We start from the raw sequence: 144,179 nt of genomic DNA, 5'->3' as shown, positions 1-144,179 counted from the left end.
GAGGAAGGTCTGTAAATGCATGGATGCGTTGTTGTGAGGGTGTCTGTGGTACGTGTATTTATTGCAGGCAGAACACATACACACACACACACACACACACACACATAGAAGCTGAGCATCTGGATACAAGATTAGTCAAACATTCTCATGGTTTCTGTCAGTCTAACAGCTGTTACGGTTGCACACACACACACAAACAAAAACACAAACAAACACACGTGCACACGCACACACACACACACACAGTACCTTCATCTGGAGAAACCTCCATCAGGGCAGGGACATCTGGAGATGAGTCCAGCGAGAGGCATCGTTAGTGGGCCACACAGCAGGAGGGGAGCCCCTGGTCCTGGAGAAGCTCTGGAGATGCCGTCATGTTTTCCAGGCAGCTGGAGCAGGAATGGTGAGGCGGGCTTACTAACCAGCAGGAAACAAACAGATGCCAAATGGAGAACAGAATGAAAAACGCACAAGTGCTTGTGTGTGTCTGTGTGTGAGGAAATGGGAAACATTTTACGAACCAGGTTGATTCCCGAGTCCCATTGCCCTAATTCTGCTGAGGGAAAAATGTAATCATATTGGATATGTAAAAAAAATGCATATAAATAATTTATATCCAGAATCAACAACATCAATAATCATTAATGACATTTAGGACAAGGAGTCTTGAGCAAGAGCGCTTCAAGAGGATAAATAGCTGCAGCTGGGTTAAACAACACTTCTGGACACGAGACAAGTTCCCTTAGCTCTAAAAGTCCTTGTATACATAAAAAGGGGCTATCCACTTTCATTTAAAAGAATACTGTAGTCAAAAATTCTGGCAAATACACTAGTTCCTATGCTTCTCAAGAGTTAGATAAGAAGATTTATACCTGGAGGCTTAAGTATCGAGCCAGTAGGACATTAAAAAGCCAAATACGCCTCTCAGCATCTGTAAATATCACTAATGCACACAATGTATTGAGTTTGATCTACAGACCAACCTGTAAAAACAACAATGTGTGGGCTTGTTTGCCACTAAATATTTAAATGGAGTTATGTTATTCTCTGTTAAAGATAATAATAAGTTATAATTACGTCCCTCTATGTTATTTGTTCTGTTGTCCTAAAAATGTAAAAAAAAAACAACAGCAAGTTGATCACTTGAAGACAGAAATTCATTGGGTCAGATGTGATTTTGGGCAACTAGCTAAGCCCACCCATCATATATAAACTACTCTTAGAGGTGTTTGGATGTCAGTTGACAAAAACTTTACATTCCCAAAAGAGTGTGATAGTGCTGTGAATTATGTAATGTCTCCCTCCTTCTCTTCCTCCTGATCTAATGATGAAAGAAAGTAAGAGAGGTGTCAAAGGAGGACAGAAGTCATGTACAACTCCAACACTCGTATTCGCTAAGTCACGGCCACTTTCCAAAATTCCATTGACTATGAACATACATTGTGTTATTAGTGAGCCTTAAGGTTCAAGGCTTCATTTATTATTGTTCAACAGGGTTGTGCAACAAAATGCAGGTTGTTTTCACATTTTGCTACGTAAGAAAAACACACAAAAAAAATGAAAACTATATTTTATGGTGGAGGGTGAATTCAGGAACCTTTTAACATCCGTTGAGCTCTTCGCAGGCACCTTTTGTCACTAACATCACTGATGCTCGGTGGATGGGTACCAATGATGTTCTTTAATCACCTGCTGTAGAGCCCTCCTGTCCTGGGCCATGCATGTCGCATGACAGTTTCTAATGGGCAACTGTGGCCCAGAAGGTAGAGCGGGTCTTCCCCCAATCAGAAGATTGGCGGTTGGATCCCCAGCTCCTCCAGTCGACTCTAGACACTCATCTCCAAATTGCTCCGGAAGGCTGTGCCATTGGTGTGTGATTGGGTGTGAATTATTAGTTAGTCCTGATTGGTAGGTGGAACCTTGCATGGTAGTCCCTGCCATCATGTGAATGGGTGAATGACATGTAGTGTTAAACTGCTTTGAGTGGTTGAAAGACTAAAGGCGCTACACAAGTTCAAGTCCATTTATCATTCCTGTCACGATCAGGCTTTGCCTTCTGTGTTCTGTGTGTGTCTTTGTGTAGCCCCACACCCTCCTCACTCTACCTGTCAGCCACTCCCTCAGCATCAGCCTAACTCGCTTCACCTGCCTCTGATCACTAATCAAGCACTCCCTCCTCATCAGCACAACTCCCCTCTCCTGCCACTATATAAACCCCTGCCGCTCAGTCACTCTTTGCCAGATCATTGCATGTCTACCCGCCCGGTTGGCTCGTCCTGTTCCCGGGTTCCCCGGCTGCCTCATTCTGCTGGATTTTCCCCCTTGTCTCTTGTCTCGTCTGTGGATTCCCTCTTGTGTTCCTGTAAGTTCCTGTTCTGATTTCTTTATCCATTAAGTACCTGTTTCACTCAACTTCTAGTCTTGTCTGCATTTGAGTCCTCCACCACACCCCGTGACAATTCCAATATTTTACCATCCTTAAGAAATTAAGCCGTTTATGACTATGCTATTTTCATGGTTGTTCACCATGTCAGGATGTTTGTGATGCTGGTTCCTAGGAACTTAAAATTCTTCACTTGCTCCATTGACATAGACATGTCTCTTTTTTTTGATTTTTTTGTTTTTCTTTCATCAACAATCAGCTCTTTGGTTTTGCTGATGTTCTCTTGAGCACCACTCTGCAGGATTTTTGATTTCCTTTCTATATGAAGTCTCATTGTTTGTAATCCTGCCGATGACGGTATTGTCATCTCCAAACTTCACAACAGAGTTCTCCTCATGTTTGGGGTAGCAGTTGTGGGTGTACAGCGTGAACGGGAGGGGGCTGAGCACACAGCCCTGGGGGGCTCCGGTGTTCAACAACAGAGTGGAGGAGGGGTCGCTGCCAATCCGAACCGCCTGGCATCTGTTTGAGGAAGTCTATAAGATGTGTGAGGGCAGAGGAGACAAGGTACGGGTATTTTTTAATTTTGGAGAGAGCCAGGCTAGATGTTTGTCCTGCCTCTTTATGCTAACGTGATGGAATCACCTCCCGGCTCCAGTTCCGTACTTGAAGCCCAAACACAAGAGTGGTATCGAGCTTCTCATCTAACTCACGGCAAGAAAGTGAATGCCATTCTAGTCATTTTACATTTTGGATTATATCTACTGCTTCATGGCACAAGGCAAGAGAGGATGAAGGCACAAAACAGGAAGAAGTACTGCACTTTCAGCATAAATGGATCCAAGTACCAACATCCTGTTCTCAGAAGCAATGGATTTCAGAAGACGTGGTTCTATTTTGAGAAACATTAGCATAAACAGTACTGCTTGCCATAACATAGTAATTACTTGGAGTACAGTCTCATTTGTTAATGCTGATTGAAGCAAGTTATCCAAATTAATTAGGGAAGTTTAATGCTACAGGTAATTAAATATTGCAACGTTTCCATTGGCCTCTTTCTAAAAGAATGGCTTCTTTAGTCTTTCACTTGCAATAGTCAAGCGCTCACCGTCATGCCTCACCGTCATGCCTCTCCATCTCAGCTCCCATTCTCCCCCATTTTCATCTCTTTTTTTTTTTTTTCAATGGCAGAATCACTTCTCTGCTTGCTTCATCTCCTGCTCATTCATCGCGCTGGCGAGTCTGTTCTGTCTTCGTTTTCAGCTGCTCCGTCAGATCCCGCCGGAGGCCAGAAGGATTCCTGTGATAGCGCCCTCAAAGTTAAGATATGCCGGCACACTGACACACATGAAGGGGAGGCTGTGAGTCAGCGAGAGAGACGGTGAGCATCTCCACTGAGAGAGACACTAGGAGCTCCCTGTTGGCAGTTCAGTTTCAATTTGCTTGATTTAAAGTGTGAAGACTAAAATGGCAAATTACGACACAGCCAAAAACTATATTCTCTTTAAAGAATGTTTTTATCGAAATGAAAGTTAATGTAGTTTGCTTTTTGAATTTCCATTTCCTGGCTCTTAATTGAACGAAAAACATATTGAGCCGAACCCCGCTTCAGAGATGTCCCTCGCTGGTTTTGATGTCTGCAACTCATTTTCTCTATCTGTCCCCCCCCCGGCCTTCCCACCGTTGGTCTAACAACTACTGCGCCTTTCTCTCATGTCTGCCTCAGAGTAAGGGATTCTTGTCTGGCTGACTCTCGCCTCTGCATTCCAACCTCCGTCTCATCTCGGCCCAGGGCAATGGCTTCGGTCTCCGTGCACTCCTGACTGGCTGAGTGGGTTGAGTAGATGCCTGCTTGTCCATCTGCAGTCTGAGTGCATTACTTTTTAACAGGCTGACGGGGTTGATAACCGGCTCAGTGTGGGTGTCGGGGTGATTGGAGTTAGTTCTTTTGCTCGCTGAGTGTCTGACACCGGCCCCCATTTCTATTCTAAACAGCCGGTGAGTTTTTCCATCCCAGAGTTCTGCTTCAGCAAGATGCTCACGTAAAGGTGACAAATAGAAAGACCTGTGGCGGTTCTCTCATTATATTCAGATTGGGACTTTAATAATGTGTCTGTCTTGCTTCTTACTTCTGTCTAAACTTTAAATTTGGATGGAAATGAGTGACTTCATGTGTGTTTCCAATAGCAATGATACACCATATAAATTGTCATGGAGCAAGGGTGTCTGTCTTGCTTGGCTTCCATCGGTTTCAACAGCAGAAAACAATTATATCTTAGAGCTTTAAACAACATTAGGCCCATATTTCAGGCCGTACAATGTTCCTAAACACTTTAATTTTGAGCTGATTAGTTCTGATAAATCACTGCTCTGGAAATCATTCTTACCCCTCTCCATTACGAAGGCGTGACTTCACTCTGTTTCACTCCTTTGACAGACAATAATTGGAAAGTAAAGTAAGAGTCTTAATTAGGGCTCATATTTAAATGAACATTACATAGTTGCTACAGATAGCTATCAGGATACATTTATAATTGTAAGGAAATACTGGAGCGGATGTCTAAAGTTAAAGATATCCGCCTACTGTACCTTGAACGTCAAACCCTTTCACTGGTGTCTCTAGTTGTAATGTACTTTTAAAAATGACAGCTAATTAAAAGTCTTCAATTTATCATGAGCCAAACTAAAAGTGAAACATAGTGAAGTCACGCCTTCATAACAAAGAGGGGTGAGATGGATTCTTCAGAAACAAGAACTGTAGAAGTGAAGGATGTGACTGCTAAATACTGCAGCAATGAAAGCCATTTTGCCACTGGCTATTTTGGCTTAAGAATAAAACATTTTAACTGAAATACATTCAGCAACATTATGAACCTCTGCAGAAATACAATATCGCCATCTATTCGATTATAATATTATTTGGTAGAATGAGACTAACTTCCCCTGAAAAAACAAGCAATAATTTCATTGTTTTCCAATTCAAGGTTGTAAAATAGTTAGGACCAGATGTTGCGGAGAGACAAGTAAAAAAGGAGGGATGTATCAGCACCAGAGACATGAGGCTGAATGTATTCCGGGTGGAAAAAACAATTTAAAAAATGCCACTACAAGAGCATCTCTGCCACCCCGGTTAGTCTCTGCTGCATGGAATGTGTTTGCTATTTGTACGGTGTCTTATTTCATCTGGCTCAGGAATGCAGACAGATAGTAAGTTTGCAACCACCTCTGTTTTCACCACTAACTTACATCCCTGGGGTGATGCGCGCACCACACACACACACACACACACAGTAGCCAGCTCAGTAGATTTATAGGGCCATTTACTGTGCCAGTCGTCCGTCTGTCTTCTCCTCATCTATTCCCGTCATGCAGCTGCGTAGGTGTGGATTAAACCTCTTCCTGGATGATGAACACCACTAGTACTTTTCACTTGAGAACAGATTCCATTTAAATGTTATGCGACTAGACCCTGCCGGATATATGAACCGAAGGTCGTGTTCTGCGTGGAGTAACCACTGCACACGCAGAAGCAACCGGAGACAATTCATGGGAAATTGTGTTTCAGTTAGGCTCCCTGGGGGCACAGCGGGCTATAAGAGGCCCATCGCGCTGTCTGGTGCATGACCCTTTTCTCTGTCTTGCGTAATTTCTGCTTTGTTTTCTCCATCTGCGTATGATCTAGTGCGGTGAAAGCAGTAATCCCCTGAAAGTAGTGTGTCTTCGAGCCCGGAGGCTCACGCAAAAGGTGTGGCAATCTTGCAACGGAGGCTACAAGAGGGATGCCACAGTAGAAAATGTCATGTTGTGTCGGAGCAACATCTTCATGCACTCGGCTTTTTTTATTTTTTTTTTTTTTTTTTTTTTTTTTCAGAACAAGAAGTACAAAGGGAGAGGGCGAAGTCAAGAATGTCAAAAATGAGCCTGAGGATGTAATGAAGTGAGACCTCAACCTCTAACAGACAGGGGGTGGGGGGGGGGGACTTTTGTCTCATCAGTAAAATTACAATGAACCCCACATCCCTTAGGACATGGGATGTTGTGCTTTGTACACAATGACTTGTGTTTGAGAGACTTTTTGTCTGCTTGTATTCGCTTTGAGCTCATGTGATGTTTTCCCTGCTGGCTACAAAATGTCTGACAGTGACTGATATAGATATAAATATATACATATATATAGTAATGTATGTGCCAGAAACTACTGGTACGACACGGTGTCTCTGACTTCACTGTGAAACGAGAAACTTGGAAGTTTTTGAAAGACGATCTTGCCGGTACGAAGACTCCTCCATATGAATAATTCTGTCAAATTTTCTCTGCGTCTCTGTGTGAGGTGACTTGCACTGACAAAGAAAATGTAGTTCTGCAGCTTCTCCCTGTTTTCAGTGAGCCACCATAGAGGCCGCTCTCATGCCACGCTGATTTAAATGTGCATTAAATGTTCTTGATCAATTTGAAATACTAGTTCAGCATCAGTCCTTCATTTTGTCACTATTCAGACATTGATAAGAATCATAATTAGGTTGTCTCGAAGACAGGCTGAGAAGGACAACATCCCTTAAATATATTTGCTTTTTAAGATCAACTCAGGGATTTGTGCATGGAAGATTTTAGGCTTCACTTCAAAATTGCCCGAAGCTAAACGCAACTGTACCATAACTGTTAGAGTAAGATAGTCCTTTATTAGTCTCACAGAGAGGACAATTAAAGTGGTACAGTAGCAAAGGGGATAGAGCAATAACAAGAAGCATCAGTAAAAAAAAAAACAGCAGGATATTATCACCAAGTAAATGGTATAAAAATAAATAGGTTGTTTTTGTTGCGTCCAAAAATGACCCGTATGATCATCGCTGTGATCTAAGAATACAGTATAGGTTGATATTCTGTCACTGTTTTCTAATAACAATACAATACTCACATGACCATATATATTTAAAGTCTGAATTTCAGCCAATGTGAGGCTTCAGCCAAATCCTGGCATCTTTAGTTATGAAATGCTACACTAGCTAGTCGCTAACTTTGTCGATAGGCTCGGCCGTTGGGACTCCCTTAAAACTTGGTATTTCACCTGGATGGGCGTGGTTTTGCAGGAAGCAACGGTGCACGCTTTGGCGAGCTTCAAAGAATATCTCCGCCCGTGCTCTTAAGAGTGCACGTTCATGAATCACGTTAAATTTTGTACAAATAATGAAGGTATTTCCTCACGTGCAGATTGCATGGTAACGCATTTGCCCCATTGAGCTATAAAGAAGGAATTCACCCTAAACTAAATATTAAATTGGGTAACCCTAACATTATGTTATATAACCCTATCGTCAGCAGTTTGTCAGATAATTTAAAGTGAATTGCATCTTTTCGTTAACGTTAACTGTTCAATTTACTGTCGGCGAGTGAGTGTATGAGAGCCAAGTGAAATGTGAGTCAAGGTTTTATAGATCTATCCTTCCTTTATCTTTATTACCAGTGTGATCAGTGTGTCATGATGGTCAGTTTGACAATTTGTCACAAGTCAGGTAGTCATTTGAAAATCTGCAGGGAGCAAAATAAATCTGAGGGTATCTTCGTGAATCGCTGATCACAAAATAAAAAGAAAGATCATCTATGAAGTTACAATTGGGGCTCTCCTGTAGGTTTAACCTTGGGGTTAAGGAAAAATCTGGTTAATGATCAACTTGGAACGAGTTGGATGAGAGCGTAGTTTGTTGGCCAGAAAACTAAAAACAACGACACCCTTCAGAGCTTCAGACCCATTGTTCATATTATAACTGTTGATTACTACGAGCCAAGCTGAGGTAGCATTAGCTTTAAGGCTGATAGCTTTAGGGTCTAACGTCGGGGGACTCCACTTTTCTCTGGATGGACTGCAGCTCACTGCTGTTGAGGAGACAGTTTAAATGTATTCATCACTTTCCCTGAGCAAACAATGTTTCCCTGTGGTGCTCAAACACCACAATTTAATTTGAGCAAACAAAGAATTGATTTAGTTGGATTGGATGCTCTTCTGAATTTCCACCCTGCTTCCTGATTCAGGCAGACAACATGGTTAGATTTATGTATAAATCTCGTCTGGCCTTTTAGACCCATTAGCTCCATTTAAGATCTCTCTATCTTCAGTTAGGTTCACTTATGGAAGAGCATATGCCAGTGGCAATATTTTTTACCATGCAACTGGATGTTCCATAAAGCTTTCTGGGTTAGACAGGTGGTTATGGGTGAGTCCACGCGGCTGCTTCTGCCAGATGCTCCGCAGGTTGCATCAGGAGAAGAAGCCACATAACCAGTGAGGACCATTTGATCTGAACACCTTCTGTGGTCACAGACGGCCAGCTGCTGGACACTGTGGTCCATTTAAAAAACCCTCATAACTCCATTACACAGCCTCTGTGAATACCACCTCATGACCACACACACACACACACACACACATGCAAACACAATTATTTGCTCACTCCACTGTCAGTCAGCTTTCCTTTTCTTTTTCTCCAAATACTCCTTGAAATAAACGTATATAGAGTTCCTGTATTTGTTTTTGCAGATTATACATATTAACAAATGTATGTTGTCAAAGTTTTCAGATTTTTCCCTAGATTTTGCCTCAGGTCTCTGCAGGTTATCAGTAGTTTTATATGAAGACATTTAAAATGTTTGTGGTGACTGATGTATGATTACAGGTGTTATTTTTATCGATTGACAACTGACGGCCTATTTTCACATGAACCTTAAAGCTAAAAAACCCACAGAGAATGATGACTTGACATCTTCGTCAGCTACACAAGCTTTTCATTCAGCCTTTACTGTTTTGGTTCAGTCTCAGTGCTCTCATCAACCCCGCCTCCAGTCACAGCAGGCAGTCGGTTTCAGCACAAAAGCTCTGATACAACAATAGTAACCAACCTTTTCAGCACCAAACTGCAGAAGAAAAATAAACCTAGCTGGTGAACATTGTGAAACATTTAGCAGATGACAGACAGACATTTCTCTCAGGAGACCAAAACAGAGCTAAAAGGAGAGTGAATATTATCGCTCTGGTTTGTCAGGTGGCCAGAAACACCACTTCAAATAGATGCTGTTGTGTGGTCCAGTACATTTGCCATACCAACTTTTTAAGATCAGGTGTCAATGTCAGTGTGGGTGTGTTTGTTGTGCTGCCCTCAAGTAGGAAAAAAATCGATTCATCCAGGTTTAAAGGCCACGCCCATGGTAAAACTACACGTGAGATTTAAATTAGTTTGGCTGATTAGACCTCTACTACCACTACTGTGCTGAACTGACATTTCCCTTCCTCCAATGTTAGCTCTGTTGCATCTGTTAAGAGCGGGAAAATTGACACCTTTGTCATTGTCATTAGCCCACAAAGTCTGGTTATGTTATATAATTCCAGCATAGCTTGGGGTGGGTTGACGAAATGTGTAATCCACTTGCTTGTCCTGTTTACTAAGATTCATTTTCACTTAGTTATTATTTTCATGAGGAAATGGCTGTCAACCAGGACATTCATCACACACTTTATGGATGAAATTACACCTGGTCATCTCGGTCATCTCTTTCTGACTGATTGTAGTAAGCTGCTGAGTCACATAGTTGGTGAATGAATAAAATGAAAAAGGATTTTGTTCAGTATTTTTTCATCTCTCTTATACCTTGCATGTTTCCCCACAGAATACTGCAGACATGCCCCTCGTGCATGCACGACTGCCGTTCACCTTCCCATTACAAGGCTAACGAGCATTGCACATGGGATTCACAGTAGCATCGCTGCTGGCTGAGTTTGCCAGTGCATGTTTGAGTGTAAGAGAAAGAGAAAGTTAGCCAAGTCATGAGGTCAGCCAATCTACGGCCCCTCTCCCCTGGCACAGAGCATTGTGGGAGGTGAGCCAGGATTTTTCCTTCATGGTAAAAAGGACAAGTATTTGTGCATTGATCCTTGCTGCACTCCTTCCAGTAAAAACAAAAAGCCGCTTGATCTTGGACCTTGGATCTTCTCACTGGAGTGCTCTCTTTTCATGTCCAAACATCTGCTCTCACAAACAATACACTAGTCCATTTTCAGCATTTACTCCAGTATATATGTGGGTCTGTGAAAGTATGGTAACGTTGTCAGTGAAGGACTCTGAAAGCACCACAATATGTTTTTAAATGAGGCTATCAATCTTTTTGTTTAAGTAGGCGCCACTGTTGTACAAATGGTGGATATGTCATTTTGAAATGAAACTCTTTAATTATTTAGAGACCAATTAGTCAAACCACATAGCCCGGAGCAAATGCAGTTGTTTTGAAGTGAGCCGGGGTGATCTATGGGGGATAGAGGGGGAGTGAGTATGAATCTAGACATGATTACTGTACATGTAGAATAACAAAAAGGTTTTTGCATTAAAGGTAAAACCTCAATTATTTTATTTCAGAAGAAAAATGTGTGAAAAGTGGACAAAATGAATTTGTGCATCTGATGAGGATTCTGTGTTGTGAAGAGCGTGTGTGATCGGTGTTATTAACAGTCAACCCATTATTTTGAAATGTCAGCATGCAGTATTTGAATGGTGGAAAGGCGCAGAGGTAGAAATTGGTCACAACTACTCTGTCATGGAAAAGTGCCATTATGAAATGAAAGTGTCTTACAATTTCTGAAGGTCGATGCAAATCAACACCAACAACACTGTAAAAAAATGGCTTTTCCTAAGCAAAATCATTTAAAATAAATTACCAATTATCTTCGAAATTATTGGTTCATATTTCATGTTCATATTTACTTTATTACTCATGTATTAATAAATGATTAATTTCATAATGTGTTGACTTTATTTATATCAGCCATTTCCTCATCCAGTAGACTTCCACTGTCTCCTCACTCCAATCGAGACAGAGTGCAAGACTGAGTTCATTATGAAGATCCCAAAGGGAACATTGGTGGGCGCTCATCATCCAATCACACCAACCAGGAAATGACTCAGTGTTACCAAGGGGACCAGCAGTCAGGGTCACTAAAGACAAGGGCACACAGGACTGCTCTGACACGCGCACATGCACATGCAGACCCCGCCCCCGAGGCAATAACTTTAAACAATTACAGATAAATGGTAGACAAATCGCTTAATACTGATTGCCAGCTCTATACACAAGATTGGTATACCTGCAGAGAGATTGAGTGGATTAGCTAGATGTCACGCAACCAAAACTACTTCAATTATTAACACAAATGAGAGCAAAGACCCTTTACAATGTAAAACATTAACTTAAATTTCTTGAAATACATAAAGCAACAAACAAATAGCACGTTACGTAAGTTAAGCTACGGACGTAAAGTCATGTGACTCAGTGATATAGCTCCAATCCTAAAGGACTTCTTGCTCTTAATACTACGTTGGTCGTGTCTACAATTTACATTGAAGTTAAGCCGAGGTTATACCACCAAGACCAAGGGTCTGCTAGGGCCCGCATGACGTACATTTCGTCATCAGAGGATGTACTCTGTGCGGACGTCCACGCGCTGCCAATTGGTCGCGACAGCGCGGGTTTGTCTGGACTTTTCCGTGTGTGCATTGCAAACTACTGGGAATGTGTGAAACGCGTCCTCCAAGTGAACAGTATGAATAGATCTATACACACCGAAGAGGGCCTGGTGAATTGTGATAAAGACAACGAGGGCCACTGATCAAGTGTCGGGAATTGCTGTCCTGGGAGTGAGACCAAGCTGGAATCAAATTTAATAAATTATTGCAAATTTGGGAATTGAAAATAACACCAACAACACAACTTAAACAGGATGTCAGGATATCAAAATGATCACTCAAAGTTTTATATGCCGAATATGAAGTACTGCACAGCACATAATGTCAATGGCAGATTGTAAATGATGTTACATTTCTCAGTTTTTCCAAGTGAACCGTTACTGTCCATCTCATTTGTCCTCCTCTTTGTTCATACACCCCTCTCTCTTTGATCACTTATTCATCCATCCATCTCAATCTCTATATCTGTAGTGTAGGTTGGTGTTTCTGTAATTACTGCCTCCTACTCCATCCGTCACACACACACTCAAACGTGCACACACACACACACGTGCAACTCCGATGATAAACACAAGGCGTTTTGCATTGCATTTCATGCGTGTCTTTTATTCCTGTTTATGTAAATTACAGGGCTTCATCAGATTGAGTACCCGGCTCGACTGTGGCGATTCTCTTGTGTTTCCGAGGATTTCCATATGACTCGGGTAATTACGTCTAGCTCTGCGGCCCACGCATGGGGACATTGCTCCATGGGTGGTGGACCGACATTCATTGAAAGGTCAACAAATAAACAGACGTATCTTGTTTCATGCAGCCCTGCTGCCTGCTCTGCTTCTGGGCGTGTCTCTTACTGTGTTCTGTCTTTGTGTGGCCGTGAAGAGTTGAGCCCCATATTAAGCCACGCTGAGCCTCTTTTAAGAGCATTGATCAATTCCCAGGAGTCGAGTGAAGAGTGAAAGTCTCCATCATTGTTAGTAACCTTACGGTTTAATTCAATGGCCTTTTTCCCTCGTGACGGATCAATGCCATGATTCAGTGGCTATTTATCACTCAGCAAGTGGACTAGTGGCAAATAGGGCGGGGGAGGGGGGGGGGGGGGCTTGGACCATGAGGTTCAGATGAGGATGACTTGCTGGAGACTTATATAGAATTTCAATATTCACTTATTAGCCGTAGCTAATAAAATTGGTAAATAAAAACGTGAGTTAACAGTGGGACCTCCAGTCAGTGATTTTGGGCACACTGACAGTTCAGCCGAAAAGTTATTTTACATTTTATTTGAGCCTTTTGTAGTAATGGGACATTTTACCAAACATTGACGTTCGTATCGCTTACAGTTTCAATTTTTATAGGTTTTAGTGTCCTGAAAAGATAAAACGCTTCAGTATTTCTAAATTTGTGAAAATTTATAGCAGAAATGTAATTTTTTCTCCTTTCCTATCTTATCAGTCATCTTTGGACCCCTTGGGCACGGCGTTATAACTCCCAACTTGTCAAATAACTACGTCCCTCTGCGTCTGATACCGACGCACCCTTTAGCATCTGTGTGAGACGCACTGGGCCTCCAAAGGAAACCCATCTGCATGATCATTAGACAGCAACTGATGTAGTATAAAGAGCAAGAAAGTCTCACTTATGGTATTACTTATGTACTGTAATGAACAATTCCAGACCTTGTGACATATTATCCTTTCTCTCTTACTCAACAGTCTCCAGTGTATAAAACACTGGCTTCTCCTCCGTCTTTTGCTTGTTTGCGCGTCTAATTTATTTGACTGTGCAGTGAGTCCGGCTGCAGACGCTTCAATTAAACTTAAAATGATGCTAGAGGGTACCTAGAGCATCGTAGTTATAAGCGCAGGGACACTGACAAAGCGTCGGTATTTAACGAGTTCGGAGTACCACTGATCAAATCAAATCCAACAAAACAACCCATGCAATAAATTTGGTCACTCATCGACCCTGTTTTAGAAAGCTCGTTGGTCATTTTCAGACAAATATCATGTTGTTCTAAAGTTGACAGAACTAACAACTCCAGTAACTGCAGCATTCTTGCTGCGTATGTTTTGCTGTCATTGCTAATGGGTATTGTTATTGGCATAATGCATATTGGTATTTCAGTGAGGAATACACAAGCATAGTCCACTCACCACGATGACCATTTTTTCCCGTCTGACAGCAGCCGGGGAAAAGAGCAGAACCATGATGGATTGGAGGGTGAGAAAGAGGAGAAGAGCCGTGACGAGAAAAGGACGTTAAAAGGAGGCGAGGAAGGAGAGGAAACGGAAGGAGGGCGGATGGGGAAACAGTGGCTTATTATCTCACCAGCACGGTTCCAGACCAGTAGCTTTAAAGTGGAGGTCCTCAAGCAAAATGACTAATGGATTCAATTCACTATAATGACCCCTATTAGGCAGTGTGTTCTGATGATGACCTTTGTCCCCATCTTGATTCTGTTCTGGTCCTTCCCTGTATTTCAATGCAAATGACAACAGTTGTCTCTCTGTATGCAGCCCCCGTATCAATCTAATCCGGATCTGGACTCCGATGTGTTTCTAAATGAGTCCATGACATGAAAATGTTTGGGGTCCGTGCAGGTTCAGAAATAGATGTGATGAATTGAACTGCACTGCATGAAAATACATACATAATGTGAAACATGTCACTTTCAGTGAGCAGGCTCTGACTGAATATTTCCAAACAATAATAATGATCTAGTTCTTTTGTGTTTTGCTGCATTAAAGGGGTCCTCCACCCACTTCACACATGACGATAAGGTTACTCATCACAAGGAGCACTATTCAGACTGTGAATTGTCAAGTCTGAGAAAATAACCCTGATGATGTCATCGGGGTCATCCTGGACTTTGAGTTTTTTTATCAGAAAGCCAGCTGTATGGACTAGTGACATGGAGTTTTAAAACATTTAGGTCAGGGTGAGGGAAAGTCCAAAGAAAAATTTGAGTTGCATTATGGGAAGTATAGGATGCACGTTTGAGGGATAGCAGTGACCATGCGCCACAAGGGAATTACGGATGGATGCTAAAATGTAGCGTAACAGTAGCAAAGTAGAGAGAAGTTATAAAGTCAACGGTCTGACCCAGTTGTGTCAGTTATACAGCATATCTAATTTGTTAACATTAGCCATCATAAACTACTGGTAATACCAGACCAAATAAGGCTGGAGCAAAGAAACGCCTGAGTGTAATGAACTAAGCAAGAGGGTTTTTTAAATTCAACATTTTATTTCAGAGCAAGAATGTGTCATGTCATCTTTCAAATGTTACATAGTCTCTCTTTAACCCCTACAAGGGACTAACAGTCAGGATCTATCTACTCTTTTAATTTTAACCATTGTTTTAATCTGTCCCTTCCAAGTCCACAACTTTGTGCAATACTAGATTGTTGAAATATCCTTTAAATAATGGGTAAACGGGTAAATAATGCTGAGTTGTCCGCTGACTCACCAAACTGCAATGATGCATAAAATACTACATATCTGTATATGGGCTTTAGTTGCATTTTATCAATCAATGGTGTGCATGTTTCTGAACTGATATATATTTCGGACACACTGTTCAAAAAGCCCAGAACTGTATCAAATCAAATCTGAGTCAAATCCTTATTAAAAACTTCTTTTTTTTTTTTTTTTACAGCACTGTGTAATCAAAGCCTTTTCTATGATGTTTTACCAGCACTCACTCTAGCTGAATGATTGCGCCAGCAGAGACACCCTCGGGCTTAACTCACCACCGGCTATTCTGATGGAGGGGTCACAGGTCATACCAATTCATCATAGTCATGTGGAGCAGAGTAAATGATGGATCAACACACATGCATGCAAAACACACACACACACACACACACACACACACACACACACACACACACACAAAGTGGCAGTTCTTTAATATCAGGCTCACTCGCTCAGTAAGGAACCTCAATGCTCACTCATAATAATATGTGACCCACGTGTTCACACTGAGGTAGCTGCTAACGTAGCGTATAGAATAGCAGAACCTGGTTTTTATATTATATCACAGTAGCTTTTTTACTTTTTGTCTTATTAGTTTGCTCAACAAACTTCCTTCTTTTTTCCCTTTGTCAAGGCACAAATGTTCCAAAGAGTCTTATCTGGTTTACTGCTATTAAAAAGGTCTTTTTCAGTTATTTTCCTTTACACAGACGGTTTCGCTCGCAAGATGAAGAGAATTGGTGGAACTGCGGAGGGGTGGAGCAGAGAAGAGGAAGAGATGCAGGTGACATCACCTCCTTCCTTATCCAAATGCGTTTGTGAATATGTGTTACTGCTGCTGCTGCTGGGGGAAATGGTGCTTGTGTACCATCTGTGTGTGTGTGTGTGTGTGTGTTTGCGTGTCTTGAGGATGGGCTGTGGTGAGACAGGACAATATGTAACAATGTTAGTCACCGCCCTGCCCTACATTTCTCACCCCTTGATGGTATCGAATGATAGAAAACAATCAGACGTGACCACAATGTCCAGTAAAGATCTACTCCCATGAATCCAAGTTTACCAGGAAACCTGATGGGGAAGAAAGACTGACTCATTCAGTCTTATCTGTGATGAGCCTAGCTTAGCATAAAGTATCAAAGCAGGGGGACACTGTCTGGCTCGGTGCTAGGGTAAGAAAATCTGCCCACCAGCACCTTAAATGACATTGCCCCCCCCCCCTAAACCCACTTTGTCTTTTGCACAGATTGAATAACAAGTTAATAAGCGTTAATGATTGAGCTTTAGTAGGATGATTTTTCCACCCTTGTGCAGAGCCAGGCTAGTCATTTATTCTTGCTTACAGTCTTTATGCTAAGCTAACCTCGTCCTCTCATGGCTATAACTTCATACTTTTTAAACAGAGATGAGAGTGCTATTGATCTTCTCTTCTATCTCTCGGCAAGAAAGTGAATCGGTGTATTTCCCAAAACATCAAACTATCCCTTTAAATGTTTCAAAGTCTCTATTGTCAGACATTTCAGTTGTTCAGTGGAAAACATGTTCATAATACAACCTAGAAAAACTCCAGATGGATATGAAACTATCACTAAAGCTTGATCCTGGCTATATGCCAAATTGATACTAACACGTAAATGCATTAACCATACCTTCAGCAAATTGATGAGGTTTTGCATACTGCACGAACCTTTATCAAACTGCATTCTGGAGATGATGACTTGATTTCAGTGTTTTAGTGTCTGGACGTACTGGGATCTCACACTGATACTTACAAAGGGAGGGGGGGGGGGGGGCTGCCCATTGTTCCAACGGCCCAGTATTTCGAACCCCAATAGTGCTAAGGTAAAAATAAAAATATGGTGAGGGCGACATCAGTCTGCATAATAATTTGTCATAATAATGGATGATAATTTATTACACAGCTATAAATGTCCTTCTAACAGGAGCCACTTGGTTTGAGTAGCCATCTGCTAGATATTTGATACACCACCCATCCTGTTGGACACTGGACGTGTATGTCTTTCTTATCATTTCTTTCGGTCCAAAAGAACATTTTTCGGACTCTCGAGGTGTCGGAATAATGGGCCATTTGAACAAAGGCATGGTACCTGCCAGAGAGTGTAATGAAGAGGCTTCCTCAGGACAGACAGTTTGGGCAGTCAAATACATCCTCTTTTAGAGGCCCTGCAAAGATAAACTCGTCATATTCATTTGATGGGCTTTGACCTCTTACCCCACAGACAGTGGATGGTAACACCGGCAGGCAGATGACTCGCAGAGAGAAATCCTTGTCATGTTAGAACTACATAACCCCAATATTCAGGAATCAGTGAGGAACGTCCACCATCCTTGTTGTTGGTGATAAAAACCCAATGAAAGAGACTTGGAAAAACTCATGAATGTCTGTCAAGCAGGTTCAACTTGAGGCTGTTTTATCTTACCTCCTGAGAAGCTCTTTAAGATTTTTACCCAACAGCTGTAGTTCAAGGCAAGCATGTGTCCACATGTGTGCACGTGACCCAGAGCCCTGTACAAAAGACAGACACGGGTCTCATGTGTTTATAAGACTGATAGAAATCTCTCAGAAGACGACTTTGAAGGGCAGATAACAAACAGCAGACAGCTCAAACTCCATTAGTTTAGGACATGGGCATGACATTTGTTGACCTGGAGCCTGTTTCTATTAGTCTCTGTGTGTGTGTGTGTGTGTGTGTGTGTGTGTATGTGTGTGTGTGTGTGTGTGTGTGTGTGTGTGTGTGTGTGTGTGTGTGTGTGTGTGTGTGTGTGTTTGTGTGTGTGTGTGTGTGTGTGTGTGTGTGTGTGTGTGTGTGTGTTTGTGTGTGTGTGTGTGTGTGTGTGTGTGTGTGTTTGTGTGTGTGTTTGTGTGTGTGTGTGTGTGTGTGTGTGTGTGTGTGTGTGTGTGTGTTTGTGTGTGTGTGTGTGGGGCCCTTGCACGTTAAAATCCATTCTAGGAATCAGGAACCAGTTACTCTTTCTGCCTGCTACACCCAGTTTACAAAAGACTGGAAACAGCTAACCTGGCAATATGTACAACCCAGATCCACTCCTTCTGTTCTTACCTTTCACAATAAAAGCCCTAGACGTATACACTGTTTATCAGAGGTCACTCAAATCCACTCAGAGTATTTCTCTAAAAGGAAACTCAATAAAATAGCTTACAGTAGCTCAAGCTATACAACGATTTACCTCACGCTGATCTGGGTCAATAGGATTCTGTGAGTTGATCCTCAGCCTCTTCAAATCTATGACGACCTTTCACTGAACACGTGTTGTAACTGTCGCAAATTGGCATCGCTGCCTACATGTATAGCTTTGATGTGAAATAATCACAGGTGAATCTGCAACCTCATTACTAGATGCCACAGGAAAATATTTGTTATCATTGTAGGGTTTACCATGATGTAAAAAGGTCTTAAAGACAAAAAAAATGAGACTCGTACTCATCACAAACACTTTCAAAAATTATTTCTCTAATCAGGCTGAAAATGCCAGCGAAACAACATCTGTACCATCATGGGACGCTGAAACAACCTCTGTCGATCATTGACAGTGCACCTGCTGTGAATGTTATCAGCAGATTGAATGGGCATTATGAGTAGTTAGCAGCCTGATAGATGTGGGTTACAGGGGCGCTGCTACACATACAAGGAGGTTCAGAGGGCTGTTATCGTCTATTCCAGTCATTTCCAAAGACTGGGTCAGGAGTCACAGGTGGATCACGGGAGCTTTTCTTTGGGTTCCCAAATAAATATGCAGAATTTTCTTTCATCGCCTTTTTTCTCATTTATAACATATTTAACGTGTACATGTTTTCAATAAAACATGCATAACATGAAGTTGTGATTTATCAAACGTATATCTCTTGGAAAAGGCTGGTTTACCTTTTCGAGATAATATAAGGTGATGCGAAAAGATGGCAGTAAAAATGAAATCAGGGACGTTCATTTGCACACAAATTCACTCTTCTCACGATTTATTGATGAGGCCTATTGTGAATTGAGTCAAGATAGTTTGTTATTTTTAAAATATATATATTTTTTCAGGAAACCACTAGTCTATTCACATACTGATCAACGATACAAATACAAGAAGACGACTTCGACCTCTAGACCTCTAGAGACTGTAGTAAATCTGACGGGAGCAAAAGAGGGAGTAAAGAGCGACAAAGCGATCAGGGCGATGGAAAGGTCCGTTTTTGTGAGAAGTTTTGTTGCCTAAGCCTGACGTTATTTTGTGTCAATTAACAATGTTGAGTTTCATGTTCGCAACATGGTAGGGCAGTTTGGCTGTCTAAAGCATTAGAATGGTATAACCTTTGATAACACCCATTAAATACGCTGCCAACATTCATAATGGCTGCACTGTAAAGAGAAATGAAGGTTATGGAGGTGCACAACATTGGTAGGCAATCAAAATTGATAAATAGATATCAGATATTGCCTGAAGCTATAGCTAATAGGGTGAATTCGTAAAGCCAATGTGGCGCCATCCTGCTCTTTTAGTAAAATAGAGTGATAACCCCCATGCAGCTTTTTTTCTGTCCCCATCCTACTGTGAAGTCACTCTCGGATAAACTAACCATTAAACCTATATAACCCCTCCCCCCCCTCCCACATGATCCCAGCTGTATTTACTGTCTGCTACTGTATTTGATTCCCAGGACCTAGAGACAGGAGATCCTGGGATAAAAACACACACACACAAACAAACACGCATGATATCTGGACAGATGGATGACTGGAGGCCAGGACAGAGAAGGCCAATCGATCAGTGCAGTAGTAATGATAAAAAAGTATTTTCACTGGAGCTGTACTCTACATTATTTTGTAACATTTGAGGAACAACTTGTCCTCCCTCTGGGCATCAGAGCAATGGCAGCACAACATGTTTTTTTTAAAGCCAATATCTTTATAAAAGACATGTCTGTTTGCTATAATCTGATTAATAAAATGTCTCTGTGCAAATGAAAACAGAGAGCTGAGATCTTGAGACGGATGAATAGTGATTTATCTTCATCAAGGCTCTTATTCTGTTACTGCATGTTAACCAGACATTTTGTTAATGCCGCCAAATCCCACACTGGTATCGCTTTACTTCTCAGCATCACTTTCATTGACTGTTTGGGGTGTAGAACAAAGTATCTTGGACAGAACAAACATTGCAGTTAGGATTAGATTAGTCATTAATAAGGAGAGATCAGTGCAGCAGAAATGTGACAGGGTATTAATCAGGTATTAAAGATAAAATGTAATTGCACAAACAGAAAAGAAAATCATTCGTTACAGGATGAAATAATGCACGAGAGCACAAACTGCAGCCCTGAACATTAAAATGAATGAATCACCTGAAGAAGTTATTTTCTGATTTACTTGTGTTTGATCATTATTAGCCTGTTAAAATTGTTATACAGAAAAAAAAGCGACTTTATTAGTGCTTAGTGATGTAAAATAGACTGTATCATGAGTGTATGATGGAAGGTATATGTAACAGATAGTGGCACAGCAAAATTAATTCATGTGTCTCTGCGGAATAAACAGCGCATGGGGCTTGGTGACGTAGTGACTGTTCACAGGGCTGGTTGATGAACTCCAAAGTTGGTGAGCTAACACGCTAGCAAGCCTGGAACATGTTAGGGCTAAGGACTCTCAGAGCGTTCTGTTTTGCAGCGTGTGCTTGGCACAGAGAGAGAGAGAGATTAAGATTTGAGAAGGTGGAAGATGACGAAAATAAAGATTTGTTGATTGACGTCGGTGTCGTCTCGTCATCGTCTCGTCTTCATGAAGATACAATTTAATAACAGGGACAAAAACAGCTGACGAGGAGAAAAAAGGTTGAAAAAAGACGAAGGCTCTTACCGTGAACAACAAAGACGGGACTTTAGGAGAACAGAGAAGAAAGAGAGCAGGTTAATTATTGGGAGAGATGACTCTAAATGGCACACATTAACCACACGGAGGTTTAACCAATAAGGTAAGCGGTGAGGTAACCGCTTCGCTTTTTGATTTAATCTCTGTGGTTGCAAGCAATTATGTGTTTGCATGCTTGTATTTAGGGCACGTTTGTATCATTGAACTATTTATTAGAAAATTAAAAGAATATATATTTAACAATACATTTTTATGAACAGGTATTAAGTCAAATAAGTTGTGACCGATGCTGCTTGACTTAGATGTGTGTGCAACGTGCCGCTCAGCAGAACTGAGAAACCCTATCGCTGCCAGAATTGCATTATAAGGGATGTCTCCACATAGAGACCGCGTGTCACCTTGGACAATTTAAGAGGTATGTTCCCTTACTCAGCCATATGCACGAGCACACGTAAACACAATAGGACCCAGCAGACGCCACCGCTGCATTAGTTTGTCTGTGACGGAAGGCGGTCATTATTAGAATATTTGCTGTTGTTGCAGACCTTCATTTAATACCTGGCTAATGGCTCACCGTCGTCTGCACACACCCACACACACCCACACACACTCCCATGCTGATAATTATACATTCCAGGGACAAATTGTCTCAGTATGGCAGGTCTCTATGCCAGCCTGTCTCCACGCGTCCGTCTCTCCTCTCTCTCATCTCACTACGTCCCTTGTTAAGGTTCCGCTAAGTCATTACTTCTAGGATCCCTGGGTGGCTGGTGGCGAACAACGTATCTTCATGATATACTCAAAAAGATACTCCTCACACTCCTCGTTCTCCTGCAAAAGCCACTAACACGTATCAAGTTCAATTTTCTCAAAACATGCATACGGCCCTTTCAAAATAAACTTCACAGGAATCAACTCAGTTAGGTTCAGGCAACAAAACGACTTAGTTAGGTTTAGGAAAAGATTGTGAAAAAAAGCTGAAAGATTGCTGTTTGTTGGACAGAGCCACCACCCCTGGGTGGGCTTTTGTGGTCTTTACACTTCCTTATTCGCGTTTACGTGGATAACATATGGAATGATTTCGGGGGACATATATCTATTATGGTGCGTTGTTTTTTGGGCTGGATGAGACCGGCCTGTGGTGATCATGCACACTCACCTGCTTGTGCACGATACAGTACTTTCTAATGACAGACCCTGATTACATCCATTGCCTCAACCCTCACCCTTTACCCTTACTCCGACCTGCGGAATAGACCTAACGGGAGAATATGTTTCTGCTCACTCTCATGTTTTGTGATACATCTCAAAGCATTAATAATCTGTGATTCAAAGTGTTCATTGTTCTGTTTATAGTCCACTAGGTAGTGTGTCAGCCTTTTTTCAGTGTTGTCCAAGTGAGAATTTTGTTGTGGATGCAGATAGTCCCACAATGCATCAGTCCATAACTGAGTGATACTGTTCTATGTGCTACTGATCCATCTGGTACAACAACTACACACAGTCTCCTCATCTACATGTTAAGCATCCCCAACAGATAAACGTTTTTGAAAATAATTGTGCTTTTTTTTAGAGCAATATGTCGCCATTTTTGGGAAATATGCTCATTTGCTTTCTTGCTGAGAGTAAAGTAAAGGGAAACATGCCACCTTTTATGTGGATGCCCAATCAGTGTTGATGGTAAATTTAGTCTTCCTGCATCCAGCGTTGTCATATGACGTGACAGTAATGTAGTTGGATGCAAGGAAGAACGACAGGCTATTTCAGCTTGGGTTTCTTATCTCCACCTATGGGTAGCCATAGGGCGTTGGTTTCTAGATGCTGCTCAAATAATTCTTGTCCTCCATGTTTTTATGTACCTTTCAAACTGTGAAAAATGACTTTACAGAATATGAGTGAAGGGATGTTATGGACGAGGATACATTTTAAAGTGGAATATCCAGCCACATTCATTCGAGCCAGATCATACGGGCAAAGGAAGGATGAGTCGGCAGCTGCTTCAGCCGTTCAAGAGGACATGCAAGAGGGACACTCTGGGCGTTAGAAGCTCAAACGCAATGCATCCTGGTACAGGAAGGCACACCTCTGTGATATAGCACCCACCGAGGGGATACATCCCTTCTATGCCCTCCTGAAATAAACATATTATATCTTCCTTAACTTTGATTTAAACACAAACAAAAATAATAATTTGTGGTTTCACAGAGAGTTACATGCTGCAGCTGTTTCTTGCAGAATGACAGCCAGGTGCAGTGATTTCCCGGGATCTAGTCATCACCCTCAGGTTCTCAGGCTACCAGCAGACATGTGTGAAGAAACAGTTACAGCTTGCAAAACACAATTAGTTGTCTTTACATTTCTGTATTGAAATGAAACAATTGAGATGTTAATTTGTGCTCTGTGTTTCCCCCTGCTGCCAGTCTGTATGCCAAGCTCAGATAATAACTCTCCAACTCCTTTTAGCCCTACCCTAAATCTACTCCAGTTCTAATCAAACTCATATCCTCGACTGTAGAAGTAAAAAACAATTATTGTCAATATTGTGTATGTAGTGGACATCTTGTCTGTATAATCACAGTCACACACACACACACACACACACACACACTGGCCGTCTCACCCACTCTCTGCTGCATTTTGTCACAAGACAGCATTAAATAAAGGCCGCCGTGTCTGTCAGAGTTGCTGATCACCAATTTCATTTTGAAACATCCCTGACAGAAATGACACTCATCGCACACACGACTCCATACATACCCAACATGCACACATGCTGTCATTCCATACACACATACGTACTGTAGATACACATCATCTGCCCGCCTTGCTTCTTTCTATTTACGGGGGCTTGTCCTTCTTTCCCTGTCCCCTTTGAGATCATAACTCCACCCCTCCGTTGCCTCCACCCCTCACTGCCTGCAGAGCTTCCACAAATGAGATAAGAGCACTAATGTGATTGGGAGAGAGAGAGAGAGAGAGAGAGAGAGAGAGAGAGAGAGGGGGAGAGAGAGGGATGGAGGGAGAGACAGAGATAGAGAGAGAGAGAGAGAGTTTCTAATTTAATAGAAACTCCATCAGGCTAATGGAACTGTGGACTGACTGCCCGGCTTCCTACACACACACACACACACACACACATACAGACATTTACTCTTCACTATATTGTACCTTGTGAGCGTGGGAACCTATTAGCATTCACCACAATACGCTGGGCCACAGAGTCAAATGAATGAATAAGAGGCAGAGAGGTTGGAAGAGAAGGACAACCCAATGAGTGTGATAGATGGACTGGCGGAGGGTACAAACAGATGAAATAATACTTTAAGATGGATGTTCAAAGAAAAACCTAAAAAAGTGCCCCCCTAATTAGAGGGAACAGAGCACAAAGCGAGGCGGACAGGCGACTGATGTGACGGCCGCCCGGTGCAGACAGTTCACCAATTATGGCTGTGCGAGTCCATGGTACTTGTTGAGGCCGGGACGACGTGAACAGAGACTGAGGAGGTGGAGTCAGGTTGGGGTGGGGGTTGGGGGGTGGGCGGGCAAGATGACGGATGATTTTTCACCAACAATCTGTCCGGCACAAGGGAAATAAATGAGAGTGTACCTCTACGCTAGCTATCTCGTGTACACAAACACCACTGATTCTCATTCACACAACAGGCTTGTCAGCTGATTTATTTCCACTTAAGAGTCTCGAGTGCAGACACTTGGACAAGCGACAAAAAGTACAAAGAGGACGAGTCCTTGAGCCGCACGGTTCTTACTATTCATGTTTCGTTCTCTCCCTTTTCTTCTTCCGCTTCCTTTTGGTCGTAGCATGTTTTTTGTCTTTTCATCGCCATCAGAATCTCTTCTCTTCTGACTTCTTCATTTATAATAATACGTCTACGTATCATTGTTTGTCATGTACTCTACATGCTTCCTTGCCTCCACCGATGGTGATGGTTGGATGGGCGGGATGTCATGGCGTTCCGAATTGTATGACCCCAATGAGACAAATTTAAAAAATCTACACAAAATCTACATCAACACATTCTCACACCAATGCGTCAAATACTGACGTTTGCTCAGTGCTCCTATACGAACAGCAGTCGACTGAACAGCAGTCCCATGTTTGTTCTACCCATTCACCTCCCCTCCTATTTGCTACTAATACTGTACACGCAATAGCTGCGTTGGTGTCAAACGCCACTGAGCTGCTTTATTTGACGCGCTGGGAGTGAGAACGGGTCGTCTACATACAGTTTGTACTAAAGGAAATCAGCTTGAGCAGCAAATATCTCAGACAGAAGGAAACAAAATGCTCGGTTAATCTTTATTTTGTGTTACTAATGCACACTCAACTATCCAGATGACTAGATTAGAAAACTGGTGCAAAAGCTAAAAAGAAAAATGAAAATAAATTCTCATTCCATTGACACAAGTTCCCCAACGTTTTTATGAACAAATGAATAGACATGGGGAGAACAGCATTAGGTGAGCTCACTTGGATATTTTTTGAACAGAAAACAACTTACAAGACTGGTTCACTTTGGGGGAAATACGCTTATTCGTATTCTCTCCAAGATAAATGAGAAGATCGATACCACAAGAGTGGTATCAATCTTCTCATTTAACTCTCAGCCAGAAAGCAAGTAAGTGTATCTCCCCAAAACGTGGAACAGGAGGAAAGGCAATTGAAACCACAGGGAGGTGAGGCCGTTGAATTCAGACTTGGATTTGAGAGTCAAACTGAGAGACTTGACTGCTCCGAGACTTCAAATTAAAATCCTGGAACAATAAAAGAATAGATGTAGCATAGTCACACAACTTGGCATTTTATTTGGGTGTCATTTGTGTAGAATCCACAGTGGATGTAAGTGGGCGTTTTTAACAGATAAAAAAAACCTCTCTTTGTGCAGCTCAACAAAACCCGGTGATCCCAGAATCCCAACGGCGCAGGCTTCCTCCATTTGTCTGTTTTGTTGAACATTTAGTGTAATATCTGTCTGTTGGTAATACTGGTGCAAAGCTCAGGGGGCCAACAAAAAGACTGGGATGGATCCACTGAGAGACATGCCCTGAGAGGATGTGTTTTGGAGATGCCTTGCCTGGGACCAAAGGGAAGTTGTGACTCAACAGTGGTGCTGTAAGCTATGGCAATCACCAAAGTGGATGTATGTCATGCTGTTAAAAGCAGTTGATTTAACCTAAGGTTATGTCTGTGCCAGTACCAGTCTTTAGAAAGAAAAGCTGATTTCTAAACTAAATGAAACTGGAATCCAATTGAATATGAGGCAAGAAGCTACAACTTAATAGCTGGGACACAAACCGGCAGGCCAGCACGCTGACACTTAACACAGAAAAACATGTAAGGGAATATTAATGCAACGTAATCAAGAGATGTGGATGTGGACTTCACGTATTGGTATGATTTAGTGCAGGATCAATATAGGCTGTCAACCTTTTAAATGAAGAGTTTTGCATTTATTTATCCAACATTTTAGCTCAGACAGGCTGCAGCGTTAATGTCATGTGAGCAGGTTACAATGTGCATCTATATGTTCAAACAGCCAGAGCTTCAGAATGCTCACTGCCGTTACTGAGGAGACAGCATGTTCCCACAGAGCAGAGTGACATGGCACTGTGTGTGTGTGTGTGTGTGTGTGTGTGTGTGTGTGTGTGTGTGTGTGTGTGTGTGTGTGAACTGTTACAGTCTGCTCACCGTTTTAGCTTGCATCAGGCGAGAACGAAATAAATCAATCAAAACTCAAAAATCAAAGATGGCTAAAAATGTGTCCTTATATAGAAAGAAAATGGACTAAAGTTCGAAAAAAAAATGACAGTCAAATGACAAAATGCGATTTAAATTAATAACACATTTTTTTCATCCAAAGATTAGAACTAAATCTAAATAATATAAAAAAGTTCCAAAATTGCCACTCTACACAGATACATGGTGTGATAACAGATCACACTTTAGATTCTGAGAAAACCTGAGCTGATCGTACATCTTACCTGCTCAATCAATTATTGGCCTTAAACAGCTGATGATTAAAGGTTTCAAACACATTTTAATCCTAAATAGCGCAATGAAATTGTTATTCAAATATATTCTGAATTTGGGTTTCGGCCCTTGATTGGCCTAATGGCAATGTCATTGTATTAAAGTTCACATCTTTAAACATGATTATTTATTATTACTATTATTGAATTTTAATTTTGATTAAACTTTGAATAAATATCCCTTTTCATTGGTTCATTTTAAACAGTACAATCTGTGCTTCAACCGATGCTGGGACTAAAACAAGTATGGCATCATAATTTCTAGTACCAGTATAATGAGAGAGTTAAAAGGCAGTAGGTGTACAGCACAGTAGGTACAGTTCATCATGTAGGTAGACAACATGGAGTTACACATCCTCAGTCCTGCTGAGTAATGCAATTAAGCTGAAGTAAGGAAGCAAGGAAGGACTGTCTCTGTCTGCTGTCTCTCATCTCTTTTTCCCTCAGTCGCTGTTGTTTTCGGTCTGCAATCGCACATAAAGAAGAAGACGAGGAAGCGGAGGCTTTAATTAGCAGACTGATTACCGTCAACATCGTTTGTAATGAGATTACTGCGTATCGTTGGATCACAAAGGGTCCACACTGTGTGTTACATTGATTTGTGTGTTTAGGCTGGTTACAAGATCCATAATGCATTATGCATCCCGTCTCTTCTTGACAGCCACGATTTATGAAGGGATTCACACACGCACACACACTGACAACCACTCATGCTAACACTATTAGTCACTGTGACTCAAATGCTATTGCAGATCTCTCTTCTGTCTCCACTAAACCATCTCACCAGATCACCTTGGGATGTATTAGGTGGTGTACTGGGCTGAAAAATAATAAATATTCTTAATTTAATAAACAAACTAAGGCTGTTTCTCCTATGTATAAGTCGCAGGTGAATTATAGCAGCTCCTGTCAGCTCATTTCTTTTAAAAAATAAAGCTGGGGATATTCTTAATTTGTCAACTTTCATGAAAATACCAAAACCAACAATGAATCAATCGTACTAACAAGTGTTGCCTGTGTAGTCAAAGCTGGATATATCTCATCCCTCTGTGTTTTGGAGCTCCATCGTTGCAAAAACTACTTAAATTACATCGGTGGGCCACAGTGTTGCACTGGGTGACGTTCTGCTTCATCAACATGAACACAGGCTCTGTAATTCTGGATCCGTCCCTCATACACTGTCCTGCTGCTGCATACTCACTAAAGTACGGTGGCCCTGGGAGTCCAATCCACTGCAACTTAAGAAAATAGGTCCAGGCATTTTCACCAATTTGACAACACATGTGCAGCATTTAGCAAATGCTCCAAAATGAGAAAACACAACCAAATACTCCCCACTGACGTCAGGACGGCAGAGTCGCTGCCCATCTTTCGGCGCAGGCTGAAAACTCACCTCTTCAAGAAGGCCTACCCTTCCGCTTAGCACTTACCTAGCATCTACTGTATTCATACTAGCTTATTGCACTTATTGTTTTTATATTAGCTTGTGGCACTTATTGCATTCCTTTGTTTCTGCACTGTACGTTGGCTCTGGTTTATGCTCTTAGATGCTTGTTTGAGGTAGGGACATGCACTTATTACTTCTGGTGACTAGTTGTTCTCTCGAAAACCAATGTTGAATACACTTATTGTAAGTCGCTTTGGATAAAAGCGTCTGCTAAATGACTGTAATGTAATGTAATGTAAATACAGACAAATACGACCAAAGACGTCTGGGACATGCTTGTTGTTGCCAACTCGTGAAGTTCAATTCAATTCCATTTATTTTGTACAGCCCAAAGTGGTGTTGGAAAATTTGCCAAAATGTAAGTTTTCTATGCGGGATCTCCGAGGGTGTGCATCACTTTTCAGTGTCGCCAGAAACATTCTGTATCTACAAGTTAGCAAGTTATTCTTCGTGTTTTTACGAAGCAGCTTTACGTGCATTAGCACCAACCTCTGAAGTAGAGAGACATCCCTGTATCTCCATGTAGCTCAGGAAAAGCCAAGATGAATTGCAATCAGATTTGGGATCAGGCTTAAGGAGACGGATGGAGTGTCTTACATCTGGTTTTCATTTGGACACGGGACACTGGAGATGACAAGTGTGAATGTGGCCCTCTAGCAGCTGAATGCACTGAGTCTTATCTTATACTTGAGGAAGTATCGTGAAGCTAAAGTCCACAGAGGGAGGAGGTGGCAGTGGATGGATGGGTCAACAAACAACTCGGGACTTTGATATTGGAGACAGGCGGTTTGGTTCCAGTCAATGGTAGTTTATTTTAAGCATGATCCCTAACCTTAACCAAGTAGTTATTTTAACCCATGATGAATCCTAACCCTAACCTAGACTAAGTATTTTGTGCCTAAACCTGTCTCGTTTTGAAAGAGTGTGTGTGTGTGTGTGTGTGTGTGTGTGTGTGTGTGTGTGTGTGTGACGTACTGTGACAGTGTGAATGGGGTTGGAGCTGTAAAGGAACTGGGTGTGGAAAAGTGACTATGTGTCCACTGGTCCACAGGAAGACACACACACACACACACACACACACACACACACACACACACACACACACACACACACACACACACACACACAGGGGAAGGCCTGTGGAAGAGCTGGGAACATAAATGGCAACCAGCACTCAGATGGGCATAGTGCCAGCTGGTTGACTGAGGAAACTGGTGTGTGTGTGTGTGTGTGTGTGTGTGTGTGTGTGTGTGTGTGTGTGTGTGTGTGTGTGTGTGTGTGTGTGTTTGGGACATAAAGACTGAAAGGGACGTTAAGGAGTGTCAAGACAATCACTGCACGCTGTCTATACTATTCTATGAGCTCACTTTCTATTGTCTCAACCTTCACCTGCAACACTTCCTGAATGGCACCGTCTAGATATTAACTACGAGGCCTCACTCAGCTATTCATGGCAGCAGCTGTTGTCATTAGTCACATAAATCCAGTGACATTCCCTCTGTCTAAAAACAGCTCGCCCACAAAGCCAGGCCTCTAGATCGCTGATGGGAATCAGCAGCGAGGCCCGTTTAGCCTGGCAGGACGGCAGAGGAGACAGAAGTGTGTTCACGCATAACAAAACACACACACATACTTGCATACAGTATTCCCCCCCTCGGTAGTTTTCATGTTTCAGTATTTTACAACGGTGAGTCTAAGTAGGTTTGACATGGCTTTTTTTCACATTGATCAACAAAAAAAAGATACTAGAGTGAAAAGAGACCTCTACAAAGTGACGTAAATTAATTATAAATATTAAATACTTGCAAAGGTTTTCAGGGGGTTCAGTTGATTAATGCACTTGTATCTGGACGGTCCACCTTTTGTATTACTATCTTGGCAAAACCTCAACCATGAAGACAAACGAACACTCCATACGCAAACGTATGATTGAAAAGCACAAGTCAGAGAATGGATACAGGAACATTTCCAAGTCACTGAACATCCGTTGGAGCCAAAAGAAGGGAGCAGGAGACTAGTGAGCGAGGGCCGCCAGGAGAACCACTACAGACAGTGCGTACCCTGCAGCAGACTTTGCTTCATCAGTCGCAGCTTTATGGGAGAGTGGCAAAGACAAAGCCACTCTCAGAAAGAACTCACATGACATCTCAACTGCAGTTTGGCAGAAGTCAGAATGAAGAGAGTTCTAACGTCTGATGAGAGCAAAGTGGAGTTTTTGCAGGAAGATTTGTTTTCCAGCAAGACATCAAGCCTTGATACTACGCAAAAGCTCCACAAGATGGCTTCAAAACAACAGGTTGATGTCCTGGAGATGCTGTAATTGCTGCCAAAGGTGTCGCTAGTAAATACCAACTTGGAGGGGGTGAAAAATTGGATTAATTGGTATTTTTCCTGTTGACTGTCAAAAAGAACAGATCTTCTGGAAAGGGCCGGTGTGTTGCATTTCATGGGACCTATTAGCAGAAATGGAATATAAATTAGTATTCATCACTATATTTCCATCTCTGTATAATCACCTGAAACTAAGAACCGTTACAATGAGCCCTTCATATCTACATAAGTAGCGAGTCCTCTTCCACGGAATCCGTCGTGTTGCAACGCCATGTTTCTAGGACAAACCAAACACTGGCTCGAGCAGAGCATTTTAACGTGATCTGAGGCATTCTCTGACACTCTTGAAACAGGTAACGTCAGAGAACGCCGGTAACGTGAGCCGCAGAGTGTAAAACGGACTTCCGTTGCTCCTTAAGTAGCATTGTTATGGTGGGGATGGCCTCTGAGGGTGGTGGACGGCGTTACCACGCTTTCGCACTCGGCCGCTCACGTTACCTCAGTCTTGGAAATGGAGGAGTGAGTGGAGGGGTATTCAGTTGGTTGCAATCTGCAACAACAACGCTATATGCCACCAAATCCTACACTCTGTCCCTTTAACTTAATGTTGTATGACAATAAAATATGAACACTACCTAGGGGGTGGAGCATGTTTCATAAAACACATCGTCATTATTGCAAAAACAGCTTGCTAAGCAGCAGTTCATAGAAATGTAAATATGTCTTCATTTCCTATTGCCTCTCCATCTGTTATCATCCTCTACCTGTACAAACATACACCTATGATAACATTATCTCATTAACACACACCCTCCCACATCCTGCACAGGCACACTGGAATATATGCATGCAGCTGTGCACTGTGGGACACTTCTCGAACCACACACATACCATTTTTATTCTCAGCATTTGACAGAGGAATAACCTAGCTTTGCAGCACCACTGGCCAGACAGGAAGTAGGAAGTGGAGAAAGGAAGCACGGAGTGGCTGATGACAATGCCTTCCACATCCTACTGCTCTGCACAGCACAGCTAGGTCAGACTCTGCTGGATGTCCATTCATCCACAGCCACTGCTGGTCTGAAAGATTCAGAGACTAATGTTTTAACATCTAAGGACCACTGATGATACAACACTCAAAGGAATAAAATAGGCAGATTTTAAACGTAGTACAAAAGCTCATTCCTGCAAACTCCAGTCTGAGGAAATGATTTATGCACAATGTGTCTGTTTCCATCAAGTATTAACATGCAGACAGCAGCTTCACAGTGTAATCAGACTGAGGTTAAAAGATATATTAAATTCACCCAAGATGAGCAGAATATTTGATCTCCCACACAACCTCTGGAAGTAGTCGGTGATGAATTTGGCCACGTTACAGCCAAATGGTCTGTAAACCATCTAACTGCAGAAATGGAAATAAGTCTATCGGACAGCTTAGACAGTGATCAATGTAAAAAGGATTATTGTGGATGGGGACTCTGCTGGTTCAAAAGCGAGGTGCAGTATCTTGTCAACCGCAGCTGGATCATTCAGAGCAGCATATAATGTGATGAGGCTCCGGGCTCATTGTATCCTTGGTTTGACAATGATGAGGGTTAACAGCAGGAAATACTGCTCACGTTACAAAGTGATCATCCAGGAATATGCACTTGCACTTTGCTTTCATTCACATGATCTTCACCCCAAACATTTGCCCTGAACAACCCGAATATCAACATACAGTGGGAAACGAGCCATGAAATTTACTGCACGTTCATGATCTCCAGAGAATGAACCCTCCCATGTTACGCCCTCCAGGTGCTTGATTTGACTGCCCACCTCAGGCCATGTGTACCCTTGACCAAAACTTTTGTTGCATGGCATGGAATCTCAAAAACTGATGGCAAGATGTCCATTTAATTAGTTGTCAATATTTAGGGTTCTCCTCTAGTGCCAACATCAGACCCAAAATACCACCTTCAAACCAGTTATAATAGTAATAGTAATAACAGGTAGATCGCTATGAAATTAAATGATGCTCCCAAGATCCGAAAACAGTAGCATAGATGCATGTTATCTTTACACATAAACAGTGATTTGCTGGCTCAGTGTGGACGTATAGGCTAAGATCAGCTAGAGGCCTCTAGGGCTGCTGGTGAAGCTGGACTGTCTTCTTTACTTTGACGTTCCTCTCACACCAGCACACAGCTTGCTTATGTTCACCCCCCTCGCTACTCTGTGACGCTTTCATCTAAGGAAATACTGAAAGGAGTAGATCTGTAAAGACATCTGAGGTCGGTGAGTCCACCTTTCTCTCGGCAGCATGCTGCTCCCTGCTGTGAAGGAGGCGGTTCGGACTTCCTACTGGTAGTGATTTCATGCAAGTGTAATAACTAACACCAGAATTGCATCATCATTGCATCATCTTGCTTTGCTCGGTTGGATATTCACTTTGAGGTGGAATTATTATATATTTGTTGTACTTTTTGAATGCATTGATCAGCTTTAAATGACCATTTGTATATCAATTACTCACCTACCTTGAATTCTTAAAGTAAACCCTTTTTCTCCATACCTCCATGGAGAATCAAAAAACATAGAAAAGTCGGATGTTTATATATACCGTACGTTAAATGTGGCCCCCATTTACTTCAATTCATCAAGACTTTTCTCTGTTTCTGTGATCGTTTTGTGGGTGAAATAGGCCTTTAACATAGATAAATCACATGGATTCTGGTTAAACAACACATTTAGTTCCAGGTGTAAATAAAGCCAGGATTGCAAAGGTAGTCGCAGAGCCAGTGGAGGGATTGCATACAATTATTTTTGGGAGGGGGCTTTCAGAATGTCTGTAAAGCAACTGACGAATCCACAGATACGCATTGTGTTAACCGCTGGTGACTAATTACATCACAAGCTGCTGAGAAGGCAGAAATGAGCTGAGCAGCTTATGAAAGGACACGACTCCTTTAACCACAAGTTGTCATTGAGGAGGAAATGGGAGTGTAGGTGACCTGATGATCGTGACAGCAGTAACACAGGAGGAATCGTGGAGTGTGACACCACATCGGTCTCGGTAGATGGCGGGGAGTAGTGGGGGATCAAGGTCGAATTAAGGGTGTGGACGAGAGCATGTGTTTGGAGCTGTCACGCCGGATGAAGGTGGAGAAGGGAATGGGAATACGTGAGCTGTGAAGGGATAGGGGGTGACACGCAGACAGACAGAGATCATGATCTGGGAGAGCTGCAGGGTGTGGATGGGAATGGACTCTCTCTGTGAGTTTGTGGAGAGCCTCGCATGGTTTCACTGTCCCTACAGAGCCGTATTCATACCTATGTACGTATGTTCCACGGCCGGACTGTTCATAAAATGCAACATGTGTTCGCCCTTTATTTCTGGCTCAGGTTCTGGCAGAGTTTCTCTGGCTCGGCATCAGCGCTGGAACCGACATGCAAAGGTCAGAGCTAATAATGTGGCGAGGAAGAGCTGGGCTCAGCAACAAGATGGCTCGTACAGTAGACTGAGCACGGGGGGGGGGGGGGGGGGGGCGTGGTTAAGGTGTGAAACAAAGCAAGAAAACACAGCTCGACTGCCAACAAACGGCAAGAATGAACAGCTTATATATATGAAGCGCATGAAATGCTTGACTCCACACCAGGCGTTGTGTAGTATGAAACCTCTGGTTCTACTTCAGATGGGATTGGATTCCTTATGCATAATCCATGTAATGGTGTGCGATTGTGGCGAGTGTGATCGAAGGTAATGGCGATTGCCCATGGTGATTTATTAAAGAGAAAGCTATTAGTGGTTGTGTGAGGCGCTGCTGCCGCTTCAATTATCATCAGACCCGGTTCAGACCAGTCAGCTAATTGATAAAGGAGACGTGTAAGGCTCGTTCAGCAACGCTTCAACACACAGTAATCTGCTAAGAGATGTCGGACGCTATAAGGACGCCATGACATTTTGACGTACTCATCTTATTTACTCGCGATGAAAACTGTCCCGGGATAGAGGTCAGGGACGGCTGCACAGCTGTGTCTTGCGTGTCAAGTTGCCTCAACAGCTATCACTGCTGCTTTGACCCCCTTCTTCCATAGAAATGGTTTTGTTTGTCTTGGTGGTTTCTCATTTATTAATCCACTTCACAAACACCGCTCCAAACTGATGAGCAATTTAAGAGGCTGACGTATGTTAATGATGGTGACTCTACAAAACAAGTAGCATACAAACAATTGAAATGTGCTGATGGGAAGCCTGTACTCAAAACCAAACACAGAGATGGATGTTTCTTTGGTAACTGTAAGTCGGGAGCTGACATCAATCACTCTGTCCTGTTTTTTTTTGGATTTGCGAAAGCTTAGACCGCAGCAACCCCAGCCACATTCTGTTAAGTTAGTTCTAAAAACCCTTTTCTCTTTTGTTTTATCTGCTAAATGTGAATCATCATCATCATCATCATCATCATCATCATATTAAGATGAACCAGCTCTATGCTGCTTTACAAGAGCAATGTTCTGTATTGATTTCCATGTCTTCTCTACAGTATAAACCATAAACTGGTGAGGGTGACTTTTTGCCTGGAAGACGCAGCTCCAGCCTCAGTCTTTTGGCACAATACCACATTATGTAGCCATCAAGTGCATAGTTTTCAACCAGCTCATGTTAGATTATTTAGCTATCTCTGATCAAATCTGACAGCCACAGTTGTATATCGATCGTATAGCTAGAAATGAGAAGCTGCTGTTGTCTACTCTCTGTCAGAAATGAAAAATTACAAATATTTATAAGTGGTAAATTGCATTTTCAAACTGCCTGTGTGTCACGGGAGCATGGAAAGCAAAACACACATTTGATATCTTTTTGTATTTCAGCAATTGTCTGAAATGACAAGACAAACTTTCGCTACTTTCTAAGCATGCTGTGCCCGAATTCCGCTTAAAAGAAGGCTTTGGAGTCTTGGATAACTGGGACCTCCATTCATCTGACTCCCAAGTTTCTGTCAGCGGCTGTCATTACCATCGAATGCCAGGCCAGCTAATATCCTAAATTCTGGTGTAGGGCGAGGCCTGGTGTGGCTGGGCAAATCAAGTCAGAGGAGGCCCTTGGTGTTGAGGCTCTGCCCAGTTTGGCAGCTTCATCTCTGGAGTCCAATGCCAACTAATATCCCTTACCTTCCTCTCTACCCTCTGGACAACTGGCTGTCACCCGGGAGTATTCCGCCACACACACCCTCACACCCACTGACGCATGTCTGCCCGTCCCCATAACAACCGCACGTGTCAAACAAAATCACTTGCACAGTTCATGGTGTGTGTATCTGTGAGTTCAGTGGAAGTAAATTACTCATTCTGGCCTCCGGTTGTGTTTTCAGGGGGTAAACCTGAATGCTGCTGATCTGTCAGCCTCATCTTTAATCCTGTAAACAGTGCATAAGTGTAACTACAGCCACATCTCCCCTCTGTCAAGCTCAATTTGGCTCAGCGTTAGCAATGCGGGATTCAAGCTGCTCTCAAGTGGAGTCTGACTATCAACGCAGAGGAAATAGAAGGAAGTCGGGCCCTTGACTCCCACACTCCAAACATGTAAAATATGAGCGATTTGGTGGCCGAGCTCCTGCTGGTGTGGCCGCTGATGTGTGAAGAGAGTGCCTCTACGCCCCACAAGCCTTGTTAATATGAGATGTAGCATCTACAACCAATCATTTTTACCACATCAGCTATGGATTTGTGGCGCAGCCTGGGAATCCTTTTTAATCCCTCTAATTCTTTCCCTGCTCCTAATCCCTTTTTAATTCAACTCTCTCTGTGATTTACAAGGAGTCAAGGCTAAAATGTAGGTGTGGGATTCTGTCAGCTTATTTTGGCGGACCCTTTTTCTCAATTCAAGACCTGTTTCAATGCATCTGGAGGAGCACAATAGAGGGACGTTTTTTAAGAGTTTAGATGGGACGTGTTGTCTAGTTTCAGGCTAAAGAAAGATGCTTTTCGTCTGGAGTCATGAAGTTTAAATTGCTGCTAAATTAAGGGGGAACAGATACTGTATTCGTTTTGTGGTCTTTGCCCTGTTAAAGCCATGCAGTGTTAAACACACGCCCTGACCTTTAGCTTCAAACTAGCTGGGCTCTTTTTGTTTAGTCTGATGGTCATTCTGGATGTCTCATTCGTCCATTAGCTAACAGGACAGACCGGCCTTGAGGTCAGAGGTCAGAGGAGAGGAAAAAGGAAGGAAGGAAGGAAGGCCAGTGGAAGAATACAGAAAGAAACAAAAGGGAGACTTGAGTGACTCCTTTTGTTGTCTGGCAGATATACAATGAGGGAAACAGAGATGTCAGCTGTTGAAGTAGGAAGTAGAAGAAAACAAGACTGAGCGCCTACTTTGACGCTTCACTTTGACACAGTTTGATTTTTTTGCTTTGAGCAAAATGCTAACATCAGCAAGCTAACATACTCACGATGACAATGCCAGTGTTCAGTAGGCATAATGTTTGCCACCATCTTTAGTTAATAGGCGTGTTTGAATGCTAACATATTTTGAATTAGCTCTGAGCTGAAGCTGGTTGGAATGAGATTAAACAGCAAGTAAATCCACTAATGATGGTGCTATATGAAAGGTTACCAAAGTTCTGAGAGTCACATGAAATGTCTTAGTAATCCATTCGTCCTTTTGTTTCAATACTGGCTTGAAACAAAAGGACGACGAGTGACTGCTTTTGTTGCTAGGCTGTTGACGTATAAGGAATGAAATGAAGACACACTCTCAATAAATTTAACCGGCAAACCCAAGCACAACAAACCAACATTATGGCGACTAGAATTGCTCCTTTGCCACCAAACCACGGTCTATCTCACCTCGCTCACCGCAATGTGATTATCAGGCCCTGTAATGCTCTGTAGCGGTCTGCTGTACTTTATGGTACATGTGGATCGTCTGTGCCCGCAGTTTTGCTGACAAATCATGTAATCGCCTCCCTACTGAGTTGCCCCTTTCCTCCCGGTCTTACGACTCTCACCCACAAGTCTCTTAACCCCCCAAGCTTCCAATAAAAACTAATTTGGCCTCTCGGGAAATCAAACCAACTGTAGCTGTGGAGTGGCACCAACTCCCAAATATCCCATTGTGCTTTCTGTATACTCCTCCACTCTCTCCTCGCCTCTCATTCTCTCGCTCAACTGACTCCCAACTTTGCTCACGCTATTTCTTTCTCCCTGACCCCCACCTGCCCCTCATTACAGATGAATGCGCAGCTGCAAAAAGGGGCCTTCCACAATATGGTTATTGTGCACACTGGACATTTATATGGAAGGGTGCATGATCCCCACTCATAAGCTCGCAAATTCAATAGCCTAGCTTTTAGTGTCGTTGCAAAGCGATCATCTCTCTCTTCCGATTTCCACTTCTTTCAAAGGGAGCTATTTTTCAACTGGGTTATGACTGAACCCGGCCATCACACAGCAGAGCCCCTTCAATCTCAACCAACACTTCCTCGCCTTCAGGGATAATTTGGGAATCAATTCACTTGGGAATGGAATGATTGGTGATTTGGTTCCATGTAATGCAATGCAATGAACCTGGTGCATATTGCATTAGCGTTGAACAAAGGCAAGGGGAATCAATGAGTCTTCCATTATCATAACTGATTTACATCCATAACTTGTATCATTACAGTGCTAGGGGAGCCGCTGATGGGGAGGTTCAGGGAGCAGGCCAGTGCTCACATGGTATAATGGGCCCACGGGGGTGATGGATTACTGAAAACACTTGAGCACAAGCTGTCAAATCATATGTGGCGGCGTCTTTACCTACTCTGATCCACCTAAAAGGGTATTTCGGATTTTGTGATATTAACGTTGCGAGTAGAAGTTCAGACTTACAGATTTTTTGAACGCTTGGGTTCATCCCTGACCTCGGAAAGTTGGGAGAACTATCCCACACAAGTTAATTTAGAAGCTGTTCTGGAGCTTTTGATCATATCACATGATGTTCATAAACCAAAATATATATTTTCATTATAAATGTAGTGTATCCAAGGGGTTCCCTTCCTTTTCTGGTGTACAAACATTCCTTCCAACATCAAGTCTTAAACAAATTATTTTTTTCATTAATTTTTTTAACAACCTCCTCAAATCAGGAATCTGTGTGTACACTAATTGTACAGTTGACTGAGAGTACATTTTTTGCCTGTAGTGTGTCAAAATGTTGCAAGTCAAATGTAAGGGAGCTGTCTGAAGATGCTATTTAGATTTGTAGTGTACTGAGATGTTGTGGATGATTGCAGCACTACTTCAAATAAATAATAACACAGTGAGTGTTCTACAAAAAAAGAGTGAGCGCATTAACATAATAATGCAGTGGTTTTTCGGGAACCTTTTAGGGAAAAATAGCTTTGAATGGTTAGTCAGGGGAGCTACAAGTCTGTTAATAACCAACATCTGTCATTCTAAACTCACGAGGAAAAACTGTGCAGGTAAATATCTGTAAAGCTGTTGGTTTCCTATTTAAAATGGGCTAACGATACATGACGATACTAACGATTATGCTTTTATGTAAACCCACTCTAACTGTAGAGATGTGTATACAAGTACAACTTCTTCTGTATACTGAGCTGAACCCTGGGATTAGCTGTCATCTGCTGCCCCCCAGTGTTGAACATTAGAAACAACATCAGCTCACCTTGTGTTGTCTTTCAAAACCCTTCTATACTGTTGATGCTGCTGTATGAGCTGCTTCGGCCTTCACATTCACAAATAGATGTACTTTTGTACATTATTTATTTTATATACATATACACAGGTGAATAGCAAAATCTCAAATTGAACCTTTTTCCCACTCTGACTGCATCAGTGAATATTTCTAAAAGAAAAAGTGTAAATAGAAAAAAACAGTCAAAACAAAACCTTTTTTTTTTTTTACTTTATTGCTTTAAGAAAGGCAGTGCTGGCATTAGGAAATACTAACAGACATGATGGTTGGACATTTCTATCAGCATAGAACTTAGACACGGCATGATCCACTCAACATGTTGGTTCAACACAAAGCAAATACAACGATCCAACTAACTTGTAAACGTTACGTTTCAGAACAAAATACTCTAAACTGTTCAGAAACCGTTGTTGCCGTTATATTTCAGTGTTTTTATGAGTCAATAATGAGGCTGATTTACGTGAACATGCTGCTCTCAACCACAATGAAGGAAACAAGACAAGCAATTATCAAACCTAACCCAAATCTCTCGTAACATTCACCGGCAGTTAGTTATGAAAAGGACTGAGTGAATCAATCGCAGCATTCAGACAACCTTTAAACAAAGATTACATCACTTTTTTAATGAGGCAGGTCTTGTCAGCAGAGCCAACAATCACATTTGGTTCAGTCTGGCGATAACAAAACATTATAGACAGATTGAACAATAAATATATCTCCCATTCATTTATAATCACTCATTTAGTCTAAGAATGCAGAGAGTAATGGACAGCCCTCGTCATAGGCTACCTGAGTGCTAAGTGACATCATCAAATGTGTCTTTCATCAACAGCAGCCAAAAAGAATCCTGACAGGTGATGATTGTACAAAGATATAAAACAGGAAAACATCAAATTCTCCGATTTGAGAAACTGGAACATGATAAATGACTGTGAAACAGACAAAATGCACGATGGAAATGTCACAGCATGGTGTGGAATGATTAGATCCTCCAGCTCACAACCACGTAGGTTCTTTGCTGCTCCCCTCTAATAAGAAGCAAAGGAGCATCTTCCAAATGAGTTCCCCCGACCAGTGGCACGAGACCAACACGTCCTCAAACCTGAACGGAGGGGTCGTAGAGAACAGTCCACTACAGAACAAATCTCGTCCTGATTTTGGCCTCAGCTGGTCTAAGTTGTGCCTGGTCTTAATAGCTCCTAAGCTAAAATGTGTTTCAATGGTCTCAGCATAATGAAAGCAGCTGAACTGTGTATCAAATTACCTAAAGCAGGGAAATATAGCAATGACCAGTCTGTACCTGCACATACAGTATACATGTAAAGTTTCATGTATTAGAAATACATGAAACTTTCGGAATGTATGAAATGTGGTGTTAATCTCAGCCCCCACCCTACCTCTCCGTCTCCCCCCTCCTCCCACTCTAAAACACCCCAGGAATTAGTCGGTGAGGCACAGCGTCCGTGTAGCGCTTCCAGTCCTTCCCGTACTTGCTGCCGCAGCGGTGCTCGTCACGCACGCAGCGGTGCACCAGCAGGATGGTCATGTAAACGATGTAGAAGTACGGGAGGACGTGGCCGAAGCCGCAGGCGGCGCAGTAGGCCAGCGAGCCCATCAGGTCGCCCGTGTAGTTGAGGTGGCGGGCCAATCCCCAGAACCCCGAGGTCAGCAGCTTGCTGCGGTGGGCGCCGCCGTCGGCCGAGCGGTAGGCGCACTCGATGTACGCCGGCTTCCTGCCCCAGATGGAACAGGACCCCTCCGTGCGCCGGAACAGGTCCTTCTGGTGGTTGGTGGAGCGGAAGATGTAATACCCGACCAGGCCGAGCAACAGCACAGCCAGGGCGTGGCCGTTGGACAGCTGGACTGGGTGGTACACCAGGTACAGACCCTGGAGAGCCAGAACACATTTATTTATTCATACCTACTGTCTATGTTAGAGTGTACAACACACTAAACACACTCACGCCTTCTATTCTTTTTCAAATTATAATTTCATTCACATTCTTCCAAGTTGAAAGCAAAACTGGATTGCAAAAGTTACAATAATGCTCATGTGGATGACAAGTATTTGATCCAGTATTGTATAAAGACATGGAGGATTAAACTTCAATACAGATTAGAGCTGAAGTTTTCCATCATGATGAAGTCCGAACTCTCCACACAGCTATAGATACAGGTATTTACACACAAGGCCGCTAAGGGCCATTTAACACTTCCTTTTCATATTGATGACATCATCATTCCTGCGTGTGTTGTGCATGTGTGTGTGTTACCTGCAGTGTGTAGAGGTATGGCAGCCACACACAGTCTCCCCAGCCCAGATACCATCCAAAGTGGTCATGGCAGATATCAATGGTCTTCAGGTACCACGCCTCGTTCCAGAAGAAATCCAACACATAAATGGCCTGCGAGAGAGCAAAAAACATAAAAACCCAATTTATGATGACTCAACGAGCAGCGAGTAAAAAGAATGATGGAATCACTTTTGAACTCAAACTGCAGCTTCGGAGTCGAGGACTGCAAACGTAATGATGAACACTTATGTTTAATAGGGCTGTATAATATAATGTACTTTCTACACAGGCCTCTCCTCGCAATGTTTTCTAGAATTGTGTCATCATCACTCGTCTCTCCCTCCTCAGAGTCTCACTAGAACACGCTCCTCTGTCTCTTTTTCATGACACTGATCTGGACGTTTTTCCATGATGAAGAGTGAACTGTGTCTGAATCTGTTGTTACTTCTCTTTCCTGTTCATCCCCCTCCTTCCTACCATTGCTTCTGTATTCTCAATCCAGTGTGTGGTCCTTTTGTTGTGCCATCCCAAAACTATTGCCTCTGTCTATTATCTTTCTCAACACTATACGTTTGCCCTCTGATTTTGAAAGTCTAAAATTTCGATAATTTCCTGTTCGCTCACTTCTCTTGCCAATTTGTCTGCTATTTTGTTTCCAGGGCTACCTGAATGTGCTGGGACCCACATGTATGTCATATTCTTCCTTTGACAAACTAAAGTTATAAAGTTATGCAACATGTGTGAGAGAGACATATCATGACGAAATGTCTACGGTTACATGTGATCAAGGTCAAAGAAGTTGAGTTTCATATAACATGTCAGTTTCTACGTTTTCCCATTCTGCAGCACTTCTGGTTTAATTATTCATAATAATTATAATTATTCCGCCTCACCTGCAGCACGTTGACCAGGATCATGGAGTTGGTGACATGGCCGTACAGCTCCTGCTGCTTGGCCATGAAGGACAGATTGATGAGGGTCCAGGCCACGATGCCGGGCCGGCCGTTGAAGAAGAGCTTGAAGTCGAACCACTTGCCAACGCGCGGGTTGAACTCGATGCCCATCATGTAGTTGTAGAAGACGTTCCCTGTGAACTTGCTGCAGAATCAGAGAGGAGACAACGAGCGGATACAGTGGTGTACCAATACCTAAGACACAACTAGTTTACCTTTAAGATACATTAAGCAGACATAAATAACGCTTCTGCTCCAACGACTTGTCATGGTCTGACAAGTCAACTTCTAAAGGCAACGGCAGCATGTACATGTACATGCTCGGGAATTCTGCTACATTTTTTGTCTTAATTTGTTGCTTTTCCGCATTAATTACTGGAGCACTGATGGCATGTGAAGATGTCGGCCATATTATCTGCCCAGAGGACTGTTTTTGTTGCTGCTGTTTACATTCCTTATGATACAAATTCCAAAAATTCATTACAGGAATGCGCTACTTGGTTTGTTTGTCATGTGTTTATGTGTTTGCTGTTTTACAATTGGGCTACAACTGCATTGTGTTGTGCATCCCTGTGTTGCATAAAGACAATCAATGGTCCTTGAACATGTGCATCAGCACTCACCAGTCTTCAGAGTTGGTGGGGAAGAGGTAGGCTTTAATGAAAGCGAAGCTGGACACGGCGTAGCCCAGTATGTTAGCGCACCACATCAGGGGGATCCAGTTGTCGAAGGCGATGGTGGGAGAGAACCAGTGGAAATGTTGGGCGTTGGCGTACCACAGAGCGTGAGTGATCAGCCAACACTGCAGCCCGTTGATCTCGTACTTGTTAATCAGGCCTGCGGTGGAGAACGGGGAGACGACAGGGGGGGTCGAACTGTGAGAGATAATATCTGGTTCGGTAATGAATGTGAAACAATAAGTGTTTTAAATAGGGATCAAAATTGTCTGTGTGTGTGTTTGTGTGTGTTAATTACCAGCAGGAGTTCGTGCTCCGTCCTGCACTCCACCGATGTAGCCAGGAATAAACTTATGGGTCACATCAGGAACACACATATACAGGAACACCTGAGGGAGGAGGCAACAGCAAGAGCTGAAGATAACAGACAGTTTCTGCCAGTTGCAGCCCCCCCCCCCCCCCTCAATTTCTTCCTCTTTACTCTTCTTCCTCTTACCTGGAAGGCCACCCAGATGGCGTATATCTTGGCAGCTGACCAGGTGAATGAGGGTGCCCGGGCCCAGATGGACAGCAGCGTGGTCTCTCCTCGGAACAACTCCAACAGGGGCTGGCTGACGGAGCACTGGTACTGGTCGCAGGCCATCACAAAGTAGAAGACGATGAAGGGGGCGAAGCAGAGGAGGCCGATCACGCTGATCAGGGAGAACCAGTCCACCTCCCTGAGGATGGGTCAGATATGAGCACAGAAACAGTGTGAGGGCGGCTCTAACGTGGCCGAGCAGATCCAAGCCGTGACATCGTGTGTTTTATAAACCTTGAGAACAAATTAGTCACATGAGCTCATGTTTGTTCTATAAGTGTATACTGTGAGAGGTCCTAATGTTTCAAATGTTACCAGAAAGTCAAATTGTGTTAGAAGAGCACATCATTAATAGAACATACAAATGATGGTTTGTATTGACAATAAATTCCTTAAGAATGAAAATGTATTTTGTTATTTCCATGTAGGACTGTAAAACATGCACAAATGTGTTGACAGCTGATATGTCTATTCCATATCTCAAACTTACTATTTTTGAAATATTGAAGACCTGTTACCGAGTCATTTCTCAGACTAAACAATTTGGAACAATGAACTTTGCCTCCTTATTTTTTTAATATACCATACGAATCGGTGCATCTTCTAACTTAAACCCCTGTGTTGTCAGATTTAAAAGAAAAAAAAACATCAACTTCAAGTGAAGGATGCAATTATGCACTGTATATTACAATGTGGGTGGTGTGTCGATTCTTGGGCTAGACGGGCCTTATGTGTGGAGTTTGCATGTTTTCCCCATATCCGCGTGGGTTCCCTCCAGGTTCTCCGGCTTCCTCCCACAGTCCAAAGACTAGGTGTGAACGTGAGCGTCTGCCTCCCTGTGCCGACCCAACCCAGGGGCCACGGGCCGACGCGGGGCCGCAGAACGTCACGCTGCCACTCCTGACTTCTTGGCATGCCCCCTAACAACAATACACTATTTAAACTATAGTAGGACATAAGGTGACCAGCATATCATCATCACCACCTTTCAGCATTCAGCAGAACATGACATGTGTGTGAGGACACTACATAAGTGCTACAGAGAGGTCTATCTGACCTTTTTTTTTTATTTAGTAGGTAATCACAATGAAATATAATGACTTTTTGGGTTGTGTTTAGTTTCATTTTCCTGCACTCTCACTGTTGTGTCTTTTCTCTGTTGCTCTCTCAAGGCCATTATTTGAGATAGGAAGATAAATAGATTACATTGTTTATTACAAGTATGATACTCACCATGCTCTCCCCCACTGTGCCGGCTGCTCCCCCTGTTCAGATGCTTTCCCATTGGCGCTGTGCTGGGTTCGTCTCCTTGAGGCCTCCATGGCCACGGTGCCGCTTATTTCTGGTGAAGGGTCAAGTGATCAGGATTGCTTATGCAGCGGCATGCTGTACTTTGCACACTGTTGTTTAAAGTCACGGCTGCACGAAGTGGAATTCATCAAATATACAATTTAAATGGCACCAGTGACATTTTGATATGAAAGTGGGTCAAAGTGAGTTATCTTCTTTTCTTTTTTTCACAGATTCTGCGTCCTTTAGTGTGCAACCTTTTAAAGTGAATGTGTTATGACAGGTCGAAAACATGCAGTGCAGTTTCACAAGCCAATCATTTATAAATGATGAGATTAAAACACACACACACACACACACACACACACACACACACACACACACACACACACACTACTAACACACTTGTGGAGCAAAGGTAATGCCAGGTATGCTGGAATTGCAGTAGGCTATGCCCACAAAAGCTAACGTTACACAAACAATATAACAATGCCTCCTGTTCTGTCCTACGTGTATAGTCCCAGGTTAGTTCCAGCAGCTTGACAGATGGAATAGAGGGGGGGGGGGGGGGGGGGGGGGGGGGCAACCCACCGTTGCATAACGTCAACAAAAACGAAGCCTTTCAGTCTTTTTTTGTGTTCGATAAGATGAGTTTTAGCACTTGTTGTCTCTGGCACGCGCCCTTTTCTCTGCCACTTCATTGCCACGAACTACCTCGAATAACTATGGTGACGTTAAACTTTCAATATCCTTTGTATCCTAAACCGTGCTACCTAAATAGCATAACGTTTGAAGTGACGTTAAACACACATTAAACCGCATCATAATGATTAATATAGCGTAGCTTACTCACACGTAGATACAGACAGACAGAGGAGGGAGGCAGGCTGCTCGTCTCTTCTTTCCTCCCGGATCCAGGTGCTGGTTATCACGTAACGTTGACCGCTGGACACCGTAGAGCCACAGACTCCGCCCATAACACCACTGCTCATTAAACTTCAACCAATGGTTACCGTGCAAAGGCGGGCCCCGGGAAGTAAACTGGCCTCTGATTGGGCAATATTAACTGGAGCCACTATCACCACACAGACCCACCCGTAGGTGAATGGTTCAGCCAAAGTAAACAAGGACATGGCAACATTATGAAATAGCTGTCATTATTATAATGGCCTTTGGCATTCTAGCTTTTTAATAGATTGTTATATTTCGATGATGCCAATGATAAATGCAAGAAGACATTAACAGCACTGCAATCGACACACCCAACCAGATGTTCGAGTGCGTCTCTTGTTTCTAGGAAATCAACATTTGAAAAAGTAGTATTATGCCATCTTCAATAGCAAAACTGACATTAGGAAAAATCACATAACACTTTAACACAAAATAGCCATAACATATATATGTAATTTCATACTTGTACAGAAGTGTTTGAGACTTAAAATAGCATGAGGCTACATGTAATTACACACACAACCTGGACTGAATTGCAGCTGGACATTTGATTCTGGACAAGCAACTAATAATTGGTCAGTCTTATCTTCAATACATTCATATACAATCAATACACAATTCTATGGAGTTTGAGATAATTCCAAATATTATTATATCAGAAATGGTCATGTCCAATTTCAGGCTTAGCAAAACTAGGAAGATACAGCATCATCAATACAGAGACCAGAGCACAAAATAACCTTTAACCTGACCAGAGAGCACAACAATTGTCAATTTGCTTCTGACACATCAGACTAGAAGTTTTGTAGTGCCAGAAGTTCTAGTGGAGGATGATGCCTGTCTCTTGTGTAACCTGAATTACATGAAATTCAATTTTTCCAATACACTATATCATGGTTGTCACAGCTGGATGCAATGGTTAAGTGTCCTTCCTTGATCATTTGTTTAACATATCCTTTTATGTTTTCCAAAAACATGTCACTCTGCCCAATGATACCGATACATGATAGATACAATCTGCAGCATTTGTGATGCAAATGGTCTTGTGTTTCCAGGTGCACGTACATAAACTTTCCACTAGAGGGTAGTACTCAGCTGTGACACAGACAGGACACTCAAAAGGGAAAATGTGACAGCTACTGCACATGTTGAGTGGATAAAAGTCACGAAATGCTGCACAATGCCATAACACCACCTCCACTCCAACATCTTAAGAATGAAGACAGTACAGATCTGTAACATTGTGCTGGATCAGACTCTGCACATAACCTGCTCTTCATGTATGATTACAGTAATCTTTGAACTTGTTCTCAGCAGCGTGTTTATAGCATACCATACTATGACTTTTTTCGAATAATTATATCTTCATGGCATACTATGCTATGATATTTTTTGTAATTTTTATTGCAGATACTTGGACATTTTTTTATAATTCTTATGGCAAACTGTACAATGACTTTTCATGGCATGCTACATCATGAATTATTTAATGCCAAACTACACTATGATATTGTTATATTTTAATGGCATACAATATTATGATATTTTTAGGACATTTTATGGCATACGACTATCATATATTTCAGATATTCTTTGACATATTTATAGCAAACTGTACTATAATAATTGTATTGGCATACTATAATGGCATAACATTTGTTATGACCCTTTTATGGTAAACTACATTATGACTTTTTATGGAATACTCTGCTATGATAAATCTAATGACATTTTTATGGCAAAATATATTGTCTTTTTATGACATTTTTAATGACATATGAGACTACATATTTTTAAGATATTTTTATTTGATGCTATATTATGATACCTTATATGACATTCTGATGACATGTTGACTTTTTAATGGCATTTTCTATGGCATACTATAATATGACATATTTATGACACGGGGTTCTTCCTTGCCAGTTTAAGGTTACGGTTAAATTCTTAATTAATGTGATGAACTGAACTGTGCCAACATACCATCATATACCTTTCTTTCACAAAGGTGTCTGTGTGAAATTTCACCTATGACAACTTCCTTGAGGCTCTGGTTTTATAGTAAATATATATTTTGATATATTTATATCACTTTGAGGGCAGATATCAGGGCACTATTAGCGCAAATCTGAACTAAATACAAGCAATAGGTGAAACATGACATGAGATAAATACCAACACCATCGGTTTTATTCTGCACTTTTTTACCAATGGGGTGAGTCAATATATTGATCAATTTCATCACTATTTGCCGTATTTTGCTGTATAAAATATTTTTGTTACAACCATCATCATCCAAATTATGAAAAACATGCTTTCGTGCTTTGCCCCCCCCCCTTTAAAATCAAGATTGTGCTCCTGATCTGCCAAAAACAAAGAACAAAATCACCAGTGAGAGAAAATAAAATGATCCACTGCCCACACATGAGTGTTGTATCATGTTTTAAAAGAAAATCATGGAGAGGAGAGAATCCTGTTTATTTTTATGTCCACTTTTGGAATGTGTTGAAATGTGAACAGTTGATTAGCGGTGTTTTCTCTCTGCACTACTGGCTCTGGTGTTGGGATTGGAGATAAATTGCTGTCTCGCTTCTTGTGGCTTTTTGCGCCACGTTAGACATTCCAGCATGGTATTATCCCCCTTCATGTAATCAGCACCAAACACACTCCTTCTGAAACTCTTCAAGACTCCGGCCCTGCTGCTAAGAAATGCGGCCGTGTGCTTGTTGGACAGTACCCAAAAAGGTTTTAAGTTTATTTCATTGATGTGGGGAGGATATTTCTAATTTCTCGCTGAGATAAGACAAAAGAACAGAGCCCCGATTTGGTTCGTCTCCACAAAATATTGGTTTCCTGCAGAAGAACTCCCCCCGCAGCATCATCTTGCATCATCACTTGACCTCCATCTTTCTTTTACTGCTATTTTAAACATCCTTCTCCATCTATTAATCTCCTTCCTATTTCCCTCTGTGACTCCCCTTGTTTTTGTGTCTGTGTTTCTTCAGTCCTTATTCTGTTTCCCTCGTTTTATTCCCCTCTTCTATCCTCTTTGATCAGATGCTTTGTTGCTATGCTGTATCCAGACAGTGTGATGTATCTGGGCCAAGCAGCAGACATCACAGCTTCACAATGTGTCTGAGACAAAGACGAGATTTTGGTGGTGCTGGTTTGTTTTTGTTACCTTGTGAAATTTGATGTAAAAATGCACCAGTCTTCTACAGTTATTAGATTCCACACCTGTCAGCGATGACGCAAATGTTGGTGATCAAAAAGTGTCTGAAATCTTAAAAAATTATAAAAAAAACTGAACGGCAGTTAACAGGTTTAACTAATAAAATCAAAGTGTCCCCCAGTCGCCCATTCCAGTGAGCCAGCATGCACGAGACCAGGTCCTTTAAGTGGTAAACTATATTGAATTCAGTTATTATTTATTTGTGCTTTTCCTTCTGTGAGATGACAAAATGTCTGCGATGAAAAAAAGCCCAAATGAGTACAGGATGCATCAACCCCATGTCTCAATCCCAACTCGTCAATACTGACTGACGCCTATGCACCACACTTTCAACTAACTCCAATGTAAAGCCACCAGCTTCATTATTAGATGCTGGGAGCAACTGCATGGTAAAAAGTGAACGATAGTTCACACAGGGCGGGTGGAATGGGTGGTGGAAGGGTCAAACAAACACAGGACCTTCACCCAGGACACCGCCGATCATGTACCATGCAAAAATAAAGGTAATCGACAGTTTTTCTTCCACGAGTCGTGAGTTGCTAGTCACGTGACTGGTTTGTCGCTCTAGTCACGTGTCAAGTTAACGACAACCACACTCTTTTCCTAAACCTTAACTAAGTGGTTTTGTTGCCTAAATGTAACGAGTGAAAACGGACTGGCCATCGCTGACACATCCAAAACTGACACTAGAGGGGAGCCTAGGCGTCACAGTATGAAGCTTAGGCCCACTGACCAAGCGTCAGTACGAATTGGGAGTGAGAATGTGTTGGATGTGGTGAAAAGTCCAAAAAGTCTTTATCACACTGGTAGTTATATAGATCCAAGTTTTCTTTCTACAATTTGGGGCCACTAGCGAGGAAAGTGTAAGGTACATTTTAAGCACGGATGTTGTTCAGAACACAAGTTGTAGAATGGAATACTAGTGAGCTAAATGTGTGCACATTATTCTTTACCATGCCTTACAATGACATTGCCACAAATGCATGCATGTCTGTCTATTTTCTTTGTTGCGATAGTCAGGTCTCTTTTTCCAATATACTCCATGGGATGTTCTCAAAGCAAATGGGTCAACACAAAAGAAGTCCAGGGAGGACCGCGTGCTCTGTCAGAGCGGGCGGCGTGTGTGTGTGTGTGTGTGTGTGTGTGTGGGGGGGGGGGGGGGGGGGGGGCAGGTTGCATGGCAAATCTTACCCTAATCAGCTCCCCTGGGATAATGCATGTGTGTCTGTATGCATAACAGTGAGTGTACGTATGTACAATGTTCTGAATTTATGAATATTGTGTGTGCATATGCTGCTATGGTTGTGCGTATGTGTTGTGCGTGTGTCTTATGAATACGAGGGCCCCGTGCTGTGTCAAAGACGCAGTGCAACATGGCTCTTAAATAATTTAATATAAATGAAAGTGAAAAATGAATGAGAGCAGATCCTCCCTCCTGTTGTCCTGATGTAAATGCCCCCCACCCCCTCACCATCACCATCAGCATCGTCATCCAACATTAAAATTCAAGAATCTGCTGGGCTTTTTCTTGCACGTGTCCCCATATTTTAAATAGAAAGTGTTGCCTTTGCATCTCACCTCCTCAGTAGAAGATGTCAGTGCTGAAGATAAAAGTGTGAAACGGCCCGCTGACAGTTGGAGGGGTGAAGAGAATACATCAGAGATTGATGAGAAGTCTCAGCTGACACCTTCTGCCGCTGTGTTTCTGATTTCAGTCACAGCTTTAGCATCACAAACAAACATTTTCAGCCCTCGGAGGATGTTTTTCGTCTCCGCTATCTGACCTTTGAAGTTTTCTAAGGGAACTCTACGTTATCAGAATAAAAGCTTTTCATCAAGATCCGGTATCAGTAGAAGCCGACTGATGGCTGTGTGAGTACCAAAACAAATTATTAGGGAATGTTGTTTGTTGAAGATAGGATTGAAATGAAAGAAAATCTTAATTGCTTTCTTCAATGTTCTTTGAGGAATAATCAAGGTTATTCGCGACTGCACAACCTTTCGTGGATAAAGCGAGAAGAGAAAATGATTGTCTTTGTTTCACGAAACGCATGCTGTTCTGCTTATATGTCTCTAAGTGTAGAATTGCTTAAGTCAATTTGAACTGTTTTCTGAAAATATGATTGCTCTGCATTTATTTTGTATTTTTTATTGTGTGACCAGAAAAGAAGAGAGTATACATGAAGTACATGCTGCTAAACACCAGAATTACAGAACCAGCTTCATTAAATGTGTCAGTTGGACCAGAAACAATATAGGATCAAAAAGAATCTCATGTCATGAACAAAATGGATGAGAACACGGAGCACCATTGTTGCCAAGTGGTATTCGATTCGGCCCTTTGTTGCATGCCCCCCCTCTCTTAATAAACAAATTAATGTAAGATAATTGTTACAACATGCTCATCACACATATTCATAGCGATTTTACAAAATACAACACTTTTTGTACGACATGTTCTAAAATATGTGTTGGTAGAATGTGTACGGACTGGAGGTAATGTGTGCTTGTTGACAGGAAGTAATGAAACCACAACACAGAGCATCTCATGGGACCTTTAGAAAGCAGCCCAGATGGGCATCAGGATGAGTCACAGTGATTTATACAGATGTTGGGATCTGACTATATGGCTTCGACATGTGCTGTGGAACAAAGAGAGAGAGTCAGGCCTTGCCTTTTGCAAGCAAAGGTTTCATCCTGATTGTAGTTTGATGAGCACCAAACCCCCCAACTTTGAAGAAATTCACATTAGGGTGTGAGTTTCCTCCCCGAAATGCCACACTGCTCTCATTGGACGAGAGCAGGGATGCCGAGGCGGGACCTCCGGTAAGACGATCTTGCTCCCCCAAAAACTATGTGTTCCTGAAGGTACCTGAAAGCAGCGCTGCAATCTAATTGGCCGAGAGCCAAGACACCCCAGGACCCCTGTGGTTCAGCCACTGTTCTACAAAACTACCTGCAACCCCCACCTCAATGCTTTTTCCCTTCGACCTCCGTCGAGCTAGGGAGCACACCAACGTTGTTTCCCTTTTCAACCAAATCCTAGGTTTAACAGTTTATATTCACTGGCCGAATTCACCAAACTGTGTATTTTATCTTTGTTCGTATCCACGAAGCGAACCCTTTTATAGTCCTGCAGAAGTGAAGAAGCAAGACTTCTTCAGAGAGAGAGAGAGAGAACTTCCACTCTCCACCAAGCGCCTCGTTTGCTCCGGTCATAAGGACGCGAAAATCCCTTATCCAGACGAAGCGATTCTCTCCCACCGAGAGAACACCTCCCGCAGCCGCGCTGCCTGGGCCCAACGAAGCTCAGAAGAACCCCTCAGAAGAACCCCCCTCAATCACCACGATTGCATCGTACCGTAAGGCGAAATAGAGTCTGGGCAGAGTTAGAGAGTTAATTTGTGTTTATTTTATCTTGTTTGTGTGCTTAAAGTACTGTTCATTTTTATAACGTGGTGTATGCTTAATAATCGCCGACACTAACGGTCGCTGAGATCGTTGGGGTTGTGGAGAAGCTAGTGTATTTCATGCTACCGTGATCTGTGTTGAGCTAGCCGCCTAGTGAGGTCGAAGTTGCTTCTCATCAGTTCAGGAGGTCAGAACCGCCGGCTGAGACAAAGAGTCGCGGTTCTTGCTCCCCTGGCTGAGAGAGCAATCTTCCGTACTCCCGCGCGGCGCGAAGGATCTTAATCTTTTGTTTTATTTCATTTTGTTTTGTTCCTTTCCCTTCTCTTTTACTAATCCACACACACACCTATAGCTTTGAGCTAATGTAGCTACGTGCTAAACGGCTACCGGCACGTATAGACGCCGGGTCTTCTGTTGGCTATCCGCCATTTTGAGTCTCGCGCATGAGAGACGTCCCCATGTCCCAACTACGTCATACGTCGCTGAGCTGTTCCCTCGCTCTACCCCTACGCACGCAAACACACACACACACACACACACACACACACACCCCTCTTTTCAATCGTCTGTTGATTTTAGATAGCGTGCTCATGAATGTATAGTTGTTGTTAGTTTAGATATTAGTTGACTAGATCATTAGTATTAGAACGTAATAAACTCTGTTATATTTTAAAGAGCAGCTGTCTGTGATTACTTTGTGCATGTATTGTGATGATAGCTGTATATGTGGTCTGTGCTCGAACTTAAACCTTCACTTTCACTCTGAATGTGTAATAGTACTCAGACTGTTGACATTGTGAGTGAACACTAATTATGAGACTTAGTTTATCGTTTGGTTATTGGTCCCTGTTCGCAGGGTGGTGCCCCGTTATTATTAATAATCATTAATAATTGTTACTTACATTAATAATTCTATTGATGTCAAGAATTTAGTTTCTTAGATGCTGATAACCCAAACACGCTCCTTTACGTTCCCAACATATTGCTGATAACCCATGTCAGGCTATGTTATAACCAACATATTGGTGCCCCCTTTTTGAGGCTATGTTATTCCCAACACAGATTAAATAAATTCCAACAGTGAGGACCTTTAATTACAGCTCAGGATGTTTGGGAAAAAGTGTGTCATATTATAATAATTAATTTTTACCAATGCTTCACAGTAAGCCTGGTTTGTGTTGGGTTTTACGCTCAAGGAACATGTTTGCCAGATGAGGATAGGTTCATCAGGGGCTGCTTCTGATCAATAGTGCCCTGAATAACTAAGGTAGTGGCAGTCCATGATTGTTCTGCAAGCGCAACCAATCCTACATGCAGCTGAAGGAAATTTGCCTCAAGAGGCACAATAAAATGCTTTTACAGTGTACTGACTGTATTTTCCTTTAAAGGGAAGGTCAGACGTTTAAGGAGGACCACAGCTTTTTGTTCTTGTCCAACAACTGACCTGGAAGCAGGTCCAGGGTTCATTTCCTGGTTTGTGAATTAATACCCTCTGTACTCCATGTTACCTTTGATGTCATGAGTGTGGACTCTATGCATATAGCTGGCCTTTGTGCCTGAGGGGAACGATGATGATGTCACAGCTCTGCCACTTCTATCCACCTTTCACTCACCTAATTAGTTCATTCAGGGCACCTGCCAGTCACACTCAGCTCATCACTCTCACCTGCTCACTCTGCCTCTTCACTATTTAAACCCCTGCCTCAGACACACTCACTGCCAGATCGTTCTTTGCATTCATGCTCAACTTTCCCGCACTCACCCTTGGACTGATTCCCTGTTGCCGACCCTGCCTGTCCCGGACTACCTCGCCTTGCCTCTGCCCTGGTAACTTACTCAGCCCTTCTGTCCTTGACCACGAGAAACCTGTCGGATTCTTCCAGAGAATCTCCTGCCTGTCGTGTGTTGCCAATAAAGAACTCAAATCATACCAGTCCTGGTGTTGTCGTACTGCTCCTGGGTCCTAACTACACCCGTTACAGATGAGGAGAATTAGACCAACACACTAAATGAATCAACACACAGTTTTTAGATGCCTGGAGCCTCTACGGAAACAAGTAATAAACAGTACATCGTGGCCAAAGTCAGTTATATTAAAGTCTGTGAGATGTCCAACAACAAACACCGATCTTTCAGCCAGGAGACCGTTCACCGTGTGAAATAAAAAGTCACGGTTGATTTGTTTGTCTTGTAACTTGCGTACTTCAGTAATGGCACTTCATTAGTTATTTCAACCCGAGCGACAATCTTTTCCTATCTAAGTAGTGATTTTGTGTATGAATTGATTTCGTGGGATATCTACAGTGCATCGATTTTGGTAGGTATAGCCTCAAAAGCTGTAGGAGAACAGCCTCATTTGGTAAAGTGTCTAGTTTTTCGTTCATGGCAGCTATTATAAAATAACAATTTTTGGAGTGGTACCATTTAAAGATATTACCTTAAAAGGCCGACACTATGTCAGCCGTCACACCTGTGATCTAAAAATATTTTTCTCTGAATCAGATTTTTAAAAATGCAATACTCAAATTCTGTGAACAAACTGTAAAATATAAATCCCCACTCTTCACATTTCAGCAGTTAACTTCAGCAGGCCCAGTCAGCAGGTTAAGTCTGCATCGCGTAAATATGCACGATAATAGCAATATTTCAATTAGATATCAAACGCTCTCTCTGTTACAGTGTGACACATGATCCTCCTTAGATGTCTGCATGTGTCTCTGCAGGCATGCTGCAGATCATGCCTCTGTATGCCAACGTGTGTGTGTGTGTGTTCTTCTGACACACTGCTCCCTTTGTGTGTGTGTTTCCGCAAAGCATATTGTAAGCACGTCTGTTTCTATGTGCATTTGCGTGTGTATGTCTGCGTGTTGTAACGTTTGTGTGTGTGTGTGTTTAGTCTGTGAGATGTGTCAGTAACTGGGGCAGAACTGATTGTTGCTGATGGCTTTAGGCAAGCGCAGACCTACATTCTGCTCTGCTATACAGAGGAGATGAAGGAGGAGGAGGAGGAGGGGTGCAGTACGGGAATAAAAATTGGGGTCTCTCCTGTACTCCCTCCTTTATCTCCCCTCTTCTATGGCGACGTCCCACACTCCTTCTCTTGATCTTTGTTTCTTCTCTCCTCTTCCCCTAGCACGTTTCTCCATTCCGTCTGGTCCTGACACTTGACAGACGCAGAGACTTACTCAGCACACAGAGAGGAAGGGACTCTGGAAGCGAGGGAGAGAAAAAAGCGTGACCGAAGGGGAAAGAAGAAGGAGGGAGAGAGAGAGAGAGGAGATCAAATGAATGACACCGATGGAGGGGTGAAGTAATGGAAATATGACACCAGTATACTTTTTGTTTTTGATGAAGACAGTACACAGAGATAAACACAACTCATTTAAATACTGTACTGCTGCAGATCTGGTTAAATGTACACATTTTTTTTTTATTGATACAGACTTTTTATTCCAGTGTAGAAATTGCTTTGACAGAATCTAGACCTCCATGTTGGGAAATAGAACTGTATAATGCTTAATAATAATATTGTTTTAATCTACATCAATGTACTGTAAAGGGAATTCAGTTATAGTTGGTGTTTAGTTTGTTGTTTTGAGTTTGGCAGCAATAGTTCACCTCAGTATCTCTAAAATACTGACGGAACCTACTAGAGCCTTATCAGTGGTGCCGGATCAAAAATGCATTTTGTTTTTGTAACAGTGATTTGTAAAAGGAAGGAGTTGGTCGATATTGGACCAACACCCTGGGGTGCGTTCAAGGACAACTTTTTTTAAAGTGCTGTGCCAAGTTTTTCAAATTCCGCACATGGCAAGTTACGATGTGGTTAGGTTGAGTGAAAGATTTTGGTCATTGCAAACGGTAAATGGTTTAGTGAGGTTAGACAACTAAAACACTTAGTTAATGTTCGGAAAAGATTGTGTTTATGGCTGATAAAGATAAATAGGAAAACGTACTGCAGATCTGCAACAGCGTGGAAACACGGGTCTCTTGTAAGAAGGTCGGACTTGATACACACTCCATCTCCTCTGCCGCGCTACATAGCGCCAATGCTTTCTGCATTGTCACTGAATGATGGACTGGATGTAAACCGTGTTAGCCTTTCCTACATTAGGATACTGAGCTGCCGATAGAATCGCAAACATCATTTGCAAACAAGAAGATTTAAATCAACAAAACTCTTCAGTAACCAGTCGAAGTCAGAACAAACATATCAGACTGTGGGGGGTTAAATGTGGTTTTGACAGGAAATAGTCTCAACTTGTGTGCCTTTATCTGTCATATACAATCTGCTGTCTGTAATAGTAATTTGCTGACAAACGATCAAATCAGCAGCTGGCCCGATGACACCGGCTCAAGTTCACATATATCTGTGCACCGTTGGTTTGGGAACTGCTCACATCTGCTTTCGGAACGAGCAACTTCAGTTGCTCAAGTTCTGCTGCTTCCTCTCAAAAGAATCGCCTAGCCAGCAGATTCTACCGTCAGCTGACATCTGACCCCTGACCCCACCCAGGGACAGGGACAGAGTCCACCGCGCCACAGAAGCTTCAACCTGCTTTCACTCCAAAATACATTGAGGAATGACATGAATTCTAAAAACATATAGACTAACACGAAACGAGACCTACATCTATGACTTTTCTAATGCCTGAACGGTTGTCAAAAGTATTAGAAAATATTACAATAAAACCGTCCAATTATTTGAATTATTTAGAAACATTCCGATTTTTTTTTCATCTATGATGTACAGTCTGAGAGGACTGCTCTATGTGTTTGAAGAACTTTAAGATTATACATTCAGGTTGTAGAAAGTCTATATAGTCACATTAGGAATAGAAGGTTGGGATAGTTTATATTGGATTATCAGATGAACATGTTATGGAGTGTCAGATCACTTAACCTATTTAATCTGGTCTAGTAAAACCAAAGAAAAATGGCTCCCCAACATATTTAGAGACAAATTTGCATAAAATGTCATCCAACAGTGTCGGGACATTGACTAAACGTAAGTTTCGACGATTTAATTCTTCTTTTGGGGTCAAACTATTTCAAATGTAAATAATATATCTGGTGTCTAAATTATACAGTTTTTATCTTTGTTAAAACAGCCGTTTGTGAGGAAAAGAAGAAAAACATCAATACGACTCCAAACTTTTGAATTAAAGTGTACTTTTATTTCAAGTGTTTGCAAAAACAGACGGTGGAAAAAAAATGTGATTTCAATCACCAACCACAAAATATGAAAAAAAACATTCATCACATAAATATTCATGAAGATAATAGAAGTAAAGACAGCTGGATTTGGTGTGGGGATTTAAAACATTTGAAGCCTCTTGTGACAATAACATTTGAAATCATTTCTACATTAAATCATGTGAGAAATCTGCAGTCGGCGCTTTAAAGCAAGAGGTAGGCTGATGCTTTCTCTCTGCTGGATGTGACTCAGCCTCTTTTATTAGACGTCCATCTCCTGAAACAGAAACATGTTCCTCATCAGTTGCTTGTGTGAGGAAGGCGTCTGTTCTTTTAAGCCGTGCTGCCCATTGAGACTCTGCAACCCTTTCACAGTTCATTTCACACCGAGTCTTCGACTTGGTGATTAAGTGTTATTAAAGCTACCTACTGCAATTTCTCACATGTGTCATCTTAGCTAGCTAAAGCTAACAGGTGTCTTATCACTGTGTGTTGTGCAGTTAAACAGTTCTGGAAATACGAGGATGAGTACATACAAATCTAATAATATATCTATTTAATTGGTTTCCAGCTAATGGTTTTATATCTAAACAATAAGAATTGTTTTAACCGCCAGCATGCAACGGTCAAATAACGGCCCAGATGCACAAAAGCAACATCAAAGAACTAGCAGCGATGAAGGACGACTGCTTCCCTTGTGTCACATCCCTTGTGTCTGAACACGCCGCAAAGACTACTATCCAACTAGCACGCAGGTTTCTCGCCTGCATGAGAGGAAATAATTCTCCATACCAGCAGATGGTGGTAGTCCGTATTCATCATTCCGAAAGAAAGCGAGTGACCGAGGACTGCAGATATACAAGTCGCTGCTATCGTGCATTAATCAAAGCAGCGTTTGCCCATCGCTTTCACAGCACTCTCACTTAGCTTCAGTCCATGTGTTGGAATGATCCGATGAGATAAAGAGGAAAAATGAGAAGAGCTTTCTGTGTGCGCCCTCTTGACTTAAGTCGTTTGCTTGCCGCAGAGACGCTCACTGACGGCCCGTCATTGGCCGACCGTCAGCATGGCGGGTCAGGGCCTTTAAAGTGACTTTCCATGGCAAGGTGTGATTATCCTCTAATACTTTTTTGTAGACCTATGACCCCTTTCCCAACATTAAAATGTGTAAATTGGTCACAGATCACAAAACACAAAACCTGGATGTCTGGTACACCGCGACAGTGACGATGACAAAATGGACAATTGGTGGTCCACTTTTTCTCAGAAATTGTATGTTTCAGGTCCAATACCAAGAGGATACTAGGTGAGAAAACTAAGACAGGGTTTTCTCTTAGAACAAGACCGGCTGGCCCTCCAGTAGCTGTGTGTGAGACATCTTTAAATAGAAACCAGGTCCACAGTCAGGAATGCAGTAAAACCTTGTCAAATTGATTTAACCTGGCTGGAATCTGTCACTTCAACATACACAGCTGTTAATACACCCAGTCGGTTTACTTTCTACACTGATCGGACCGTTTTCAGGAACAGGCCTCGTGGGAGATGATGAGGAAGGAGGATTTTGTTGCACCCGAACACGTGGTCTTCAGGTTTTTGCCAAGTGCGAGGGTTAGGGTCAATCTGCCGGGTGTTAAGGTGGCCAGAGAGTGTGTGTGTGTGTGTGTGTGTGTGAACCAACTGTGAACAGGACACACTCAAACACACAGGAAGGGTTAGGACTAAGGCAAGAAAAAACACTGGCTATGTGATATCTATGACATCCTTCCTTCTGTCAAGGTCCCTATAGAGGACCAATGTAGCCACATGAATGCTCACAAACACAGAGTGCACATATGGTGTTCATACACACACACACACACACACACACACACTGGTGATGCTCACCTCGGTGTGTTTTCTCCTGTATCCATGCGAGGTCTCCCTCAGGATGCTGACAAACTTGGCATGAGCATAGAGATGAGCATTTGTGTGTGTGAACATTAGTGCCTATATATAAACCAGTGTGATGTGTCTGTTGTCACCTGCTCTCTAAAGATACAAAGAAACCTAAATGGTAACAAATATCTCAGTTTTTTTAGTCATATTACAGAAAAAAAAAATATATCACAACATATTTCCACTATTTTGAGTAGAGTTCGTGACTTCTGGCCTCGCCACAAAGACTAAGTTCCAATTAAAGTAGAATATTAAAGACGCCACGCTCTGAAATCATCATGCAGTTATCATGTGAAAATTACATCTCACTGCCTGAAACCGATACAAGGAAAAAAGATCCCATCTACCCCCTCCGTTGCTGTCTAATTTCCCAGCACCTCTCCCTGACATGATCCATCTGTGGTCACAGGAATATCCAGGGCTCTGTGACCTTTGACCTATGAACCATCACTCTGGTCGCTTACAGTATCATGTTTCTTGAATGCTCTGCACTGTAAGTACAGTGCATGTTGCTTATGGACACAAAAAACCTGCACTTTTTTCCCTCCAGATTAAGACCGATACACAACCGTGTGTTTTCTTATTGTTCACTCTCTTAGTTTTATCCAAACCAATCAAACCCGCTGTGTCTCCCACCACTGTTTCTTTTTTTTTTGCTGGCTAGAGGCGGCTGCGGGGAAGATGAGATGAAGGTCTTGTTTCTGCCACTTTGGATTTAATTCAGTAAACAAAATATCGAAACTTATCGGGAACGCACCTTCCCAGGTTCGTGGCATAGTAAACACAAAAAAGTCGAACGTAAGGCCGATGCCACAAGTCAAGATGTAAGATAGCAGTGTTATTGTTGACCGGCTCTCAAATTTTTGCGTATTCTCGTCCCGCTGTTAGTTAGAAGTTGGCTTTTTTTTTAAACTGATGACTGCGCCTTAAGATTGTATGGACCTAGAGGTGAAATGCTGCCTCCTATTTGGAGCAGGTGGCTAGGCATTACACATTGCACCTTTGTTGGCCAAATCAATAAAGACAAATGAACACTCTGATTTCTTCAACTATGGTATTTGTCTTGGCATGCAGATTCAACATCTTTTTTAAAGAGGCTGTTTTCAGTATTTTCATCATAACTATGTCTCGAATGACAATCTGAAAACGTGTAAGGAGGGTCACCCGTACTGACCGACCTACAGAGGATCGCCTGCATCTGCAGCTCCCCTCTGCTTTACGGAGCGAGTATCAATATACTCAGTATATAATATATTCAACTTTATTTCAGAGGCATGGGTCCATATGAAAAAAGAAAACACAAACAAATACAATATACGAGGACACTAAGACACAGGTAATCATTGCAGTTCAAAAGTCAACAGTGGTTAAAAGACGTAGGGACATTTGTCATACCTTGTATCACTTGTGTCAGCTCAGTTGAGGCCACTATTCAATCAAACAACATATACATTTGTACATAAAATTCCTCAACACAGCATGAACGGTGGGAACTTTACTCGTCACAAACATATGACTTGAGCAAGAATTTGAACGCATCATTAATGACGTACAGCGTCAGTACTGCAAACTGTATGCACAAGCCAATATACTGGCACGTCAATTTCATATGTGTAGAGATGAAGTTAAAACAGTTCTCTGTAGAAGCTACTGTGCTCCACTGTGCAGCCGTTATACAGTTATAGTAACGCAAAAATTAAAAATATTCAGGTGGCATTTAATACAAGCCCTGAAAGAAGCACATTTTAACATGGTCAAAGAGAGAACCTCTGCTTTTTCATACAAACTGACTCAGAAGTCATGCTACTAACACCCAATGTAGTTACATCATTTCATGACATTGTGTTTCATGGTGAGGGGCTGGGTGAACCGATGAACACTGAGGTCACAGGCCAAGTTAAAAATCACCAGGGCAACACAACAGAAACACTGACTCTACGCTTGAACGGATTTCAGTCAAACCCCAGTTAAACCAACTCTACACAGAACATGAACACCACAGACGTAACCCTCCTCCGTTTGCTGTGTTGCATCCCTGCTGGCGGATGAATCTTATGGAACTATACTTTCCATGTCAATAAGCCAGATAGATTTGTCTTATAGGGAATCAATACCTCCTCGTTTAATAACACTCCTTACACTTACACAGTCACTCAAAGGTCATGAGAGTGATGCATTTAAAAAAAAAGAAAAAGTGATTCATCAGGGTCATAAGAACATTCCTATATGCACTGCACTCTTCTGGTAGCTAATTCTATTCGACATTTACCCTCTGCAGAATTTGTATTATGGTGGTGTGCGTGTGTGTGCGCGCGTGCGTTTTGCCATGTGACAGGTCCGTCCGGAGTTGTCCAGCCTCCTTTTTTTTTGGACTCCTTTGCAGTCGCACGGATCGTATTACTGGCTGCTCTGCCCGTGCCGCTGAGCCCACCACCTCTGCGCCAATCACATCCTTGCCTTTAACCAACGCGCACGTGTACGCACGACCGCAGGCACGGAACCCACAGACACAGATCCTGACATACACGGCGATCCATCGCTCCGGTTCTCCGCTGCCTTCACATGCGTCCCCCGCCGACACCGCGTAGCGCTGGCTGCGCCAAGATGAGCGGTCGTCCCAGTGCCATCTGAACCCCCGCTACGCCTGACTGACCCGGAACCGGGGAGAGAGAGAGACAGAGAGAGAGAGACTGAGACACAGAGAGAGAGAGAGATAGACAGAGAGAGAGAGAGAGAGAGCGCGAGAGAGAGTGAGAGAGAGAGAGAGAGAGAGAACCCATCTTCTATCACAACCCATCTTCCGTTTCGTTTTGGTAGAGACCGCAGCGCAAGCCGTTTCTTTCGGCATCTTTTTTTCACCCTCCTCTTCCTCCCGTTCTTACTGCACCCCCGCCGTTATTATCGGTCTCCCGGTTGAAAGGAGAAGGTGAAGAGCCCGGTCGTGATTTTTGTGGAAATACATTTTGGCATTTCTTTTTATTTTTTCCTGCTGAGTGTTGGTAGCGCGCAGTTGGTGCGCGCCTTTGCAAATTCCGGTGAATGGTGGATTTGGCAAACATGGAGTCCGTGGAGAAGGAATGCGGGGCCCTCGGGGGTCTATTCCAGGCGATTGTCAACGACATGAAGGTAAATAAAAGCTTGAGTTTTTTTTAAACGTTTCACTGGATCCGTGCTCGTGGTTAAACACCCGCGCTTCCTCCCTGAGAATAATCACGCAGCCTAATCAGAATGGAGCAGGGTGACTCGGTTTGAAATGTCTCCTCTTTTTAGCAGCAATGCACTGATGCTGATTGTGATGGTATTTTAACGTTAACATGGAGGGGTGGCACCGTTATACTGACAGTCGTGCAGCGGTTGTCGGTGCGAATCCCCCCCATCCCCCCCTTCTTAGAATATTGAATGCATGTAAAAGCACATGCATCCGTTATCGGACACATCATCGCTCAGCATAAGTGCGGATATTCTAATGAAAGTGTCCGGTGCCTAAATTAACCAGGAACTCTATTCAACTCGATGGGTTTATGGAACGAGCCGGTATTGACGCACACGTCGGTTTGGACACATTCCGTTACATACGCATGTAGACCTGGTCTGGTAATGCTTCATCATCAGCAGCAGCAGCATCACCATCGCCTTGGTGGTTTTTTTTTCCTGTATGAGAAACAGACACAGACACGATGACCATCGCATGTCCAGGCTTCATTTCTTTCTTTTACTGTGCGTCTCCATGAGAGTGCAGCGTCATTGATTTTCTGTCAGGCCGATCCGGCAGGAAAACATGAAGGCGTGAGAAGCCTCGCAGTCGTCAGACACCCAGCCTCCCTACCTCCTCTGTCTGTCTGTCTGTCTGCCCGTCTGTCTGTCTGCCAGTGGGATCGGTCCGTCTGTCTGTCTGTCAGTCTGCGGCTTGACGGCTCCGGCATGGTCACTGACAGCGGCTGGTGCCGTGGCTTTAGTGGTTCAGTACCCACCCATGCAGACGCTTTGGATAAAAGCGTCCCTCTAAATGGTTCATGGTACAGTCTCTGTCAATGTGTCTGCCTGTCAGACGCCCATGCAGCTCTGCATGTCTGTCTGTCTGTCTGTCTGTCAATTCAATTCAATTCAATTTGGCTTTATTGGCATGAACGTTTTAAAAAACAATATTGCCAAAGCATCAAAAAATAAACATACAATAACATAAACATACATAAACATACTGTCTGTCTCTCTCTTTGTCTCTCATTCCCCCTATCAAAGATGAATTCTCAATTCTCCTCCATACTCTGCCCATTGTTTGTCATCTGTATGACCCTGAATGGTAGAGGTCAAGAAGAGATAATTGGTTGTGCAGTGAGTACATGTGGGTGTATAAGTGATACACATACTGTAAGTATGATCCTGGATATCAAGTACATACTAATCCAACACATGATACATTGACCAAAGAATACTTCCAATAGTCAATACATCGCCTGGTGAAATGAGTAAATATAAAAATTAATAAAGTTGATGTGGGTAAATTAAAGGTGTATTCCAGTGATTTACGTTTTCGCCTCCATAGAGTCGTGGAACTGACGAGAGCAAGATTTTCAAAAAAGAATGGTCCAAATTGAAGCGGTGGACGCTAAGATGACTGACTCTTAAGCTTAGCTTAAACTCGCCGCAGTGAAGCTGGCGCACGTACCAGAAAATGCCGTGATCACGTTAGGCGCGTTGGTCATGGCCTTCTGAATTTTTGTAACTTGGCGTGCGATCACGTGACCATCACAAATAGTTCACTGATAAAAGCACCATTTACATGTGTAGGGAGGCCAATTCACTTTTAAATGCTTTAGAAACAGGAGGCCTTAAAAATCTACATTGGAGTAAATATTTCGCAGACAAATCAAATAATTTATATTATATTCAACCTTTGTTTCTTTATAATGCATGTAATACTTGACTTGTTTCTCTACAGGGCTTGTATTAAGGTAATAAAGTAGTGAATATGAGGTATGAGTTTACAGATAATGACAATCCCTCGGCATGACGGAGGTTGGTTCATTACACCTGCAGTCTATGGGCCATATATGGGCATATCTCTGGGTTACACTCGTTGTCTTTTTGATTATACACAGTTCTTTTTGTTTGTACGTCCTCTGGTGTTTCGGAGAATAACGCAGCGCATGGACTATAAACGCCTCCGTTCATGCTTGGCGAACGCCGCGCAGTCTGCGGAGGCTCCCACTACGGCGCCAAGAGTATAAACAAAGCTTTAGTTCCAAGTGTGGGTCACACTCCAAAAACACTGGGTCCTACGATTCCCATAATGCATCCCGATATCATCTTTTGTTCCCCTTCCACATTTTTATGTTACCTCAAGGCCGCCGTAGGTTCTTCTATAGCTCGGAAATGGGAGGGATGAACGAAAGGGTGTTCAGTTTGTTCGCAATCTGCAACCTCACCGCCAGATGCCACTAAGTCCTACACACTGGTCCTATAAGCGTTTAAGCAATTATTCAAGGATATATCCCTAAACATCCCTTGTTCCAGATTCTGAATTGTTTTGGAGGATTTGCTGCTTTTATTTGTGTTATATGATGGTCAACTAAAGATATTTTCAGGTCTTGTCCGTTCGGAAAAAAAGAAGCAAATTCATGACATCTCATCTGGGGAATTTCAAAGGAAATTGTCCACTATTTTCTGCCTTTACAATAAATCCGTTTGACTTAAAATTAGGCACTGGGAACGATTTCCTGGGCGTAACAGTAACTAAAAATGTCTAAATGTAGTCTAAACCAATGGCAGACTCCATAGCATGAGTGTTATTGTCTACGTGGCAGTGATGGAAATATTTAGCATTTCTCGTCCTGTGATAGGACATTAGCAGTTCCAGAAGCACAGGCCGTTCACCTGTACTGTGGGTAGATATTCTTTTCAGAGCGGAATGAGACGCACTGACCATGCAGATCATAAATCAAGACAGTTTGGACGGTTCCTGCTAAAGGGAAATCATTATTCCGCCAAAACACAACCATTTTTAGACGATAACAGACTTGTAATGATGCTCATCCCTCGGAAAAGCATTCGGGGTTGGTCGCATAGCAACATCAGCACCTATGACACAGCATCTGTGCTGTTCGTCGACACAGTACATGGATGAAGGTATAAAGTGAGACGTCAGAGACTTTTCAGCACATGTTTCTATTGGGACAGTAAGTTACATCTCAGATGCTTCTTGTCAAATGACCACTGGTCCATCGTCAGCAGTGGTAGTTAGTCTTTTGAATAGGTTAGACATGGCTGACATGCCCTCTGAGCTACAGAGCAGCATGGTGTCACATTGTAGTTTAAAGAAAGCTGTGGTTTCAGCTGACACTTTGACTTTTCCCAGAATCATCACCAAACATAAATATTACTAAAGCTTCAAGACGTTATTATATCGTATTTATCTGTATATCATACTTCTCTTGTTCTCTCAGACACTGACGCTCAAGAAAGGCTAATTGATGTTCGAGGAATACCCCTTTAAAGGCATCTCGCTGCTTCTCCTTCTCCCTCTGTTTTCATCTATTATTCATTAGTTCCTAATGCTCGTCTTGTTTATGTTATCCAGCGCACTCTGATATATGTGGGTCACTGCAACCTGTGCCAAAAAACACTACTGCCCTGTCTCAATTCCCCGAATCCCAAAGGAGGCAGTGAATGAACATCAGAGAGTGGATGCGAATCATTGAGTCATCGGCCCTCATACGCATTCAACAGAAAACAATGTGGCTTTGATCCATGTTTATAAAGAAGAAGCCATTTGTCAGAAGGAGCAAGTGGATTAATAGTTTTTTCTTCATTTGTTCTCGGAAACAGGCTGTTTTGTTTTTTTGACAGCTTCGGTTATTAAGCGGATGCAAAACTTGAGACAAGGGAATGAGACAGTAACAGATGAGACCACTTTATATATATATGCACGCTTTCTTCCTCAGCTGTTACAGTCCACATGCTCCATGTTAAAATGCACTACGTTCACCTGAAGGCCACAGAAGGAATGCAGAACACATGGAAGTTATTGGTTGCTGTACACCAAAAACTGATTTGTGATGCGACTGTTCAAATATCTGCCAAATATCCTTCAAAATGTTATTAAACTGAAGAAAATTTGTAGCGATATTGATCGTCAATCAGTGTGTAATTGACGTACTTTGGAAGCAAAATAAATAAAACGTGGAAACAGTTATTTGATTAACCGATCAGTTGATTGACGTAAAAATAATCTGCAACTATTTTATATAAAATGCTTCTTTGGTTCCAGCTGCTCCAATGGGATCATTTACTGCTGTTCTTTGTGGTACATGGTTAACTGAACATTTGGTTGGACAAAACAATCAATTTCAATAATTCATGTTTGTTTTAAACAATGAGTGTTTCCACTATTTTCTAACATAATTTCTAACAGAAAATAATCTGCAGAATAACTGACGATGAATTGATGTTATTGGCCTGGAAGTGAATCAAATCTAATTAATTAATTAATTGTATTATTTATTAACTGCATGGTTTCATCTCTACTAGTGGACCTGAATCTGTACGTGGTGGTTTTATGTGTCATGGCTCATGTTCAGTACGAGAGCCAAGCTAAATGCTGCTGTCTGCCGGTGTCAGCAGAAGGAACCCATGCTGTTTAGAAAGCACTTTTTCTTCCTCTTTCTCCATCATCTTTCTCTTCCTCCCCGGGTCCTCCCTTCCTCTTTATGTCCTCAGCAGATCCTCCACCCAATGAAGCCTGTCCCTCAGTGTGTCTGCTTTATGTGTGTGTGTGTGTGTGTGTGTGTGTGTGTGTGTGTGTGCATGCTACATGCAAATTGGCCTTGGTCTCTCTGGTGTTGCATAGACCTGATAATTGTAAATATGTAATGGTGTACATTGGGAGCTGCAATGTAAGATCTTCCCATATGCTCTTAAATGTTGTGTGTGTGTGTGTGTGTGTGTGTGTGTGTGTGTGTAAGGACATTATGTTGTTGTCTGCTAATGTGTATCCCTGGAGGCTATGTCTTGCAACTCTCTAGTGAATTACACACACACACACACACACACACACACACGCACACAGGTCACAGAGGGGTAATATGATGAGACGCAGAGGTCACGTTCACGGTCAGCTGGTTATATGGACCGGTGGCTGCTGGGTATATGTAATATTTTGTTGACAGTCGCAGTAGGATGCAATAAAGAAAAATATGATTTCCTGGTCCCTTAAAAGAGCGAGAGCATCTTTTTAAAGGCGTTTTAAGCTGTTTTGACCTAGTTAGTTCCGTTCCATTATACCTGCATATTATTAGCTCAAGCATTTTGCGCGTAGTCCTAAATTGCTGTGTGAAGTATTGTTTTAAATGTTGTTAATAGATACACTAAATATCCAATGTGTCTCAGGTGTTAAAATGCCAGCATACAGATATCACCCATATTTCGAACATCGTCAGTATTGGCCTCAAAAAACCAGTACACACACGTGCACATATGTACATCTGAGATATTGCAGTTATGTAGGTAACCACATTTTCCCCCAAAAAGTCCCATTTATATATGCTTCTATACAGATTTATGCTGATTATTATATGTAGTTAAAATACTGCAGGCACCGCATTTAAATGGAATATATCATGTAAAAGTCACTTTGTTAGTGCTTGTGTGCATACATTTGGGTATCTAAAGTGCCTGCCAACCTACAAACTGAAATTAGACAATCCAGTCAGTTTTTTTAGTGGGCCGGCTAGATCAGTAAAACCTGTGATTCAACCGAAAACATGTGATTCAACAAGCCATTCCGGTTTGGCCCATTAGAATATACCACATTGATCTGAGTATCCCCTCCCACGGATTGAGAACTTCCTTTGCAAAGGTGCGCCATATTTTTCACCAAGCCAGTCCGAGCTCACTTGGCTTGAAGAGACAGGCGCTAAAACGGAGCGTTTTAGACAGAGGGTGAATACAGGTATATTCAGAAAGACGATATGAGAAAAATAATTAAAGCAAGTAAACATTTTCTGGTAGACACCCAAAATACAAGTATGAACCTGTAAATGAGCATGTTATGTGCCCTTTAAAGGCTAGACTACATTTTCTTGCATAGGTTTTATATTTTATTAAGTTGAACAATGATGCTATTATTATGCTAAGTCATGGTAAATTATACTATACATTTCATATTATTGTAAATTGATTCCATTTTATTTAGTTGATTGTTCAGACTAAATAAGGAGTTTTAAGGATATTATCTTTTTAGCTTTGGGAACTTGATTTGATATTTATAGACTACATTAAAAGCCATATTTTCAAACATGAGAAGGAGAATAGTGTCAACAGACTAAGAGGGTTTCCCCAAATCCCAAAAGATCCAAACTAAATACTTTAGTTTTTTTACTGGAATCCAGTAGAATTATTGCCATAATGTTCACTGGTTGATTCATAGCAATAACTGCTATAAAGCTATGGGATATGAGGATTTCAATAATCCAATGAACACATATATCAGTCATAAATGGAGGCCTTGTCTTGCCTTGAAGACTTTTTTTTATCTTCAGTCGTGCAGAGTTAAGTCCTCAGCTCAGTTATGGTGGGAACCAGGAAGGAACTGCGGCTTGTGTTTGCCAGCCACATCTGCTGAGCTTGTATCCTCTTACCATGACCATGCTTCACATTGCAGTGTGTGTAGTCTACCATAGAACACCAATGAATACACACAACCTCACATGTGCACGTGGGTTTAGTGTCCCTACAGCCTTGCAGCAGTGCTTTCATGTAGATGACCGCCCCGTGGCGTGACTCTTTCTAAATTTTGGCGTACAATTACTGTTAATGACAAGTTCAATTACAAAAAGATGCCGTTAAAACATTGGTTCAGGTCTGTCCTGGTGGATATATTTTTAAGACCACTACCAATATGCCTTGAGGGTCTCTGCTTCGACGCCAGCAGGGGATCTCAGTTGCACGTCATACCCCTCTCAACCCATCGTTTCCTGTCTATGTCAACTATCTGTCTAAGAGACTCAAAATGGTCATGTGAAGAGAACATGTATCGCCTTATATTTGTATATATTTAGACCACAAAGCCCACCGGCAGCAAGTTCTCTTTGGGGATGGATATAATGATAAATAGTAATAATAAGGTGTAAGGTGTGTCCCAGACAGATGTGTTCACACATGTGCAGTCGGCATTTTGGTCAATGCATATGGTATGTCTTAGATTTTGGGCTGCATGAGAGCAGACATGTGCCGATAATGACATTTATATTCTGCTGACACTGAAAATCTAATCTGCCCTTCAGGTGTGTCTCCACCAGTTTCAAACACCTGTTTGTTGCGCAGTTTTTTCTATTTGTTTCCTTTCAGCATGTGTGCATACAAATACAGAGTAATCAGATTAAGATTAAGAGTTTGACTACACGAGTAGTCTCATAAACAGAATTCTTATCAATTAAAATTTTTGGAGACATTTTTAGTATGTGTGTTGTGTTATTATCATACACTGTATATAAGAAGTGGGCTTATAGATGTCGTGACGTCAACCTTTGGTTTGTGAACTGCCGTTTCGAAGCCTCGAGTTTGGGGTTTTGGCCGTTGCCATCTTGGATTTTTGCAACCAGAAGTGAACATCACAAGGTAGCCCCGCCCTAAAGCACACTCTGCTTTATGGTCTATTTTACTCTAAATTGACTATAATTCACTAAATGAACATCATGCTGTATTGAAGAAGACTTGAAACTATTACTGAGGTAATAAACCAAGTGAGAAGTAGAGTCATTTTCTCATAGACTTCTATACAATCGGACTTCTGTTTGCAAATCGTCACCTGATGGCCATTAGAGAGAATGCAAGTTTAAGACACTTCCGCAATAGCTTCGCTTTTCAGAAACGGAGCTTGCCGCCTGGTTATTGTCAATATAGACAACGTATATGTGTATCATGATATCTCATTATATGATTTCATCACAATAGGATTTCATTGAAAATCAATATCGCCCAGCCCTATCTCAAACCCTCTCAGACAGTTTGACTGTGCATTGCATGGCTACAACTCTTATTATTTGACCAATTAATAGACTTATAATTTCGTCAACAAAATGTCAGTGGAAAATGGCCATTACAAATTCCTAAAGCCAAAGCCGACATATTCAAACTGCTTGCATTGATCAAACAGTTTGAATTCCAGCTTTAAGTTTCACAGAAGGTTAAGAAGTCTCGCAAAATATGAATATATGAGAAGCTGATTTGCCATTTTTACTTAAAAATATCATGATATCAATTAATTGATTAGGAAAATGATTACCCATTCATTTTCTGTTGATAGACTAATCCATTAATCAACTAATGATTTACTTTCCCACAAGGTCTCTCTTGTTTTTCTTGCTGCTCCAAAAACACATCCAAAACATGAATCTGCCACCATTCCTCATAGCGACGGTAGCGTCCAGGTGACGAGTGGCAGACATTTTTATAGATTTCCTGTCCAGTAGCACCTGGCATTCAGGCCACAAAGAACACATTTAGTCTCAACAGAGACTTGATGCCCCCAAAGTCCACAGTTTGACAAACTCCAGGTGAGTTGTCACTCACACATAAAGGTTTAACTGCTGCACCGTTGACCCAATTGTCACCTCAATCAATTAGCCTGTTGAAAACTAATTTACATTTAAAAAAGTATCAAAACAACACGAGATGCAATGCTCACTGTAAAATGGTTGAAAGCTTTCCTTTAGCGATTGATGAAGAGTGGTGAATTTGTATGTTTGTGTGTATGTACAACTTGAAGAAGCAAATCCCATCAGTGGAAACAATGTCTGTGGCCTGTCTGCCTCCTCATTACATAAAGTAGAAAGCTGGAAAACAACAACATCAACCGAGAACTGGAAGTGAACTGGTCAGTGTCCTCACAGAGACTGCCCGTTGTAGTCCAGCCCTTTAGAAAGCCTGTGACAATTATGTCCTATGACTCCTGGCCATGCTGCAGAACTGAAGATGCTCTGTGGAAGCATATAATTAGTGGTGTGTTTGTGTCTGTGTGGTCCATGGGGACTTCCCACCGCCGAGCGGTCGTAAAACAGAGGCCCCGGGATGCGTGTCAAAGAGACAGAGGCCGCTCAGTCGTCGTCATGGCTCCTGTATGTCCATGGAACCTTGGTTCCATCAGTCCAACAGGCCTTCTTCACAGCAGACATTTTGACCTGTCGTAGAAGAAAAAACTCAGGTGCTACTAATAACACAAACCATGACTCAGCTTTGCTCAAGTGTCCCAGTAAGCCACAACAGTGTGACAGTGAGCCAGCATGCATCATAGCAGAAAACCAAAGCAGAAAAACAGAATTCCGCCGTCATTCATTTTTTTACTGTGACATTTTAAAATGTCGTCCACGAAAAATGTCTCTTTCTCCAGAGACAACTGTTGGTATTTTTCAGTGAGGCAAATTCAGACAGATTGTTTCAAGGAAGCTACTAAAACAGCTTAACTGAGCACATCTGTTCTGAATTAACGCTAGCTTTAACAACTTGGTAAGATGTGTTTGTATCTATCTTTGTCTATATCATGCAGTGAATGTGCAGTTGGAGGATTGCTGTGTTTCTGCAATCGTTTAATGCTGAAACCTTATTTATCAGAAGTCAGGCATGATTTTTAGTGAACGTCAGCTGTTTAAAAAGACATTATCTATTGCAACATCCTGCAACTCCATGCCAAATGTTGAAGCTAAGCCCAGACTGTTCTCATACAATTTTTGTTTCTCTATCTACGAAAAGTAATGCACTTTAATCAGAATCAGAAAGGGTTTATTGCATAGTACGTTACACATACAAGGAATTTGACTTGGTGATTGGTGCATAACAATAAACACAGTGCAAATCTCTAAGATGTAATTTAAAATACAAATACAATTTACAATAAAATATGGTAAACAAACAAATAAGAGTGTTAAAACAAGTGTGCTATCAAAGTGTCAAGTGTATATTAATAGAGAAGAGTATGTATTTGTATACAACCCATGTAAGAGGGGTGGATGGGTGGGTGTAAACCACCAGACTCTCACCCAGGAGACCATTGTCCGTTGACTTTGTATTTCTGTTCTCTCAAAGATCAGTCGTCAGACAGTTTGCAATTGGTGACTGCAAAAATTTCAGAGCTGAATTTAAAAAGTGAACTTTATGCAAAAATGCAGTTAGCAATACGCGTATCACAGCAACACACATTAAAAATACTCTAACATCCTTATATTTCAAGAATTTGCAAGGGTAAATTCATTCTGAAGGTAAAAGTTGATTCCATGTAAAATATGGTGCAAGACAAGGTGAAGAAGGAGTCTAGTTTGTGGAGAAGAAGATGTGTAAAGTCACAGAAGCAGGAGCGAGGTGAGGTAGGTTTGGTGTGTCTTGCAGCTGAAGGGAAATTAACGTGCAGTGTTTAGATTTTGAATGATTCAGATGACCTTGAAACTTTTTCAATGCAAAAACAACCACGTAAAAATCTTCAGTTCAGTTTCACAAGTATAAGGTGCCAGCCCAATCAAGGGAGGCTTAAAGGAGCATCTCCCTCGTTAGAACTCGTTAAAATCTCCGAGGTGGCTTGGGCCCCGGGGCTCGTTAGAGCCGGCACAGATGAATAGGGAGGACTGGCCGTGGGAGGCGTGGAGGCTGCTGGGAGCCAGCCAAGACAGCCTCTCTCACTGAGCCTTTTGTCAGGCCTGTCAAAGCCTTCTCATCACACTCAGCTGTTCACTGTAAAACACACTGATCATTATGAACAGGCCAGAGACAGAATAACAATGAATGTGGCAAATCCATATTCTCTTGTTCGTTTTCAGAAAGTAACGACTGAATGAGCAGAAAGTTTTCTTCTCTTCATGCTCTACATATCATGTCTTCATTTTAGAGAGAGGCATGTTTGATTTGATGTGCTTACTTGGGTGGGGGGCTTGCATGGTACCAGACTACAGATTGAGCAAGCGTTAATGTATCAGTTTGTGCAGTTCAAATGCTCATTTCCTCTTTCGTGCCAGAAGCTGCAGAACTGAGTAGAAAGGTACAGCTGTAGAGAAATTCAGAGCAATGGAAAAATGACGAATCTGCATTCAGCCATAAAGAAACTCCGCTCCCTCCTCTCCATCAGCAATGACAGCCTCTTCATGTGTCCCCCTGCTTCCTGTCATGTGTTTACAAAGCTTTACATTAGATGCATGTCCCACATTGCACGTTGGCCAAGGACAGCCCAACATTAGCAAAACTGTGACATGCAACAGTAAATTCACAACAATCATCATTGGAAACTCTTCTGAACAGACAGCTGAAAGATGTTTGTCTAAATTAGCCTGAGAAGCCATGCAAATGTGTTGGACTATTAGCATATTGCAGACCTAAGGTATTGGCTTGAATGTCAGCCTTTTAGCTCAGTTTTGATCTCCACCAAGCAGCAAAATGCTACCAGCTAATCATTAACGTATTTGATTTGCCATTTGGCGCTGGGCAGGTTGTTGGTTTATCCAAAGATAATTTACTGAAAACAGCTTCCTGTTGCGATTGGAACCGAGTTTGATCAAAGCGGTGAGACTGAACTGGAACAGTTAAGTTGTGAGTCCCTTAATCAAAACAACATGCTGAAAGAAGCTAAAATGTTCCACAGAGCTGAGGCGAACCGGAGACGGTGGACAGTTCTCTGTGGGTTTGTCACTACGAGCAACCCCTTACACATTGCACGTATTGTCATTTGACCCATTGGTATTGCAAAAAAAAAACCCATATAATAATATGTGCAGCTTTAAAGTCAGATCTATATTCCTTTGATTTGAATTCTTCCCGGTATGAAACTCTAATATTTCAGTCCACAACACTAATTCTGGAGGTCAACAGTAACGCTTCTAAAGCCATAAATTGTTGCAATCTTTATTAAATTAGACTCAGATAATGATGTGCTTCCTTATATGCCTTTCAAACTACTAAATCTGCTGCCAGTGTTGAGATTTTAGGTTCATCATAGTCTCATCTGTTTAGGTTTTCATCAGGCTGCATACATATCTCTCTAAGTGCTGAGGCTCACACAAACTGTCACTTACACTAAGTGGTCCGACGGACACACCTTCAGCGTGCATCAGCGGCCCTTTCGCGCGATTGGAGCAGTGCAGATAATAATGACTTCCAGCCAAACGAAGGAGAGGAAAGGAAAAAGCTATCCTTATACCTATAAGAGCGTGGATGATCGATGGCTGCCCGGAAACATACCAATGACAGATAATATAGATGGCCCCGCCTCGGTCTTGTCTTTTTATCAGTTTGCTGTCCGTCCTGTGTGTAAATCTCTCTCTACAACACTTGATTCATGCCTGAATATTTACGTTTATGTGTAAAACACAGCATTAGCCTGAGTGCTACGTAGAGCTGAAGGAGGAAGTTTCCTTCTCATAGTTATCACTACTGAGGCTGGAGGAGCTTTCTAAAATCTGGGGAAGTGTAGTATCCATACAGTAGCGTGTCGTGTAGCGACTGATTAAGTGCATGCATTCATGGCATTCATCGGTATTGTTTTGCCCCAAAAAATATGGTGCAGACATCCCGTCGGGCAGATGTTTCGCTGATAAGGGCGTCTGTGATCTCTGGCCTTGCTGCGCAGAGACACAACACACAGATGGTTTCCTTTTTCCCCTCATCACTATGTTTAGATTGGAATTAGCTGCTGCACTTCATCAATTATGCAGCGAGGCAGACTCTGTCTCCTCATCTGCATGCTGATCCTCTTCCCTTTGAAACAAAATGCCAGCCAATGTGCTGGGAGAGGTGTTTCACTCAGCATGGTGGAGGAAATCATGACTCTGCTTATCTACTGCACAATGCTTTTTATTTAAACAAGTGAAATACAAGCCATTGACCAAGCTGCTGTATTTGACGGGTCGGGAGTGAGAACGGGCTGGAGATGCATCAATCTGAGCAGTTCACCATCTCGGGTAAACCGTTTCCTGAGGGAAACCCTGCAGAGTCGGATGGTTTTTCCAACCATGGTTCAACCCAACCTCCTTCACAAAAGCTTTTGATAGCGCTTTCATTTTATGCTATTTTTCCCTTAAATATTTGATCAAAGACCAATCCAATGCTGCCACTTTTCTAGTTAAGCCAGTCTCATCTGTCAGAAGAATATCTAGATAAATATACAGATGTATTATGACCGTTGTTGACAGATGTGACATTTTACTGATGATCCAGGTGACACATCTGTGAAACGATTCTATTCTAAATCCCAAGGAGATGTTTGCAGGGTCATTAAAGTAAAGTGACAGAAATCAGCATTTTCCAGTATAGGCCCTGTAGGTTTGAATTATTTGGTTGGAAATTATGAGATTTTGTGAAATCAAAGTGTATTTTAAAGCAGGACAGTGAGCCCTATATACAGTAAGTGACAAAAGCAAGCAGACCAAAGACACCATTCTCTTTAAGAGACATGGCTATAGATAATATAGTATTTTTCTCTGTGGGTTATAGATCCATCCCCAACCTTGATAAATATAAATGACTGTGATCCTCTTTCAAAACTCCCAGCCAGTCGATTATACATACGAAGCACTGTGAAATTAGCCCCTTTTGTTTGGCTCTGGCGTTTCTCTTTTAACGTGTGAATTGGCTCGATTATACAACAAAAAAATCGGGCTAATCCCTACATCTCTCTCTGCCTGCCTCCACCGATCCTCGCGCTCCCCCTCTGTCTCCCTTGCTGGATTCCCTCTGTTTTCCTGTCTTGCTGTGGGGGAAACAAAGGGAACAAAAGGCCGAGAGCAGACAGTAAGCTTCTCATCCACTGCAGTGAGTGGTGGAGTGGAGCTCTCAGCGGAGTGCTGGGCAGACTGGTGGTGCTCTGAGAACTAGGCCAGAGGGCTGTTGACAGCACTCCAGAGTCCAGAGTCAGGACCAGAGGAAAGGAAGATTACTGGAGGAAAGGGGAAAAAATAGTCAATATATTGCTCAGTATCAGGAATTTAGGGATTATTATTGGTGGGACAGAGGACGATGGAAGTGTCCCTGTACACTGTTGGATTTAGGACAGGGATCAATTTAAGTGGGAAACACAGTTTACCTTTTTATTTATACACACACAAAAGAAAAAGGTTGAACTTGATTGATACATTTGAAATTGATAGATACTTTATTCATCCCGCAAGGGGACATTCGTTTGTTACAGCAGCAAAAAAATCTACTTAAGCAATCAAAGTAACAGTAAAAAAAAAGTATGAAAATGCACAATATATACAGTAAAAATAACAGTAAATCTTATTAAATAAAAAAAACATGAAATAGTATTAAATGACCTAACTAAACAGTAGTGCAAAGATTAACCAACAGCAAACAAACAGTGTAGCGGTGTTAGTCTCGTGGATTATTTGGCCAGAGGTGATTTATTGCATTTTCTTTTCATTACTCTGTTTATTCAGAAAACACAAGCATCATACACATGACTACAGAACAACTTCCATACATCTGCTTAGAAATCATATAAAACTGACAATCCTCATAACAGATCAGATCTTCCTCATAATCATATTTAGACGTTTTCTTCAGTATCAAAACCTATCAGTTACAGTGCAAACAGAAACTGGTAGTAGCAAGTAGCACAACTTTTCTTGGTGCAGATTCTGTAACGGGTGTGGTAAGGACCCAGAAGCAGTACGACAGACACACGGAATAGTTGAAACGAAACAGGCAAACAGTCTTGGATCTGCAGATTCTGCACACGTGGAGAAATCCACTCGGTGGAACGCCAAGCCGTCAGGGGAGAAGGCAGATAGAAACCAGAGGAAGCAGAGGCAAGAAGCTCGTGGTCGGGGACAGAAGGCTGAGTCGTTTGCAGAGGCAAGGAGGAGAAGTCCAAACAGGCAGGGTCGGCAATGGGAAACCAGTCGGAGGGTAAATGCGGGAAAGTCTGGCATAATGCGGACAACGATCTGGCAGCGAGTGTGTGTGAGAGACTGGGGTCTAATATAGGTGCCACAGAGTGAGCAGGTGAGAGTGAATGAGCTGATGAGGTGGGTGTGACTAACAGGTGCACTGATTGAGCTGATTAGATGAGTGAGAGATAGAGTGACAGGAGAGAAGGGGCAGAGCTGTGAGAAATTCACCAAAATGCCAACAAACAGAAGACTCATCAGACTGAATTGCCATTTTGTGTTTGCTTCATTTATTCAGCCTGACACTGTGTTCATGTTGGCACATTTCTTGTTGTGGGAAAGTGTTATTTTGTTGGGTTTTGCCCGAACCAATCAGTAGTGAGCGACACATCCGATCTGCACTAGCGGATGCGGGGGATAACTTCCCGTTTTTTTCACTTTGATCCAATAAATATGTCCCTTTAACAGTTGGTATGGATGTGAGTCAACAGCTATGTCGATCTCATGCAATCTTTTTGTCATTTTCTGGTGCATATTTAATGCATGTGTAGAGAAGACGTCCCATTCTTAATCCCGCCTTCTTCTACTTCTCTGGAGAACGAACAACACAGACCAACCTGTTTTCCAAGACCTTCACCAACTGTCTGTGGCCAATCAGGGAGGATCTCTGGAATGAGTGCCACTTTAACCAAGGTGGCATCAGTCTCCCCTCATTAGAAGCCAATTGGACTTTGCAGAAAGATATTAATCAAATGTACCCTCTCAAGAGACATAAAACATACATATTGTTGGTGACTTTGAGAAACAGGTTCCCCTTCTTTGGAACAGACAATCATTACAGCTACAACAAACACAGGACTTTAACCCCAGAGACCTGTGTTCGTGTCCCGAAGTGTTTTACTCCATTTATGTATTTTAAGTCCAACCATGATGTTTATTTCCTAAACCTAACAAAGTGGTTTTGTTATTCTGGAATTTAGAATATACAGTATATGGCAGAGACATGTGACCAATGAGCATGTAAATAAAAGCAATCATACAGTCAAATCAGTACAATTGCTGACTGTCAGTGATGATCAGCTCATAAACCTTTTAATTCAACACCACTAAGGTTCGAGAGAGGCAGGGATAGGAGCAACAAAGGAGTGATGGTTTGATAAGGGGTGAAGGAAAGGAAATAAAATCCATCAATCAAAGATCTGTTAAGATCGGGGACTGTCACTGGAACGAAGGAAGGAAGAGGGAGGAGGACTCTTGAACGGTTTCTGAGGTTAGAACTGAAGGTACAACCAGACCCCTCCCTCGTCTTACGGGTGGAACCATCGTCCTGTCCAAATGTAGTTTGCTGCTTGCCTCCATGACTGTTTGGGTTTTAGGTTCATGGGTGAGAACAGAAGCCAGATCTCCGGTGTGAATAGTTATCACAGCGATATTCAAAAGTCTCTGATTTCGACTGCCTGAACGGCGCTACAGCTCTCCACATTCAGAGTGGCTCCATCCTGATGGAGGCAGCACTTAAGAAAGGGGAAGGAAGGGAGGGTAAGAAGGGAGAAAGGAAGAAGGGAAGGTGAAGAATCAAGGTGAAGTGTACAAAGACCGGAAATGTCCCTCGTCTCATCCCATAAATGTAACACAAAAACATTGTGATGGTGCACACCCTTTGAACCTATGCACCGAGTGCTTAGAATCTGATGCACCGTAATATTTATGATGTGTAGAAGCAGGGAGGGAGGTTATATTTTTAGCTGTGATATATTTACACAGGGATGACTCGGGCAGCATGTGTGTGTCTGAATCTGTATTTTATCTGTGTGTAGGAGGAAATCATGCGTGCCCTGCTGACTTCTTTTTGGGCGACACAGGAAGTGGTGATGTAATAGTATACAATTCTAAAGCTTTTTTCTCACACTCGCTGTCTCCTGCTCCGTGTCTCTCTCTCTCACACACACACTGATGTATTTGCCACCGTGACACTGCGAGTCCTACCATCACGTGAGCATCGGTCGCGGTCTTTGAGCTCTCTGGGCTGAGACAAACATACTCTCACAGACATATTTATGGAGCGTGGAGCTCGCAGGCTTACGTCCTTAAAAACTTATTTCAGGAGAATTTACAAAGCAGATCTTTGACCTCGGACAGACAGGCCCTGTCTTTGTAAGATCGTTTCCCCAATATTAACCACACAGACCTATAAAGATCCATCAAAGAAAAGATTCACATTTTTGAATAACCGTATTTGTGTTGTGCACCAGAGATGACATTCACGACATGCTCTGTATTTATGATAGGACGTCGTTCTAAGAAAATCAAAGGTTTTCTGGAGGTTGTCAAATCTATCTACTGCAGCTGTTTGTATATGAATTTAACACTGAGTGATTCAAATTGAATTTGTAAGTTTAGTTTCTCGTGATTCTTCACAAAGGTCCTCAGCATGTGTCTGAGTAGTCAAAAGAATCCGGGCGAGTGTTAAAATGTTGAGCGTATCCAGTGGCTTTATGAATGTACTTCATTACGTAGTACGGAGACCATGAAGAGGGACTGGAGGACAATATTGATGCACACAAAGTGAGTACGTTTCCAGCTTAATCTCTGCACAGGCATTCAGATACTGGACATCAACAGTACTGCTGCATTTACACTCCCTCAAATGTTAGCGGGTGACTCGGTTTAGTGAAAGTGAAATGCTTCAGGTAGTCATCCATTTAAAGTACTCTACCTCGCTGTGTGTGTGTGTGTGTGGGGAGAACCGGAAGCAATCACACTTAATCATCACTTGGTCACTTGCCACCAGGTTCTTTTACTGGATTGAAATGCACAAAATATGCTAATAAGATGCAGGGCTGCTCATTTGTGTGTGTGTGTGTGTGTGTGTGTGAGGAGAAGGGCGTAGGGTACTTCAAACGGCCTGCAAAGGGGAGGGAGCAGGCTTAATTTGTGTGTGTCTGTGTGTGTGTGTGTGTGTGTGTGGATGGTGGAGGGGTAGTTTTTGGTACCAAGGGGAAATAGTACTGTGATTTCAGACCAAATTAAGCCACATCAAACAGGCCAGATCAAAGAGTATACAGTCCTCACTGTCTGTGCCAGTCTGACATCACGACAGGACGCCCCGGCACACACACACACACACGCACAAACACACACAAACACATTTCCTTCCTACTCTCCTCCTTCGCTTTCATTTTTCATTATTCTCTACATTTCCTTAAGTTTCTTTTTACATCTTGCCAGGTTTCTCATATCTTTCGGTTCCTGTAAGGATACTTCATATAACCCCCCCCCCCCCCCATGCACACAATTCACAGGCATTTAACAGGGTTGTAGGTTAACCTGGATCAAGTATAATGTGTGCTGAGGCTGAGGGGTGTGTGTGTGTGATAGAGCAGTCATCCAGTCTCCGGGAGGGCTTGGAGGGTGGGGGGGGGGCAGCATCTATTAGAGACGGCTTCAGCTTTGAATTGAGTTAGCGGTGCCGGCTGCTGTAGTCGGACCCTTTGATGCTGCCTGATGCCAATGTGGCTGTCAAGTGATCCATATATATATATGTGTGTGTGTGTTTTAGTAGACAGATGAGATGGCTGCATGGGGAGGAGACGAGGAGTTGCTACTGTTTTTTTGGGGATGAAGAAAAAGGGTGGAGAGGGGGTGAAACCAGGGGGAGAGTAGGGTAGGGGTGTGTGTGTGTGTGTAGAAAGAGATTAAGGAATTTGATCGACGACAGAAGCTAATGTTAAAGAGATATGATATAAACCTGCAGAGGTTCAGGAGGAGAACAAAGAGTGTGTGATTCGGTTATTAGCATAAATGTAAAATTCATAAGTGTGTTTTCATGAGTGCATAAAGACCTGAAAACAAAGAATCGCTGTGTTTTCGTGACCTTAGAATAAGCCGTTTATATCTAGATAGAGAGAGAACGTAACGTTGCACCGCCATGTTCCTACGGTAGCCCAGAACGGACAGACCAAATAGTGGCTCTAGAGAGATACATTTGCGCTTTTTACGTTACCTGAAGGCCACCAACACGCTTGGAAAGGGAGCGGTGAGCAGAGGGGCTTTCATTTGGATGCAATCTACAATCTCAGCACTAGAGGCCACTACATCTTTTAATTAAGTACAGTACTTGAGTAAATGTAAATTTCCACTAATAAATGTCTTAATGAAATCCAATCCAGTGTCATTTCCCATGTATTCACTTTCTAAGTATATCTCTCTCTCTCTCTCTCTCTCTCTCTCTCTCTCTCTCTTTCCTGGCATCCACTATGTGTGTGAGATCTGTCAATATTAATGTCTATTGTTGTCTGTGTGTTGCCAGTGCTCCTATCCTGTGTGGGAGGACTTCACCGCCAAGGCCACCAAGCTGCATTCCCAGCTCCGGTAAGTTTCTTTGACAACAAAAAAATATATAACATTAACTACAAATTAATGAATTAACAAAACACCTTTTTCACTATTGATCAAAAAATAACCAAAGAATATTTGAAGCTGCATTGAATTAAATAAGTTGGGGATAAGAAGGTCAGACTACTTATAATATGGTTCTCTTGGCTGATACTAATGCTCATATGTTTTTGTGACAAGTAGTCATTCATTGAATTGTCAAGAATTCTGTGATTACCTGGTTCTGTAAAAACAACATTGAGACCTCCATATGACTGTAAATGCAGTCATTGTATGGGTTGTTTCCCTTGAATTGTATCAAAATGCTGGGATACATGCCTGCTTTCAATTCAACCTTATTTACAGAAACAATAAATGCAAAAAAAAGTTTCAGCATAAAATAAACAAAGAAAATTCTGTTATGTTTTTAATGTTTCTCCTGTAGGTGTGCTGTGGTTACAGAGGTAGAGAACTACTGGATGCAACACTAAATAGTTCAAATCCACTATATTAAAATGGATTGACCAAATCAAACATGCCATAGCTACATTATCAATAAAAAAAACAGACTACTATATGCAAGTTATAATTCTAATACCATTTTATCTGAAAGTAATTAGTGTTTTCTTTTCATCTAGAACCACTGTTCTGGCTGCTGTGGCTTTTCTGGATGCCTTTCAGAAGGTGGCAGACATGGCTACCAACACCAGAGGTAGGATAACAGCTGTGTGTGTGTGTGTGTGTGTGTGTGTGTGTGTGTGTGTGTGTGTGTGTGTGTGTGTGTGTGTGTGTGTGTGTGTGTGTGTGTGTGTGCGTGTATGTGTGTGTGTGTGTGTGTGTGTGTGTGCGTGTGTGTGCGTGTATGTGTGTGTGTGTGTGTGTGTGTGTGTGTGTGTGTGCGTGTATGTGTGTGTGTGTGTGCGTGTATGTGTGTGTGTGTGTGTGTGTGTGTGTGTGCATGTATGTGTGTGTGTGTGTGTGTGTGTGCGTGCTGGTTTGTGTCCCTTTGCCAATGCTGTGTTGTGCTGTGCTCCTCTGAATCGCCCTTATCATGGCAGTGCTATTAGAAATCTCATTATGTTGTCGAGATTTTATCAACCAGCCTGCAAAGTTCTCCTTATACTGATGAAAGTATTTCCAACAGCCTGAAGGTAAGCTTTGTCCCAAACTTCAAAGCAGTTGAACAGCATTGTTTACAGAGATGAACATAATTAAAAATGAAGTAAGTATCACGGAGACGGCAATAAAAGCTATTTGTGTAGCAGGACGGATTTTGTCAGTTTTCCATTCCAGTGTGTAGCAAACAACATGTTTTTTGGGCATAGATTGTGTATAAGACTTGGAAGTAGTCACTGTTTCATCACCCGTTGGTTCGTGGACTGCCGTTTTGAAGCCTCGTGTTCTGCAATTTGGTCGTCGCCATTTGTTTTTGTTCCAACCAGAAATGACACAAGAGGGTGTAACTTAGTACAACTAAACACTGAACAAGCCAATTTTAGGGGACACAAATGTGTCAATTTACTTCCATGAACTGAAAACACACTGTGAAAGGACCAGCAGCCCTTTCACTGTGTGTTTTCAGTTTCAGTTGAAAGACGAAAACACTGTAAACTCCCAGACAGGACAGCGCTGTGGTAGTAATCACAAGGTAGCCACGCCCCCTGAATCATACTCTGCTTTATGGTCTGTTTGACTCTAAATGGACCAACATTTACTAAATGAACATCATGCTGTATTGAAGAAGACTTGAAACTAGAGACTGAGACCATAAACTCATGTTTACAATGTTTACTGAGGGAATAAATCAAGTGAGAAGTAGAGTAATTTAGTAATTTTCTCATTGACGGCTATACAATCAGAGGAGTCGCCCCCTGAAAGACAGCAGGTTTCAGGCACCTCCGCATCTGCTTCGCTTTTCAGACCCGGATATTGCCGCCTGTTTTTTGGAGGCAGCTACCAGTGTTTTTGGGTAGAAGCTGCTGTTTGTCTTTCATATCTTAAAAATTGACAATGTGGGAAGCATGAAAATCCATCAGAGTTTTTGTCTTGCTTCTGTGGTTTTAACCTGTGATGCCAGTTGATGTTTTTGAACAATCATAGTTTATTTCTCACTACCTGTCGAGCTAACTTTGATTCAAGTCCCATGTCTCCTGTTGGCTAGCCAGACCCATGGCATGTGATAAAAAGTGTTGAAAATGTACATTTACCTCATGTTTTGTCATAGCAAGTTGCGTCATTTCTAAATACTGATACTGATGTGTTTTGTACCCCGCTGCTGGCCGCACATCCTGAATTATTTGAAAATCTTAATGCAAACTGTGCTACACTCAGTCAAAAAAAAACACTGACCTTCTTAGAATTATGGTCAATGGATTATATTTGTGTTTTTTGGCTCGACATGCTCGATATTCCCTGCGTAGGCTTCGAGCTGGCCGCTAGTTTTAATAGAGTGTAGGCTGAGAGCTGAGAGGGTCAGACAAACACTCGCCGCCCACTGCAAGCCATCTGAATACTATAGCAGCACTGAGGGAAGAGAGGGAAACGAGGAAGACTACTGTGGCTGTAACACAGGGACTTTCTCCTCCTGTTGGTTGTTATTAGGTGCAGCTGTCAGACAGTCAATGTGATGCTGATGTGTGTGTGTGTGTGCGCGGCCCCAGGTGGGACCCCACAGAGGAGGATACAGGAAGAGGCTCGTGCTGCTTTTACAGGCCAGACAGGAAATCACCAAGCTCAGTCAGCTCATTACACTGCAACATTACTACCACCACCACCACACGCGCACAGAGAGGCAAGAATATAACATCAACGACGACATTGGCACGGAGATGCAGGCAGAGATGCATCAGAGGCTCTTTGTACTTTCTGTACTGATGAGTCAGTCCTGCTGGAGTCCATTTGTCACATTGCTGTACAATCGCTGCTCTTTCTCAGTGTGTGATGTTCTCTAATAGATTCGTTAAATGGATGGAGGAAGAAGACGGCGCCAATAATGACGCTCTCTGTCTTCCTGCCATTCACTGTATTAATGTGCCGCTTAATACGGCATGTGTGTGTGTGTGTGTGTGTGAATCAAGCCCAAAGGGTACTGATGATCCTGTGCTGTGCTCTTGTACCGACTCTCCCGTTTAAAAGACTGCGTTGGCTGCGTTTCCATTCAACGTGTCAATTTTATTATATATGAGGAATACTGCGGGGAGTTATGGTTTGCTCCCGTAGTTGTGCCTACGGTGTAGAAATGTGATAGACTCTGAATTGTAAGTCGCTTTGGATAAAAGCGTCTGCTAAATGACTGTAATGTAATCTAATGTAATGGTGTCCAGAATTTTACAGTCCCCTCCACAGGCAATGTGTAGCTCTTAATTATATTAATATTGAATCAGGTTGAATATTCCAAGTCTATATATTGTTTAGATAGTTGACAAACTAATTTTCACTCAAATATGTGCCATATTTGGAATTCTTTTTTTTTTTAAGGAAGTTAACCTTCATGGTCTTTTGGTTTGACAATACAGATGGCAAAATGGGTTGGTCCACTAATTTGGTCCAGACAGACATATTGTATTGCCATGAAATTGGGTACAGCCACGCGTGGTCCCCCCGAGGATGAATCCTACTTCCTTTGGTGATCCCCGACTTCTCCTGAAGCCCCACCATGAAGTTAACTTTTGTTATTTTGTGTGAAATTTATCAACAACCAGCGGTTGGATATCAATGAAATTCACAATGTTTAACTTCGGATGAATTGTAATAACTTGTATGATCTCTTAACTTTCTTTCTACTGCCATCATGAGGTCCAGTTCTGTTTGCTCAGTACTTTGGTTTATGACCCAATACCTGAAACACAGAAGACATTCCCATGAGCCTCAGCTGTACTTCTTAAAATGAGCTAATTAGCAAATGTTAGCATGCTAACATGCCAAACAAAGAGGTAATGAACTAAATATATCTACTTTAGCATGCTAGCATTATTATTGTGAGCATGTTAGCGTGTTGACATTAGCATTTAGCTTCAAAGCGCTTATGTGCTTACTGGAAGTACAGCCTCAGTGAGCCGCTAGCATCCAGAAGACTCTTATGCTGCGTTCCAGACAACTCAAAGATCTGAACTTTCTCTGTTCAAATTTTTAACATTCCAGTTGCATGAAGCAACAAACTGATGTCTCTTTGGCAAATATACACACAATAGTGCAACCTTCACATTTAATCTTTGCTTTTTTAACATTTTTTTGAAAAACCTTTGTGCAGAGAAGATAACTGTCAGAGATTGTTTAAGGTAACCAGCTACCTAATAATTTGGTGACATATTTTGACATCAATATACATGAAGAACAGGTGATAGTATGCATTATTTTAATTAAATGCAGGTTAAATATACAGTTGACGTTGACTTTTAGTTAATGGTTTAGGAGCCGCCATTGTCGTCTGGCGCACACCTAAGCCACGTCCCCATAGCTGCCAGTAGATCCTCACTGAATGCTGATTAGTTTGTTCTTGAGCTTACCGGAGACAAACGCATCACTTGTAGCCTGTCAAGATAGATTTGTCGAGACTTCCCGGGAATCCAACTGCGGCGCATTTTCCTTTTAACCACCTTCCCAGGGGTCAGATGTGTTGTGCACAGTGGATTTTGGATAATAACGCAAGAGAAGAATGTAGGGAATAGATGACAGAAAACCCTGGACCGTGCAATACTCTGTTATACTATTTTCGGTATGATATATAAAAAAGTGGCAGTACACTTAGTGAACAAAGTTGTATAGTCTATACATACTGTGTCAGGTGGCCAATGGAAATAAGTCCCTTAAAAGAGCAACTTGTGGTTTTTATCCCGCTGGATCACGGCCACGCCTTGTTTTCTGCTTTAGGCACCGGATATATTCAGCTGTCCATCTCAAGCTGAAAATGTTAAAAAAAGGCAGCATGGAGGGTGAGAGTAACAGTTTTTCTTGTGCTTGTGACAGTGTGAGTGTGTGTGTGTTTGAAATCAAGCAGGAGTAAATGTGCAAGTGTTTGTGAATTCCCTGGTGAGCGGTGAATTTGAGTGCACTTTTAGATGTCTTCTCCACTCCCCTCTTATAGCCCAAACATTCACTGTCCCCAGGGCCAACCGGCCGTATGTGTGTGTGTGTGTGTATGTGACAGCATACCACAGCAAAATGGAAGCACATAAACAAACACAACACGTCTGCTGCCCTGATGTGGGTAGATGGAGGCCCTGTGTGTGTGTGTGTGTGGTGTTTCCCACGTAGACCTGTCCATTTAGCACTGTTTAACTCCTCTCCATCCTTGCTTAGTGACATCAGACATTGAGATACAGCATTGTTTGTTCCTTCTATCTTTCATTTTAAAGTGATTTCTTCTCACTTTCCTTTTATGCTGGAGACAGTTTGAGAACTTTTGGCTAAAAAAGCTAAAACCACATGAAAGAGAGCTTGTCCAAATTGGGCTGCTGTGTACATTTGCAGCAGCCGAGATTTTTCGGTCTCACTGGCCTTTTTTTTCTCCGACGATTCATGATTGAGTTCCGACCACAGACTCTGAATTGTGTTTCTGTTCAGATGATCTTATGTTCATCTGAAACGGGCACATTCATAATGGAAACAGAGACATGTTTGGTTGTAAGTTTGTTTGACTGTTTGAGATAACAGTGTGAGAGCTTGTTCGTGTGGCTTTTCTCAGCTTGCTAACCAACACCAGAGCTTTGTTCCGACACTGTGACACATCTATTAATCAAAACGACTTTCAAACTACAACAAAGATAGCAGAGAATCCCTAGTCCCGCTTCATGTTGTATGTACACAGATTTGAATTACATCATGCAGAATTTATGATATGGAAGAATATAACCAACAATATTTCTGCTCTTTGTTTTGAAATAACTTTATCGGAAGTCAGTAAGAATGTAACAAGCTGCTGAGCACAGTCACAGGCTCCAGTTTTTAAATTTGTAAAGTCAGCACCGTGGATAGTGATGTGTGTGTGTGTGTGTGTGTGTGTGTACTCATTTATAAGTTGTGTTCGGGGAAACTGTCTGTAGAAAAACACATATGCACTTTCTGTTTTTCTGTTTGACTCATCAACTCTCTCTCTTTATTCCCATGATGACAATAATGATGACGTCTATGATGATGTCTATAATGATGATGCATCTCGTTATATCCCCTCTCTCTTCGTCTCCTCACACCCTCTCTGCAGTAGCAGCAGTAAAACCTGGGTCAATCCCAGGTCTCTTACTATACACACTTGGCACAAGGATAGGTGTGTGTGTCTCTGCGTGTGTGTGTGTGTGTGTGAGTGTGAGAGAGAAACAGGTGATGCAGATGATGATCTGATGGTATAGGGTTTTTATATAAGTAGCCATAAGTAAAATAGGATCTTCTCTTCTTCCCCCTCTTTTATTATATAAGACTGAGTACGTTTATAGTGATGTGATTGTGGCTCAGGAAAGCTACCTTTTAGCAACATGCACGTGATGTCAATCAGCTCACCATTCAGTGAATGCAGAGTCATATGACTAAATAAACCCAAGTAAACACCTGTATTGTGCGATTGACTATATTTCCTTTCAGTTGCTTTTCATCCAGTCTTGATAGAACTTTAGAAAAGTTTTTCGGGGCGTAAAAGCCTCATCTCTGTGTTAGAAAGCCCAAATCAGAGAGTACTCTGGATTACATGCAGCCACATTGCTCCGTAGCTTTATAGTCTTCTGCCTGATGGTGCCAACACACGCATGGTCTTAATGCTTTTTCTATTACACCGTACACATTTGATGTTGTGAAATGATCTACAACTGTACATAGAATGAACAAGAGTGAAGGTTTGTTTTTCTGCTAAACAAGATGTGGGCAGAAAACCACTTCAGATGGTGGAAAGGAGAAAAAAAAAAGGCTGGAAAACTCATTTCCACCAAGTTTATCTTCTTCAATGGAGCCAAAGGAAGGGAGCTTTGTTTTTTTTTTGGGGGGGGGGGGGGCAGGAAGCAATGAAAGTTTATGGTAATGTGGTCTTGATTTTGAGAAGCACTACCAGCAATAATACTACTGCTGTGACTACAGAGGCTGACCCTGGTCTCATGCGTTTACAGTCATTTCACCAAAGTAAGAACTTTAATGTGAGAATGTTTTTTAAACTGCTACACACGGCACATTTAAAACCCGACACAAAAGAAGAGAACATTGATTTCCTCGAAATAGACCTCAGAGTCGAGGCACAATGAAGATAGTTTGTGCGTTAAAATGGCAGTGAAATGATGCAGGGCAACAGTTGTGGGTTGTTCCAGTCCTCCAAGGAATGGAGCGATGACTGTATGAAAAGACTGAGAGGTCCATGCTTGAGAGAGCGTTGAGTGTATAGCGAGCGATAAAGACAGAACATGAACAGAGGACTGTTGTTGAGGGCGTCGCCTTTGACTGTGGACACGACTATCAGCTAAGTCAGTGGTTTATTCAGACGCATCCCCACTACCCTGTCTGATTCAGCAACACCATGACTTCGTGGGCTTGGTCTTTTGAATTATGTTGCTACTTGTGGCAGAAGCTCTATGTTTCAACCATTTATGCATGACTTTTAGCTATTTGAACCATTCCACCATTACTTTAAGATATTTCTAATTCTTTTTTACATTTCACAACTACTTTTATTTTAACCTTCCTTTTTAGATGCTTATCTGTTACTCTTAACTATGTTTTTGATTTCTATGAACAGATATTTTGCACATGAATGCAGAATCCCTAGGCAACAGAACATTTGTATCGGAAGCATCAATCCCGTTTGAGCAGGCTTTGGTTGCATGCAGGTAAACAGTCTTTGTGGAGAGCAAAAGAGGCGGAACGCATTGGCCCGAATGCAGATTTGGAATCCATCGACTGTCGATGACATACCTTTTATTTTGCTTTTTAGAAAACGTATCTGCATTCATATGCAGATATCTGTTTATAGAGATTAACAGTAGACGTTGACTCGCAACTCCAATTCCATTCTTGCGTCACCAGTTGCTAACCGGACTGTAAACAATGCAGCATGAGAAAGTCTTCACCTGATATCCGCTAGCTACACCGGAACCCCCCCCAAATATTGTTTTTCGCTCCCAGAGACTAAATGATCGTCCGGCCGATAGCCGATGGGTTTAGAGACTGCCTTGTTTTTTAAGCATGTATCTTTTTCTTTTAGCAAATTGTTTAAACTTTTTACTCATGACTTGTTTGAACAAATTCCTCTTAGCTAGCTAAGTTAAACTTCTCTGTTTTCTCTCATGCTCACTCCTAACTTGTGGCGTTCAGGTGTTACAGCTGACTCAGCGTGTCATTGTTAGTCAAGTTGTACTTTGAGAGACAGAGAAGGTTCAGTGACATATTGTTGCATAAGAGCTGTAAAAAATGTGATGTAATAACTAAACACAATAAAAGAAACACAAGTTGCTGCTTGTGTTCCTTTGCTTCAAAGCTTGTCTGCTAAGTGTGTGTGTGTGTGTGTGTGTGTTCATTCAGTATGATAGAAAAAAAGCATTCAATGCTCCCTCATTAACTAGCTGGCTGCCTGGCAGGGCATTCCATGCTGGCTGCACTGATGACTCCCTGGGTGGGAGGAAGAGACGGAACGCTGAGATGTGAGGCCACTTAAGTTAATACGGCTACACGCACACACACACACACATACACACGCATAGTACATACCAACACAGGCAACTCAGCGAGAGTGGTTTCCCTTATTCAGCGTGGCAGGACCACCTGCTAGTTAATACCACAGCTCCCACACACACACACACACACACACACACTCAGCCCTGCACATGCTATTCTGACATGCATTAGCTCACAGGCATGTGTGTGTGTGTGTAAACATGAAGGCACTGCTCAAGCATGCATGGTTCAGCCTGTTTAAATGACAATGCAATGGGAACAGTGGGCATCGCCATAGAAGATGATGCGTTTTATATACTCATTTCAGTTGTGTGTGTTTATGTGTGACGCATGCATGTCCCCCCTTTCTCGCTCCGACTCCCAACATGGATCTGCTGTCCCCTCAGCCAATCACGGACAAGCGGGATCACATTTGCGAGCGTGGTTGCCAGGCAACAAGGAAAAAAAGAGAGAGAGTGAGTGAGTGAGTGTGTTGGTTAGAGAGGGAAGCGGTGGCAGAGAAAAAAAAAAGTAGGCATGTTGTTGCCAAGAGGAGAGGAGAAATCTGAGCAAGATGGCTTAATTGCGTTTCACAGATAGCACGCCACTCACGGTCCAACAGGAGGAAGATCTGATCTGAAACAGTTGATCATACAACCAAAGGGGCTGAGCCGGGGAATGTAGTGTACACGGCCGGGTTGGTTAGCTGCCGACCTCACCTTAACCCCACTGAGTACATTCCCACTTATAGTCTATATGATATTAATCTATAATTTAACCGTCTGCCTCTCTCCAAGTTTGTCTCTTTCCCATGTCCAATGGAGCGGTCAGAGAATCCACCAGTTCAGCTAGATTATCTAAGCCATGTTACCCGGAGATAAAAACAGTAAGTGATTGCCATTGTTGGGTAGCGAGGCATTACCGAGTGTTCAGATAGAGTGCAAGGCAATAAAGCTGACCATATCCGGGGGCTTTATGAATAGATTTAGTCAGAAAATAGTGAACATTTGAATACTGAGAAACAAGTTTTGCATTTGCTGGTTATCATTGTCTTTAGATACATATTTCCTCGATCGACTAATCAATTCATTAATTAACAGTTGCAGCTCAGGAAATGAAAAAACAAATTAAAGTACCGCTTTTACTTATTCAGTGAGTTTGTAGCATTTAGTGGCATCTCTCTCTTTCCAAGCGTCCAGGTAACGTAAAAACGTGAAGCGCTCTCTGTACAGCCAGTGTTTGGTTTGTCCGATCTGGGTTCCCGTAGAAAAAATGGCGATGCAACATGGCGGACTCCGTAAAGAGGTCCCCATGAGGATATAAACGGCTCATTCTAAGCTAACAGGTTTGAGGTGATTATACATGAATGAAAACATATTTATGAAGAATGAATTGCATTTCTCCTAATGGGTCCCCTTATATCCCCAGACATGAGACCTTCAAGTACACACATTTCCTTAATTATCTTCTTCTTTCTTTCTTTCCTTCCTTCTCTTTCCTTCCTTCCTTCTCTCTGTCTTGCTTTCTTTACTTCCTTCCTTCCTTCCCTCCCAGCCTCTCTTTCCCTCTGTAAGTAGGCGATGGCTGAGAGGCCTGTTGTTGTGGAGGGCTACAAAAAACAACATTATTGTCTTTAATTAAGCCTCAATCTTACTGTATCCCCCCCCCCCCCCCCCCTATCTCTCCCTCCTCTGTGGAGCTTTTCTCTCACTCATCCAATTCTTCTCGTGCTTCCTCTAGCCCCGTCGCTCAGCCCGAACGCTACTCCTCTCTTGCTCCCCCTCGGCTCCGTCTTCCTTCCCAACACGTTTCTCCCATCAAATACTGCCTCCCATCATTCCCATTGCTCCTTTGCTCTCCTCCCTCTATGCCTCTCTCTGTCTCTGGCAACTCTCTATAAGGACATTTCCTCATGTCACAGTGCAGCATTGTCTCAGAGGTCAACAACACAAGACTTGCTCTGTTGCACACACACAGACACACACACACACACACACATGCAGTGCACTCACTCGGTAAGCATGGGAAGCTGAGCCCAGTGAGTCTTGCTGCTCCAAGGCCAAGTCCTGTTTAATGAGACAAGAGGCTGGAGTGAGAAGTGGCATGCATGCAAGAGAGAGTGTGTGTGTATGTGTGTGTGTGTTCTGGTGTTTAGTCGAGTCCTTAATGTGCTGTTTACTGCAGCATCGAGTTCTTTTCAAATTTACAGTAAATTCAGTGATTTAATTTAGTTTTTTTTTTTTTTTTATCATCAAATATGTAGTAACTCTCACTGAATTTCTTTAAATATAATATAACACTTGCAGCACTTAGAGAGAACTGGGTATACTGGTGTGTGTGTGTGTGTGTGTGTGTGTGCGCTCAGAGTCAGTGAGAGTTAGGTGTTAATCCGCAGCATTAACAGCCATCAGCCAGGCGTGATAACTGTTGTGGCTGCTGCTGGCTCAGCTGTACGCACATACAGACACACACATGCACTGCTATCCCTCGGAGGACCCTCCATCGACTGCATCTGATTACATTATCCTGTAAACGCTGACCGTAATAAGCAGAGTACGCCCTTTAAGGGATGCTCCACCCATTGCTCTGCAAAGTTGTCACGGCATCGGTTGTTTTTATCTTTAGTTGCAACATAGGGGAGGTAAACAGTAGACATGCAGGCATTATAATAGACATATGTTGGGTCTCATACGGTCAGATGTCTGTGTTTTCAGACATAAAATACACACTGGTCTCTCCTTATCTCCCACTGTGAGCCCGAGAGCAAGATATAGGCTTCGTCATATTTTCTTACTGAGCACGTTGTCTTGTTTGTCATGAATGCATCTCATCCTCTCTGTCAAATATCTGTTCCGCCTTGAAAATAATTTGTCAACATTCAACATTACACCCGCTTCTTACCTCCCGCCCTATCGTGCTACGCGATTTGAGAACTACTGGTCCAAGGTAACGTCTTCAAATTTCTTATTTTGTCTTTCCAAGAGTCCAAAACCAAAAGATTGTCCATTTAAAAAAATGTAATAAAATGAAAAAAAAGCATCACATTCTCACATGTGAGAATGTGGAACGTGTCTTGCTTGACAAATGAATATAGAGCTAAACACGGCCTCTGTGTTTCCCCTACAGAGGAGAACCTTGAGCCGTCATGTTTTGTTACGTATGTGCTTGTGTTTGTCCCTCACGATGCCCACGTGTCTATTCGTGTACCGGTAGGTAGCTTGTATACGTCATATTTCATCCATTCCATTTTTCATTCCCCCCCCCCCCCCTTCATCCCCCACTGCAGCTCTGCCTCCGCCACTTGGCCCATTGCCATGGCAACAGTGGCACACACAGATGCCAGTGTGTTATGTTTTATGGGGCTAACAAGGGGTCAGACGTTCCTCCACGCACCAATTCTATTCCATCAACAATTGGGATGTCTTTGGACGTGGAAGTTCATTCTCGACCTTTAAAAAAAAAAATTCCCAACTCAAGGTCATCTTGTGGGATGCAGTTGAAAGTGGAGTTGATATGTTTTCTCTCACACGATCCTGATAAACACATTATGTATTTATATGTAGTGTTGGACAGCCTTATTTTGTGCATTGATTTACTTCATGCTGATGGGAACGTTTCAAAGTTATTTGTTGTGGTACGTTGACTACTCCTGGTAGCTGCATGGAAGCGTTGTTGTAGAGAGAGAGAGATTAGTAACAGTAACAGCGGAGCAGTGTTTCCCACAGATACCTGACCTCCTGCTAGCCAGTCTGCTCAGAACTAAAGTGTTCTCAGGGACACGCTGTCACCTCCTGATCATCTGTGTGTGTGTGTGTTAACACAAACAGAGAGAGAGAGGGGGGGGGCCTTATTTGATGTTTCCTAGACTTTGCTGTATGTGTGTTACATGTTAAACTATCCGTCTGTAAAAATCTGTGCTCTCATTATGCTAATTTTTCCTCCAATCTGGTTGTCTGTTGGGGGGGGTCATGAGTGCGCAGAAAGGCAGAGGAGCATGCATGATGCCCGCACTACATTACCCACAATGCTATATTTAGTCCACTGCAGTGTGTGACTCAGCACAGCCGAGCCTCTGGTCTGACAGCGCAGCTCTCGCTGGTTATAACGCCACATTAGATGTGCAGTTATATGCATATTTAATTTGTTTTTTATTCTCAGAGAGACTGAGGCCGCAAAAGCAGCGTCACAACAATACTAATTGGCGGAAGCCACATGATTGATGCTGACATCCAAAGTACAGAAACGCATTCGGAAAAAAGGAGTACAATGCATTGCGGTTGCTGTTAATCAGAGGCATTCAGTGGTTCGTATCCACGTGTTAATTTAAATCGTATTGGTTTGTCAGACACCGAGGGACGTATTAGCGTGAGATTAAACAGTCATTATAATTACAATGAAGGTTAATATCCATTCATAAGTGTATGTGTGTGCGTGTATAATCCTCTTTCTGCTTCCCCGACACACCCAGACACATCTCTTGCCCTAAAGCAGCTCGTATGATGCGTCCATGCAGATGGCACGCCTACATGTTCCACCATGTTAACGCGTGAGTGCTGTTAAAGACCGTGGGAGAATGCGCGCTCACTTTGTACTCCGGAGCTTATGTGAAGCTGTAGGTATGCAGGGAGCATGTGTGGTATGCAGGGAGCATGTGTGGTATGCAGGGAGCATGTGTGGTATGCAGGGAGCATGTGTGCTCTGCGCGGCCGCGTGTAAAGTGTGACGTGACGTATGGACGAGCAGTGAATTCCAAACGCCTTTCTCCACGCGGGGGGCGGGATCATGTATGCTAGTCATGTTTCCAAGCCTCTGTATGTGCTCTACACGCAAACCAGCGTGTAAGGAAGCCGTGACGGGCAGTCACCCTCAGGGCCTCGTGTTACATGTGTGTGTCATGTGTGTCTGGGAGAGAGTTTCTTTCTTAGTTGCTTTTCTCTTAGAGTGCGTGTCAAGGAATACCAGTCAACTTGACTGAAGCTAAGCCATTCCATCATGGCTGTCAAACAAAGACAAATAAGTCTTGTTGGAACAGTCCTGTGTTCAAAGCATAGACTGTAAGAAGTGGACGTAGTCATCCATTGGTTTGTGGATGGCCGTTTTGAAGCCTTGAGTTCGCCGTCGCCATCGTGTTGTTTTTTGCAACCAAGGAACGGAAGTGACCATATTTGGAATGCGAAGGAGTGACGTAGTGATGCCGGATCTTGTAGGGGTAGCGACCTGTCAATCACAGTAAGCCCGCCCTAAAGCATACTCTGCTTTATGGTCTATTTGACTCTAAATGGACCATAATCTACTAAATGAACATCATGCTGTATTGAAGAAGACTTGAAACCAGAGATTGAGACCATAAACTCATGTTTACAATGTTTACTGAGGTAATAAATCAAGAGAGAAGTAGAGTCATTTTCTCATAGACTTCTATACAATCAGACTTCTTTTTGCAACCGGAGGAGTCGCCCCCTGCTGGCTCGCAAGTAGCATGTTTTATAGTTCCAGCTGGCTCAGGCAACATATTTCATGTACGGATACACTATGAGATTGGTATCAATCTCTTATAAATCTTTGTCAAAAACTTAAAATTCCAATATCAATATTCCTTTAATAGACTTTCTTTTAAGATATGTGTTGCATAGAGGGAGTTCGTCTAGATACACATACAGTAATAGTCCTTGTTTCGAGACCGTTTGTTGAGATTCCCCATGGTAAAACTGCACAGATTCACTGCACTGCACTTTTCATTTTTGTTACTTTAATAAAAAAAACAAGACTCTGCACCCGATTGCATGACTCATTTGACAGATATTTCAGTGTATGGATAAGCACACCTGAGGGATAACCCTTGTTTGTTTGTGCATGAATGTTAAATCCTTATTGAACTGTTGCAAACTGTGCAAAGTGAGGAAATTGCTCGGCGGCTATACAATATTGTTCAGCTGACCACCTCAGTGGGATGCTGGAGTTTGCACGCACACACACACATCAACAGAGCGACAGAAATATGTTACGCCGATAAGCTTTCACTTGCGAGAGCAGCGGGAGAGAGAGCTCTTTAAGATCATGTGTCACGTCTCGAGAGCTTAGGAAGTCCAGACAGCGCAGAAAATCAGCCTCTCAACAGCTGAGAGAAGCACCGCCGCCTACACGTTCAAGCGGCGGCTTTGTTTACTGCTCAGCGTTCTTACCAGATTACAATTAACAGATCAAATGTCTGGACGTTGCCCCGGTGCTATAATTACCGAATAAAATGATGTACCGATGTAAGACCAATACAAGACATCCAACTGAAATTAAAATTTCAACATTCATATAAACGAGAGTAAAGGCGTCATATCGATGTCGGGCTGCTGAGGTGCACAAATGTATTTTTAATTGATTTTCCTTTCCATTGATTCTGGTTCAGTTTCGGGTTGCAGGATCAGAGTAAGGGGAAGGTGAAACAGTAATGTGCTGTGTGATGATGGTGTGATATTGCTTTCCCATGGTTGTCCATTAGTGAGGTCATCAACCATGGAGCTGGTAGCAAATCAGTTTCTTGCTCAAGAACACTTCAACAACAGTCTTCCTTTAAATTTAACAATTTAATCAGACTAGTCTAAAATATAAGTGATTATAACTGAACAATTAAATGTAACAGTTGTAACAGTAGCTAAAGCATTATATTTAGAGGTGACGGGTCATTCGAGGCACACATTTTATGTGACATCAATCAATTAGTGAATCGAGTTTTATTTATAAAGCAAACAAATCCTTATGCTTCAAAAATGATTGCATGATAAAAATAAGGCAAAAATGGAGAGAAGATGAAGAAACTATTGCCAAATTAAGTTAAGAAAAATAAATGAATTAATAAAATACAACACTGATTAAATTGATCATAGTAAAAATGATTAAGAAAAGCAAAATAAAATAAGGAATAAATTATGTATAAATACTAAAACGGTTGCATGAAAAACACATTAGACACTGAATGAAACCAGACTTAATGATAAGCAATTAATGATAAAGCCATAAAATCAATCATACATTTTTTTTTTTTTAATATCAATATCTTCAGCTACTCTCGGATCCTCTGGGACTGATTGATTATTGCCTCTTTGCAATTAGTTAGGCTTTTTTTCCCCAGTTGTCTTCATTTGCATGTAATATTACGTTCATTATGAACAATTCAGATTATCTTCTACGCATTGACCACCAGCCGTGGGATACTGTTATAAACCAAACCCCTGGTAAGAAATACCTGAACGTGGACAAACAGCTAACTCTTAGCATGCCATTGTGTGCTATTCTGCTGGAATGGGATCTGGTCAAGAAGCTCTCAGAAACTCAAGCTTCTGAGAAGGAAACCAAACATGAAAGCAGCAGGACAACGCGGTACAATTAGGCAATTGAGACTGAGAGTGCATCTTAAGAGGGAACTGCGCTTTATGATGGGCAAATTATCCAAAGGCATGATGTCACTCTGGAAGACCAAAGTGCCAAACCTCCAAGCTAGTCTTTCATTCACACAGAAGCCTATGATTTGTGCTCATGGTTGGGGGGAGGCTGCGACAGGTAAGATCCGGCCCAACATGTTTATACAGCACTCGTAGAGGCCTATCTATCAACCTGCCTTGTACTTTACAACCCACATTTCTGTCCTTACTGGAGAGCAGTGACGGGGAGACAGATCCAGGGGAAAGCCTTTTAAGTCCTTCTACATTTCTTTCTCTTTGTACATTTTTCCGCAGTTCTTTGAGTAATGTCAGTGCTGGTTTCACTTTCTGCGTTGCTATTTTTAGCTCCCCTTTTGAGTAAATATGCCCTTGTCTGGAGGCCTATAGTTCAGCCCTGCCTTGGTCTCTGGGGGAAAGAGTGTGTATATTATGTTCAGTTTGTGTATTCATGTGTATGTGTGTGTGTGTGTGTGTGTGTGTGAGAGATTTTAAGCCCATGTAATCAAATCCAGAGAGTTTGCATGCTTTCCCAGGCCCAGCTGACTCCACTCTAAAACATTACACTAGCACAACTCTCTGTTCTACAGCATCCTGCGTGTTAATGGGTCCAAGTGTCCGTGCGTACATCTATGCATGTGCATGTGCATGTGTGTGTCCGGTGGGTAGGGATGGCAGTGGCCTTCCTCTATGTGGTTGGAGCAAATTCTATGATGTTTGCCAACTGGTCTCTGCACTCCGGGTCTCATCGGTGCTTTAGTGCGGTTGCACGTCAGATTTTCATGGTCTCAGGGTGTGATGGACCTGTATTTTGGATGCCCCCATCAAAGAGTGATGGAAATTGTATTCATTCAAAAGAAGAAACATGTTTTTTTTTATGACATACGTCTCTTTATCAGCTATGATTTTATTTGTGGCTGACATCAGTGCTTTATTTATGATGTAAAGAACAGTGCACAGTGCATCACACAGTAACCGGATGTGAGTTAAGATGTGTGTGAGGAACAAGAGCACGGAGTACACAGAACACTCCTATTATGCTCTTTTATGGCTCATACACTTTCAAGTCGGTGCTTTGAGCTGTCAAGTTGTTTGCATGCTTATTCCCATGTGAGAGGAAAGCAACACATCTCTGTGTGAGTAGAAAACTGTAGACAGAGAGCTGGCAGAGTTTAACATGCTGTTTTCCCTAAAACAACAATGCACATACTCCCATACAGCCAGGTGTCTTTAATGGTATTGAGCTGAAGCTTCCGACTCTGACCCGTGACCTCTTTCTGTCTAACACAGATGCTCATTAACTTCTCTGATCAAGGTTACTTCTGTGTAACATACAGTTGTTTCCATCATCCTGCGTCTCTATCTTCTTCTTCTTCTTCTTCCAAGAACAGTTGTTGATATTGATGAAATCATCTCCCAGTAATATATATTATTCTTTTTTTTTATTGCAAAAATCAATATATGTTATACAGGACATCTGGATAATAAATCAAGGAACTGTTTATGGCACAAAACAAACAGATTGGATTGTCCGTTTTAACTTGTCTGAAAAATGACCAGTTCAGTAAACACGTCTCTGACACATTGACAATGTAACGTTACAACATAAAGGCACAAAGCAAATGTACAATTTATTGTTGGACAAATACATTGGATCACACTACACACAGTTGTTCACATCATTTTGCTCACCTCCTGTGATGTCTAGAACTGGTTGATGCCAATTTGACTTTCCATGAGAGACTGATTATTTTCTGTGGTTTGAATTAATAGCAGTATAGTTAGTATAGTTTGAATTGTCTAGCCACTAGTATGTTGGAGCTCTCACAGGCCAAGTCCAACCCATAGGACCACATAGGCTGTTTGTGCCCCCCCATCTAATAGCACACACAGGAGTGTTTCCTAAATAAAGCCCTAGGTGGAGGAGACACATCAACACATACCTAAATGTACCAGTCGCAGTTTTAAACATCATTTCTTGGGTTAAAATAAGTTCTTTTGTTACGTAGCTTAAGTTACATACATAAGTTTACGAAACTCATAAATGTAAAAAAGTATGTGATGTAAGTTCAAAACACTGGGGGCTTATTTTAGGTCAGTACTAGGATTAATTAACAATTTCCTCTGACGTGACTTCTAATAGCACTTAAAGGCCATCAGGCTTAATCAGTAGTGATTAGAGATTGGGCTTTTCCTGCTGGATGTTATAAACTAATGGATCTGCGTCATCCAATTCTTCTCCTGTTCTCATCAGTGACACATCTACCACCACTTGTATAAAGTGTTGAAGGCCAAAATCAGATGAAGATGAGAGCAATGTCTTGTTATTTCAACATTTCATATTCCACAATTAACATAACATAGAATTGTAGCTTGTGCTCCCAGGACTACATCTATCAGGTGGTTATGTTTTTAAAAAGTGAGTCTATATTGAACTTGCAGTACAAGACTGCCTTTTCTTTATCCTTAACAATAGTAGACACACACCTTTAGTTGTGGCCGGCTCAGCACGAGTGTTTCTGTCAGTCCAGACAACAGACGGACATCGCCAAGAGGGGAATGTGAACGTCCAAATCTGTTTTTCAATAAGTCAGTGGGTTATGTCATGAATCTTGTGCAACTTCTGTCTATTTTGTGACTAAACACTCAGTGTACTTAATTATTTCATGCCATAAATGGAAAAAGTTTGGACAGAAGAAGAGATTCTTTGGAGTTTCAGTCATGGCCACACCACCTCATAATGATTTATTAATGCCGTGCACTCTTAGAGGAGACTGGAGACTGTACTGACTGGCCGTGAGCATCAACCAGACTGGACCAGAACAGCGATCGTTCAGGTTGATGGCAGCGTGATGGGTTCGCTGAGGACAGTGTCCTGTAAGCAGATGTAGACGAGATAAATGCTACTTTCTTTTCTCAAAATTGTTAAATGGTTTCTGTGCTAACGGACGAGGAGAGGATTTTACAGAAGCGTTAAGTCACGCGGGTCACTAGTCACTCGGTAGTGGCGGTAGTCAAGTTAAGCCAAATTTACACTACACAACTTGTTGTCTTGAAGTCATTGATGTTTTCACACTACATGACCGACCGGCAGCGGCGACAGGGGGGTCACCCGCTGAGGTGTCCTATGTTTTGTCACAAAAAAAGCACATGGGTTTTTGGACGGCGAGTGGAAAACTAAGTGGTTTTGTTGCCTAAAACTAACTTCCTGTTGAATGGACTTGGTGAATTGACTTACATTTATATAGAGCCTGTCTAGTCGTCCCACCACTCAGGGCCCTGTACACTACATGTCAGCTGCACACCAGGATCTAATCTAAATTCTCGTTCACATACACTCACACACCGATGGCACAGACTTCAGGGGCACTTTGGGTTTCAGTATCTTGTCCAAGGACACTTCGACTGGAGGTGTCGGGGATCGATCCGCCAATCTTCTGATCAGAGGACATCTACCTCTGAGCCACAGCCTGTTAAGACAGAAGGTTAATTAGAAAAGACAATAGGCATGTAATGAGTGGAACCTGACACATGCCATAGTTTTAAGCTTAGGGCCACTGACAAATCGTATTTGACAAGTTGGGAGTGAGAATGTGTTGCCTTTTTAGCCTTGAGAGCGCGTGTCAGCTCAGCGGTCATTGGCACTCTTATCCTCCTGTCACCATGGCAACAGCAGTTGGGGTGGAGAGATGTGTTTTGACAGGAAGTGACCTCGCCATGACCATCTGATGTCACAGGTGCAGGGAGGGGGTCGGAAGTCAAAATTGGCATGTTGTGGTGTGTGTGTGTGTGTGTGTGTGTGTGTGTGTGTGTGTGTGTGTGTGTGTGTGAATATCAATTTCTGTCCACTGGAGGAATGTCTGTCTGACAGGACAACTTGTCGTTCCAGTCCTGCTAAAGCTTGAATATTTTAGCTGGATTTTGGTTAAAAAAATGCCCAGTTTGAGTTTGAACAAAGGCATTTGGAGGTCAAACCAGGTTACATAAGCTGTTAAGTCAAGCTGGGCACTTAAGCCTTCAGGCTATTCTCATAGCTATTCCTATGGAAAGGTAATGCTCTAAAGTAATGCACTTTAATTCATATCACTCATAATCAATTTGTATGTGATCCACGTGATTGTGAGCAAGGACAGGTGATGCAGTGTAAAAAACGTCAAACTCCACTTAGGGAGGAGGTTGCGCGGGATGGGTGGTTCTAAAAACACCAGATTCACCCAGCAGACCATTGTTCATGTCCCGTGTGAAACCAGAAGTCAACGTTGACTTATTTGTCATGTAACTTCTGTACTTAAGTAACGCCTCTTTGTTGTTTTAACCCAAACCGAGATCTTTTCCTAAACCCAACCAAGTAGTTTTGTTGCCTGAACACCACAGGCTCCACAGGATTTGTAGGAAAACGCAAGAAAAAGTTTCGAACTGTTGAAATCTTTTTTTTCTACAATTACAACCAAATGGATACAAAGTGGCTTAAAGGTGCAGTGTAAAGGATGTGGCACCATCTAGCAGTGAGGTTGCAGATTGTAACCACCCATGTGGCAAATGGCCCTATCTCGAGCCAGTTGGTTTGTCCATTCTGGGCTACTGTAGATAAACTCTATGAAAAAGACCCAATCTGTATGTAGATACAAACCACTGATTCTAAGGAAACAAAAACACAAATATTCTTATTTCCAGGTGATTATACACTTAAGAAAGGTATATATTATTACATCCGTTTCTGCCAATAGATCCCATTATCGCTACACACTGTTCCTTTAAAAATAAAACAGTAGCATTGTTTTGCATACTGTCACATGATTGATCAATGGACTGTGTATATGAAAAGCACAAACAACCTCAAACACCAACCTTACAAAATCATATATAGCCAAAAACACCAGGTTAATGAAGCAAAGGGAACTGCAGAGGACTGTTTTGCTATATGATAACATGGCCACAATACACAGTACAGGGTTTAGGTCTACTCGGACATTGTCTCACAGTCCATTAATCGTGTTACTTGCTACTAGTTGCTCAGCAGAGGGAACACCTCACTTGAATCTCTACCATTCGCTTCGAGCACACCGTGGCCTCATTACTCGTGAAAACCTTTACTCCTCCTGCTTCTGATCCAAGTAGAAGGCAGACAGGTAAACAGACTCGCCATGAGCTCATCTAAAATTGATGCACTGGCTGTAACGACACACAAGTCGACAGCTATAGTCTTGCTGCGATGTGTTGCAACGGGGTTCATGCTGACTGTGCAAACCAGACATGACTTTTCTGAGACATTCTGATTGGATAAAGCTGCTTATATTACCTTACATATCATCACGTCATTCAGTCACAAATATCATTGCTCACAATATTAGTTGCTCACCACATTGCTAAGCTACGATATTGATAAGCAAACCTAATGAGCCCTTACACTGTAACTCCTTTTCTCCTCAGTCAAAACCCTTCAGAACCACGGCCTCTTGTGGCTTATTGCTAAAGTATCGTGTTTCATGCTGTAATGCATTCCTCCAGCATGCGGTATTTGAGGTTGGCAGCACAGGATTTACCCTGGAATACACTTCAGTGTGCGTAGATATATCAGGGACCGGTGGCTTATTTTGGCCACGGTGACGACTGGCTGCCTCGTTGTCTGGGAAGCACAATCTCTGACTTGGTTTTCATAGTGAGAGGAGAATGTAGGCCTCATGAATTATTCTGCTTTATCTGGCGCTGCTACTACTGCAGTCTCGCTGCTGCCTCTGCCCCCCCCCCCCCCCCCCCCCCTTTAATCTGTCCCCTCATCACCTCCATCTTTGCCCCTCTTTGTCTTCCCTTTTGGTTTCTAACTCCCTCCCGTCCTCTTCTTGTTGCTGTGTCACCGCAGAGATGCTGCTGTCACCGGGAATGGATGGGCTGTTGCCGCAGACGTCTGTAACCTTAGCAACCGCAGCCTCACCTGCTCCGGCATTAACCCTCCCTTCTTGTTATGCCGCTCAAGGCGCAAGAGCACCGTCATCTCCGACTCCATGTTCCTCTTACCCCTCATATCACCTACTACATAACACCTACTACATCCTTTTCCTCGTTCTCTTTCCAATATTGTCCTCTTGCTTGCATTCCTTCCTTTCTCTTACATCTACATCTTACATCTACTTTTAAACGCTGCCTTATTTCCAGTGGGTTATGGGGTCTTTCAGTGACCCCTAACCCTTGATCCATGTGTGCCTATGTAACGTACAATGACACTAAATATCAATAAACACCTGCTGATGCAACAATACTACCAGCTGATTTATATCAATTTAGGCAACAACAGCACCTGGATTACACATAAAGGGAAAACTGACCTGTTTTTGTAACACATTTTGTGGCCCTAAGCTTCCAGCTATGATGCTTTAGGTACCCCTCTTACGTCAGCCCTGGATATGTCAAGTAGGGCGTTTCAGTTTCCACTTGTCACATGCATAGCATCTTTTCAAAATAAACTTCCATGTTCACAGGAAGTTAGGTCTGGGCAACAAAAGCACCAAGTCAGGTTTAGGAAAAGAGTGTGGTTTACATTAACTCGACTGACTGTGTTGTTCTAACCTTACAGCAGAGGCTCTCTCAGTTAATGAGAGTAACTAAGAGAGTATCTGTTTTTGGAAGTGGACTATACTTGTGCAGACTTAAACATTGAACATTTGGAGGAGCTGCTGCTAATTAAGGTTGCAAAGTTTGGGCTTTTAGCTGACTTCTTCTCACAGCCGGGGACCTACTGGGACTGAGTTCTGCCCGGGACTTTGAGATGGAGCGGCCTTTTAATGCGAGTAGTTTTGGGATAATCTCATGATGCTGACACCTGCCTCCTCAGTTTGTAAAAGCATGTCACCACTGCACTGAATTAAAACAAGACAAGGACAAAACCGGACAAGCCTAGTGAGCTGGAATACTGCACAGTTCGTCTCATTCACGATGAAAATTACTGAGCCAATCAGATTTCAACAAAAACGAGGATCAGTCCAAATTGGGAGGGGCTGCTCGTATCCCCCAATACTAAAAGTATTACATTGGCCCAGTCTGATAGCCAGTGTTCCACTCGGTGCTGTCTTTGGCTGTTAAGGCCAGGCTGGCTCAGGCTGGCCCATGCTACAGCCGAGGACCATACTGTGACTACTGAAAACATAAATTGGAAAATAAAAACTGACCAGCAGCCGATTAGGCCTGGAATGGATCGGCCTTTCGTTCTTCCCGAACTCGCTGATGGCCAGTCTGCCTCTTCACACAGCTTGTGTTTGTTCTGTCTAGGTAGGAGGTATCCATTCCAGGCCCAGACCAACAAATCAGCCAGGCTGACACATTGGAAGATACTAGCTTACTGCAGATACAGCAGAGAGCGCTGATAAGTTGATCTTTCAAATGTAAATTGTTGCAGTTGTCCCATTTTGTAAAGAAAAAAAACAAAACAATCCACAGTAGGGGACCCATATCACGATTGTTAGTGTTAGCAGTTTGTGTAATATATATTATCTGATAGTGTAATATTGTACGAAACATGTCACAGTAATGACATCCATTTCCAAACACAACTCACAGCTCATCTTTTTTTGTTGGTTGACCGTGCAAATTCACAATTTAATGTAAACAAAGGTGATCCAAGGATTGTGCCAAAACCGTGGACGCATTTTTGGCTTTGCCAGTTGTACCGACTTCAACTTAAGTAAAGGCAGAGTGATTATTTACAGATTGGTTTGGCGTGACCGTTACTTCAGGTGTAGCAGCTCATAATGCAGATTTCCAAACAGTAGACTGTATTTCTGCCATTTATGTAAAATTCCCACACATTGTCCCCTTCTGTCTTGAGGTAATATATACAAAAAGTTACAGTTTGATTAATGAGGAGAGCATGTGTGTGTGTGTGTGTGTTTGTGTGTGTCTTCCTGGGCGTCCCCTTGTGTGTCCATCTCATTATGAGCTGTCCCAGTATATTTAACACAGAAAACATGACTTGTTTTTACTTTGTCCCCATTACCTGGTCTACACTACACACACAAAAAATGCACACACATGCTGGATAGATTTGGCAAATGGGCGTTTAGTCAACATCGCTACCATTCACTTGCATGTTTGCTTGCATTGCGCAGCAAATGGAGAGACAGAGGCAGACGAATCCCTCTGCAAGATCATAGATAACAGTTGCCATGGAGATGCACTGGTGGGAAGGCCACAGATGCCCCCAGGCAGAGAGAGAGAGAGAGAGAGAGAGAGAGAGAGAGAGAGAGAGAGAGAGAGAGAGCGAGCATGTTATCATTAGCAGAGCAGACAGTTTAAAGAGGCTCATTGATATTCTCTGGGAAAGCATCAGCACATATGTGTGTTTGTAATCCTAACTGTTATTATACAGTAAAGTACCTGTAATCACTCCAGAATATGAACAAGATGAGGTGTGGCTGGTGGCAAAATGCGTTGTCAATTATGTTTGTTTTTGATGAATCACAAATACACTTCTAATCAATATCCACTGAGGGACAAAACGTCAACATTCACTTATTTTAACAATAAGCAAAATGTTTAAAGTCACGCCGAAGTCTTAACGCTACGGCAAACCCTCGACGTTACGTAATTAGTTACACAACAAGCAATTTTCAGCCCAACCATCTTTTGCTCAACAGAAACAAGTAGTTTTCTTGAGTTTTTGTTTTGAATTCATTCACAATGTTAACCAGGTGTTTAAACTGCAACCGTACTCCAACAAAAAATACTTTTCCCTCCAAAGATAATTGAGATTACAGTTTAGTTACATGGGAATGTAATTGTTAAGAGACAAGGTTGCAAAATACTGATATTATAAATGCTTCTTGCATTACTATATCCTATTTTGTTTCGTGATCCACAGTTGAATGGCTGCTGGCTGCGTGACACATGTCATTGTACATGTACTGAAAAAACAAATGGTGGCAATCTTGATAATTTAGTTATGTAATAATTTCCAGAATATGTGTGTGTGCTGATTCATCTGTTCCTGTCCCCACTCTCTGTGCTCTACGGCCTCATCCGGTTTCCACAGTGAGGTTGCTGTGTGTGTGTGTGTGTGTGTGTGTGTGTGTCTCTCTCTCTCTCTTGTAGCGAAGTCCAGACATTCATTTCCGTAGCAACAGACAATTTGAACTTAGCAACAAACGTTCTGATTCTCACCTTAGCAACAGACCAAGATCCGCGCTGTCATGGAAACCGAAACAAACCTGTCAGTTAAGTCAGTTGCTAGGTGACGAGGAAGAATAGTTACATCGCCATTCACTGGACAGACTGACACTGTTCCTCTTTTAAACATGACAAGACATTATCAAATCTGTTCATGGTTTTAACCAACACGTGGTTTTATATATTCAGTGGAATACACATTACTCTGCATACACACATATCATTTAAAAATGTCATTGTTATCAAAGTCATTGTTAGCACTCTAATGGTAGTATTTAGTACTCATATTGGTACTCGGTATCAGCAAGTATGCAAATATAAGTACATGTACTTGTACTTGGTCTGAAAAAAAGTGTTATCCGTGCATTCCTACCCAAAATGAATCAGGAATAACTCAACCATTATATGCATATTTCTGGTCTCCTTTGAAAGTTATGAAGATAATGAATATGAAACCATTATCATTCCAGAGTAAATGAAGATACAATAAAGTAAAGAAATGTGATTTTTATCAAGTATATAATACAAATCTCAAAGGTAATATCACCATTATAAACAAGCTGCCATGGGTAGTGATGGAACTGCATGTCTTCAACTCTTTACTACGGCTATGACGCTCAAGTTGATGTAAATACACTAAAATACACCATTTATGGTACAATTTATACTACTGCTATCATGTTCACTGTTTACGAAGCGTTTTACTTCAAATCACTCTTTATTTCCATAAAGCCATGTTATAAATGACACAAACCTCCCAAAAACATTGAAATAGTAATAAACACAATGCTTATAGATCAGTCTTCATTTAGGACTGAAGAGCTCCATTCTATATGAAAGGAGATACATGGAGAATACATGTCTCTGGTTTAACTAGTGTAATTATATTTTCAATACTACAAATGTAGCTCAGGAGTTGATGAACAAAGCAGCAGAGCTAGAGGTGCTTATTACCATATTATAAGGTCAGGAACATATAATGCTGAAGCTCTTTGTAAACCACTGATACAGATTGTTTATATGCATTATCCAACAAACATCATAGTTTACCGTTCAAATCTAGAGAGAGAGCAAGCCATGGGCTTAAAGAGCCTCTAATTATTGATTGTGTGTACCTTCTATTCTGTGCCATGAACGCACCAAGAAATATTTTATCAGCAGAACTGTGTGAAAAATAAAAGCAGAACAGGTGGGAAATGGACGGAACGTAGTAAGAAGTAATGTGCTGCTGATGTTACGTGCTGTTAACAAAGCAAATAATTTATCTATTTAGAATATTCTAAACACCGGGACAAACTGACAACATATTGTAGAATTTAGAAGAAGGCATAAATACTTACAAAATATCAGGGTTTCACAAAGTTTATTTAGTTTCCCCACTCAGCACCCCACAAAACTTGTTTGTGTGTTGTTGTTTGTTCAAATGAATGCACAGAAATGGCTGCTGTATTATAATATAGATTTTTATATTCATATATTTCATAAACTTGGTTTGACCAAAGTTGATGCTTATTCAGGTTCACTGCATATTGTACAACTGATTCATTACAACATTTTTCATGATGGATCATGTAGAAAATGATACAAAATCGTAAATTATTCTACATCTGTGAAACTACAGTACAATGGTAGTATTCAGGGCGTGTCCCTCTCACAAACATGTACATATATTTTCACAGCCAGGAAGCAGATCAAAAGCAGGAAAGGGACAGCGAGTCAGGGGGAGAGGAAGGAGAAAGAGTCAAGTCCTATTTCCCAGGAGGGAGTCCCGCCTTCTCTCTGCAGGGTGGACAGACAAAAGAGGGGCTGGGAGGCTAGGAGATAGTCAATTTATTCAATTAAAACACTGCAATAACCAAAAATACATTTTATGTTGTGAAGGTAAAATAATGTCCCATAGGCTCTGCCCTTTTTTCTTGAACTTGACTTTCACATCAATGTCCCTCCTGAAACACACTGGATGTGAAGCTGCTTTAAAAGAAACGTTTCATGACTCTGCTTGGCTGCATGTTTCTGCTATGACTTTTTGTGGGAGATTTACCCAATATAATATGCTGTATATTATATCAGAAAGGCAACATTTGACACTGGATGCATAGGTGGTTGTGGTGTACACTAATACTGGAGGGGAACTGATATGAGGCTGGTGTTATCTGTCTTTTATTAAGGAGCAGTGGGGGAAAAAAGCTATATAGAAAATTTGTTAGCTAACTTTGACCGCCTGCATTTTGGTGTTGGGCAACGAAAACATGCTCTGTAGAGGGAACAGCAGAGTTGGTGATAATTCTTTGTGTATTCCTCAGTATGTGTGATCCATATATAACATCCATCGTTAATATATACAGTATATATTCATAAAGATTTTGTTTTTATAATGCAAAATGTATCGCTTAAAACAGAGCTACTATTACAACAGCATTCAACAACTATGATTGTGGATAGCATCGTTTTTTGAAGAAAAGCAATTTCGGTCGTGAAAGTGTCTTATCCCAGTGTTCAATTTCACATTTTTTTCTGGGCCTTTTTTCTTGCCAAATCATTATTACATCACCTTCCTACAGTTGGTCAACAACCAAACCCCTCTTACATGCAGTGAAACAGCATTCAACCAACATTAAAAACGCAGGTTTACTTGTTTTGGTAATTTTGCAAGAAACAACAAGGCAGACTAAGCATAGTTCAAAACATTGCTTGACCTTTTTTACTTTAAGTTGCACTAGAGAGCAAATCGGCACTGACTCACACACACACACACACACACACACACACACACACACACACACACACACACACACACACGCACACACACACACACACACATACACACGCAGTAGCTGTATTCCAGATGTGAGTAGTGTGTATTGTGTTGTTGATCTCCTACAGAGTCTGAGAGGCATGGTAATAACAGACAAACAGGAAGCGGACCATCAGAAATGTAGAGATCAACACACACACACACACACACACACACACACACACACGCACACACACTTGGCTGTAACTCCAGTCCCATGTTTCTCTCGCCAGCAGTGAGCTCATTAAAATGTGCAAGGCGACCCCTCTCATCTCTCCCTCCATCTCATCCCCTCTCATTTCTTTCCAATATTTCCAAAATATCCCACGCTTCTGTCTTCATCAGTCATGTGACTATTTGCTTCACTCTTTCCCCATAAACCTCTTATTGATCATACTTTCAATGCACAGTTCAAAATGCCGCTTCAGCTGTACAACTGATCGGCATGCATGGTGTCAACTTGAAGCCTGTGTGTGTGTGTGTGTGTGTGTGTGTGTGTGTGTGTGTGTGTGTGTGTGAATGTGTTCGGGGGAGGGAGGCTCTGCTTTAATGAATGGTTGCCGGGTAGAACAGGAGGCGAGAGGGAGGAATTTGTTAATTATGAATGGAGCACTTCTCTCTGGATGTGAACAACACACAGTGCAAGTGTGTGTGTGTGTGTGTGTGTGTGTGTGTGTGTGTGTGTGTGTGTGTGTGTGTGTGAGTGTGAGTGTGAGCGTATAGGTATGTGGTAACATATGTGAGTATGTGCCTCATATGACTGGTGGCTGGTTTGCATCTACAGACTGGCTGGTGGGGAAATGACAATGAGTTACATTAAAGGTGCTCAGGAGCAAGGAATTCTGGGTTGATCAGAACCAGTGCATGACTCATTGTTAAATCACAAAATCTAATGGAGGAGATAATGCAACTTTATACTTAATGTTACTACATAAAGTTGGTTAATCCTGGGGGGGACCCTAAATGTTTGAACCAAACTTATTGACAAACATTCTTTAAGTTGTCAGGATGAAAACATTAATCGGGTGATTAACATTTTCAAATATTACACACACACACACACGCGCACACACACACACACACACACACACACACACTCTCCCTGAATTTTCCTGTGTAAGCCCGTCTAAGCCCTTATGATAAACAGTGTCTCTCGAGGAAATCCCATTTGGCTGCTCTTTAATCTGAATTTTCCAGTGTATACATCTCCGTGGCAGCGGCGATTATGGTATTCACGCGGCACCGTGTCCTATATAAACCATACCTCTGCTGGAAAGTCTCTAGGTGCATAGCATGAGAGTGAAGCTCTAATCCCATGTTTTCCTGTAAGGCTCTCCACCTGCACTGCGGCGGCAGCAGCAGTGAGCACCTTGTTTGGAAGTTATCGGTTCCTGCCATCAGTTAAACTGACTTTAACTCCGGGGGGTCAGCGTTTTCCACATGGACCTACTCTGCCTTAAAATAGCCTGGTGTTTACAGTTACAGGTTAGCCGCTCACGAAACTGGTCCCTGAGCGCTTGGCTCTCGCACAAACACACACTCACCAGACACTGATTTATTTGGACGAAGCGGGGAGTGTGTGTGTGAAGTATCTACGAGAGGCGGATCGGGGTCTTGTGTAAATACTGGCTGAATGTAAAAGGATACAAAAACCTGGGCTCTGTTTGAAGAATACAATGCTTTTTACCAGCATTTACATTACACAGCACACTAATAGCTGCTGTATGTAAATATTGATCACGGCTTCGTGTGGTTTCTGTGGAGCACAAAAGGGCCTTCGGTGCAATGAGTTTGGTAACATCTGTATGTGTGCGCCAGTGGTGGGCCGACAGGGCCTGCAAGGCCTTCTCTGCTGGCCTAAACAGAATCACAAACTTATAGCTATTTTATAATTTAATATTTTTTCTTAAATATACTACATGTATTATAATTTATAAAAATATTTTTCCCATTATCTTATTTTCTCATTGCACAGCTACTGTCTTCCAGTGCAGATTGTTTTAAGTAGAGCTTTTATCCAATCAGATTTCACCTCTGTATCTCTAGGTAAGAACAGAGACCCGAGGCCCTCCAGGTAGACTTTGCAGTTTAAGTGAATGGGGACGATATTGTTGATTGTCATAGTCTTCAACCAATCAGTTCTTTAGTTTGACATGTTGGGCGTATTCTTTGACGTGCCAGAGCTACCGAGCTAGTCTACAAGTACGTCATCATTAACGTGCAGCTCAGCATTAATGTGGGCCGTGATTGGTCAGTGGGCTAGCGTGATTGTTGTGAAGCTGAAGCTAGCTAGAACTTAGTAGTAGTAACAGTTCAAGTTGAAAGATATGTAAGACGTTATGACATTGACATGACATTTTTAGCGTTTTGCTTGGTGCAGCTTTGTTTTTTTAACACTCAATGGCTGAAGGACGAGAAACGGATTTGTGAGTTGGTATTTAACCGTGGGATTAAACTCTTTGTCAACAAAGGAGCATGGAGTTTGTCTTTAAGTGATCAGCATTTGGTAAGTCAACTGCGTTTGTTTTTTTACATCTAATATCTGAATGGCCCTCAAGTATGTAGCAGAATGCGTGTTGCTGCTGTTGTTTTCCCGTTAAGCTAATTTAGCGTAGCCTCCCAGAACACGTGCGGTGCCTCAGCTGTTTTTTTTTTTGTTCCGGGTTCAGAGGTCACAGCCCGTTGTCTCCTACGTGAGTGCAGAAAACATTGTATTTCCCACAATTTAAGCTTCTGCATTTTCCAAATGCACTAATATTATTCAAACGTATTGTTCGGTTCGTAAGCCTCGTACCGAACGGTTTAATACAAATACGTGTGTTCAGCTGCAGGACAGCAGTGAAGGCCCAGGTATAAAATGCACGGCCCGCCACTGGTGTGCATATGTCTGTGTGTGTGTGTGTGTGTGTGTGTGTGTGTGTGTGTGTGTGTGTGTGTGTTTCCTCATATGAACCTGGCTGCTTTGTATCACCAGGGGCAACCAGAGACATCGGCTCGGCTCTGACCAGGATGTGCATGAGGCATCGCAGCATTGAGGCCAAACTCCGCCAGTTCACCAAGTAAGATACATGTCTTCGCTTCCTTTCCTTCTCACCTTTTTTCTGTCCTTTTCTTTCCTTCGTAGACCTTACTCTGTAGCCCATCGGGGGGGGGTTTCGAAATCAAAACCTTGTGGGTGTTTGTGCGCGTGTTTGATGTTATGCTGCGATAAATACTTGGTGAAGTTTTCTTCTCGGCTGCATGGATTCCATTAGAGAACATTACTTTGTCTGTACATGTTGGAGCGACTGTAAATGGATACAACCATTGGCACACAGCACAGACCACTCTGGAAACCTCACAGAGAGTCTGCTTTCAACCACCGTTTGCCTTTTCCTTCATTCTCCACGCTTGTATTATGACTTTTCCATGGCACAAGCTATTACATTGATGGTGATGATAATGATGATCTACGACCACGGTAATGACAGGGGTCCCTTTGAAGGCTGAGTCAATCTGAAAACTAAAAAGCCATTATTGTGTTTGTGTATATGTGCACACGTACCACTGATCCTACATTTGTTTGCAGTTGTATCACATATGCATGCATGTTTCTAAAAGGAGAGGGGCAGTGTTCCAGTTACTAAAATAAGAAAAGTCAAGAGAAGTATGTGTAAGGATCTCATTCCAGAATTTGATTGGGGCTTGGTGGCTGGAACATGGGGGTCCCTACTATTTACGCAAAGTCAGTCTCTCTTCAGCCGCACAATGAAAGTATTTGTCCTAGGATTGAATTTTGAATGAAACAAAGCAGTAGTTGCTGGCGTTGCGTCTAAGCTGTGTATTTATTTGATGTGCCTTCCTCTTAACTCTCTCCCACAGTGCTTTGATGGAGAGTCTGATCACTCCTCTCCAGGACAAGATTGAGGATTGGAAGAAGACAGCCAACCAGCTGGATAAGGATCATGCCAAAGGTACATACGCATAATGATAATTCATGAAAAGCTCTGCATTACTAAGTTCTCGCCCCACATCGTGAAGTAGCCTCAAAAGAAAGTTTACCAACGTTGCGAGCTGCTGTGGCTTATTGATCACTGTGAAGAAAAGCATAATCGGCCAGTAGATCGCTTAACTGTCAATTATTAGGAACAATCGCTTAACTAAACTCTAAAGAACTAGTCGCGTCATACTTCGTGACATGTTCGAACCAAAAAAGCATCGCATGTTGCTACAAGTACCAGTGACACAATGAGAGAAATCCAGTTTGAAGGCCAAGCCTTCCAATACTACAGCATGAGAGAGGGTTTACAAGTTATTGTCTCAACAATCGCCATTACATGTAATCTACAGTAAGTAATCCACCAGGAAGGTGCACTAGCCAAGTATTCAATATACCAATGCAGGATGTGTTCACACTGACCTGTCACAAGCTAGAAATGGCACACCTCTGCCAAGGCCGTTTCCAGAAGAGAAAAATAATGCGTGTATCCGCCTCCGTGATTCAGATCTGCTCAAAAAAAGTAAAGGGTGCTTACTTCGCCCATGCTATGCCCTTCCACCAAGTTTTATGAAAACTGGGGACAGTTGTTTTTCCATAACACTGCAGACAAACCAATCAACAAACCGATAATCTCCACGGCGCAGGCAACAAACCAAGAGCCATAAGCGCGACATGACAGCTAACTCGTTCATCGGACAGTTCACTATCACATGGGCAAACCAAATGAGACTGATGACACCAGATGATAAGATGATAGATGTATTTAACATTTACAGATCACATAAAAACAATGCTTATTTTTGATAGTTTATGACATCTCGTGCTTTTAAATGAAACTTACTGGTTTCAGATCTACTATACCTCACTGACACAAAGATATTGTTCAATGCTGACTGTAACCAATAAGGATCATTGTTCTCCTCCAGTCAGTGTTGAGTCTTTATCAGTGAGCTCTTGGTTTCACAGCTTCTGGTATGCGTTTCCATTCAAGTTAATGTTAGAAATGTGAGATAATGCGAGTTCACACGGAGTGCTTTACATCCCTGTTACTAAAGCACCCCCCCCCCCCCCCCCCCCCCCCGTTCGTCCTGTTTTCAGAGTACAAGAGGTCACGCCACGAGATCAAGAAGAAGTCGTCTGACACCATGAAACTACAGAAGAAGGCTCGTAAAGGTAACAGTCAGCAGTCGAGCTCCGTCACATTTGACGGACAAAAAAAGTCACATCGTAGAGGTCAAATAGTGTTTTTGAAAGGTCACAAAGACGACATCAATTCTACAGGTATCAGTGTTTCTGTGTAGCTCATGTTCATTTTGATCACTGTTGCTAGTAAATAGTAAAATTAACAACTATAGTCCTTTGGCTAAAACTAGATCAAATGTTGATTTATGGTTTGGATCTGATTTGTAATGGCGATCATCTGAAAACAGACTCAAAAACACAGTGTTTTTATTCAGTGCCTACACACACACACACACACACACACACACACACACAGACACACACACACACACACACACACACACACACACACACACACACACACACACACACACACACACACACACACACAGAACATTGAGTCATTCACCGGTCTAGGGCACAATCGTTGGTAGGTTTAGACCGCCATCTTGTGGTGCTGAAGTGTTTTGCAGGTCTCTTTCTCATTTGTCCTGAAACACTTCCCTCAGTGATGCAGCGACCAATAATTAGTGCTGTCTTTCCGGAGCAGCTTCCGCTCAGTTGCCGGGCAGATGGATGCATAAATGCAAGACTGTCTGTAAAGCAAATTTCAAAATGACATTTTTTTTGTAATTCATCTTTTGTTAAAGACAGTTATATGACTGCGACTCTGAGTGTAAATGATGTCCTTAGAATGTTTTTTTGAATGAAATATTAGTAATACATGAAATGTGATACATACATTTAATTAAACAATCAAAATAAAGCATTTTGGTAAAACTGACTGGGAAACAGTACAGGTTCCTTTCCTGGTATGTTTGCCAGTGTCTGGTCGGCCCCGTCTGTGCTGATGCTTGGTGGTGTTATTATTTCTGGATTTGGTTTTTGGTTATTTTGCTCTAACCTGTGTTAACGTGGCTGTCTTGTGATGGCTTCCTTGTACTAACCTTAACAATGAGTTCTGCTATGTCTGCTCTCTCTCCCACCCTTTTTCTCTCTCTGTCCCCCCCTCTATCTCTCTTCTTATTTTGCTTCCTTTTCGCGGCCTCCCCTTCTCCCTCGTCTCTCTCTCCCTGTGGTATTTGCCCCCCCCTGTAATAGAGATCCAGGGTAAGTATCAGCCTATCGATCTGCTCCTGTTCTGCCACATCACCTCCTTTTCTTTTACTGACGTTGTCAACCTTCAAACGCGCATGTGTGTAGTGGAGCTCAACGCAGTTTATCCAGCATGCTACTGAGGGGTTACTACTACATGTGTGATACCCAGTGGTCATGAACAAGTTTCTGTGTATGTTAGGGAATTGTTTTATAATATATGGAATAGTCATGAAAGTCTTCTAATCAAGGCTGGATTAACCTGCCAGGGACCCCTAAAGAAAGTAGGTATTAGTTTGAGGTAAATTGATGAATAGTTTGTGAAATGTACCACATAAGCACATCATAAACCAACTTAACAACATTTGTAAAGCTAGAGTTTATCCCAGCATCAGGTAACAATGCGGGTGTTGTCTTAAGTTCCCTACCATTTTAGTTGAACCCTTAAACACACTGAAACATATTACACCTGTTTAATTCCTTAATTTTAGTCACTGAAACTGTCAAGTCCCCTCTAGGCTAAATAGCTGAAAAGTGTGAGTGTTCTTTTATCAAGAAAACACTGTTTTCTTGTTTAGCCTCTGGGAACCCATCGTCTATTGGTCCGATGACGGATTAGCCTCTGGGGGCAAGGAGCTATATTTCTGGGGTTCCGGCGTAGCGAGCTGATATCCAGGCCGAGACTTCCTTTTTCCGTGCGTTGCCCATTGTTTACAGTCCGATCAGCAATTTGGGATGCGAGACTGAAGTGTGCGACTGGGTTGTTTCACGAGTAGCCAGTTTGCAAGCAAATTTTAAACCAACTAAAAAGTTAAATCATCGTCACTTCTTCGTTTACCTGCGTTGAACCAAACAAAGCCTTCTGCAACGCGATTGGTCAATAATACTCGGACTACAAACAGAAACCAGGACGCTTCCGATGCCAAAATCTGGTTCCGTTGCCTCCAGATTCTACTAGATTAGGTTCAGCCTCATTTTGTGTCACTCATACATAACTATATATTAATGCAGACACAGGGATAAAAGGTTCTTTATGTTACGATTGTAATTCGTGATTACTCGACTAAAAAAACATGTTAAGTACGTGCAAGTTATCAAGTGGTTACAGTAGCCCATGTCTATTCAACATTGAATATGTAAAACGTTTTTGGAATCTGTAAATGATTAAAAAGTTATTAGGGACAAGAAAATAATACTGCGTTCTTAAGGATTTGTTTTCTAATCAATATGATTTTACATTTAAGGGTTGTGATGTGCTTTTAGGGTACATACCGTATTAAAACAACAATGAATTAACCACAAACTAATTGTCATATGTTGAACCTTTTGAACACGCAGCTTTTGGGCCCTGAGCTCCATTTTTTGGTAACAGATATCAAAACGGTGTTGTTTTTATTTATTACCATAGCTACCATGACTTTTTTTTAAAACCACTTGCACCACATCAGTTCCTAAAGAAGGTTCACGCATTGGTTTTGTCTCCAGTGGTGCAGTTTCACCCCCGATAAACGCATGATGTAACTTAACTTCTTCCATGACTCCTGCATGACTTCTGCTATGAGCTTTGTAGTCACACTGCAGGCTCCCGTTCTGCTCTCATGGCCCCATCGCTCTTTCTCCGTTACCGCAGACTGCTCTGCTGACTTCTGTGCATGCTGTAACACTACAAAGACTTATTTCATGTCTTGCTTTCCATCCGTTGCATTTCATATTTTCTTCTATTGACAGTACGATGTGGATTGAGATATTGGTACGCCACACGTGTGCACCCATGTCTCACCTTTAGTCATCAAGCATTAACAGCGAGTGGTGAAGTTTCAGGGCAGAAGCACTTTATTTGTGTTTTGGCTCTGTAATGTCGTTACCTTGTTTTACGTCGGACACGGTGACTTTTCATATGCACATTTAGCCCGAGCATTAGTTGAAGCAGTCATATGGAGTTATAGATATGTAAGTATCCACAAGACTGAACTGTCTTTCTGTTGAATTTAATTGCAACGTCATGTTAAATTTTATATACATACATTTATATATATACACACACACACAGACACAGTCTCCTGGTTCAAAGTGTCACTGTGTTTGTTTGACTCTCTCACCTTGTGTGGTTTTTTTCTTTCAGTCTTTATACATCATCACACTTCCAGAGCCTTTTTTTCTGAGCGTCTAATACTGATTCTGATTGGTTTACATAGGAGTTCTACTTGAAAGCCTAGTGCGTCTCGTACACATGCTAAATAAAGGATGTCGGTATCAGATGCTTGAGAGACGAGACAAAAGCGTTTGTGTTTGACGCCTTGGAAGTGAATAGCCTCCAAACTGTTCTAAACATAATCCAATCTGTTCAGTATTCAGAGCATAAAGGAGAGCGATATTACAGCCAATATTACAACATACTGTTAATAACTTCTGCCTAATAAAGGAAAAGATGTAGGTCATCAAGGCACGGACACAGGGAGTAAGGTGTTAACAGAATGGGATTACTCAGAGTCATGCTTTTTTAGAGTGCAGGACATTGTGTCATCATAGGGGCCGCTGTCTGTCTAATGTCGTTTATAATATATCACATGAAAATATACGTAGAAATGAAAACGAGTACCGAGCCGAAACATCAAACAAAGTGTATCCCTCAGTCTGAATTTCCTAATGTATGCCAGTGGTTTGATGGAGCAGTGCATTATGGGAAGCAGGGGCTGGTGACGAGATATATCCCATCACATCCTGTTAACACACTTTTTCTCTCTTTCACTTACACAATCTGCACCTTCATACTTATTCTTCATACTTATGTACCATCGACTTCTCTCTGACCTGACTTTTTCCACTCTCTTCTATCTCAAATGTGTTTTCTCTCACCCACCACCACCCCCCCCCCCCCCCCAACCCAGGACGAGTGGACCTGCAGCCTCAGCTGGACAGCGCCATGCAGGATGTGACGGACATGTGTCTGCTGATGGAGGAGACGGAGAAGCAAGCGGTGCGCCGGGCCCTTGTGGAGGAGAGGGGTCGCTTCTGCACCGTCATCGGCTTCCTGCAGCCTGTTGTGGTGAGTGGGGCAACTTTCTGAGGGGCAACGTTCTGCACAGTGTTGACCATAGACTTCCGTTGTTGCCGAGCAGCTCCACTGACTACAATTCACATTCAGCGCTTTTTCTTAATTTGACTCGAGGGCTGTTGGTCGTGTGATCGCAAAAAAATCGAAAAGTGACACAATCGCTGCACATGATCTCCACCGGGAGGCGACATACTGAATGGAACTGACGTAGAGGGATGCGACAGCACCAGATTACAATTATTGTGGCCGAAAATGTCACAGTAAATGATTAAGATATTACATTAAGGTTCCGTGAAATAAACTATTAGGGTTAAAAATGACCTCACACCATTTCTGCCTTGGATTTTATTAAACCAAACAAAAGTATAAAGTTGAAGTCCAACACTAATATTATCAGATTTATTAATGACACAAGTCTGTATGTATGGCTGAGCAATATGACTGAAATGAATACCACAATATCAATGAGAATATTTATTTGATATCATATCATATCATATATTGTGATATGGCAAACTTAGGGAAAATCATAACGAAAATGTGCAATGAACATAAACGATGAGCCATTAAAAACTCTAACATGTGCAAAACAAAAATGAACTGAAGCGCTATCGTTTTCGACACAAGTCTACACGACAGCACGACTGTCAATTTGAATTTAATCGTGGGATTTTAAGATTTGCTCTCTTGATTGACACATCGTAGCTTGTTTTGTGATGGCGTGTGCTCACTGTTATAGCTGTCACAGTAAGCCAGGAGAACCTGTAAGAATATCTAGCGCTCTACAAGTGACCGTCCAAGTGTTATTAAAAAGGACATTTAGTAAAAAGACTAAACAGATTTAGTAATGAATCTGGTCAAACACCACACCTCCAATTATACTACAGCGCTCAATATTGTATGACAAGTGTTTTGGGCTTTGATTGGAGGACAGCGAGGTCAGCGGGAAATAAGAGTCCTTGCTTTGTTTTTTGTTAGAACGGAGAGATCGCCATGCTGGGAGAGATCACCCACCTGCAGGCCATCATTGATGACCTCACTGTGCTGACGACCGATCCTCACAAACTGCCCCCAGCTAGTGAACAGGTAAAACACACACACACACACACACGCACACACACAACATCAAAGAACACAGAGAAGAAAGATGAGCGTAAAAAAAGAAACTAATGCGGATCAATCAATATATCTCTCTCTCTCTCTCTCTCTCTCTTTCTCTCTCTCTCTCTCTCTCTCTCCCTCCCTCCCCCCCTCAGGTGATTAAGGATCTGAAGGGGTCCGATTACAGCTGGTCCTATCAGACCCCTCCTTCGTCCCCGAGCAGCTCCTGCTCCCGCAAGAGCAGCATGTGCAGGTACTCGCACACAAACACACACACGCACACCTTACGCCCGCTGTTGCAGGGTGCTTTTCGTTGATTTAAGAAAGAGGAGCCTTCACCGATTTTGTCTGTTTCACCTTGACTGTTCAGTCCATCCGTCCGTCTATCTGTCTGCGTGTCAGTCCATCATTACTGCGTCGCTCAAGTCACCTTCTGAAACATTCTGTAGAACTACGTAGATTTTCCACATGACGAAAGATATCGAATTTTTTGCATAAACGAGTGTCAGCGTTCTTTAGGCGCAGATGCGTCCAATACTCCCATTCAGAATCTATGAATAAGAAAATGAATACTACAAGAGTAAGAGCGTAAACTAGACGTGTATTTCTGTAGTTCTTTGTCTGAGAAGCGTCACTCCCCGTCAGTGTTTGCATGTAGTAGCAGTCGCCCTCAAGGCGACGCTCTAAAGCATGCAAGATCACAGCCTTTTGCCTGCAGTGTTTTGTGTGTGTGTGTGTGTGTGTGTGCGTGTGTGCCCCGGATCCACATAAGCTTACACACTCTCTGTCTCCCCCCTCCTCCCTCTCCTGCCCTTTCCTCTCCCCCCCTTTTCCCTCACCATAACCGTCATTCTCTGTACTTGTTTCTTTCTCCACTTGTCTATCTTTTATTTATTTATTTTTTTGCTTCTTGTTTGCGTGCAATCCTGTGATTGGTTGATTTGCCCTCTTTCTCTCGGTTATGTGATTTACCCTCTCTCTCTCTCTCTCGGTTTCTTTGCTTACTTGGTTTCCTTTTCTCTTTCCCGGGGGTCTCCGCTTTTTTAACTGTGACTCGTGTGTGACTTTGATGCGTCTGCTGAACCAACAACTTGCTATGAACTACTCCTGAACCTCACCTCATCACGCACACTAATCACAAAACCCCTCCATCACAACCCTCCAATCATCAATTTCATCATCTTTGCCAAAAACCAACCCCTCATATCTTACAAATTTTCTGTCAACTTCCTCCCCTTGAATGGACTCAACACGTCCCGGTCATCGTGCTCCATCCCCCTAAATACTGATGGCAATCGTCACCTTCATCCTCCCATCACACTCCTCACCCTTCCATCATTCCTACACCCCCTCCCTGCTCTTCTGCACCTTCCTCCTCCTGCAGCAGTGTCAACAGCGCCCACAGTAGCGCCTCCCGTTCATCGGGGGGAGGCGGCGGGGTTGGTGGAGGTGGTGGAGGCTCGCTGCCCCACTCACCCACCTCATCCTCCTCCTCCTCCTCCTATCGCTACCGCAGCAGCCTGCCGCATCAGCCTCTGCCACCGGGGGGCATCGCCGCCCACCGCCTCAGCAGCGTCTCCTCCCACGATTCGGGCTTTGTGTCCCAGGATGCGAACATCTACTCCAAGCCCCCCTCGCCCATGCCCTCGGACATCACTAGCCAGGTAAATCACTGTTTTTTGTGCATGTTGAAAAAAAAAAAAAAAAAAAAGTATATTTAAGCTTTTCACACTTGATGCTCGCTTACACAAACGTTTTTTTTAATGTGTGTTTTTTCTGTTTTCCCGCTGTAGAAGTCATCCAGCTCCGCATCGTCAGAGGCCTCAGAAACATGCCAGTCAGTCAGTGAATGCAGCTCCCCCACCACCGTAAGTACTCTTATTCATACTGTACAATAAGCAGTCCCACGCAGCATAGCACTCAAACCAAATGAAGAAGTTAAAAGCAATGAAAGTGTGGCACAAATGGAAGAAGTACAGGTACAGTTTGGGATCAGTTCAACTAGTCGGAGCTTTAAATATGTTTATTTCACAACAGAGGCCAATAAATGAACAAAATTCTTAAAATGATAGTATTTCTTTATAAATATTTTTTTTATTTCCAAATACATAAGGAATTGAACACCATTAGCAGCAGAAGGAGATAACTGTGAGGATTTCATTACCCAGAAATCCTCAAAAAGTAACATCAGTAAACTGCACATAATAACAAAGATGAGTCCAGCTGTCTCTGAAGGGAGTGTCTCCTAAACCCCTTAATGCTTCAGTCATGTTGGCTGTGTTAATGCATACAGTGGCAACAGTGGCATTTTTTTATTTTTTAAATTGGAGTTTTGGAAGTTCAACCTCAGCTCCTGCAATAAGACCTGTAAGGACAAAAATATCCCCATTAAAACCACAATGTTTGCTCCAACGGACATTACAGCATGAAATCATGCATTCTATTATGTCAGGCTTTCAAAATTGTAGTTTTTACTATTTTCCAGCACATTGAGTCATTTTCTCTCATGTTTGCCATATGGGGCTAATACATGATATTCTCCTGATTTCCTCTAGGGGCGCTGCTGCTGTATTATGGAGCACTGCATTGTTTAATGCAACGTATCAAAATCAGTGTTGCTGTGAATCATTGACAGATTCCAGACTGCAAAAAAAACCTCTCTTGCCTTTAGTATACAGAAAATATTTCATTTTTAGTTTTTTTTATATTTATAAAAACAGTGGCATTATGTAAACACACTGGCATTTAAAGGATTCAAATTATGAAAATGATTGAATATTTGGTGCTGGTGATAGAGACTGAAGTTGGTTAAAAGATTTGAGTGAAAGTGGAAAATAATGTAAATACATAATTTGATGACATTTTTGGACATCACAGCACCTTTTTGTTCAGTGAGGCACAAGGTTAAGTTTAGAATTTTGAATTGTGTCCAGAAATTTCATTTGGGCATCAAACAGATGAGACAATCGACTCTGTTGCAGCCCCACAATGTGACCTAAAGGGTCTTTATCCCTCCATCCATCAGTGCCCATTAAAAGTCCAAAGCCTCTGATGTCTTTGCCACGGTCAGAGGATACTGCCATCTGTTCGGCAGCAAGTTTGCTCATCAACCCAAATTGGTCTCTTAGTGATTTCAGGGAATCCATTAAAACAGCTTGCAGATACAACTTTACTTTACTTCACACATTTCCATTTACTTTTTTTTTTCTGGTGGAAGAACCTTCATTTCTGGTAAAAAAGAGGGACTATTGTTCAAACAACTGTGCTGATTGTGGTAGTATAAAAAGCATTACAGGACAGAACTACAGCACGCATGCTGTTTAAAATGATAAGGTACGTGGACCAAAGGTAGCAGGAGTTTTGTGTTAAAAGTTTAATGGATTTTTGAAACCAGTGGGAGACATCTGGATAGTCAGGCAAACCTGCAGCCGAACAGACAGCAGCAGCTCTCTGTGGGCTGAATGGGCTCTCCAGCAGAGAATGCTTTTTGGTGGTACATCAAGCACCGTCAAATCTACCGCCATCGACCTGCGAGAGAACAATGACTGAAAAGCGCACCTCAGACATGAGGTTTTTGTTGAATAAATGTATTTTCATGCTTTCTCGATAAACAATATTTTATTGCATGAATTAGACTCAAAGGATGATGATTTTGTTTTGCAGACACACGGTGCAAAGTGGAGTCCTCCTGAGCACAAAGAGAATATTTTCTTTCCCTACTTATGTTCCGTATATTGCTGTATGTATATTGGTGGCTCGCCCCAGCGGAGTGTCACTGGCAATTCAGCGACACTTACAATGCCTTGTGCATCCCGCCCCCCCGCTCACCAACTCAGATCAGGTCAACAGAAAACGCATTGCACTGAACGCTTGTATTCTGTGCTGTTTTCAACACTTCAGCTGCTGCAGGCGCACTCACATAAAACCTCTCCAAAAATCACAGATTCTTTTTTATTTATGCTTGAGAGCTTGTCTCTTTCCTTCTTTATTATGCATCCTTTGACCAGTACGCACATCTGTCTGCAACACGAATACAATTCAAATGATGCTCGCGAGGCAAAGTAAATATTCATGTCGGATTTTTTTTAGGCAGCACCTGTCATCCGCAACAGCTTGCGCGAATGACTGCCTTCCCTTTCGGTTGATTAACGCCCTTTACAACCATCTGATTGTGTGTGTGTGATACGTCTCCAGTTCAAGTGGTGCGCTTCGTTGAGATGGATCGCGTGCACCACAGCCACTGGTTAGCTTGATTAAATCTCACAGCACCATGAGGACAACACAATAACACAAACTTCTGTTCTCCTCTGCACATGCAACTTGTTGGTTGTATCCGGGTATTATAAGTTCTCTACTCCTAACATAATTGAAACAGCTCATATCAGTTTCAACAGCTGCCATCTCTCTGTGTCCGTATCAAACAGCATCTGCCTGTGACAAAAGCAGAGCTAGCAGTAATTATAACAACATGGTGTGATGGCTGTGCTCTGTGTTGGTTTAAGTTTCATCTCTATAACCGTGTAAAGACTTAAACAGGCTTGGTAGTTTTGGAGTTCAGATAAAATAAGATAATCCTTTATTAGTTCCACAGCGGGGACATTTGCAGGATTACAGCAGCGGAGTGGATAGTGCAAACGAACAAACAAGAGACATAAGTCGAAAAACAAGATCAAAACAAGTATAATAAATAATGAATCACATTAAAGGAATAATAAATAAGTAAAGACAACAAAAAATAAAATATGATATTCGGACTGAATGGTTGTTTATATTGCACATGTTGAATTGTCAGTTTTTGGTATGTTACTTTTGTTACTTTTGGTCACTTTTTCATTTAGACAATACCAAGTATAACTGAGTACCAACATTTAAAGCTAGGTTTGGTAATGTAGGAGAAACTAGCAAGAGTGCAATAGATACAAAAATAAAAAAACCTAAAACCAGCCCAGTGTTGCCAAGTCTTTCCTAATTAAAATCTTTCCCAATTAAAGCAGCTGGCACTAGCTCTAAAAAAAAATCGCTAAATCTAGCGAGAGAGTCACCAAGTCGGCAACAGTAATCCCTCAAAGCTTCTTCTGCAAAACTATCACTATGAATGTAAACTAAGAACACAGCTTTTATTAATACTCACATCTGTGTTGGCATCTTGTGGATCACTCTGGTGACGTGAAACGAGGTCTCGAGCAGAGGGCGATCAGGTAGCCCGTTCAATCATCATATTCGGCTTAAATGTATTAAACGGTTAAATGATTGCCGTCAGAATGTAAAGGGAATTTCAGAGAAAACAGACAAAAAAACTGTTTTCTGATGAAGATTACCAACCATCGGTTTAAGTGAAAGGAAAACAATTCTATACTGAGCAGCACTTTGACTCGAAGGGCTGTCGGCCCCATTCCCAGCACCACTACTACCACTAGCCTGTTTGTGATTGTCCAATCTACAGTGTGGGGGGACAGTCCCCAAGTGATTCTCATTGATAGCCAAAATACTCAGATGATAAAGCATCAATTTCACCTTCTTGTGGCTCGCCTGTTTCTTTTTGAAAGTGGAATTGGCTCATCGCTGCCCCTTGTGGCTGAGAAAAAACACATTATATGAATGCAGCTGTTGCTGCAGAAGGTCCATACTCAGACCTCAGTGGGGCAGCAATGAGGCGAAGAAGACGCAGCACTCAAACATGTACTTAGATCAGTTTTACAGGAGAAAACACTGAAAGGATGAAGGTCAACTTCCCCACCTCTGATAAAGAGCAGTGCACAGACGCTGCTCTAAGCTTTTCTTTATAGCGACAATCCAAGACTGTCTTTTACATTTTGGATCCGAAACACGGCTCCACCAGTAATAAAATGAGCACATTAGAAAAAAAGGTTTTTCATCTAGTTACCATCGTCTAATTCTGTGCTACTGCACTGAAGTTGTAACTGTCAAAAACCAAATATGTCTGGTTTTTGAATGCCTGTGCTTTAACACACATTACATCGCCTTTCTAACAGATGTATAAAGTAGCTGTGAGCTGTAGGCTTTCTAGAAATCACTGACCTAGTTCTTCTAGTCATCTTTGATGCATGGACAGCAGCCACTCGAGGCCTCTTCTATTCTAAACCTGCTGCTTATCTCTTCCCGCTCATCAGTTTCACACTGAGGACTTGGTGTGTGAGTGTGTATGGTGCAGTAGGTGTGTGTGCATACTTGTGTTGCTTTTATTCTCCTGAGTTGGGCCGAGGGATCCTCCACCTCACCACGGTCTCCGTGTGTCTCTCTCGGTCGCTGTCTTTGTCTTCCTCTGATGACGTGACTGTGTCTCTCATCCCGCAGTTTGGCTCGTCCTTCGCTACCTTCCGCCCCACTCTCTCTCACTCTGGCTCCACCAGGCCTCTCTCTGTCATTCTTCCTGTTCCTGAGTCCCCTCCCTATAACTGCCCCCCCGGATCCAGCTCCTCCTCTCCCACATCAAAGGTTCCTATCTGGAAGGTTTGTTTCTCCATTAGCTTCCATTTCTTCAGTTGTACCATTTTCCTTCTGTTTCTGTTTAATACGTTTCAGTTATTGCATTTTTTTTTTTTTTCATTTTCAACACCTGATTAATTAATTCATAACCACATTGCTTCACTTCCTTAAAGTGTTCATCCCCACCTGCTGTTCGTGCATGCATTCTTTTCTTTCTTTTTTTTCGGCCCCCCCTGGCTCACTCAGCAGGGTTTGGGGAGCTGACCAATCGAACTCATCAACATAAACACATTCAAACGCTCCAAAAAACCCCTGGCCACACACACACTCTTCAAAGCAACCCACGCACAATCCCACCCCGTAAAGGCCCCCTCTCTCTGCACTCAGATGAAGGGCTTCAAACTGCTGGATAGTGGACAAGTCTCTCCTGCTAATCCCACCTAGCTACTTCCTGTGTATTAATTTGACTCGCCCCTTCAGGATTGGTCCAAAGCAGGTCAGTACGAGCAGCCGGTGGCCGCGGCGGCGGTTCAGAGGAGGAAGGAACCCCTCGATCGACTGAGGGAGAACGAGATGTCGCCGAGCTCCCAGGGATATGCCGGGCCGTCGCACCCCGATGACGCGCAGAGACACAGGATGAACCCGGCTACCATCGCTGCCAAGGTAACGGCGACAAGCAGGCCGGAGATAAAGGAGGACGACAGTAGAACAACTCTAGGAAATAGATTAGGACAGGCGTGGGGAAGGATATTGGAACATTTGTAAAGTTTGGCCTATAATTATACATGCCAGTCATTGTGGGTCAATCGGCTGCAAGAGCAGAGCATCTTCCAATTACTGTACGGTGAGTTTGATAAGCTGCCCAGTCAGATCTGCCAAATACAGCAAAGTTCATACAGAGAATACTAAAGTGTGCCTAAGGTGCCCCATGAGTTAATAAAATAAGTTTAAAAAAATACACCAACAGGTATCAGTACACTCGTCTTCCTCAGGGTGTGACCCACAATGAACCCAAACCAATTAGTAGTGGTTATTCTACATGCCTTTGTAAAGATGAACTCATGCATAAATGCAAGCTCATATTAGCCCACTCAGGGTAGGTTTAATGAAGGTAATATTAAATACTAATTAACCGTGCTTTGCCACAAGAGACAACATGGAGACGCACAGTAATGTGTCTCAACATTGAAGTACTCGTAAGCGGACAAAGGTTAGTTGAAAACATTATATCCAGTTGATTAACAACGTAAATAACAGAACTGATGAACTAAAGAGCAGCTCTGTGGTGGCCTAACATGTGCTAGGGCTTGTATAGTTATGTGTTTACCTGAAGCTTAATCCTGCCAGACGTTGGTGCATTTTATGCCTGAGAAGCTTTTCCACTTTGATCTCATTTGAGAATGAGACAATAAGCAATAGCAGCATGTGAACTAACCTATATATATGCATACATATATATACATATATATACATACATATATATACATATATATATATACATACATATATATACATATATACATACATATATATACATATATATATACATATATATACATATATATATACATATATATACATATACATATATATATATACATATATATATACATATATATATACATATATATATACATATATATATACATATACATATATATATACATATATATATATACATATATATATATATATATATATACATATATATATATATATATATATACATATATATATACATATATATATATATATATATATATATATATATACATACATATATATATATACATATCTCTGTCTGTCTGTCCTCAGCATGGAGAGGAGGTGTCTCCAGCAGCCAGTGACCTGGCCATGGTGCTGACCAGAGGACTGAGTATGGAGCAGCAGAAAAGCAACAGAGACTCCCTGCATTACTCCAGTGGCTACAGCACAGAGACCACAACCCCATCCTGCTCTGAGGACACCATTCCTTCGCAAGGTGAAACTCTAATCCGCTATCCACCTTTTTTCCTCACACTCGAGTGTTTACCCATGATTAGTTGTAGAAGCCGGTATTCCTCCTCTGGTGGTTTAATTGTGTCGTGTCATGAGTTGCATGCAAGTCAAGCAAATTCTAAAGGAACTTTGGAAATGTCCCCAATGTTCCATCAACTGTTTTTGAGCAAATGAACTAGGCTACAGCGTAGTTTGGACACAAGTTACAGGCTACGCATGGCTGTAATCAGCCAGTAAACAGTAGAAGAAGTAGAAACAAGCAAGTCACCGTGGCCATCTAACACATCTAAGATGGAAAAAGTAAGAGAGGTATTGAGGAATTTGTTTCAAAGTTTTAATAATCGTGTCATTGTATTGGTCTTATTGTATCATGTCAGCTAATACTGGCCATGTGTCATGCTGTCCGGAGACGAAGACAAGCATTTACATTTGAATGTTTAACTTGCTTTGTCAGAATTTATTCTGCAGACATGTTTCCATATCCCATTTTGCTCATCAACTGTTTTACAACAAGGGCAAAATCCACATTGAGTGAGAGTAATTTATTTTTTTAAGTTTTATCGAACTTCCAATTTGAACCTTTTCTAATGCAACGCTCCAAAATGTGCATACATACCCGTCAATGGAAAATAGACCACATTACCAAGAATCTGAAGTGGATACACAGAACAGATGAGATCAGATCTTGAACGGTGCCTCAGCAGTCACTTCTTACAGAGTGGGAATACATGACGTGAAGCAATGGCCTAATGTTAGCGACGTCAACATCGTTGTTAACTGTCTTGTGTCTCTGAAGGTGTCGAGGGCAAAGAATTACAGAATTACAAAAGCACAGAAGCAAATACTTAGGTAGAAAATAGTTAAAGTACGGTTCAGGAAACACTTTATACTTCTGAAGGCAGCAGTAGAGCCAGAATATCAATCAAGCTTAACGTACACCGTGTGTGATGCTGTGGGAGAGTCAAGGAGGCAGTGGTCTGCTCGTGAGTTCGTTAGGAGAGTCATGTAGTCATGTTTCAGCTTGGTCAGTGCCCCTCATAGCGACGCCATCCCCGTCATTATTAGAACGACTGATGTAGTTTAGATAGGATGGACTTGTGCAACAAACCTTTTTTTTTTTTTTTACCCAAACCACAACAGGTTTTGTTGCCTAAACGTAACCATATTGTTTCGTTGCGCAAGTAAAGCTAAAAAATCAAGTAAAGCTACGATGAAAGTTAATTTGGCATGCATGTAGACAGTGGAGGCTTGACAAGCTGTCCCTAAGTTATCATTTGTCATGGCAGCACCCATTGGCTTCTGAGGAAACATGGGAATACTCTACTGCTCTAACTACCGTTACAGTTACTCTTGTTCTTTCTAAGGAGCCCACATTTATCACTTATCTCCTGGCCGCATTCATCATCTTATATTTTGTCAAATCTCAGGAAAGCCAACCTGAAGAGAAATATCAATATTTACAAGCTCTGCCAAATTTTGACTTCATCATTTTCACCAGAAGTGTCCAAAATCAAACAAAGTGAATCATCCCTAATCATCCATGCAGCTTGCACAGTATATGAGGGTTCTGACAGTTTCCTTGACAACAGCTGGAAGATGACAATAACAAGATGTAATTGAATAATATTTGATGTGTTTGTGCCACACAATGCTTGCTGTCAGTTTTTGGCTTCCTTCATCCAAATGATGTTTTTATCCCCGTGTTGATCTAATAACGTGTCCACAGCACATTGTCTTTACTCTTTCCTTTGATGGCGATTCTCTCCTCAATCACTTGTCTTTTTTCTCCCTTCCCCACATTAGGTTCAGATTATGACTGCTACTCAGTGAACGGTGATGCTGAAGGACCAGATGGACAGACAGAGTTTGACAAGTCCTCCACCATTCCTCGACACTCTAACATCGCCCAGAACTACCGGCGCATGATCCAGACCAAGAGGCCGGCTAGTACAGCCGGCCTACCCAGTGGGGTTCTTGGTCCTGGGGGTCATGGGATACCAGGACAACCCGGTGGAGCTGGTGGAGGTGGAGCAGGTACTCCAGGCACCGCCACCATCCGCCGAACCCCGTCTACCAAACCGGGCGTGAGGCGCACGCTGTCCAGTGCGGGGCCTATACCCATCCGACCACCCATCGTGCCCGTCAAGACACCCACAGTCCCCGGAGACTCGCATTCACTCGGCGCAGCTGGTGGTGGGTACGCAGGTGGAGGGCACTCAGGTGGCGTGCCTGTGCGTGTAGGCAGTGAGGAGTGTGTGTTCTTCACCGGAGTCGAGGATGGGCAGGGAGCGCTCGATTATGTGAAGGCGTCACCGAAGCGCCTCAGCCTGCCTAACACCGCCTGGGGATCGGGGGCGGCGCTGGAGGTCTACGCCCAGCAGCACGGAGGCCTTCCAATGGGAACGGGCTCCGGGGCCGGATCAGAGGAGGATCAGATGATCGCAGCCAATCGGCACAGCCTCGTGGAGCAGATCGGTGAGTTGGTAGCCAGCGCACACGCTCTCGGAGAGGGGCAGTTTCCTTACCCCGCCCTCCCCGATGACCCGGCCCTGCCGCCAACCGGCCCCACCGATGCTCCGTCAGGGTCGGAGGGGGCAGAAGGGTCCGGTGACATGTTGACCACCATCAGGAGAGGAGTCCGCCTCCGCAAGACTGTCTCCAATGACCGCTCGGCGCCACGCATTTTGTGATTGGAGGAGAAGCAACGAGAGGATGATACTTGTCAGCCAATAGGGAGTCAGGTGTTGGTGTGGTGCAACCCAACCGCCTAGTACATACACAGACACTTAACTACGTAGGGAAAGATATACTATAACAGAAGATGAATTAAAACAAACACAAAAAATGAGTTTAAAGACACCATTAGAGTAAATGATATATAATATAATGATAATAACATTAATAATGTTAACTCATGCTGACAATTACAAGTGAAATACTGAATATTGACAGGCTCCTAGAGGCCACTATAACTAGTGTGTGTTGGACGCATGTTTGTCTTCTCTACACCTTCACCCAGGGACGAAAAGACTCGCAGGAAAGACAGATACGATTAAAAGAAGAAAAAGCAAGAGAAAGAGGGAAAGACTGGGTTCCGTTTGTCGACGTACACCCTTCCCCATCCTCTTCTCCAAATAACCCGGCTGTCTAATCCCAGATGAAAGACTGAGGACTGAAGGAGGGCCCTGTGGGGGCGAGAGAGAGAGAGGGGGGGTTCAGAGTGCCATGTGACCAGCTGGATTAGAACCCTGGCTGTCTCAGCAGCAACATACGTTAATGTACTTATTAGTCCACTGAGCTGAAGCTTTGGTATTAGCACGGGGAGCTAACAAGCCAGAGGGCTCCTCTGGTTCATCCTAATGTTAAAAAGAAAAAAAAATACTGTTGGCATTGAACCGTGCTAGTGCCCCCTTCCCCCCCTCTCTCTCTCTCTCTCGCTCTCTCTCTGTGTGTGGTGTGTGCGTGGATTCATGTGTAGGCATGTGAAAATGAAAGCGTGTGTGTGTTTGCACACGTGATTGATTGTGTGTGTGCGAGGTGTGTGGGGGGGTGCGGGTAGAGCTCTGCTGCAGGACAGCTGGTTACCCAACGAGGGCAGGGCTTCTTTTCTCGTGTGTGTCGTACGTGTGTTTTCTTGTTCCTATCGTGACGTCATTTACCTTGTTACAAGCGTACGAGAAGCTACGAGAAGTAAAGTAGATATATTCATATATATTTTCTAGAACCAGAGAGAAAATGTTAAATCAGAAATGGAGCAATAAATGTGTTTTATTTTCTTGTTTCCGAGAGGAGAATCGATGGGGGACCGCAAGGTTCTTCTTTGTCACATTCAGGCAATCATCAGGAATGCTAAATTACACATCGACTGTGAATTCATGCCTCGCCGTTATTTTGGCGTGTGTCTCTCTCCCTGTCCCTGTCTCTTTGTGGTGGAGGAAATAGATTACAAAAATGCTGAAAGAAATAACTGTAAAGCACTTTGATAGGTAATACAGCATGTACACAAGCCAATGGGTGTCGCGGTAGTCAAACTGAATCATAGGAAGCGTGAAAATGAGAGAGACGGTTGCCAATAAGTGGGAAGTAAATGATTGAATTCGTAGAGGAAGCATAAGACGGGGAGGGGAAAAGAGGAAGTGATGAAGACTGGTGGAATCGGAGTGATTGGTCAAATGAGAGAAGGGAAAATAAAGTAGAGCAAAAATATTTATCTAACAATGGATTGAGCGTCTGGACTCTTAAGGATTCTACAAGCTGTGCATTGAGAATGCAAGGAAGCTCGTCATCATGTGGTTGCACTTGTATCTGAACACATAATGCAAAAAGAATACACTGTACAGAAAGGTCAGACTGCTTTTAGATATATGCTTTAAACGGTTGGTTGACCCATGTGACAAACAAACGTATTTTCTCGGTAGCCATGCAAATAGTTTTGGGTTTTATGTGTCTCTCCATTGTGTTGGGGTGGATGCAGAAACCTGGACAGATAAAACTAAAACTGTCAACACGCATAGAAAATATGTGTCTTTGTAATTTGGGTTCAACAAGACTTAAGCATTCATCGACAATGGACTTGAAAATATTTGCAGGGAGTAGATTATGTTTGTTGGAAATGCATAATTATATTGTGCCGTTTTCAACAGGCTGTGGGACTGCCAATGTCCACCTTCATGTCCATGTGCAAATACACATCGGCACGCCAGCTCTTCTGCAGATACAGTCTCACCTATAAATATTGTATATTTTTGCATTATGGGAAAGTTAAACCTTGAACATAGCTGAATTGTGTCCCAGATTGGCTCCAGTTAAAACCTTCGTTCCTAACTACAGTCATTTTCCTTTAAAAGGACACCATGGAGAAACCTAGTACAAAGGATTATAGTGGCAATAGTGTTACCATAAGAGGCAAAAAAAAAAAAAAAAGCAGATAGAGAACACGTACAGTTGGTTGCTCAGTGTTGGGCAGTAGCTATCTGCTAGCTAGCAATGAGTAGCTTTGTCTGTTCCCAGGCCCGTCAGTTGGGAATAGGACTTCTCTAAAGTAATGTAAACAGCTACTATTGCTGTTGAGTAACTGATTACATTTTTCAAGTAAGTTGCCCAACACTGGCTACTAATGAGCGGTGTCCCTTGAAACGTAAAAAAAAAATGGATCCAGTCACTGAAAGTAAACGTATTCCTAGTAATCAGGTTCTTTGTGTGGACAGTACTGTACCCCAGTACGGTTCAGCTCAGCTCAGTGCAAAATAAACCCTGTTCAGCTCAGGACACAGCTGTATGAAAGGATTGTTTACGGACACTCAGATGTGAGAAACGGTAAAAGGCCGGTCCATGCCGCTCGCCGGTGACAAAGAAGCAGGAGGGTTTGAGTTAGACTGTTGAAGCTGACAGAGAGAGGGAGATGTGTGTGTGTGTGTGTGTGTGTGTGTGTGTGTGTGTGTGTGTGTGTGTGTGTGTGTGTGTGTGTGTGTGTGTGTGGGGTGAGCGTTTCACTGCCTGTTCATACAATATGTACTGTATGTGCTGTACTTGTAAATGGGAATCAGGCGCACAGATTTAAAAGGTTTGTTAGAAAATATTACATGGAATATTCAGTTCCAGTATTTCTGTTTTTTTTTTCATTCTGCAATATTCTTTGAATATTTAGTCTTGCTATTAATTCATGTAAAAAAATAAATACAATTAGAACAAACCTAAGTTGTGTAAGATATGGATAGGCTGTGTGGGGGAGAGAGTGAGTGTGTCCTTGTTTGGCTGGTGAACTCTTCATCAATATGTCTGTACGCTCTTAGCAGTGACCTGAACATAGCTGCTCATCAGCGCACTTACAGGCCCCGTTTCTGTTGACTTATTCCTGAGCTCTGGCTGTTTGTTAAGAACATTATGATGATATTTAATTTAAAGAGAAAGAGAGGAGAATGTTTGTTTTTTTAAATTGTCACCTTCTGCCAGCACACGTTTCTTCTTTGTTGAACTTTAAAACGGTGCTTTGGCAGGCGGAGACGTTTTCTTTTTGTTCTTCTGTTCTTTTGACGGGGGGGAACTACTGTATGTGTGTTGTCACATGTGGATGCTGTGTATCGTATCAGCTGAATCTGACTGGTTGAAAGGGTGGAAGGGGAGAGCAGCGGGCTTGGGCTCCATAACCCCCCCCCCCCAAAAAAAAATCTGAAGAGTCTGCTGCGTAAGACCGCCCGTCGAGGTCACACTGTACATGAATATACGTACGTATGCTGAATGTACTGCAAGGTGAAAGGGGGGATGTTGAACTGTGCGGGTTTTACGTGGCTGAACCGTTGCGATGTCAGAACTTTGTTCTTGTACAACTGAATGAAGTTTAAAACAGTAGGAAAGCAATACAGCGGCAGTGTGCATGTACGTACATTCACAATGATGCTCCAGTGTGGGCGCGTTAAAGGAAAATACCACTGTTTTGTCCACTTGTGTTCCCCTGGTCTAAAAGCTATTCCACATGGCACGGCTCTGGATGTTAGTCTGAATATGTAATTCCAGTGCTAACTGCCAGTTATCTACAGTAAGTTATTGCTTGAGAAAAGGGTTAATACTGCCACAATAATGGATACCAACTCAGAACAACGACCAATGTATGTGACAAGACGGTCAGGTCACACCACTGGCTGTAGAATGAGTGTGAGACGAGAGTAAGATACAACACTGCTATTTTCCTTTAAAATGCCCAGTTAACAGCACAAAAAAAAAAGTGATCTAACTAAACAATAATGTTTTTTTTTTTTTTAAACATGCTGAATTACTGTGTACTGAACTAACTGTCTAAACAAGCTGAAATAACTACTTTCTGCTACAGTTGTGTCAATATGCCCATTTTGACGAGTGTACATGTATTTGGGTAGAAGTATAGGCCTACAGGCCACGTGGGCAAGGCAGGGGCTACATGGACAACAGGACGCTCTGTAGGAACATACAGAGACACATAGCCAGGTTGACATGCGTGCAGGCATGCGTGCGTACACACACACACACACACACGTCATAGGATATACACACAAAATCCTCTTCCTCAACTGAGAAAGCAGCACAGTCCTAACTAACTACTGTACAGCATGTCCAACTAGCACTGTAAAAAGTAACATTTTAACATTCATTTCAGAATTGTATTGAGTTTAAATGGTTGAAAATATCCCATCTGAACCTTCAGTGACATTACTGCATTTTAATTCCTTCTGCCATTAGTGGTCTTGTTGCCTAGCAAAGCTAGCGTCTGAGCTGGGCAACATCTGGATTAGGACAAACTTGGAACATGGTGCAGTTCTTTCATTTTACAGTGATTTATATAAAGTAAGCACACTTGATTCAAAGTTGAAATGATGACACTGTGTCTCCACACATACAGCTAGCCCGACAGATTATAGTGCTGTTGAGTATTATGTATGTACCTTTGACTAATATGAGCTCACACAGACCGTCAAACGCTCACAGAATTGTTTGACATTTTGGGAAATAGCCGCCAGCGAATGGTTAGCTTAGCTCGACATATAAATTGGTACACAGGGAATCAGCTAACTGGCTTTGTCCAAAGTTAAAGTGGCAATACACATGTTTTTTTTTTCCTTTGACTTATTTAAATGTTGATTGCACAATGTAATAGCTATAAAATAATGAAACCATTGGCATTTAGATTGGTTCCCTATAAACCTTGCTTTCACTATGCATTCCTGTCGGCCCTGTGTTACGTCTCCTGGTAAAATTAAAGCTCCATTTTAGGCACAAAGGAAGTGCGTCAACCATTGCGCAGTCAAAACAGGAAGAGGTTAGCGCTTTGGTTTTTTCAGCGGCACCAGCAACAATGGTAGTTGGGAAACTTGCCTATTGCCACATTAAATGATCCATCTCTAAAGATGAAGATAGAGTTGGTATAAACATGTGGTTTTATGGGGGGTGGGGGGGGGGTAATGTGCTGGATTATTTCTCGGCCAGGTCGAGTGACTTCCTGGAGTCTCTGCTGGTTGCCTGGCACCCAGTGATAAAAAGGAAGAGAGAAAACAAATAACGGCGGCTAAAAAGCTAATTCTCCAAAATGTTGAGCTTTTCCTTTACTATTCAATGAGAACTTGGGGAAGTCTGTCGAGATGGTGGAACCACAGTAGGATGGAGACTTAAACACTCAACAGCACCGTTGTCTGAACGCCTGGAGGTGTAGGCCTACAGAATCTGCCAATCAAATAACTTTCACATTTTTGTTTCAACACTCAAGTACATATGTATGGAGACCTTTTTACACCCGTCCCTCTCTCCTTATTCCTCTCAATTATCTTCTCCTTTTCTGACCTCCATCCGCTGGCGCAGAACCCCCAGGGACGCCATTTAGCTGACAAGTTAGAAAACAATGCTTGTCATGACGAGAGTCCCATCGGCTGCACTCGGTCTCTTCGTGCCTCGCAGCCCATCAAAGCTAATGAAAAATAATTCTGATGAAGTCTTCATTCACTCCACAGTTAATATTAGTTCAGCTCTCTCTCTCTCTCTCTCTCTCTCTCTCTCTCTCTCTCTCTGTGTCTCCCCTTCACTCTCTTCCCTCCCCGTGTGTGTCTCTGTATTGAAGGTATGAGTGTGTGCCACGGTTCGGATGTGGGTGTGTGTGTGGTAATGGCTAACGGGTGGTACCATTATAGGTCCGGGGTGTGTTGTTCAAAGAAGGGCTGGAAGCATTAGCTAGGGTAAACTTCTCCCCGCTGCACACTGTAACATGAGCTGGCTTCAAGGCAGCCAGATGGAAGTCTGACGCTCCATCTCAGTGCAAGATTACTTTTTAATTAATTTTGATCAGGCTCTTTGAGACGTCTTTTTTGGCATCATCTCACAGGCAGTTTATATTACTGTGATGGCTTCTTGGTGAGCTTCTGTCAAAGAAACCTAAAGATGCAAATGTGAGCAGTAATTCAACATGCAGTGGGACTATTTTTAACCACATTGCCATCTCAAGAAATCGGCCAGTGTGTAATGCACAGTGGAGGTAAGACCATCAAAACCGACCCTGTCTCCTACAAAATGACGTTTACATGCAACTAAACTGCATTCTCAAAGGCGTTAAAGGAGGAAAATATTTTCTCCCCGAAAACAATTGTGGTTTTAAACAAATTGAAACACAAAAAACGAAAAAAAAAAGATTAGTTAGGTTCAGTAAAATATCGTGGTTTAACTTAAATCAAGTACGTTTGTTGCGTTATTTAACTTACAGAACAAATATAAATCAATGTTGACTTTTGGTTTCCCACGTTACACAATCAGCGGAAAATAATAAGATGCCTTTGAAACATAATTGACCATGCAGTGTTGTTGTAGGGGTACGTACTTTTTAGGAGACCATGACTGTCAACAGACTGCAATAAAGGGTGTTGGTACTTCTGGTAAATTGAGCTTAATAACTGGCTAAAATAAAAATCCACTCAAAGGGAAACTAAGCAAATGTTGTTGCCACAAGTGACAATTAAAGCATAATGCTAAATGCTAAGATGTAATGGAGCATTAGCAGAAGATGGAACAAATTGTAAAGTAAAAAAGAAAAGCCTGAATCGGTAATGTCAGTTAAATAGCAACATCTATTCAAAGCTGCTAACGTTTGCTAACATTAGCAGCCATTCATTATTGGTAAAACAAGACTGCAGAGGCAACAACTGTATTGAACTGAGAAACGGTTCGTTTGATCACCCATGAATTTGACTTTTCATTAGTAAGAGGTCATTTCGTCATACTTTAAGTAGATGTTAAAAAGAAGATGATAATGTCAAAGTCTTGATTTAATACTTTAAATTACCAAATCAGTTTGAGTAATAAAAAAAAAAAAGAGAGATAAACAAAACATGTATCCCATGCTTTTGACTTTCCTCCCCTCTCTCCCGGAGTTTGAATTCCCCCGATATGCAGCCTTTCCTACTACAGGAACTTAAACCATGTAAGATGCGCTGTTGGTACTAAGTTTTGTCACTGCACTGCTAGATCCATATCTCGCAAGCCAGTAAAAACTCACAATAATGCATCAGTAGTCAGCTCTCCTCCAACCCCAGTTTGAGCCTTTACTTCTATAGACTTTTAAAATAATAGAATAGAGACCAAGGAAGGTTTGAGGCGCCGAAGTCAACGTGTCCTTTTGCCGTTGCCAGATGTGACGCGACGGAATTAAAAGTAGTGAACAGCAGACGCTCGGGCTGCCCGTCGAGCGTTGATGAACATTCGGCTGCGGCCAACTTCTCTCAGCCAATAAATGTTGACCGTCCGCACCTCGGCTGAGTTTCCCTGGTTACTCAGATTTGTAGGAAATTGGCAGACTTCCACTGTGGGCACTCGCTCGCAGCACGAACACACCGTCACAAATCTATGAGGAAACGTTGCCTCATTTGTGCAGAATGCTTCTCTTCAAGATTTTAGTTCCCTTCAAATGTGTGCACGCTAGAAATGTAGCTACTGTATACCTTCACTACGATTTAAACATGTCACCTATTTACAATAACCGAGACGAACACGCTGAATATCTTTATCCGACTGATTCAAATAAGGACGACCCCCGTGATGTGCCATTAAAGGACGGATTGTATTGTGAATCTGCATGGATGTACAACCCGCTCCTTTAGCCATCTGCCCAGGTTACATTGAATGTGTATGGCTGCATGGATGTGTGTTACGCATTGGCACTTGGTTAAGACCCCTACTGTTCTTTCCTCCCTCCCACACACAATCTGTCAATCTGTCCTGCTGTCGAATACTGAAGAAACCCACCACACGCACACACACACACACACACACTCATCTGAAAACATGACTAAGGTAGATTCTCCAGAGCTTCATGATGGCCCGCTAAAGTCCTCCGGGGGGGATCATGACGAAACACGTTGCAACTTCCCGTCACACAGCCGTGCAGAGCGGAGCGGAGTGGCCGAAGAGGCCTCCTGGTGCCACCGTAACTGAACTGAATGTCTCGCTGTCAATACTCCAGCTCTCAGTCGTGTCTCTCGCTTGCTCTCCGTCTCTTCTTCTCCCTCTGCGGCCTCCACAATGAAATCTCTCCGCCACTCACCAGTGGGGCGTTGACATCAAGGCCGATTCTGTTCAAGGGATAACATTGTGACAACATCTGCTTTACGTCTGTACAAACCGATATTGCCCCCCACCCCGCTGTGGTCCCGTCTTTCTCTTTTGCTCCTCCTCCTGTCCACTCTTCTGCTCTTCTTTAATTTATTGTGACTTGAGTTCTACGGTTGTTTGGCCTCCGTCGCTGATGATAAGTTTTTCTTTTTTCTGTCTTCCTTTTTGTAAAATTTACCCTTTTTTTGTTAACTTTAGTCACTGCTAATGTAACAAAACGCACTGTGATGATTCCAGTATTAATAAAAGTTGTACTTAAACTGTGCGCTGCCGTGTGAAACGGGTCTTATTAATCAACAGGGAAACGGGGTTACGGTCCTGAGCCGGTTCAGGAGATTCTGTGCGCTGAGAGAAGTGAATGAATATGGGTCAGACTCAGTCAATTGTTCGTATGCCTTCTGAAGGTCACTAGGGGTCAGAGAGGCTAACTGCTGCAATGAACTTAAAAATGAATAACAGCATCATGCTATTTTACAGTGAAAGTTCTGTGTGATGAAATGTGTGTGGAAGAGATTATATATCAGCTGAACGTTCATCAGCAACAATATTAACTTAAATCAGATATCGTGACATTTGTGTACACACTGTTCTTAAATGTTGTAGCAGTAAAGAAAGTGACCACCAATGCTAAAATAAACCAATATATTCAGATATGAATTCATTGCTTTATGTCTGACTAAATAATAACTTAGTGTAATGTCAAATGCTGTGACAGATTTAGTATGAGCCTGATCAGTCATGTAACCTATACCTCACCATAGCTACGAAAACAATATTATCATCATATTAAAATAAAAATACCAAGTATTAATACAAAGCAAGTTCTGTATCCTTTCAACTCATTTAGCAAAATAAATGTCCAGTTATTGGATTCTATCTTGATCTTTAAGGGGAACGGACACCACTGAGAAAATGTCATTCATTGCTGAATGAAAAATATTGACAACTTATCTTTCATAATTGTGAGTACTGAAGCTCACGCTGGTCTGAAGGGTGTGCTCTCAAAGTTAGAGAGAATAAATTGCACTGATGATTTAAAAAGCACATGCATCAGGATTTACCGATCCACAACACAATTTGTATGTAAGTATTGCTCAATATCTGAATACATTAATACAGCACTGACATCTTTTTTAACAAGATATGTCTTGTTCATATTTAGTTTGCAGGTGAAATAATATGAAAAAAAAGTGTTGAATAGTGGCTCCTTAGCTGGAGGTCTGGGCCCCTAAATCTGAGGGGTCACAGGATGATAAACAAGATATGAAATAAGGGAAACAAACATTTTTGTCGCTCCAAATTATGCTAATTTCTCAGAGTTTTGTCCCATTTTTATGTTGGAATACTGAATAGATTAACCTCTTCAGGTCACTAAATACTAAACAATGTATGAAGTGAACATGACTCTGTCATGTCACTGGCTCCCTGTAAAATCAAGAATTGAATTTAAAATCCTTCTCCTCACTTACAAATCCCTAATTGGTGAGGCACCATCATATTTTAAAGAGTTTATAGTACCATATTACCCCACTAGAGAGCTGCGCTCCTTAAATTCAGGGTTATTTGTGGTTCCAGTCTCAAAAAGTAAGATGGGAGCCAGAGCCTTCAGTTATCAAGCTCCTCTTCTGTGGAGCCTGCTTCCAGTTTCAGTCCAACTATCACAGCCTTTAATCTCAAAATATTAGATTTTTTCTCAATGTGGCCCTATACAGTACTCTATCGTAATCCAGAGACTGATTAGGATGACTAGAGCAGAGACAGGTCGTGTCCACACCTTAGTGGACATTACAGTTTCCCTAAGTGGATGCTTAGTGTCCTGTCTCCACTTTTTTCCAGGTCATTTCCCAACGACAGAGAGTTGTAGAGTACTCAGAGAGGTAGAAATGAGGAAACGTTTTATGTTTTATTGTGTGCTGCTAGGGGGTGCCCGAGACCTTTAACTTGCACATGCAGAAGCCAGTCTGAGGCAAACGCCGCAATGACGGTACACACACTGCTTCTCTACAGGCCATTTCAATGCAGATATGACAGAGAAGCAGCCAGGATATGTTTACTTTTATTTGTGAGTTTATACAGTATGAAGATGGGTAAATGTGAAATTAAATATATTTATTTTAAAGCATCAAGTAGCACTTAATCCATATAAAGTGACGCAACTGTTTGGATTATCTTCATTCTATATCGACAAAATCTAACAAAAACCAAGAAAAAGGTCAAAGCCATCATCTGCTGAGAATCAGTGAATAGCCTCTTGGTTAACTGAAACACATCTTGTCAGCCCGTCTTGATTAAACCACACTGACAGAGCAAGGACAGACATCTTTTACTTAACACCTACTCCCACTTTACCAGCACCGAATCACACAAAGGAACTTTAATTAAGAATATGTGGGCCACAATTGATCTGAGGGAGGCACACTTCATTCACACTTGCAGCAGCTTGAGACTGTAAACCTGATGTACTCTCTTTTGTGTGTGGGTGTGTGTGCTCGGCTGAAACGATAAAGAAGTGAGTGGGAGTGCATCTCTGCCTCTCTGTCCTTCTCATGTTGGTTCTCTAATGAAGTGCTGCAATGGTGTGGCTCAGCATTAGTGCAACTGGTAGCAGGCTGCTGGATGACACATTGAAAAGAAACACTTGAATTGCAGCACGCAGACAAAGTAGCAAATGAAGTTCCCCAAGGTCTAAACCCTGGGCCCCTTTTTAGTCAACCTCTACACTCTCTCGTGGATACAAGTTTTGCAAAGAAACACAGTTGAAAAACACGCTGATTACACTTAAATGCATACAAAAAATATAATAAACAGACCTTTAAGGATATAAACTACTAGCGCTGTGCCAAGCAAACGTTACCAAGCATGCTTGGGAATATGGTTCAGTGTTTATGTGACTGATGATATTATGTTATCTGAGGGCAAAGAGACAAAAATCCACCAAATATGAACTCTCGTTTAACTATGTTTTATGATGAGTATTTACTGGCAGCTGCTGTAGTGAGTGTGTCCTTGTGTTTTAATTTGTCTTTTGACAGCCAACACCAGTAGTAATACAAATTGTTACCTGATCTGTTATAATCCTGAAAGCAATCATTTATCCTTTCATTTGAGAAAATGTCTGTTAAGTCACTGTCTATCGATAAATGAGTTAACACAAGACCTTGCATTTGCAGTATTGCAAAGTGTCTGGCTGTGGTATCATTCCCGGGAAAAAGCACAAGCGACAGTGACACGTTTTCCATCAACCAGCAGTAGTTGTTCTGTTAGTGGAGCTAACACCACAGACCTGAGGGAGTAAATCAAGTGAGAAGTAGAGTCATTTTCTCATAGACTTCTATACATTATTACATTACAGTAATTCAGCAGACACTTTTATCCAAAGCGACTTACAATTCAGATTCTTTCACATTTCTACACCGTAGGCACAGCTACGGGAGCAATATTTGGGGTTAAGTGTCTTGCTTAAGGACACATCGACATGCGATTAGCGGAGCCGGAACCGGGGATCGAACCACCGATCCTCTGATTGAAAGACGGCCCTGCTATCCATTTAGTCACAGTCGCCTACAATCATAGGAGTGGTGGCCAGTAGAAAGACGGCAGGTTTAAGGCACTTTCACATTGGCCTCACTTTTCAGAACTAGAGGTTGGCGCCTGGTTACGAGTCAACGTTACTAAAGCCAAACAACCAAAGAAA

General features: G+C 42.2%; 2 protein-coding genes across 2 annotated transcripts; one reads left to right on the top strand and one right to left on the bottom strand.

The window, feature by feature from the left end:
* Positions 1-41,177: 41,177 nt before the first annotated feature.
* Positions 41,178-46,481, bottom strand: dhcr7 (7-dehydrocholesterol reductase). The gene is made up of 8 exons (XM_076110175.1): positions 46,402-46,481; positions 45,492-45,600; positions 44,175-44,397; positions 43,977-44,067; positions 43,625-43,838; positions 42,942-43,146; positions 42,028-42,159; positions 41,178-41,642 (listed from the first exon to the last, which is right to left on the bottom strand). The coding sequence occupies exons 2-8, from the start codon at positions 45,578-45,580 to the stop codon at positions 41,178-41,180; spliced, it is 1,419 nt and encodes a 472-aa protein (XP_075966290.1). The 5' UTR covers positions 45,581-45,600; positions 46,402-46,481.
* Positions 46,482-62,941: 16,460 nt separating this feature from the next.
* mtss1lb (MTSS I-BAR domain containing 2b) lies at positions 62,942-140,750 on the top strand. Its single transcript, XM_076110100.1, has 15 exons — positions 62,942-63,399; positions 82,444-82,505; positions 83,147-83,220; positions 113,485-113,569; positions 114,372-114,463; positions 115,588-115,662; positions 116,773-116,781; positions 119,655-119,812; positions 120,800-120,907; positions 121,078-121,175; positions 122,307-122,586; positions 122,716-122,790; positions 127,850-128,032; positions 129,185-129,350; positions 131,171-140,750. Exons 1-15 carry the CDS (start codon positions 63,313-63,315, stop codon positions 132,055-132,057), a joined length of 2,439 nt encoding a protein of 812 aa, XP_075966215.1. The 5' UTR covers positions 62,942-63,312; the 3' UTR covers positions 132,058-140,750.
* Positions 140,751-144,179: the final 3,429 nt, after the last annotated feature.

This window comes from Anarhichas minor, unplaced genomic scaffold (genome assembly GCF_050575085.1).
Source record: "Anarhichas minor isolate MPS153535 unplaced genomic scaffold, ASM5057508v1 ptg000042l, whole genome shotgun sequence".
NCBI classification, from domain to species: Eukaryota; Metazoa; Chordata; class Actinopteri; order Perciformes; family Anarhichadidae; genus Anarhichas; species Anarhichas minor.
Note: the sequence above shows the minus strand (reverse complement) of the source record. Positions and strands in the feature narration are given on the sequence as shown.

Bases quoted from the DNA above. Each gene is read 5' to 3' on its own strand.
- mtss1lb (XM_076110100.1), top strand. From the start codon at position 63,313: ATGGTGGATTTGGCAAACATGGAGTCCGTGGAGAAGGAATGCGGGGCC. The intron at 82,506-83,146 runs GTAAGTTTCTTT...CTTTTCATCTAG, and splicing joins AAGCTGCATTCCCAGCTCCG to AACCACTGTTCTGGCTGCTG. The intron at 122,791-127,849 runs GTAAGTACTCTT...TCGCCCCTTCAG, and splicing joins AATGCAGCTCCCCCACCACC to GATTGGTCCAAAGCAGGTCA.
- dhcr7 (XM_076110175.1), bottom strand. From the start codon at position 45,580: ATGGAGGCCTCAAGGAGACGAACCCAGCACAGCGCCAATGGGAAAGCA. The intron at 43,839-43,976 runs GTAATTAACACA...TCTCCACCGCAG, and splicing joins CGGAGCACGAACTCCTGCTG to GCCTGATTAACAAGTACGAG. The intron at 41,643-42,027 runs GTAACACACACA...CTGGCTCTCCAG, and splicing joins CATACCTCTACACACTGCAG to GGTCTGTACCTGGTGTACCA.